At 35.2% G+C, this 141,185-nt stretch overlaps 28 protein-coding genes and 1 pseudogene across 29 annotated transcripts in view; 17 read left to right on the top strand and 12 right to left on the bottom strand.

The window, feature by feature from the left end:
* BKA55DRAFT_585593 (CAIB/BAIF family enzyme) overlaps positions 1-3,623 on the top strand; it is a 3,679-nt gene extending 56 nt beyond the window's left edge. Inside the window, exons 1-3 of the mRNA XM_046194468.1 lie at positions 1-531; positions 582-1,543; positions 1,598-3,623. The exon at positions 1-531 is cut by the window's left edge and continues 56 nt beyond it. Coding sequence (XP_046041564.1) covers positions 44-531; positions 582-1,543; positions 1,598-3,537 — 3,390 coding nt within the window. The 5' untranslated portion in view covers positions 1-43 and the 3' untranslated portion in view covers positions 3,538-3,623. The remainder of the gene's footprint in view (positions 532-581; positions 1,544-1,597) is intronic.
* Positions 3,624-3,695: 72 nt separating this feature from the next.
* Positions 3,696-6,620, top strand: BKA55DRAFT_656734 (fungal-specific transcription factor domain-containing protein). Its single transcript, XM_046197465.1, has 7 exons — positions 3,696-4,039; positions 4,106-4,827; positions 4,884-5,158; positions 5,223-5,418; positions 5,482-5,603; positions 5,664-5,796; positions 5,848-6,620. The coding sequence occupies exons 1-7, from the start codon at positions 3,924-3,926 to the stop codon at positions 6,591-6,593; spliced, it is 2,310 nt and encodes a 769-aa protein (XP_046041563.1). The 5' UTR covers positions 3,696-3,923; the 3' UTR covers positions 6,594-6,620.
* A 391-nt stretch (positions 6,621-7,011) lies between these two features.
* On the top strand, positions 7,012-7,629 carry BKA55DRAFT_546634 (uncharacterized protein; the record flags this gene model as incomplete). The annotated part of the gene is made up of 2 exons (XM_046190938.1): positions 7,012-7,420; positions 7,466-7,629. 2 exons carry the CDS (start codon positions 7,012-7,014, stop codon positions 7,627-7,629), a joined length of 573 nt encoding a protein of 190 aa, XP_046041562.1.
* Positions 7,630-8,018: 389 nt separating this feature from the next.
* BKA55DRAFT_529060 (major facilitator superfamily domain-containing protein) lies at positions 8,019-9,671 on the bottom strand (the record flags this gene model as incomplete). The annotated part of the gene is made up of 5 exons (XM_046189044.1): positions 8,019-8,854; positions 8,913-9,207; positions 9,264-9,296; positions 9,353-9,503; positions 9,559-9,671. The coding sequence occupies 5 exons, from the start codon at positions 9,669-9,671 to the stop codon at positions 8,019-8,021; spliced, it is 1,428 nt and encodes a 475-aa protein (XP_046041561.1).
* Positions 9,672-10,142: 471 nt separating this feature from the next.
* On the top strand, positions 10,143-11,283 carry BKA55DRAFT_599868 (putative cyclase-domain-containing protein; the record flags this gene model as incomplete). The annotated part of the gene is made up of 4 exons (XM_046196453.1): positions 10,143-10,333; positions 10,387-10,480; positions 10,535-10,673; positions 10,730-11,283. The coding sequence occupies 4 exons, from the start codon at positions 10,143-10,145 to the stop codon at positions 11,281-11,283; spliced, it is 978 nt and encodes a 325-aa protein (XP_046041560.1).
* A 4,142-nt stretch (positions 11,284-15,425) lies between these two features.
* Positions 15,426-16,289, top strand: BKA55DRAFT_697925 (Alpha/Beta hydrolase protein; the record flags this gene model as incomplete). Its single annotated transcript, XM_046200463.1, has 1 exon — positions 15,426-16,289. One exon carries the CDS (start codon positions 15,426-15,428, stop codon positions 16,287-16,289), a length of 864 nt encoding a protein of 287 aa, XP_046041559.1.
* Positions 16,290-18,678: 2,389 nt separating this feature from the next.
* BKA55DRAFT_599866 (uncharacterized protein) lies at positions 18,679-19,736 on the bottom strand (the record flags this gene model as incomplete). The annotated part of the gene is made up of 3 exons (XM_046196452.1): positions 18,679-19,011; positions 19,071-19,565; positions 19,623-19,736. 3 exons carry the CDS (start codon positions 19,734-19,736, stop codon positions 18,679-18,681), a joined length of 942 nt encoding a protein of 313 aa, XP_046041558.1.
* A 6,230-nt stretch (positions 19,737-25,966) lies between these two features.
* Positions 25,967-26,485, bottom strand: BKA55DRAFT_546629 (uncharacterized protein; the record flags this gene model as incomplete). The annotated part of the gene is made up of 1 exon (XM_046190937.1): positions 25,967-26,485. The coding sequence occupies one exon, from the start codon at positions 26,483-26,485 to the stop codon at positions 25,967-25,969; it is 519 nt and encodes a 172-aa protein (XP_046041557.1).
* A 4,053-nt stretch (positions 26,486-30,538) lies between these two features.
* BKA55DRAFT_697922 (uncharacterized protein) lies at positions 30,539-30,856 on the top strand (the record flags this gene model as incomplete). The annotated part of the gene is made up of 1 exon (XM_046200462.1): positions 30,539-30,856. One exon carries the CDS (start codon positions 30,539-30,541, stop codon positions 30,854-30,856), a length of 318 nt encoding a protein of 105 aa, XP_046041556.1.
* A 6,470-nt stretch (positions 30,857-37,326) lies between these two features.
* Positions 37,327-37,826, top strand: BKA55DRAFT_256365 (uncharacterized protein). Its single transcript, XM_046185403.1, has one exon. It carries the CDS (start codon positions 37,506-37,508, stop codon positions 37,782-37,784), a length of 279 nt encoding a protein of 92 aa, XP_046041555.1. The 5' UTR covers positions 37,327-37,505; the 3' UTR covers positions 37,785-37,826.
* BKA55DRAFT_256370 (uncharacterized protein) lies at positions 37,827-39,554 on the bottom strand. The gene has a single exon (XM_046185404.1). It carries the CDS (start codon positions 39,444-39,446, stop codon positions 37,869-37,871), a length of 1,578 nt encoding a protein of 525 aa, XP_046041554.1. The 5' UTR covers positions 39,447-39,554; the 3' UTR covers positions 37,827-37,868.
* Positions 39,555-44,052: 4,498 nt separating this feature from the next.
* BKA55DRAFT_585584 (uncharacterized protein) lies at positions 44,053-46,107 on the bottom strand. The gene is made up of 5 exons (XM_046194467.1): positions 45,473-46,107; positions 45,230-45,421; positions 45,073-45,177; positions 44,458-45,020; positions 44,053-44,403 (listed from the first exon to the last, which is right to left on the bottom strand). Exons 1-5 carry the CDS (start codon positions 45,632-45,634, stop codon positions 44,262-44,264), a joined length of 1,164 nt encoding a protein of 387 aa, XP_046041553.1. The 5' UTR covers positions 45,635-46,107; the 3' UTR covers positions 44,053-44,261.
* A 120-nt stretch (positions 46,108-46,227) lies between these two features.
* On the bottom strand, positions 46,228-47,102 carry BKA55DRAFT_627950 (uncharacterized protein; the record flags this gene model as incomplete). Its single annotated transcript, XM_046196889.1, has 4 exons — positions 46,228-46,482; positions 46,662-46,737; positions 46,854-46,951; positions 47,047-47,102. The coding sequence occupies 4 exons, from the start codon at positions 47,100-47,102 to the stop codon at positions 46,245-46,247; spliced, it is 468 nt and encodes a 155-aa protein (XP_046041552.1). The 3' UTR covers positions 46,228-46,244.
* A 3,029-nt stretch (positions 47,103-50,131) lies between these two features.
* Positions 50,132-52,254, top strand: BKA55DRAFT_546625 (uncharacterized protein; the record flags this gene model as incomplete). Its single annotated transcript, XM_046190936.1, has 5 exons — positions 50,132-50,500; positions 50,548-50,760; positions 50,813-50,853; positions 51,140-51,497; positions 51,538-52,254. 5 exons carry the CDS (start codon positions 50,132-50,134, stop codon positions 52,252-52,254), a joined length of 1,698 nt encoding a protein of 565 aa, XP_046041551.1.
* Positions 52,255-52,264: 10 nt separating this feature from the next.
* Positions 52,265-52,921, bottom strand: BKA55DRAFT_656721 (uncharacterized protein). Its single transcript, XM_046197464.1, has 2 exons — positions 52,520-52,921; positions 52,265-52,466 (listed from the first exon to the last, which is right to left on the bottom strand). The coding sequence occupies exons 1-2, from the start codon at positions 52,894-52,896 to the stop codon at positions 52,379-52,381; spliced, it is 465 nt and encodes a 154-aa protein (XP_046041550.1). The 5' UTR covers positions 52,897-52,921; the 3' UTR covers positions 52,265-52,378.
* Positions 52,922-64,115: 11,194 nt separating this feature from the next.
* BKA55DRAFT_668469 (general substrate transporter) lies at positions 64,116-66,090 on the top strand (the record flags this gene model as incomplete). The annotated part of the gene is made up of 3 exons (XM_046197897.1): positions 64,116-64,329; positions 64,379-64,542; positions 64,662-66,090. The coding sequence occupies 3 exons, from the start codon at positions 64,116-64,118 to the stop codon at positions 65,757-65,759; spliced, it is 1,476 nt and encodes a 491-aa protein (XP_046041549.1). The 3' UTR covers positions 65,760-66,090.
* A 175-nt stretch (positions 66,091-66,265) lies between these two features.
* Positions 66,266-66,338, bottom strand: BKA55DRAFT_t300 (annotated as a pseudogene). Its single transcript has one exon. The product of its transcript is annotated as a tRNA-OTHER (tRNA).
* Positions 66,339-66,678: 340 nt separating this feature from the next.
* BKA55DRAFT_697914 (chaperonin 10-like protein) lies at positions 66,679-67,992 on the bottom strand (the record flags this gene model as incomplete). The annotated part of the gene is made up of 5 exons (XM_046200461.1): positions 66,679-66,864; positions 66,920-67,290; positions 67,380-67,622; positions 67,649-67,783; positions 67,842-67,992. 5 exons carry the CDS (start codon positions 67,990-67,992, stop codon positions 66,679-66,681), a joined length of 1,086 nt encoding a protein of 361 aa, XP_046041548.1.
* Positions 67,993-68,404: 412 nt separating this feature from the next.
* Positions 68,405-70,153, top strand: BKA55DRAFT_681401 (Alpha/Beta hydrolase protein). The gene is made up of 3 exons (XM_046198251.1): positions 68,405-68,793; positions 68,848-69,705; positions 69,771-70,153. Exons 1-3 carry the CDS (start codon positions 68,551-68,553, stop codon positions 69,942-69,944), a joined length of 1,275 nt encoding a protein of 424 aa, XP_046041547.1. The 5' UTR covers positions 68,405-68,550; the 3' UTR covers positions 69,945-70,153.
* Positions 70,154-70,488: 335 nt separating this feature from the next.
* BKA55DRAFT_585574 (uncharacterized protein) lies at positions 70,489-73,142 on the bottom strand. Its single transcript, XM_046194466.1, has 9 exons — positions 72,956-73,142; positions 72,877-72,905; positions 72,620-72,822; positions 71,798-72,553; positions 71,649-71,736; positions 71,263-71,580; positions 71,121-71,212; positions 71,011-71,069; positions 70,489-70,943 (listed from the first exon to the last, which is right to left on the bottom strand). Exons 1-9 carry the CDS (start codon positions 73,006-73,008, stop codon positions 70,625-70,627), a joined length of 1,917 nt encoding a protein of 638 aa, XP_046041546.1. The 5' UTR covers positions 73,009-73,142; the 3' UTR covers positions 70,489-70,624.
* A 319-nt stretch (positions 73,143-73,461) lies between these two features.
* BKA55DRAFT_744216 (uncharacterized protein) lies at positions 73,462-76,624 on the top strand (the record flags this gene model as incomplete). Its single annotated transcript, XM_046201588.1, has 3 exons — positions 73,462-74,166; positions 74,233-75,159; positions 76,610-76,624. The coding sequence occupies exons 1-3, from the start codon at positions 73,513-73,515 to the stop codon at positions 76,622-76,624; spliced, it is 1,596 nt and encodes a 531-aa protein (XP_046041545.1). The 5' UTR covers positions 73,462-73,512.
* A 9,136-nt stretch (positions 76,625-85,760) lies between these two features.
* Positions 85,761-86,480, bottom strand: BKA55DRAFT_256275 (killer toxin). The gene is made up of 2 exons (XM_046185402.1): positions 86,392-86,480; positions 85,761-86,337 (listed from the first exon to the last, which is right to left on the bottom strand). The coding sequence occupies exon 2, from the start codon at positions 86,330-86,332 to the stop codon at positions 85,895-85,897; it is 438 nt and encodes a 145-aa protein (XP_046041544.1). The 5' UTR covers positions 86,333-86,337; positions 86,392-86,480; the 3' UTR covers positions 85,761-85,894.
* A 7,904-nt stretch (positions 86,481-94,384) lies between these two features.
* BKA55DRAFT_585567 (uncharacterized protein) lies at positions 94,385-95,410 on the top strand. The gene has a single exon (XM_046194465.1). The coding sequence runs from the start codon at positions 94,510-94,512 to the stop codon at positions 95,287-95,289; it is 780 nt and encodes a 259-aa protein (XP_046041543.1). The 5' UTR covers positions 94,385-94,509; the 3' UTR covers positions 95,290-95,410.
* Positions 95,411-122,641: 27,231 nt separating this feature from the next.
* Positions 122,642-123,905, bottom strand: BKA55DRAFT_697906 (uncharacterized protein; the record flags this gene model as incomplete). Its single annotated transcript, XM_046200460.1, has 3 exons — positions 122,642-123,392; positions 123,445-123,574; positions 123,638-123,905. 3 exons carry the CDS (start codon positions 123,903-123,905, stop codon positions 122,642-122,644), a joined length of 1,149 nt encoding a protein of 382 aa, XP_046041542.1.
* A 327-nt stretch (positions 123,906-124,232) lies between these two features.
* BKA55DRAFT_719723 (chaperonin 10-like protein) lies at positions 124,233-125,757 on the top strand (the record flags this gene model as incomplete). The annotated part of the gene is made up of 4 exons (XM_046200976.1): positions 124,233-124,477; positions 124,553-124,932; positions 124,993-125,389; positions 125,455-125,757. Exons 1-4 carry the CDS (start codon positions 124,409-124,411, stop codon positions 125,755-125,757), a joined length of 1,149 nt encoding a protein of 382 aa, XP_046041541.1. The 5' UTR covers positions 124,233-124,408.
* A 2,432-nt stretch (positions 125,758-128,189) lies between these two features.
* Positions 128,190-129,762, top strand: BKA55DRAFT_668462 (uncharacterized protein). Its single transcript, XM_046197896.1, has 2 exons — positions 128,190-128,871; positions 128,925-129,762. Exons 1-2 carry the CDS (start codon positions 128,527-128,529, stop codon positions 129,657-129,659), a joined length of 1,080 nt encoding a protein of 359 aa, XP_046041540.1. The 5' UTR covers positions 128,190-128,526; the 3' UTR covers positions 129,660-129,762.
* Positions 129,763-130,679: 917 nt separating this feature from the next.
* On the top strand, positions 130,680-132,864 carry BKA55DRAFT_529211 (Transketolase, thiamine diphosphate binding domain-containing protein; the record flags this gene model as incomplete). The annotated part of the gene is made up of 3 exons (XM_046189057.1): positions 130,680-130,872; positions 130,935-132,085; positions 132,163-132,864. The coding sequence occupies 3 exons, from the start codon at positions 130,680-130,682 to the stop codon at positions 132,862-132,864; spliced, it is 2,046 nt and encodes a 681-aa protein (XP_046041539.1).
* Positions 132,865-133,342: 478 nt separating this feature from the next.
* Positions 133,343-134,251, top strand: BKA55DRAFT_697902 (L-rhamnose 1-dehydrogenase; the record flags this gene model as incomplete). Its single annotated transcript, XM_046200459.1, has 3 exons — positions 133,343-133,374; positions 133,428-133,643; positions 133,708-134,251. The coding sequence occupies 3 exons, from the start codon at positions 133,343-133,345 to the stop codon at positions 134,249-134,251; spliced, it is 792 nt and encodes a 263-aa protein (XP_046041538.1).
* A 779-nt stretch (positions 134,252-135,030) lies between these two features.
* Positions 135,031-136,852, top strand: BKA55DRAFT_546612 (uncharacterized protein; the record flags this gene model as incomplete). The annotated part of the gene is made up of 5 exons (XM_046190935.1): positions 135,031-135,182; positions 135,237-135,525; positions 135,584-135,673; positions 135,730-136,367; positions 136,417-136,852. The coding sequence occupies 5 exons, from the start codon at positions 135,031-135,033 to the stop codon at positions 136,850-136,852; spliced, it is 1,605 nt and encodes a 534-aa protein (XP_046041537.1).
* Positions 136,853-141,185: the final 4,333 nt, after the last annotated feature.

Raw genomic sequence — 141,185 nt, 5'->3', positions numbered from 1 at the left:
TTATCGGTTCAAATCCAACTCATGGCATTCTTTTACCGCCAAAATGACTGTACCCGAATTTAACATCCTTACGCCCAATGCCATGCTCGGCTACGGCTACAATGTCGAGCATTTCTGGTACGGCATTCAAAAGTTCCAGCCGGCAGCCATCATCGTCGATAGTGGCTCGACAGATGGCGGGCCATACAAGCTTGGCATGAACAAAATGACCTGCGGACGAGGCTCCTACATCCGAGACCTCGAGCCCATCCTCACAGCTTGCTTTCATCATAAGGTCAAGGTCTTGATCGGCTCAGTGGGTGGAGATGGCAGCAATAAGCATGTTGAGGAAATGTTTGAAATTGTTTCTTCGATATCGCAACGTCTGGGATTCACTTTCAAGGTTGCTACTATCAACGCTGGCATGGAACGGGAGTTGATCAAGACCAGAATCCAGGACCGCAAGGTTGGTCCTTGCGGGCCAGTGGAAGATTTGCTCCCGGAGGTTGTTGATGGCGCTGTAGACGTCGTTGCGCAAATGGGCGCTGAGCCGTAAGTTAGCCTTCTCCCCCTACGCGACCACATGAGCTAAAGACCATCAGATTTATCGAAGCCCTCAAAGGCGACCCCGACATCATTCTAGGTGGCAGATGCTATGACCCAGCACCTTTTGCAGCATTCTGCCTCTCAAGAGGTATCTCCAGTGGCGTCGCTTGGCATATGGGCAAGATCATGGAATGTGGTGGCATCTGTGCGATCCCCAAGGGCCGATCTATGATTGCCACCATGCGCTACGAGTCTTTTGATCTGACACCACTGGCACCTGAGGAAAGATGTACACCGTTATCTGTCGCAGCTCACACCTTGTACGAGAAGACTCGCCCAGATCGTCTCCCGGGCCCAGGTGGTATCCTCAATCTCAAGAATGCCAAGTACGAGCAGATTACCGAGAAGACGACGCGTGTTTCTGGTGCTGAGTTTCAGGAGACACCATATCAAGTGAAGCTCGAGGGCGTCACATTCTTGGGATATCGCACTATTTTCATCGGCGGCATAAGAGATCCAATCCTCATCAGCCAGATAGACGATTTTCTCGAGCGCGTGCGCAAGTACACTCAGAATCTCTTCCCTGAACTCGACAAGTCGGACAGCTGCCGCCTGATTTATCACGTCTACGGTAAGAACGGTGTGATGGGCCCACTGGAGACACAGGCTGTATCGAATCCTCACGAAATTGCTGTTCTGGGCGAAGTCGTCGCGCCTACGCAGGACATGGCGTACACCATCGCCAACAATGCCCGAGCATCTATTCTGCATTTCTCGTATCCCGGTCAGATCGCCACCACGGGGAACTTTGCCAGCCCACTTTCGCCGCATGAGCAGGAAGCCGGTGCGGTGTTCAAGTTTAGCTTGTACCACCTTGTTGATCTCGAAGAGGGCGAGTCTTCGTCGCTTTTCCCTATTAGTTTCAGGAGCATTGAAGCGACCGCGAGTCCATCACCTTCAGGCTCTGTATCTACTGAGCGTCTGGCGGCTATTGAGAATGGAACTCTCGCGCCCATTGGTATGTACACATCATGGATCACATGTTGAATCAAGGCTAACACCCATCTTACAGAGAAGAAGCAAGTTCCAGCCAGAAGGGCACGAATGGAAGAGCTCGCCCGCATCATTCGGTCCAAGAACTCAGGCCCCTTCGAGCTCACCTTTGACATCATGTTTGACGACGAAGCCGTGTACAACCGAGTCCGGGGAGCGAATGTCCTCACGAACGATGTGATCAAGTCACTGTATTGTGTCCAAGATGACGAGATCTTGACGAATATGTTTTTTGAGCCTGCGCTGGCGTGGAAATGTACTATCAAGAGACCGTGGGCCCAAGGTAGTGTTGGTGAGAGAGATACATTGGGGACACAGCAACATGCCCTGCTTTTGGGGATCGAGGTTCCTGAAGCGAGCAGCAACAATACCAAGTCGTCCAAGGGCGAGACAGTCTATGTCAACGGCATCAACGGAGTCAACGGGATCAATGGTACCAATGGCACTACCCATGTCAATGGTAATGGGCTTACAATCCAGCAACACCTGTCGAATGGAGACGCCGCGCCAACTAGCAAACTTGGCTTCGATCGCACAAGCTTCCTTTCTTACGATGTCGTACGCGACATATGGAACGGCCTTTCTCTCCCACAAAGTGCTCTAAAGTCCTTGGAACTCCCAGGCGACGACGGAACACCAGGGCTCCCCTCATCTTTCAAGATCGCGTCTCTCGCCCAGGGCACCATCGCCTTGTCCGGTCTACTAGCGGCTCTCATCCACTCCCAGCGAAACCAAATCCCTGTGCCGAAGGTTACTGTTCCTCGAAAGCACGCTACTGTGGAGTTCAAGTCTGAGAGGCTCTATGTCCTGGATGGTAAACCGGCACCATCTCCTTGGGGTCCCATCGGAGGTCTGCACAAGACTTCAGATGGGCATGTTCGTATACACGACTCGTTCCCTAATCACGGATATGGAACGCTGGAGCTGCTGGGTCTGCCTCTGACGGCTGACCGGATCGATGTGACCAAGAAGACGCAGGAATGGGCCAGCATTGATCTGGAGTCTGTCGGTTTGGACCATCGCCTGGCTATTTATGCACTTCGATCTTACCGCCAGTGGGACATGCTGCCTCAGTCCAAGGCTATTGACGACTTCCCCATTTCTCTAATGAGAATCACGTCAGGACCAACAGGGCTTCCTCCTCGTCTCTCACCAGGCAACGACAAATGCCTTCGAGGCCTACGAGTAGTCGAGATGAGCCGGGTCATCGCTGCGCCTCTGGCTGGTAAGACTCTAGCAGCTCATGGCGCCGATGTCATCTGGGTCACCAGCCCAGGGCTCCCAGATCTGCCAACCATGGACCGCGACTTTGGCCGGGGAAAGCGCACGGTGCACATCGACATCAACAACACCGAGGACCGCCAGAAGCTGAAAGAGCTGATCAAATCATGCGACGTTTTCATCCAGGGATTCCGCCCTGGCAGTCTGGCCGCCAAGGGATTTGGACCCGATGAGGTTGCATCTCTGAACCCGGGGATTATCTACGGCTGCATGTCTGCATTCGGTCCCAAAGGGCCTTGGGCTGAGAGGCGGGGCTACGATTCGCTTGTCCAGACATGCTCGGGCATGAATGTCTCAGAGGCCGAGCACCACGGCGCTGGTGAAGTTGCTCGTCCGACGCCCTGCCAAGCGCTGGACCATGCAGGTGGCTACTTGCTAGCTTCTGGTGTTATGGCGGCTTTGTATCGGCGATCTGTTGAAGGAGGTTCGTACCGCGTTGATGTGTCGCTTGCTGGGGCGATGAAGTATCTTCGCAGCATGGGACAATATCCTGGCAAGTCTGGTTTTGAGGCTGAGGACTTTGAGAGCGCGTCTGATGTGGAGGAGTTTTTGGAAACGCGCCAGACTGGATTTGGAGAGATGAGAGCGATTAGACATAGTGTCAGTGTAGAAGGCGCTCAAACCTCATGGGATGTTATGCCAAAGCCACTTGGTAGCGATCAAGCTGAGTGGTTGTGAATTAGGCAATATTGTGCTACTTAGAAATTGTTACTTGAGTGTATATTGACTAGATAATTGATTGTGGTATCATTTTTTGACGTGTTCCTTAGATGGCTCTCGCGGAAATATTGATAGCCTTGACTAAACTCTTCTATTCCTGGTCGAATTTGATGGTCCTACCCTATAGACCTCTCTACAGTCCGCCTCGCTCGGTATCATGCCGGACCCCGCCCTCACGCTACTCGGTTAGCGCTGACTGACCAGGATTTGAATGATTACATACGAGACTGCGCTCGGTATTTACCGACTGTCTCGGTCTCAGACGCGGGGAGAACATCAGTTACTGTGGCAGATCTTTTCGACGCTACCTATTCATTGCTGTCTGACGGAATGATAATGCCATAATGGACAGAACTGCAGAAGATGAAGATATGCTATCTCGAGTGAGCCCGAGTCCTTCGGAAACAGCTTCATCGCAGCGACGTCGTCCCAATCGGCGCGATCCTCGGCGTTATGGTTTGTGAGTGCCCGTCTTTAGAATCGGCAAGATGCCGCTGCTGGAACATGCCCCTGCTAACGATACCAGCGCGTGCCAAGTCCGTCTCCTCTGCCTCCTTATCGCGCACGGGCTAATCATAGTGTACATGTTTCAGAGCTGCAAGTCTAGAAAGATCAAGTGTACTGGAGAACAACCCACCTGTCGCGCGTGTCAGAGGTCCGGCAACACCTGTATCTGGCCTGCAAACAGCCAGACGAGAAATGACCAGGCTGCTGATGCGCGTATTCAAGAGCTTGAATCAGCTCTTCGAGAGAGCCAAAGACAGAACCAACGGCTGAGTAGCCAGCAACGCGAATCGACTATCCACGCGGCGAGCTCCATCGATGAGACTATATCGCCTGCTGCTTCATTGCCCTCCCTTGCACAACAACACTTGGCGCAGCCTTCACCCAGCGATGCCCGCTCGAATACTATCGATGCCACGATTTGGTCACAGGTCGGTATAGGAGAAGACGGTGCGATAACTTACAACGGTCCCACGAGTCGTTTCCATGCTGCACCTTTGACTGGAAGTGGTCCATCGCCATCTACGACTCAAGGTCCTCCTGGGTCGGCTCAGGACGTGGCATCGAACTCGGCTCATGTAGAGCGCTTGAGGTCTCAGTATGACTTGCTTGATACAGTATGGGTCCCCTTGGCCAAATCCAAGTCTATGGCTGCGTTTGGGATATCGGATGAGACGGGTTGGCAGTTGCTTGACATGTACTGGACTTGGCTTCATCCATTACACAATTGCATTTATCGACCAGGTAAGTAGCCCGCCTCCTATTGAAGGCTGTTCTTTAGTAATGGGGATACATGGCAGTCTTCCTGATGGACATGGCACTCAACGGCACATACTATTCCGACTTTTTGCTCATGGCAATCTTTGCTCTGGCTGCCCGGCATCTCAGTCGCCAAGAGGGCGATTCTATGGACTCCAATATGGGCGAAAAGTTCTTCTCTCGAGCTAAGATGCTACTCATGGACGAGCTGGATAATACTAAGCCGCGCATACCCACGATCCAAGGACTTCTTATCCTCGGAGGGCGGCAATGTGCCATTGGTAGAAGCTCCCAAGGATGGCTTTTTACAGGTATGGTAAGTCTATCTGGCTTTGCAACTGTTTGCTGCAACGGCTAATCGAGTGTTGGTTATGCTACAGGCAATCAGAATGATGGTCGATATCGGGGTCCATCTCAATGCGAATCGAATCGCCGAACTGGAGAATTTGACTCCTTCTGAGATCGAGACTAGGAAGCGACTGTATAACTCGGCTTTTATATGGGATAAGACGCTCAGCCTTGCACTTGGACGGCCGCCCTCATTGTCAGGGTCGCCTTATGGACCAGATGAAATTTGTGAGTTATGATGAGAAAGTCCATGCGCCATCGTCCAGCATTGACATTAACCTTTGAGCACAGTCGACCACTACGACAATCAACGCAGTTGGCAGCCCAATGATGTTGACATTACTAACGCTGCCTATAACCCGACACCAATGTACAACACGGCAACATTCTGCGCATTCTGTCAACTACATGTGGTATGTAGACTACCAATCTGCTGCTAACTAGACAAGATGTTAATACGTGTAAATTGCTAGATAACGACCGATATGATGATGCTACTCTTCGATCGCGGACATACAGAGAATATCTATCCTGAAATCGAGAGCATGTCAAATAGACTTACAGCATGGTATAGCGAGCTACCCTCTTCTCTCAAGATCGAAGAAGGTATGTCACAATGCTCACCGCCCCATATCGCCTCTCTAAAGTAAGTCCCAGAACTCTTTCAGTTAACCAAGCAACTCACTGGTTATAGCTTTCTATATCACGCACTCCACATCCTCCTTCTCCGACCGCTCCTCCACTCTCCCAACGCCTCGCTCCGCAAATTGTCCCTCGACACATGCGTCAACCACTCCAAAAAGATACACGCGATCCACGACCTTTATACTAAAAGCTTTCCTCATCGCTTGATGACGTATCAAGTAAGCTACTGCGTATATACAGCGGCTACGGTGGATGTACTCGATATGCGGCGCTCTGAAGCCGGGGCTCGGATTGAAGCTGCGAGACGACTTGGAATGGCGGTTCGGACGCTGCAGGAAGAAGCTAAGCATACCCCTGGAAGTGGTCGAAGTCTGGATACGATCAGAAGGCAGCTTACAGTCTGGGAAGTAAGCGGCACTTCTAATGCGTCCGCGAATGGAACGTTGGGAACATTTGGTGGCAATGCAGCTTTTGAGGCACAGCAGTCCGGACTAGAAAGGAGAGAACAGTCGTCCACAAACGTGGCCACGCCGCAGCCGCTGCACGCGTCCCAGATTCCACTCGCTTCAGACTTTGGGGTTGTTGGACCGCCGGGTGTAAATGAAGGGGTGTCTGGTTTCATGTCGAGGTACCAGAGCCCGTTCAGCTTTGGAATGGTTGATACTGGAGCCGGATTCCATCCTGATTCGTTCCCATGGGATATGACCGAGATATTCGGCAATTCACAGGGACATGGGGCTATGGAGCATAATGAATAGCTTTTATGAGAAGTAAATAATATTGAACCAAATGCCTATATAATGTTCCTTGGTGAGACAGATCAATGATAGATGAACTAGATAAGCGAATTTACCTCGGCTAAGGTCACACTGTTGGCTAACGATTGAGGTTCAGTGGGAAACCAAGCCTTCACCACAACGCTCAACTCTAAATAACACCATCAGGTTACAACATGGACATTATATGCCTCAAAGGTTCATGTCAAGATGGAATAATATATCTTGCCAAGGCATCAGCTAAATCCTTGTTTTCTATGGATCGTTTTGCGTAAGAGAGTTATAGACCTATATCCTAACCCTGTAGACCTTGGCTGATGCCTAACTGAACTTCAAATATAAGTCAAATTAACCTGTACTCCCCACTTAATATAATAATATTTACTACACCCCAGTAACCATGTCACAAATTGCCCTGCCTCATATTCCCTCTATTGTTCCTATCTCCGAGCGCGATTTCCCAATATTAACGGAATTCATCTACTCCTCCAAACTCAGTCTCGCGATTAATAGCTTCCTTTATGAAGACTGGCCTAACGAAGCTACCCAGAAGCCAATTTACAGACAAGCTGTAGAGTCGTCGTTCAGCAACCTGGCATCCCTCTGCCTCAAAGCTGTTCATCAAGAGTCCGGTGATATCATTGGATATCTCGTCCTCACGCGCAAACGCCCTGGAGAAGGCAGCTCTCCGGAGGAAGAAAGCACCGCTGGCCAAGACGTCCTAGAAATGATGAACGCAGAAGTCTTTTCTACAGTTGCACAAGCAGCGAATAAGATTAGTGAGGAGACAGATCAGCTTGACCGCCTTGGTTAGTAACTCATTTTGACTAGATTTCCTGCTAATAGGACGTTAGAATTGGCATTTATTTACATCAAACCTTCGCATCGCAAGCAAGGCATTGGCCTACTGCTAATGCGGGACGCTTTGTCGAGGGCGAAGCAGAAGGCGGAGTCCTGTATATTTGCTCTGAGCCGACTGTCTATGAATTCTACAACAAGACAGGATTCCAAGATGTAGTACATGTCGATATCGACCTCAACAAGTGGGCGCCATCTTGCAGTGGCTTTAGCGTGTACAGATGGAGTGGAATGATATGGACTCCGGAAAGAGACCTTTGAAACAAGGTGGAATCTATCAAAACATTGGTGGCAGGTTCATTTATTGTCTTAGTAATTAACAATAAGATCAATTGTCAACTAAAAAAAAAAAGATTAAACCGTAACCTAGCTATTTGGTTCAACCATATGATGCTTATTGCATCTTCATTCCAACTCCATGCCATCATAACTACTTGGACTAATGCAAACCACTGAGGCCTGCAAACGAATGCCAATAGATGATTGATGGCGGGATCAGAAGCTCCAATGAACCATCACGAACAACCTAACCCACAGAACATTAAGCGCTTACGGGACAAATCGGTACATGGGGTGAGCATCGCCCCTCTCGGCAATATCAGCAGGAACATGATCAGGGTCACTTTTGCCATGGACCTTGTCACGGTGTCGATTCTGCATGCGAAGGCATGCGCTCAGAATGATGGCCATAAGAGCTGCGGCAAGGAGTACGCCTGCACAAACCCACATTCCCTTATGATAGAATGGCCCATCTGACTTGGGAAACAATCGAGCACCAAGGATAGGTCCGCATTGTCCAAACATGCCGAAGATGGCAAGGCCTGCACCACGCTTGGAGCTGGAGCCTTGGTTGTCTGTGACCCATGTGAAAGTCAGGGCGACGGCTGGGAAGACACCGGCACAAACAAGGAATGTTGCGAAGTAGCGAATGGCGGTGGTACGGATGAGGGACAGGAGGATGTAGCCAACCGCACCGATGCAGCAGAAGACAAAGACGAAGGGACCTCGCTGGCCAACACGGTCGGAAATCATGCTCATGCCCACGCAGACAAAGTATGCGGTAATATATGGGCAGGCAGAGAGACCTTGTGCGTTTATAGAAGTATATCCCATATCCTTCAGAATAGTAGGGAGATAAGCCGGCAGCGAGCCAAACGCGGTGTTGAGGCAAAAGATGATAAATGCCTGCATGTAGTTCTTGTAGTCGTAGAACGCAGCAAAGACTTGAGCGAAATTGAGCTTTCTCTCAGTATCTTCTCCGCGGCCCTTGATGGCGCGTTGGCTGATGATTTCGTTTTGTCGCGGGGTGAGGAATCGGCATTGTGAGGGTGATGCTGGGAGGTAGAAGTAGGCAAGGATCGCCAGAAACAAGGTAGGAATACCCTCTGAAGGAGCAATTAGCAATGGATTGATGGTATCAGGTTGAGTGGAATAACTACTTACCGACAATGAACAAAAGCTGCCAGTTGTGGATGCTCGTCTTTGCCTGCACGATTCCGTACGCGAGGGCCGAAGCGAAGCAGTTGGCCAGCGGCGAGAAGGAGATAAACAGACCATAGCGCAGGCCCATTTCGCGTCGGTGGTAAAAGAATGTCAGATACAGCGCAACTGCAGGGACGAAACCAGCCTCGAATGCGCCGATCAGGACTCGGAGAGCCATGATGCCAGCAAAGTTGGTTGTGGCGGCTTGCAAGATACTAGCAACGCCCCAGCCAAAGGCCATACAAAACGTCCAGAGCTATGGGGTTTAGTATTAGTTTCGGTTTGTGGGGGATGCTGGGGCGGTGGAATTACCGGCAGGGGCATGAACTTCCAGACGAGAATAAGCTGAAGACATACTGTTAGCTGTGTGCACGTGTAGGGTCATGTATAGAACTACTTACCCAGTGGAAGCAAATGTAGGCAATGTAGTATGCGGTCACGATCCAGGAATAGTCGTTAGATGTGATGCCCCATTGCTTTCCCATACCAGCCGTGTACGCGTTGCCAATATTGCCACGATCGATATAAGACACGAGATACAGTGAGCCGACTCTGTTTCACAGCTTGTTAGCGCACATCTTACTTGTTCACTGGAAAGGTTGCTCACAAGGGAATCAGGCACCAGTCAAGTTTGCGAAGGGCCTTCTGCTCCTCCTCAGGCGTCCAGCGGCTCTCCACGTTGCCGCCCTCCATCTTGGCATCCTCCTCTGCGAGAGTCATGGTCTCAACATGCTGCGACTGCTGAGTCTGCTGAGTCGACTTGACTGGAGAGTCATTTGCGGTCATGGTTTGACGAACAAGTTGCAACTCTGCGTTTTCAAGGTATCGTGTGGCTTTCCGATCAGAGTCTGAAGGGAAGTTGGCTGTTGACTTTGACGAAGGGTCAAGGCATCGTTTTTATAAATGTCAATTCGATTGGGAGTTCGGAGTTCCCCAGAGTTGCAGGGTAAAGTTCTGGGGTAGAGGTCGGCTAGTCATGCAATGTTGGGGTAACCGGAATCTGTGTCAAGTGGCCTCGGGAAGATACCGAGTACGCAAAAGGATGTCGGCATGTCGGCGTCTAAACAAACATGCCGAGCGGGTATCCAAATCCGAGGATAGCCATTGCTATATTGCCAATAATTTGAGTAATGTCCTCTTTCGATGTTTTTACACAGTCTACAGTCTTATAGCAAAAGCCTAGGCAACAATATGGGCAGCATTGAGAATAACCGAACACGGCCAGAATTCCGCCAATTGCCTTTGCGGAGTGGCGACCCAAAGTATTCAGCATGGGGTCTCTGGGGCGAGAATGATGAGTTGGGAACACTCAATCTTCTGACACCTGCCATCGTCAAAGATGCCTCCAAGGAGATTATTACTGGCACGCAGATTGTTCTCAAGTAAGTCTCTGCCTCCTCAAGACATCCTTGGCCTGTGATTCTGACCTCGGTAGTCTATCTGTTGATGCATTCAGCCAACCTATGAATCCGGTGAGGAAGCCATGCAGTCATAGAATCATTGCTAAAGGTCATGCCAATGACGATGAGGTAAGTACTTTGTGCAAGTCAACCGTTTTATGTTATTCACACGCATGTCAAAAGCTCGACATGAACACCCAAGGGTCCAGTCACTGGGATGGCCTACGACATTACCCGTACCAAGACAGTCTGCTGTACTACAATGGGGTGACTCAAGATGATATCTCGGGATCTAACCCTAAGACAAAGATTGGCATCCAAAGTGAGCAATTTCTTGTACAAGCCTCGACTGACTGCTGACCGGTCGTCGCGTATCAGACCTTTCGAAGCGAGGTATCGTCGGACGAGGAGTACTGCTAGATTGGGCTACATATGCCGACGACATGTGCATCAACACAACATCCCCATTTGAGTCTTTCAAAATCCCCCTCTCGCAATTAAAAGCAGTCGCTTCACAACAAGGAACCACCTTTTGCAGCGGCGATATCCTCTTTATCCGCACCGGATGGTTGAAGGCGTATCGGAGCCTAAGCCTTGAAGAGCAAGCCGCACTACCTCACAGAAAAGCGCGGACATCTTGTGGCGTAGAGGCATCTGAAGAGATGATGGAATGGCATTGGGAGAACCAATTCGCTGCTGTCGCAAGTGACACAGTGGCCTATGAGGCTTGGCCCAGTCGTCGGCCAGCTGGTGTCGCCCTCCACGAGGTGTTTCTTAGTGGCTGGGGTATGCCTATTGGCGAAAGTTTTGATCTGGAGAGATTGGCTGAAAAGTGTAAAGAGAATAGCCGTTGGTCGTTCTTCTTGACGAGTGTTCCTCTTGACATACCAGGTGGTGTTGCAAGCCCACCAGGTGCTATAGCGATACTATAATGGATATTAAATAAATTGAAGTTTGTCTTGCTTCATGGTAGCGTAGTTAGTATGCTGCGTGAAGTGTGTTTTGAGATGTGTTGTTTAGAGTTGAATCTGGCCAAGAGCCGCCGCACCCCGCGCGCCTTACCTCGAATGTGAGTCAGAGATAGATCGCATCTGGCCTTTTGTAAGGTTTAGTGTCGATAGGTAAGGTGTTGGTTGTTCAGTTCCGTCTTCTGAAACATTACCACTATCGCCTTATTATTGAGTCAACTTGTTGTTATATTGTGGAGATTAACAAACACACTCAGTCTAGACAAGCTTTTCGACCACGCTCGTGAAATCACCTCATGATGCAAGCTCTACTAAAGCGGAATCTAATCGAGCTTGGCCCAATTAAATGTAATCAGCTGAGTTGTAACATAATTGATGACGGCCTTGGAAATAAACCGCACGACAGTCTAATTTATCTGCCGTCAGATACCGGTATTGGTTTGTATGAAATCATCAGAGAATGGCTTCACATCAAAGATCACTTGCGTATTCACACTATTTATTGGTGTCAGATAATAGTCTTTATTCTCCCTATTTTCAGTGCGTTCTACCTAAAAGCTCTGCATCGGAGGTCTTCACTACCCGTGCTGGAACTTGAATCATGTGGTCATCTACCCTTTCCAAATGCTCGACTGTCACATCCAAGCTTTCATGACGTCGAATAGCTTCAAAATCCACTACGCTTCACCTCCGTACCTGACTCTATATCTGACTGCCGGGCCTGCTAAAAGGAAGCGGATAATTCTGTTCCATCTTATACTAATTTAGCTTATCTAGTATAGTCTTAAAGTTATCTAGAATAATTATGTTAGTAAAGCATTTAAAGATAAATATAAACTTCTAGAAGGGATTAATATATTTAATTTAGATAACTAGGGTAACTAAGAGAATATTAATAGTAATAAAGATTATATTAAGGGATATGCTTAAAAGTAAGACACTAAAATAAGGAGATATATGGATAAGTTCTAAAGGATTAAACTTATAATAGAATTTAATATTCTAGAAAAGATTAATAGCCATAAAGATTTACTAAAGGTTATTAGGCTTATTAATTAAATTATCTAATATCTTTTAATAGTAATATATACTAGCAGATAGCCTTAAGTAGTTAGGTTAAGATAAAAAGGTAATTACTAGGAGAATTAAAGTAAGTAAAGTTAGTATATATTTTAAGCACCTAGTAATGCTAAACTAATATAATAGTACTAATATATATAGTATTATTTTACTTAAATAGGAAGGGCTTGTTTTCTATCTAAGTAATAATATTATATAGATTCTATAAGATATTAAGAAGAATAATAGTTAAGGAAAAATACTATCCTTAGGTTAGAGGGTTAAAAAAGGTAAAGGATCTATTTGGCATAGCTAGAAGGAGCTTATTATATTTATAAGATAATTGTATATTAACGCGACATTGAGGGGAGTACTCACCTCAGCCAAGATAAGTTTATATAGCATTACTCCACGGCGCATGTTAGCCAGGGTGATGCCAATTATTAATAATCAAAGCCCCAATCATACAGCCCTGCAACCAAGCCTCTAGGGTGAGTTTCGCTAGGCTCGAGGGCCATGCCTCAGGGACTGACATTGCGTCACAGAAATGAGCGAGCCAGAAACATCCGAGTGTTCTACGGATCCGAGAAGAAGAGAAGGGCAGGGTGGAGACAGGATTAATGTAGAGATCAACGGGCGAACGCAACCGTTACTCTACCCCGCCTTTGCTAAAGAACTGACTAACATTCGTCTCCCTCCCTCAGCGTGATGGTGGTCGCCAACTTGGGTTCGTCAGGCTTAGGTGCAGGTTTAGTAGGGACTAAGCAGGGGCGAGGTTAGGTGGCTTCACTAGATAGTCAGTCATGCGGGGTGAATAAACTTGGTCATGGTTACAGTAGATCAAGGAGGGCGCGCCACTTATTTGGTATGGTCAACAATATTACTTGATTAAGAGCTCACTCAAAGCTGCATTGTTTCCTGTCAAAGTACACCAAAACGACCGATACAAGTGTGAGAAAAACCATGTCACCCTTATTGATAGCCTGTATAGCTATATATCACTCAAAATACACATGAATTCGTGAAAGATGTTTCAGTCCTGTATTTTACTAACATCAGCTGGAGCCCAATGGCGTCAGTGAAACTGACTCAACAGCCAACATACCACCACTCGCGACTATGCTGATATCCTGCGACTCCTAATACGTCGGAAAGATAGCAGCTAAAAATATAGTTCTATTGCCAATACAAATCTCAAGGATAGACCTATTAAGGAAAATATCTAGGCTTAGCTTTCTATTATTAATAGCATTAATAAAAGCCTTCTACTTACCTGCCTATCCATAACTAGTATTAGTAGTATTAAGCATAAGACTTAAATCCCCCTTATTAAATATTAATATAATAGATTTAGCACTAGACTTAAAGAGTAAGATAGCAAAGGATGTAGTATTAGAGGATGTGAGATTAATAATAAGGGTAAGTCAAGCACTCTTAGACCTACTAATATGCAGACCCTTATAAGTAACCTTTATAGCTCCTACATTCTTGGCAGGGCCAGAAGTAAGGGCCTTTAGCTCTGAGATAGGATAATAGCCTAAATTACTATTTTTATAAATAAATAGTTTGTAAGTAATTAACTACTGCCCTGCCTATCTATTAATATCACTTAGCTACTTAGGACTAGGCTAATTACCTATCTAGGTAATAATTAGATTATAACCTGCCTTATCCTTATATTATTATATAATATAACTAAAAGGGCCTGTATTAAGAAGACTATGCTTCTTGCTCTTAAAGATAATATTATTATATATATTAATTTTATACTAGTTAAGAGAATTACCCTTATAAAAGAAAACCTATTTATCCTCTAATAAAAAGAAACTAAGGCACTTTTATAGCTTGCCAGTGCTGCTATTGCCGGTATATAAAATGCCAATATATAACTAGGAATTAAAGTTATTAAACTTGTATAGTTATATCTATTTACTTTTGCTATTAGTAGTGCTAATAGCTATTTTCTATTTCTTATTAGTTAGATTATAAAAGACCTTAAGGTCTTAAAAGAATATATCTTCTCCTTTTAGAAGACTAGTAATAATAGGCTTCTTAGTAAAATTAAACTTAATTCTTTGCCTACTTAATGCTATAATTATACTCTCCTAAACTGCATTAGGATAATAGGTAAGATTAATATAATTAGTTAAGAAAAGGCATAGCTTATTCTTTATCTTATTAATAACTCTACTCCTAGTAAAGTGCCTAGAATTATTACTTAAGTTACTTGCTTTGGCTAAATATAAGGAAACTGGTTAATTTCGCTAATAAACTGTATTATTACTCGTGGCATGTGCCTAATGCATTAGGCCCTATAGCAGAGCATCTGGGTAGTATTAACTAAAGAGGTAGTAAGCCTTATAGAACTTAGCTAAACCCGCTGGGTCGTTGATCTATCCCTGATAAGGTATGTAATAGTACTGGGGCCTGATAGGGTCTGCAGCGTAGGAGGAACAAGCGTTGGAGCTCTCAGGCTCTTGGTTTGCTTGGCTAAGAATGTTGAATGAGAGCCAGAAAATGGTCACCTGCCTATCTGTTATATTTCCATTACCTTCTCAGAAATAATACCATATGAGCAGTTACGCCTTGAATTAACACAAAGAATTATAATAACCTTGCACACTTGGACAGCGAAGTTGACTCAAAATTTATATTAATCCTCTATTGTTTTGCAGAGCAATACGGGTCTATACCTCAGAAACCTCGCAAAAATGACCAGGTCGAGATTCAGAGGTTGATATATGTTGCCACGATCTCTTTAAGACTCCTTCTGCTGATTTAGGAGTCAAGGAAAACTCAAATTGTAACAAGGTGAAGAGGGCATAACAAATCTTCTAAAGTAGGCAGGGCGGGGTCAGAAAACATCGATTCGGGCCGTATGTAGTAATAATGCAGTGAGATTGGATAATTAGTGTCGGTTACAAATCAACTAGGTCGCCGCTTACTTCGACTGAATTAATATGTTATTAATGGTGACTTGCCTGATTTCTCTTTTTCATTTACTCATATACAATACCAATATTAGTGTCATTTACTACACCGCAATCATGGAGCGCGCAGTCCCGCAAGGAACAGCAGAAACTGGCGCCATTGTAACCGGAGACGGTGTCAGCTTAACCTACAGCCAACAAGGTCCTGACAACGGCAAGCAGATACTCTTTATCCCCGGTTGGAGTCAGACTGCTGCAGAATGGAAGAAGCAGGTGTTATATTTCACCGAAGCCGGCTATAGAGTGACAACATACGATATGCGCGGCCACGGTGAATCCGCAAAGCCAACCTTTGGCTATCGCATCAGCCGTTTCGCAGCAGACTTGAACGACCTTTTGATAAAGCTTCACCTCAAAGACCTCACTATTGTCGCTCACTCTATGGGTTGTTGCGTCACATGGGCATGGTGGGACCAGTACCCAGAGTCTCACAAGCTTATTCAGAAACTTGTGCTGGTCGATCAGTCAGCGGATTTCGTGATTGACCCGAACTGGCCCGACGGCAAGGCCAACGAGCTCGCCGCAATTTTTACTCCAGACGCTGTCTACAATACTGCACACAACATGTCAGCCGCGACGCCACCTTTGGTCAGGAGCATGTTTACTAGTTCTGTCTCCCAAGAAGATTACGATTGGATTTTGGAGCAGAACCGAAAGATAAGCGATGAAAACGCTGGGAAGCTGCTTATTGATCATGCGTTCAATGATTGGCGTGACGTTCTCCCTCGGATCAACGTTCCTACACTAGTTATCGCAGGGGCATTGAGCATTTTCCCGGCTGTTGGAGTCGAGTGGGTTGCTTCGCAGATACCTGGTGCAAAGCATTATACCTTCTCGGCTGAAGAGAAGGGAAGCCACTTGATGTTTTGGGAGAATTCTAGGAAATTCAATTCGGTGGTTGCGGTTTTTCTTACTGAGTAGCTGCCCAACGCTTGGTGACTCCATATTATATGCAAATATATAGATTAGGCTAGTTATAGCCTTAGACTTTAAGAGCGTAGCTAGGATAGGGAGTCTGCGTATAGAGTTCTAGGATAAACGCGGGGTAAAGGCAGGGTTTAGAAATTCTAGTAAAGTCAGAATGTACTGAAGGAATTATGTTAAGTTTACTTTATATAAGTTAGTTGGCGAAAGTCAAATCGACCTTAATTAATTAAATACACGTGGTGGGGCACGTGATTAATTGACCTTGCGTATGAGAACAGATAAAATAAAATTAGTAAAAAAGCAGTAGTCTAAACAGGGGCTATTTTAAGTTATAAGGTCTTTTTATTTATATATTATTATTACAAAAAGCTAATAATTTCTAAAAGTTATTTTAAAGAGGAAATTAACTTATTATAAAAGTAAAGTAATTATAAGGTTTTTTAGGAAAATAAAAAAAATACATTAAGTTTTATATAAGTTTAATTACCTAAAGTTAAAGATATTTAATACTAGCAGTAAAAAGAGAATTAAATAAGTTATAAGATATATTATATAACTAAATAAGCAAATTAGCTATATTATTAATATACTGGTAATATTAACAGGGGCTAGTATTATTATATTAAGTATATTTACTATTAAATTTACTATTATTTTTTATATAAGTATTTATAACTTCTAAAGCTAAAATAAGAATACTTATATATTAAAAACTAAGCTAGCTAACCTCTAAGAGGCTTTATAATTATTTACTAAAATATTTAATAATAATAATAATAATATTAACTTAAATACTTTAAAACTTCCTTTACTTTATTATAAAAAGACTTATAAGAAATATTATAATCTTATTGCTTAATATATAAAGTATTTTAGCTTATTATAATTAGGCTTATAAGATTAGGTTAACTAGCAATATCTTAAAGGTAATATAATTAATATTTAAGAAATACTTATTAAATATAAAGCTATAATTAATAATATACTAGTAAGTATAAATATATAAAAAATAAATTCTAAATTTATAATAATATAATTAATTAATTAATATTAAGAGTCTTATAAGTATATAACTATTATAATAATATCTAATATACTTAAAGATTATAAAGATATAATATATAATATAATAAATAATTTATAAGAGTATATAAACTAGTTAAATAAGAGGCTATATATATTAACTAGTTTTAAGGCTAAATCTTCTAGTTAAGATAAGCCTAGGTAAATTATTATATTAAAAGAAAAATAAAGTATTTAAGAAAGGTTAAAAATCTATTTATAATTATTTACTTAAATTAAGAAACTTAAATTAACCTTTAAGAAATACCTAAAGTTCTTATAATAGCCTTTAGCTTATAAGTATATTAAGAATAGCTTAGGTATTATTAACGGCTTTACTTAATTTCTTATATTATACCCTTAAGCTTATAAGTATAATATTAATTATAAAATAAAAGCTATAAAGTCTATAATAATCTTATTTAAGTAAGAAGTTACCTAATTTATATAAAATATTCTTTTATTTATATATTCTCTTTATATAATAAACCTTCTAATTAATAAAGCCTTTTTTAATTTTAAGATATAAAGCTTTATAGACCTAGAAGGAAAGCTATATAGAGGGATATAGCTAAGTAAGAGGGAGAGGAAATTTCTTAAGGTATTTAGCCTAGGCAGTTTATATAATAAGTAGCTTAAAAATATTTAATAGCAGGCTATAGAGGTATTAAAGAAGACCAAGAACCTATAATATAGAGACTAAGCTAGTTATAATCTTAGACTAAGAGAGCATAATATAATATTTACTATAGATAGAAGTAGGGTAATTATAGGGTTTTAGGACTAGGAAAATAAAAGAAATATATTAAGTTTTATATAAGTTTAGTTACCTAATGTTAAAAACCTAAAGTTATAAATTTAATATTAATAGCAAAAAGAGGATTAAATAAGTTATAAAATAGATTATATAACTAAATAAATAAATTAGCTATAATATTAATATATTATTAATATAAATAAGGGATAAAGTTATTATATTAATTCTTTTAGCCTTTAATATAAGATTTAACATAAAATTATAAAAAAAGCTTATTTTTATAAGGTTTTTAATATTAATTAGCTTTCAGTTAAGGCTATATTATATATATTGCCTTAAATTTATAAGCTGCTTTAAGCCTATTTTCTTAAAAGTATTACTTAGAAAAATAAAAAGCTATTACCTTACTTATAATTTATTAATATAAAATATTCCTCTTATAATAATTAAACATTAATACTTATTTAATATTCCTTATAGAACATAATATTATTTCCTTTCTTTATACTTACTTCTCTAATTCTAAATCTTTCCTAACCGGACTAGTCCGACAGCCTGGCCTCCTTAACTCTTTTTAATTTCCCACCCAGATAGCTTATATATTTCCTGTAGGGATCCCTTCACACAGGAATACCATGTGCTATGCATAAGACGGAGTTCATCCGGGGTAGCTGGATGCAATGAATCCACAATCATCATCCGAAAAGCTCGCCCAGCTATAGCATTCTCCTCCCAGTTATCCGCCAGAATAGCTGGGGACGATCCGATGCGGTGAGGGGAGTCCCAGTCATCCTTCTCATCAACGATCCAAAACTCCCCGCGCTCAATGGCTCCCTTTAGCAGTGTCCACCTGCTAGTACGATCCCTGAGTGTGGACATTAAATAATAAACAAAACCCTATGAAAACAGACGTACAGTTAGCTCCTTGTAATTTAGAGGACGCGCAGCATACATACCTCAGGCGATTTGCAGGATTCGACAAGTAGATGGTGTTTGTCTCCAAAGATGTTGGTAAACCGGATGTAACGCGCATCCCAGTGTTCACCTATAAGTCTGTGAATAGGCTTGATCATCTGCGCCAATTCCTGCAAGATATCGTTATTCTTTTTTTGGCTCAGGATAGTTGCCTCAGCCATGTCCCTCTCTGTGGGGACTTTTTTTCGCTTGAGGAAGCATCGTGGAGACCTCTTAACAGAGTATATCCTACTCTCTAGAGTGGGAAGACACTCTTCGCCATATGCTAAGGTAGCGCCCGCCGTAATCGCTCTAGGAGGACGCTTCGGCCCCTCAGGCCCCTCAGATATGTTCCTCGGTATGTGGACGTGTTTTTGTTCTCGCTGGGCGAAGCATGGTGTAGGCCTCTCAACAGAGTATATCCTTCTCTCTGCAGTGGAAAGACACTCTCCGCCATATGCCGAGGCAGCACCTGCCGTAATCGCTGTAGGAGGACCCTTTAGGCGTTCAAGCGCCTCAGTGTCTTGGCGAAGCGAGTCGACAATTAATTGTACGTCCGGAAGGGCGTTTCGGCGTTCGTATCGGTATGTGAAGTATATATACATATATTCAGTAAGCTTCCAGAGCACCATAAGAATGGCGATCTTGTCCCCTAGCTGGACGGTCATCTTGTAGACTGACGATCTGACTCGTAGTGTATAGTCTGTACAAATATATTGTTTCGATTTGTGGTTAAGGATTCGTTCTCAATAAAGCTAGAGACTAACCATGCTTATACTCTAGGCAGTTCATATTCATAGTACTTATTACCTTTATGTAGTCTACGAGATCCTTGTCGAAACAGGTCAGACGCCTCCCGCTTTGACCTATCCTTCCTCTCTCACGACCGGCCACGCACACTGCCCCAAACTCATTCGTTGCGTCCAACTAATCTAGGGCCATGCCTTAAAGCCAGAACTACGATTCGGGGGAGACCAGGTGGACATCCAAACTTAGAATTATCCATGCCTTGATCCCGTTGAAGTGGCTGATTCTAGGCCTATGCTTTGTTGGTTCTTCCAGAAGTCTTAGTTGCAGCCTAACGACTTGCATTTGTGCATATCCTTCGGGCAGAGGTTATGAGCCGTTTGAGATTGCAGTCGAATCGTCCTGCCCGTTTCGGATTCAACTCGGGAACTTGACTGAGATTCGCGAATCTGATTCGATTAAGCTAGCGTCTGGGAGGTTTGGTATATGGATACTCTCTGATAGCCATGCGCTAGTCGCTTGCTGCTGACTTTGGAGGATGATTGTGGCCAAACATCCCGGACGCAAAAGACTGAGCCGCGCGATAAGCCGTGGTGTTCACTGCATATTTCACCGCTCTTGTGGCGTTCCTAGGACGAACATTTTGTATAGCATTGAAATTACAATCCAGTAATCTCTCTCAGAAGATTATGCACCACTTTTACCAGCGTCCAATCTCCTCAGGACTTTCAAGCCAATATAGCCATCAGCCCTAGGATGAGAAAGTATGTTTCTCTTAGCGTTGGTACCGTGACTTATAGCGTTTTGCGAGTAGGTTCCCTTTTTTCCTTGCTTCCGAATGGGCTTTATGTGGCGCTGGCTGTGACTCTGGCTGTGACATGGCCCTGTGAACATGGCGTTTTAAGGACAAATGACACCGGGTGAATGTCACTCCAAAGATTGCGAATTCATACTGGGAGCCCAGCTCTATGTAGTGGCATTTGAAAAGTAAAATCAGGGGTCGAAACAGCCTCTCAGCACATGCTATGCTGTACAATACATGTGAGGTCGATTGTCGCAACGGTTGTCGAACGGAGAAGGTGATCTCCTTCAAATGCCATCGTGTCTTACATTCGTATTACAGAAGGCGTGGCATTAATGGCACCTCGGAAACGTTGACACGCGTGACATTGCACAGCGCCTGACGATATGGCGTTCTCTTGTGGGCCTGCATAGTACCTCCGTTAATATTCGGAAGACGAAAGCTAACAGAAATACAGCTAAGTATACTAATTAACCTCTCCTGCTTACTTATAGTTAAGAAGCATTTTACTTATAAAAGAATTCTGGCTTACAGTCTAGACTTAATATTCTTATAGCTAAGATGGGTTATAAAATATTTTATAAGATTCTTAAATAAAGGTAATAATATTATTATTAGTAATGTTAAAAAAATATAAAAAAAAGTATTTATATTTAAAATTATAACTTATAATAGGATTTAAGTGCTTTTTTAATTAAACTTTTTATATTAAAATATATAAATTAGCCTTAAACGGTATATCTAAGTATTTCTAAAATCTAATATAATTTAAATATTTATTACTCCTATAGCTAGTAAAGCATTATTATTATTAACCTTTATAATATATTATACATTACACATCCTCATAGCATGACTTTTGCGTCCCTAATGCCGTTAATAGGTAGTCCATAGTACTTTCGAAAGACTATAAACTTCTCATATCAGCAGAAAATATGCGAGGAGGCGCCTCGATCCAAGCCATAGATTCATTCAAAGGCCCGAGCTTGGAGGGATGCCTGGAGACCAGACGGTCGGAATGACGAGCCAATCAATCCAAGGTGGCCTTAGAAGTCATTTTGCCAGAGAGCCAGTCGAGCTTAATTAGGTTGAAAGTATACAGGAGTTGTATATATGGAAGATTCCAGTTTATTAGCTGTCTTCTCCCTTTCCTTTTCCTGACTCTGTATTTTCCGTTATTATCTCTCGTAACCAGCTTTGCTATGATCTCTTCTGAGTTCGGGGTTAAGCTTCTAGCAAGTTGACTTGTCATGCCCTTTTCTTCCACAGTGCCCACAGCATGGGGTGCCCTGGGCCACCATGGCTCTATGCAATCCTTGCAGTGGCTTGTCTTTGTCTGTCCTCTTCCTGAGATGCGGCAAAGATGACCGTTTTGGATGTCACGGTCTCTTTGAGACCAAGGTTACGATGGTTTGGCTCTCGGATAGGAATGTTATGATTCTGATTTAATACAGTGAGGAAGACTCCATAGCCTGGGCCAAGTCCGCAGAGGAACTCGTTGACGAAGTGTGGTTCCCTGATCTGGCAGAATTCATCTATCTCCAAGAGTTCCGCCCCGCGCCGTCTGGGTCCCCGTGGTAAACACTCGGGCGTTGTAGCCGAGCTGACTTCGAACGGTGCCGCAAGCTCGATCCCGACGACTCCTCCAGGCCTCAATCTGAGTCGCGAGATCATTCCCTTCAGTTAGTGGTTGAGTGTTCCTAGTCAAAAGGTCTCCATATCCACACATGCCCAGAAGGTCAAGCATTTCTCTCTTCCAGATCAGCCACTGGCTGGTTTGCTCCAGCTTTGGAATAGTGCCGAACTGCCTACAAGGTTAAAAAATTCCTTAGAGAATGACATAATGGATTTTCGGGGAGGCTGATAATAAAGATACAGAGGGACAGACGGCTATTAATAAGTCTTAGGTCGAGGCTTGGCGAGGAGTCTTATCTTCATCAGGTAATATAATAATGTCGCATTGATAGGGGTTATCTGAACCAGATAGAGACTATCTGAAGGGTGAAATGCATAGCAGTCTCAGTTATTTATACTATTATAGCTGTCTGGAGAAAAGACGATGATCTGATGTTAAGTATGTTACAAATCATGTTTCAGGCGGTCTTGGTCACCTGACCAAGGAGCTTCAACAAGCTAAGCTGAGGGACCGGTCTGGTTTAGCAAGTTTATCAGCCAGACTGCAATCTGAAGTCTTAGTTATTTGAGATTGATGATTATAATTTGCTGTCTTGGATAGAGGGTTAAAGGGTCCTTCTGGAAAGGTTTCTAGATATATCCTAATAGCTAATTTCTAAGCTTATAAAATATCAAATAAAGGAAAAATAGCTCTAGGTAAGCTAAATATATATATATAGTAAAAGGAAGCCTTTTAACTTTTTATGCTATTTAGGAAAAATAGAAAAGAAAATGGAAAATAATTAGCTTTATAATTAGAGAAAAGTAGTGCCTTTCGGGCATATAACTTATTAAGGTAAAAAGGTTTAAGTATATTATTACTAGTTCTAACTAATTAAGTTTTATATAATAACTATAAGCTCTTAGCTATAAATCTTAACTATAAATAATATATCTAGCTTATTATTTATATATTATATTATAATACCTAATTAATTATTATATTATAAAAACTAATAAAAATATAGCCTAGATTATAACTCTTTTACTTAACTTTAAGGAATATAAGAAGATTTAATAAGTTTATTAAGATAATCTAACTTAATATTATAAAACCTAAGGTTTTTATAAAATAATAAAAAAGTAAAATAATAGCTTTTATATTAATAAGAAAAGTCTTTTATTAATATTATATAAATTAAACTTATATTAATAATTATATTAATAAAGTTATAATTATATTATAACTTATAATATTATATAAAATAACCATTTAAATTTAAAGATATTATAAGGCTTTTTAATAATAATATAATATTATAAATTATATTATTAATATAAAGAAATATAATTAGCTTAATAGTTATATCTTTATTTAACTAATAGCTATTTGTTATAAGGCCTTAATTTATATAGCTAATAGAAAAATGTTTTATTTAACAGTCCTTAAAGTTACCTAATAAAAAATAATAGCTTTAAATAACTTTAATAAATTATATAAGGAAAAGAAGAAAAAGCTATATAGCTAATTAGGAAGAATATACCTTAATTAAGTTACTAATTGCCTTATAGATAGAAGTCTGCTTATAAGTTAATTAAAGACTATATTATAAGGGAAAGTCTAGCTATCTTATTATATAAGTTAGTTAAAGGTTATATATATAATACATATTTAACTTTAAGGTAGGGCATATAGCTATTAGATTTATTAAGAAATACTAATATATAAAAAAAGTTTAATTTAAAAAAGGATTTAAGATTATATATATATTAGTATTATATAAGAGGGAGACTTAGGAAGAAGGTTTAAACTAATTAGAAGTTTATAGTAGTATTAAGTTTATAAGTTAATTATAAGGTTAGTAAATATACTTCTGGTTTAATATAATACGGTTGTTGGTTCTAAGTTATAATATAATCGAGAGGAGCACAGCTTTCTGTATAGTATCTATATCCTAGCAACCAGCAGATCGGACCATTTTAGTCATACAGGTCTCAACATGCAGATGCGCCGCCCATTTCATAAACTGCACCCACCTGGACTCATTGTTGACGCCTCCCGGTGCCTCGACCTTTCTTCCTGCGTTCCGCTCCCTGAACTCTCTCTCACAGCTTTTCACAAGCCTCAGCAGCCCGGCTTCCACACCCGTATTTACCTCTGCAGAGTTGTCTTGTGGGCTACTGCTCCTTCTGCTGCGACTGCCTCGGCGGGTTTCGGCCGGCTCGACGATCCGATATCTTGCGTGTGGTGCCCTCCGTAGTGGCTGAAGCCTCACGGATACCCAACTGCACTCTCCGTCCTTGCCATCACCTCGGGCCTGGTGCTTTGCACGGGTCTGATGCGTCACCAACAGCGACCATTGATATTAAGTCCGGAAACCAAGCGCCTAGCTCTAAAAGATTGTTACATGGGTGAAACTCTCTCGCAAGTAAACTCAATCTGAATGACCCGAGCGGAACCAAAATGAACACAAAAGGCAATTTTTCATGAGGCTCTGGAACCTCAGATGTTCAATTTAGAGCCAGTAGGGATATCTAAAGTATCTATAAACCTGATCCTATCTAGGCTAGGGGCTCGATAAAATAAGATCGAAAGAAGCCTGACTTCAGTCATTGCAAATTCTATGTAGAGAGAAAGCCGATTAACCTGAATACTGAATGGCTCTTGGCTTATACGCATATATCGATTCTATGGTAAGTCTACCTCTGTAAATTTAAAGAGAGGAGGTAAGGTTATAAACCATAAATAATATCTAAGCTAACTCTGAATGGCATTAAAAGAATTGGTCCCCTCCGCTCTATGCCCTGTCGCTTTATTCTTGAAGGGCTGTTTGGCTAAGCTTAAGTTGGAGTTACTCGATAAAGGTAGACATTTCCTGCTCTTAAGCGGATAGGGCGCCTAACTCTGCCGTTTTATATATCGTTGTTTATCTCTAAACCTCACAAGCATATCTTGCATCATGCTTTCAACCACAGATCAGAACGAATCCGCCTGTATAGTGGTCATCCACTTAGCATCAGGTATAGTCTACTTTTCGCAGAGGCGGCCATAAGTTTATAATACCATATATCTACCGTGCTTGCATATAAAGAGATAATAGAGATAGCACGCTGACTTGCTATATCTAATTGCGCGCGGTGCCAGCTTATATAATTGCTTTTCTAAGTAAATAATCTGCTAAACCTCTGCATGCATGAAGCAACGTTACTACATCCTGGTCGGCTTATTGCTAAAGGGGACTTTAGCGGAGTAATGTCGATATGGCTGAATAGACGCATATATAGGTTTCCTGGCAACCCTGGCTAGATCTCTGTACGTAAAAAGGTCACCTGGCTAGTTTATCAATTTATCGGATTCCTAGACTTTTCGAAATTGATTCTGGAATCCCTAAGAATCTCAAATATTCCTCGGCTAACTTTATGGTTCCTAAGCGTGCTATATCTATATATTTACTGATAATTATTTTAAGAGCGCCAGGCACGGCAGCAATTTCTACCCTCTTATTAATAACGTGTAGATCTTCCATTAAAGCGCTTAACAATCCAACAACCTGCGCAATTTGCGGAAATAGCTATGAAATACCTCGGATTTATTCTGTATATTTCCGTATTTGACTTCGCAAAAAAGGCTGTAGCGTCTTAATATGTTAAGGTCGCGCCACCCACGGTGGGTATAGCCGAGAAAGAATCCGCTTATGGCTAAGGCGTAGCACTAGATCGAGTAGTTCCTCTTGACTAGTGTGTTTGTTCGTACGGGGGTGGCGCCCAAGCAGCTTCAACGGCGACGTCGTTCCATGTATTACGATCGCCACGGACGTCATTGGAGGCAAGAGGTAAAGCAACAGCCATTATGGAGCTTGTGAAGACGAACCTCTTGACTGAATTCTCCCTTGTAGTACTCTTCAGGATAGATTCATCGCCAGCGACTGCATGAGGAACATTGTTGTTCGGGTTTGGATCAAAGTCAGTACTAGCAGCGACGTGGGCAACGGCTGTGACTGCCTTGACTGCTTCATCAAGAGCGCCATCAACCGCCATGTCTGGTACTTCGACGAGTTCAAGGTCGCCCTTTTCTGCGTATGACTTAAAGTGATCATCAATAAGCCGCGAGGCTTTCTCGGTGTCGCGGACCGTACCGCGGACTTTGTAGCCACGTTGAAGGAGCTGCCTGATGACATGGCCAGCAACGAAGCCTGTAGCGCCGGTCACAAGGACCCATAAGCCCTTGGGAATACTTAAGGCTAGGGCAGACATGTTAATGAAGTATGATGCGTATGGAATGAAGGAATACGAGTAGAGTATGAGAGTTGTTGGAGTTGTAAGAAAGGATGCATCTTGAACAAGGACCTTTAGGCCTTTTATACCCAGACCGTCCGAACTACCCGCCTGTAAGCTAGATGCCGGTAGTCCTCAATCGACAGCGGTATGACCAGCTGACAAACCACAAACATGATATCGGCCCTTGCATAATGAACTAAAAACGAACAAACGTGGCAGTTGATAGATCTTTGACTTTATCCATAGTAAGTGACGGACAAAGCTGGCTTTGTGCTCTTAGACTCTTGGCTCAATCAGGAAGTCTGAAGTCTTGGCGTTGTGGACCATTAGAGTGAAGTGGATTGTGGATTACGATATGCATGTGTCTTGCTGTTTCCATTACCGAATACCGTAACGCTGCTATGATTGTGAGACAAGGCTATAAGATTGCGTTTTATAACATCCTTCTAGTAAGAGGGACTCTTAGAGTTTATCTCTAAGCCTTCGCCGTCTCACACATTTGGTATATATCCGCTCCAGTAAGCCCGTAATGCCAAGGTGTTGCGGACCACCACTAAGCTCAATCATTCCAGATACACCTTCTAGATGGTGTCTTGCTATTTCCATATCACCAAAGTTCTCCTAAGATTACTAATATTAATCATGCATCTCATGGCAATATAATTTTGCATGCTATCCATGAATCTGACTCTTACCTCGTCCAATGCCAGTGCAAGAGCATGAGCGAACATCACTCTGCTTAGTGATAATATAGGGCTACTGACGGCTTGTCGTAGTGTATAGAGACCTTTCTGCTTGTATTCGATAGCCTTTTGCATCAGGACTCTATTATCTGGGTTGTAGCGTAGCAGGTTCTGACACGTGCTGAGAAAAATGGCAGTTTCGAGAAGGTTCGGGTCAGTGATAGCGAGTCCAACCTAGTCTCGTAAGAGTTGCTCTTGGTTGTCTCCGTGCAGGTCGAAGATTCCACAGTTAAATGCAGAGAACGGTACCACTATACGAACATCTATTACTATGTCAGAAGTAGACCCAAGGAATTGGTAGTCCACATGACGTAGATTACAAGAATCACGACCCAGGGTGCATAGATCTAGAATAGAGACGAATGGTACGTATATTGATCAAGCAGGTAGTATGCCCACGAGTTCAACGGTTTGCTTAAGACAGAAAAAGGGTCCTTGCAGTAGCTGAGCATCCTGCTTTGGAAGAGAGATCCGAATCCTTCAATAGTCTGATCCTGGAATCGTTGACTTTGCCTCTTTTCCTGTTGATATGCTTGAGTTCGTGATAGTCTTTTCTTGGCATGTCTCTCGTAGAGCGTGTGAGTGGGTGCTATTTAGTCAGTTCTGCCAAGACTTTGAATTTCCTATCTGGGATAAGTTAAATGTCTAGTCGTTGGCCCAAGCTTTTCACCAACGTCTCAAATATGGAGCACTATCAGGTGCTGGCATGATAAAGCTGGTAACCGATCCTCAAATGGGCTCATCAAGAACCAATGCTGATTTTCATAGCTTCTTGTTACCATCGAGAGCCACTTCTGACATTCCACATCAATATGACTTAACTGTCTTTTGTAAAAATATCCACTTGTCTTGGAAGATCGCGGGTTAGTGAAAACATCAGCTTTCTATTTCGCCCAAAAAATACTAACCAAGCAATTGAAGCCATATCAAAACGAGACTTTGTGATGATTTTAACAATAATCACGTCAACATAAGAACTTACATAATAATTCTCTTCTTGCAAAACTCTATTATTCTAGTAACTAACTGCGTTGTGGTAGAAATGAATTCACTTCTACTCGCAGGAGAGCATTTATACCCTATAGTCCGTTTAAGGAAGTTCTCTAAATTAGGAATGTCGTTCTTCCTGACCCAAAATACCCAAAACCTCGAGACAGCTATTTAATCATTATGAATAAGAAATAAAGCTCTTTCCCCTACCTTTTATGACATTCCAATGTAGAATAAAGCTGTATCTCAAATTTGCTTCGAGCACTCGTTAGACGAAAGTTCTTAGTAAATAGCTGTTCTGGCCAAGCCAGGAGGAATCTGGCAGCTATGCCGAGCAACAGAAGCAGGGGTATATTATCAGGGAGCCAAGGGCCATCTACATTAATTTGGAAGACAGGCGATGAGTTAAAAGCATTGATACAGATCTTTTGTAATTTATCCAAGGTCTGTTTAGTAGAATAGACACTATAGGCGCTCTGGAATAGACAAAGTGTTGTGCGCATCCATATGTTCCTCCTCTAAAGAACCCTCACGTCTTGTCCGGACTTCTTCGCGAGAACAATTCCCTCAGAATCCAGGTTGTTCAATCAAAAGTTGATGGACCTCGCCCTCGGTGCTCGCAAGTGGATGGAAGTGGGACCTACTGAGTATCAGCGTCTACGCGCGGCTGGGAAAAAGGCTCTTCCTGGCCTAAATCTCCTCGCATCTGCAACTGTTCTAGATACGTTCACGTGACTCCGGTTGTTTTCTTTCATTCCGAGTCCGCAGGCCGCAGAACAAGAAGCCTTCGTGCCCCGTTTTAATTCACATCCACGGTGGCGGCTGGGTACTCCAGGACTTAACATACCAAGACCCTTGCTTACAGGCTATAGCAGATGACCACGGCCTACTCTGTATCTCGGTCGGCTACCGGCTCGCACCAGAACATCCCTTCCCAGCGGGGCCCAAGGATTGCGAGGATGCGGCGGAATGGCTGGTAGGCAACTCTGAGAGTACCTTGGGGACGCCGTGACTTTCATCGGTGGGGAATTTGCTGGCGCGCACATGTCGTTGCTCGTAACCATCCATTTGCTACAGTATGACAAGGCTGAATTTTCCAATTTTCGCCTCAGAGGAATAATGCTTCATTTCAGCTGCTATAGGTTGGACTGGACGACGAGAACCGCTGAGGGGAGCACTGTATTGTTCTGGACCGGGACAGTACCTAATTGAAACCCCTTGCAAGCCAGATAAACTGATTCCCCCCCCCCCCCCTAGTTGCTGATAGCTCAATCAAACTCGAGTAGAGTTGTTTTTAGCAACCCACTTCGACCTAGTGAAAGGGGCAGAACTCATAGGGAGCGTCAGACCCCCGGTAGATCTAAGTTAGCCCTAAAAGTCTTAACTAGGCATTTTTAGGCACCTTGTTAGGACGGTCTGGGCAAATCATGGCGCAGTACAGAGTACTGAGTACTGCCTGCAAGATTCGGGGGAATCATGTGCCACCAATCGAATATCTTTTCGTCCCTGCAAGGGTACGAGTAATGTGACTTTGCTACAAATCCCATCGTTCTATCCCCCATCTGACATGGGAGGAAGCTGATCCTCGACCCTGTCATTCTTAGTCAGTATTATTGTAGTATTGGGCTTGTGCGAAAAGGGGACGATCGGTGATGAGGCAAGGAGAGCACTTTTCGATAAAGAGTGGGAGGATTTCTGTGGCAGCTGTCGGAAGTAGAGAAGCTACATGATAGGAAATAATATTCGACTGGCATGACGAAAGCTTTCCGCCAGTACAGTAACCGTTGCTCTGCATCTCATACCTCAAGGAGAAAAGAGAGTAGTGCTCCGAATAACATGGCGTTATTCGGGACACTCGTCAACCGGCAATTGCGCTTACGCAAAAAACAGTTTTCCAGTGGGAGATTAACATATACCCTATCCTGATCTGCCGATGGGTATTGATGACCAGAGCCGAAGAAATTGCAGGGTGTGGTAGACAGGCGCTAGCGTCTCACCACTCTAAAATAGGATATGACAGAGGCATTTATTTGAAGATCTTGGGCTTTTTAATCTCTTTCCAATTCTCTGGTATGGCAGCTTATAGTAAGACGGGATAATAGAAAGCCCTCTTGTGATGATCTTGATCTGAATTTTCTGAGACTAGAACGAGTTGTCGGGAGGGGAAAGGGTGCTTAAGATAGCTATAAAGTGCTTCTAAATGCCCAAGAACGGAGCAATGACAGGAACACGTTCACTGCCAATACACAAAAACCTTCAATCACACTGTTAAACAAACCCCAATCACTACTTCAAAATGAGACTCTTTTCAGCCCTCATAACCTTGGTCATAATTGGTCTTGCACAAGCCTGGTCTATCAACTTCTTTGCCCAAAAAGGCGACAAAATGAAACGCGTTCATGCCAATGGAACCAAGCGAGGCAACTGCATCAACCTTCGCTCGGATTACGACTGGGTTACAACTTCCATCACCTTTTATCCTCAGACGCCTGCATGGCCAGACCCAAACGGATACACAGCGTACAGCAAGGCCAACTGCAAGGGCACGGCATACTATGGAGTAGAGGGACAGCAGAATCCAAAGAGGAGGTTCAGGAGTTATAGGGTGAAATAATCCCAGCACTTGTACTAGAGAGCTGATACTAGGCTATCCTGTCAGGTCATATGTGGACATCTACCTGGTAACGATTTGGAGCTAGGGGTGGAGAGCAGAAAAAGACAGCTTGAGGGATTTAATATGTCAAAACTTCGCACCTTATATTTCTTCGGCTTCAGTGAAACATGTTTATTTAGGTAATAGCTACGGTACAGCCTGTTTACAGTGAACCTCCACTACACCGAAGAGAGAGAAGCTCGAGCAGAGGCCCAATGCCAATAGTCTCATCCTGAAGAGCAAGCGAATCTTGATAATGATAATACACCGACTGATATGTAATATGCCATGGGATAGTTTATCAGTATTTCCTGGTCGGAATTCTTATTTATAGCGCCCAGAAGCATCGTGAAAACCTTGTAACGACCCATCCTGCAGTAATAGAGCCGTCATTGGCGACTCGGTTACCCAAAAAACCACTTCAGCGTGCTGAATATCCTCCTGTTTCAGAGCCCTTTGCGTATTGGCCGACTGGGAGTAATAGAGTTGTGTGTGTGATGCACAGTGGAATGCAAGGCCTGCATTCAGCTGAAAGGTTCAGCATGCCTCGAAAGGCAGGCCTCTGTAGATGGATTTAGTAGTATCGAATGTTATTTGCCGTCTGAATAGAGTGTGACCCCTATCCTGATTTTGGCATGTCAATTCCTGGCCTTATTTCCCCTAGACATATGATGTAATCGTACATGAGTAACCGCCCAACCGGGCAAAGGTGCGACCTGCATGCCTGAGCAACCTCAGAAAGGACAGGGTGCTTGAGGGCTCAACACCAAGTGCAAGAAGGTAAGTATACCGGGAGGGGCATATGAGAAGACACCGTGCAGTTGCATTTCACCATCATTCACTTCAAGTCTTTTGATACGCACGACTGTAGCTCGTGAACAGTCATGGCCGAGTTTAGATCTTATCGAGCAGGACAGGGGTTGTCTGCGACAGGAACACATCAGTAGATCCAGACAAAGACTAAGGTCCCTGATTGAATGTTGCCATTTTGGCTGGTCCAAGAGCTACCGATTTTCATTCACGACCTCCACCACAACATCCCGCAGGGCGCGATTCTCATCTATCATCAATGTGTAAAACTACTTAATAGCGTGCAAGAAGCCATTACTCTGCCAATAGTGCTGGGCTTCTACATGGAATATATTCAGGGCCATTCCTTCGCGGGCACTGACATCATATTTCTCTCCCAAGTCATAGACCTTGGCGCGTAGACAGAGATTCGTAGTTGGCGAGACAGGTTCAGGCATTTGTGACTCCGGTTGAGCAAGGCGTCTCAACTCCTTCTCCTTCATCTTCTTCTGGTCCTCCTTTTTAGATAGCTGCGCATGGCCAGAACCTGTGGGCATTAGGAGCGCCTCGATAAGGATAGCTGATGGAGAATCGTTTCAGGCAACGCGAAAGAGCGCTGCCCGGCTCTTGGGATCCGTCTAGCGCTATTCCTGAATGTGAAGAACGGTGATCTCCGGGTGGTGCTGGAATTGTTGATGGTAGTAATGGGGGAAGGATCAAGTATGTCCCGACGCGATCGTCATTTGCGTCATTGACCTTTAGCACATAAACATGCATCTCAATGGCATAACAGCAACGTTCACATTTAATAACAAGATAATACTATTTTCTCTATTAATAAGCTATTATTTTTAAGAATAGGGAAGTAAATATAATACTATTTTCTTAACTAATAATAAACTATATTAAGCTGATTTGTATTTTAGTCCCTTTATATTAGTTTTAAGCGTATTTATGTAATTTTAGGTAACAGTCTTTCCAAGGCTTCAGGCTCGCTATTATCCTGGTTCAATACGCGGTGATCCAACACTGGCGACTTATAGATTCACAGACAAGCCTCCAAGCTCATCCATACAACTTGCATATTGTTCTATTTCTAAGCGCATCTACATAGTTTGCGTATCGGCCCAAGCGTGTCTTTGTTTCTTGCATAGGTATCTAAGCGTCAGACATAGACGTAAGCTGACTTTTCCAGATTCAGAGCTCTTCATCGCGAACTTCCATAAATTTGTCTTATCAAATGCTCAAGACTTCTGTATATAAACCGTCACATATGTACCTTTGCGATAGCTATGTTTTAGCATTATAGTTCATCCTTGTTTTACAGCAGCTCTATCATCCACTCCGACTCACTTTAAGAAGAACATTTTCACTATTCACAATATTTTATTCCACTCTTCTTCTAGCCTCCGCTGCTCTTTTCCAAGGCGCTCTTTCAGCCAAAATCTCGACCCTGTACAGGCGCGCAGAAGGGCATTCAATTTTATGACGATGCTTCCATCCTTAATATCCACCAGTTTCAGTCTTATATGGAAAATGGCTAGGGCTCCCATGGACAAAGAATTGGTTTCTTTACCGAGGGTGGGCTCGCGGGAACTTGCGTTGGTGCTAAGATCTGTGACACCTGGGCCTACAATGGCGGCTACTTCTACTCTCACCAGTGCTATAATCTCATTGATCATAAGCCCGACAAACACGGAGTTGCTACATGCGTAGAATCTGTCTATAAACTCTAAAGCCTGAGTTGACCCAATATATAGATATATATATATATATATATTTACAATATATTCCATCGCTACTTGGATCCTGGTTTTAATTCAATCCATAATGGCCTAATTGTAAACATAGATTGCTACACCCTCGTTTTGTTTATGACTACACATTCTGGTTGGCAAGTCATTGAACATCATCAAATGTCGATCCCTTTCTTGGACGCCCACCCTTTGCTCAAGCCAGGCCTTTTCTTAGTATGTGCCATTTGACATTTATTTGTTGCTTATGATTACCTTACCTCGACCTTTTGTACCTCGGCGGCGTCTTGCTTTGTCACCTCATCGATAGGCTTCCGTGGAACCTCCCCTGCCCCTTGCAAAAATATATGTTGTTTGTCGTGTACACTCTGAGTGGTTGCTGCAGCACTGCCTCACAAGAAGTCCATCCAAGGGAGAGGACATCGACGATCTAGAGCCGTGGGAAAGCATATACGAAGAAAAATCGACCATGTCTATAGGGGCCTTAAATCCCCTTGCCTAACATGCAAAGATGTCAAACAAGGGCAGCCCTGACTACGTAAGAAGTGGAATGCAGAAGGAAGCTATCTATAGCCGATAACATAAGATAAAAAAAGCAAGCAACGAAGGAAGCAGAGCCGATACGGCTGCAACGTTTGAGAGGTAGCGATTCGTAACAAGTAAATCTGCTGGGACTTCTACTCCCCGTCACCATACAAATTAGTATTAAGCAAGTACGACTAGTTTGAGATATTCTGATTGATCCTATATCCTTTGTTGTGACCTCACTGGGGCCTTTGCCACTCAAATAGATAACTAATCAGCCTGTAGATGAAGGGAACCTGCCCAGACAGAAACGTATACTTTATTAATTGATGTTCTTACCCCACCTTTCCCTATCATCTTACTTTCTTAGCACGCAAATGTTAAGGAAGCGGGAGTCTTAGCACAGTCGAGAGGATGATCTTGGTCACTCATATTCTCTATGGGCTAGAAGAGAGTAAGAGTTATGAAGAGGAACCGACCAAGACAGTCCTAATGGCTGCCTCCCCGTCTTTATCGCCACCGAGATCCTAATTCCTAAAGTAGGGAATGATCGACCAGTAGTTGGTACTGTGTTTGTCCCTGGTTTTAAGTTTTAGGGTTCAAACGCCCCTCATTCACTTGTTCATTGCCCATCCCGGCCCCGCGCAGTAAAACTCCTTGTAGCGACCCCAAACACATCGTTTCATCGTGGAATAACAACCAAAGTTCCCGTGTTGTGTTGCACACAGACGCCTTTTCAACTGAATTTGACCTTTCAAAGCTTGCGGTCGTCACTGGGGCACTAGCATGTGCTTCATCAACCTGGGTACGCTCATCTGTCAAACATGCGGGCAGCGCATAGGCGAGCAGCCCGTGGGGACGGTGTCCTGCGCCACCGTATGTGGCAAATTCGTAACCAAGATGACGAGCGAGGTGGTTTCGGGCGAGTGCAATGTTTGCCGCGACGCAAGGGAGAAGAGGACTGATCTGGCGCGGAAAGTGACCCAGGCGCCCAAGAAATAGTAGAGAGGAAGGCGTGGCGGTGTTTGTGATGCTGATGATAATGACTTTACGGCAGTTTGAGGTTTTATTTTGAGGATCAGAGAAAAGAGCGGAGATGAAAAATGAGAATCTGAATTGTCAAGTTGGGTCATTGTTGATGACGGATATAAAAAGGGACAGGGTTTCCCTACAGACCTTCGCTTGGACATGCCTTCATGCACTGTTTGCTTAATTTATTTCCCCTTTTATTCTGAGTTTTACACTCTTTGTTATGTCTTTTAAGACACTAATTAAGTGATTATTTAACTCTCTGTCTTTCAAAGAAGTTCCTGTCCTAGCTGAATCTGTACTGCCAGTAGGAATTAGATCTTGGTAGGAAGATACTTGGAATTGTTGCATTGAATTACCTGTCTTTTCTAATGTGCGTTTACTACACCTTCAGAGTATGTTAAGGTATAGTAGTTTAAATTTAATATAAATGAAGTGATTGGTAGAAAATTGCTTGGCTGGTTTCTGGGTTATTATAAGAGGGCCAGAGTCGGCCAGAGGCGAACGCGGAGACAGCTTTTGCTTTTGCTGGCAGTAACAGAGCTCTTTCTGTTTGACAGTTAACAAAAACCCCAGAGGTTGTCCCCGTTCAAGATGGCGGTTACGGCATATATATGATCGTGTTAATAAGTCATTTTCAATGGGAAAGAAAATTGACATAAAGCTAACTGGTCATAACTGATGTTATAGTTTATTCTCGTCGGAAATGCTATCCCAAGGCCCAGAAGAACTCTTAAGGCACTAACTTCATGCTTCTAGGAAGATGTTCCTCCCTGAAGAAGAAACGCATGGCTGTACCGCGCGTCTTTGTCTGCGCCTATTCTTTGAAAGTCTGCCTAATTCTGCGCAGTTTGGCTCTAGATGCATAACTATTCCAGCATCCACTCCCATTTTCTTTTAGTCCAATAGGGCTTAGGATATGTATTCTAAGATGGAATGTCGCATGCCGCCTAGATGAAGTTGGTAAGTTGTTGCAGCTAGGGGTGTTAGACAGCTTCTATTTTTTGCATATTTTCCAAGCCTTAGCTCGGGAATACTAATTATATGCTTAAGAATTATATAGCTGGGTTTTTACATTATAGTACTATAGCCGTATTACAAAGTTCTAGAATAAGTAATGTATGCAAATTGGTCGTGATCCTTGGTAAATAACTGGTCTCTGGCTGTTAATAGAAATGTTTATTAATCTCTTAGATAAATAAAGTTTAGTTTTAGCCCTCAATTCCGGGGAATTCTACTATAGTTAACTCTAGTCTCCCATTCTAGGCCGTATATACTGTGCTAATTATTGTCATTAAACCACCTATTATAACGTATTATGTTTTTTCCTTGATGATTGTAGTAGTTCCGAGGAGATAGACACATAGAAGAGAGGACGGGATACTGGTGAGACGCACTGAAGGACGGAAACGGTCTAGTCGGGATGTGTGTGATGCTACCTTGTGGATGAAGCTAGACAAGGAAGAGGTCATGAACCCTAGTACTTTCGCGAGTAGACCGCGGTCTAGAACCTCGCCATTGTACTAAGAGTTGAAACCAGTTTCAAGGGTAGAAGACTGTCTCCACAGGGGAGGACGGTTTCATGTGGGCCAGATCCTGTGGCATAGACCGCGCCGTATGTAGCGCCATTAAGCACCAGCAAATGGCTGTGGAGGCCAACTTGATGGAATGGAGGTGTAGCGAGTTATCACAAAATGCGAATAGATATTAATCGTGGAAAGGCCCAGTGTTTGCTCTATTGGGCCAGGGGAATCAGCGGCTATTACCGCACAACAAGCCCCTCACCTCACAACTTACGCCACATTTTGCCACCGAAGCAACAAACTTAATTTACCTTGGGGCGGCAATTTCTCACGTAAATATAAAGCTACTAACGCTGACATTAGTGGCCCCCACCTACTAACTGGCTAACCGCTCGGCAATTAGAAATATCACTAACAACTAGCTGTAATTAGCCACTTAATAACCAGGGCACAGCTAATGGCAATATGTTATCTTTTCGACCAGCCCTATATATTGTAAAGGGCAATATATGTGTTAATAATATAACCCTAAATGGTTTATTTTTATTTTTGCAGGAGGTTAAAGCTTAGCTAGTTTTATTATACCTAGCTATAAGTTTCTTACTAACTAGGCCGAAAAGCGTAGTTGGTGTAGTTGATCAGAACCTTGACCGTATTAAACGGTTTCCAGTGTTGCTTGCACTGAAGGGGGGTATAAAAATACTGTGCAGGCAACACGATATCAAATATCATATCGTCTTATTTACGGCCGCACTATTTACTTCACTGCCTCCGTCTTGCAGCATTTGCTCATTGCAGTTTGGATGCTCTGTCGCAATCAAACCATGGTTTGTGAGTTCTCTCTGCTAAAGAAAGATGGCCTTGGCAATAGCTTCTCAACATATTCTAAACTCATATTTCCGAATCAATCTGCTGTCATATTGACCAGACTTTCACCTAGCTAAAGCCTCTAGATTTTGCTGTAGAGTAGCGTACAAGCACGATTCAAGAATGTTAACCTCTCACCACCCGCCACCTATCCACCGGCTAGGGCAACACCCTTTCCTTTGCTTGACCACCGCTCTCACTTTTCTTTTTTTCTTTCCTACCCTCAAATGTCAAATCTGCCCAGTTACAATCTTCCCTGCCTTGATAATAATAACATGTTCATTGCTCTCGACCATAAATTCCGGTTCTGATTCAATCTGTTTTCCGTCACTCTGTCTCCCTCTCCAATTCTGCACCGGCTTCCTCCAGAAATGCATAACGATTGAAGGAGTGGCACCGTGATACCACGGGAATAGCGAGTAAACATAGGGGAGAAATCGATAAAACTATTCAAACTGAAATGTGCGGCACTTACGCCTCAGCGACTTATTTCGCAACACCAACGTAGGCGAAGCAATGCTTAAATGCCTCTGTCTCCATAGCAAATAGGCCTCCATGGTCAAGCAGGGAAGCTGGGTGCCACAAGTTGGGGTCGAGGCGCTCAAGAAGCCCTGGGTAACTGTTCAATCCGATCGGCTCAGTGACACCCCATGGGTTGCGGAGAACAAGGTATTGCTTGTCACCAAGGATGGTGTAGCCAAGGATAGAGTAGGCATGGTTAGCAACGACGTTGCTGCCTCTGTACATGTTGCCAGTGGCGTAGGTCCAGGCAGTCATGGGGTTAATTGTCTTGAAGTTGACGCAGTTGGAGCGGACCAGCCCCAACATGTCGTAAGCTGAATGGTTCTCGGTCCTGTAGTAGTGGGGTTCCCGGCTATTGATCTGCGCCATGGCCTTCACAGGGTCGCCGGAATGCGTCTGGGTGATATCGGGGTGCTCCGATGAGCTACCGGTGATCCATTTGGCAAACGCCTTCTCATACAATGATGGCCATATGTCAGCTCCGTCGCTGGAGCGGCAGTACAGGGGCCCATTGTTCGAGTTGTTGATGGGAATTTCATAATTAACCTCAACAGTCTCAGTTTTGCCGTTATTGTCACCGCCCTTGTCGTGAAACTTGATGGAGAGGCGTTTCTTCTCGTTCTTGTCGTAGTGGACTCGAGTAGCGCGGTTAATGATAACAGGGTCGGACCAGAAGACCGAAAACAAGGCTGCAATCAGCCAGCTGTTGCTAGCACAACCCTGCGTGGGATCATCAAAGAAGCGCATGGTCTCTCGTTTCTGCCCAATCTCAAACATGGTAAGATCGCCAATTAGACGCTTGTTGACGCTCTGGAAGAAATAGTCGTACATATCGCGCCACGAGGTGTTAGGTGGTGTCCAGTGACCCTTCTGCATCCTGAATGGACTGAGTAGCTCGTTGATTGACATTGTCACCTCATGGTTGGAAACCGTCTTTCCCAATGAGTGAGCGTGGAGCATCAAGTGAAGCTTGCCATTCTGCATACGAGCAATCTTAACCTTCGTCTTACCCAGATCCTTCAGCCCGATCTTCTCAAGGTCGTCCAGCTTCTGAACCCGTGATAGATCAGGAGTCATGAGATCCCGCTCCTTTAAGACTTTCATGTCTTTCTCAGACAACTTCTCTGCCTTCCTCTCCTTCTCGTTGAGCTTTAGCCCGGCGAAAAGCACTGAGCCGTGCTTCATGTCAAAGAGTTCATCGTAGTCCGTCTGCAGGACGCTGGATATGATTTTTGCCGAGTTTACCGAAGACTTGTCAATATTCCGGCCGAGGAGGGCTTCGACGAGTGAGTACGGGTTGGCAGCACCGACTCTGACATCCTTAGGGGGCGAATCGGGACGCATGTGCTCATCCCTGGAGTGTCTAGCCTCAATTTTCATGTCAAGGTCATCGTAGTCCGACTGAAGGCTGTCGGAGCCAACAGGTGCAGGCTTGTTAACTTTCTGGCCAAGAAGGGCTTCGGCTAAGGCATATGGGTCGATGGAAAGGACATTGGAGCCCTTGGATGCGGAATCAGAGACAAGGAATTGCATGTCACCCATGTTGTTTGAAAATAGAAAGAGTAATACAAGATGGTTAGAGTATTGAATAAATGTAGCAAGTGGCCAGGCAAATAACACGTTACTGGGTGTTGTGAACAAGACACCAAGAAGTGCCGTTGCAAAGGACTTTATACCTTTCCTCCACACCGGATTCTCAATATTACTTGGTCTTTTGGCCGCTCTCGCGCTTCTGGGGATGATTCACGACAGCGTCAACATCAAACCTAAACCTGCACACTTCTACCACCGTCGTCAAGTTCTGTAACGATCTCACATCATCGACTGCAGATGCTCTTTGCGGGGAAACCTTCCCATCGTGCCATGAATTTCCGGTCAAGAAGGCAAACTTTGTTTATGCTGAAGCCACGGCCCAGATATGATACGTTGAGAACAATGCCATCGTTATGACGTGTGCTTCCAGAAAATAAAATCATCGTATCAGTGTTGATGCAGAGTTGATGATAGATGAAGGTTTGATATTCAGCCCAATGCTGGGTGCGGCATAATTAACTTTAGAGGTTGCGTGCAACATGTAGACCTAACCTTGGTAGTCTATAAAGGGTTTCGTAGCAGACCCGGCGGATAGCAACGGATATGTGCTCCCAACAAACTCTGATCTGCATTTGCGAAGCTTATTGCAGAGTACCATTAGTAAAATACAACATCAGATTGAAGTTAAATTAAGTGGCCCAGTTTCAAAGTGCGCATTGGTTCTGACCCAAAAAGCCCTTGAAGCGTCAGATCTATGAGGTGCTTTTACACTTCAAAACCCTAGGGGATGTTAAGAAGTTAGTCAGTCAAGAGATGCCTCACTGAACTATTGGAATGTGGATTGCGATAGGGCGGGTAATATTGCAGGCAATGGAGATAAAATGTACCAATAATAAGGCTTTTCTCAAGCGTCCCGAGCGAGCGACATGGCGCTTTGACTTTGCGTTGAGACGTGATAAATACTTCCGTAAGAAGTGACGCAGAACAGCGTCAGCGCTGTTACAAGGATTGTTTACTCCGCATTAAATGCCTTTATGGACATGATAGAAGCCGACTGGTTGCGGCAGGCAGATGCTAAGCTTACCAGAGAACAAATTCAAACCATGCAATGGCTAGATAGATAGGGTGCGTTGGCCTGGAGTAACCTCTTCCTAATAGAGCCCCACCCTTATTTATATATATAAGAATCTAGGTACGGCAAATGCAGTTTCACAGAAACAAGGGAGGACGCTGATCCCCGGAAAAGTCGTCAAGGACCAAGGCATTTTAGGGACATCATGATGTCGTAATAAGACATTCATGCATAGTGACATGTCGATGAGGGGTTGTGATCCCCGCATTCTTGCTGCAGGAATTGTAGTTTACTATATCCTGGACTGAAGTCTAACCCTTCAATCGTGGAAAGCCTCTAGCAGGGTCACTCCGGGGGTCTTCGCCAATAGAAATATGCCAAATGAGAGGCACTTGTCTTTCCACTTGTCGTCTCTTGCAATGAAAGTTCTCCCGGCCTACTAATGTAGATAGTGTTAGTTGTATTATGTCGAAATACCACTTTTCTGGTCCGTGCACGCGTTATGCCTATTATATTTTATTAAATTCTTACTTTATATCTTTATAGAATAAGATTTTATATAAAAAGTAAAATAGTAAAGAATTTATAAAAATATATTTAAGTATAATTAACTATAATAGGCCTAAAAGTACCTTTTATATAGTTTTAGCTATTTTATTTAAGTTATAAAATATTTTAAAATTAGCTTTTTTTAGCTATAAAATATATTATTTAATTTACTTATTATATATATTATTAGTATTTTTACAAAAAGATATAATATTATTTAAGTTTCTTAAGATTTAATAACTCTTTAAAACTTATAATATATAAATTATATTATCTTACTTATTATTATTTTTATTTTTTTATATTTATATAATAATAAACTTATATTTTTTAAGATTTACTTTCCTTAATATTAAATTATAATAAGTTATTACTTATATTTATAATATAAAAAAAGGTTAATCTAGCTATTAAGATATAATTAGTATTTATATTAGTTAGTTAAGGCAGTATATAATAGTTGGGTTTTCTAAACAGGTAAACTAGTCCGTACTAGGTTTATGTTTGCAGATTGCATAAGGCATAGTACTAAGCATTGCAAAGTATTATATCTCTTAATAATCTAGTAATGTATATTAGGCTTATTAATATAAAGATGCTTTATTAATAGCTAGTAAGCTAAGTTCTATAAAAGTGCTAATAAATGTGTTTTTATATACTAAAGGTAGCCTAATAGCTTAGTAAGGAATAATAGTAATCTATAGGTTAGATCTCTAGGGATTGTTAGTGATTTATAGTGATCTAGTCTTGGAGCATCGTGATCTAAGTGATTTAATGGAAGAGGATCATTACTAGGAGAAGTGATCCTTCTGTAATAGGTAGAAATTGTAGGGGCTACGTAATGTAGCTATATGGGCCGTAATATAGTAATTATATTATTAAGGCAGATAAACCTTATTTAATTCTAACCTTAATACTAATAGCCTATTAAAGGGGTCTTACTATTTAAATTATAAAATAAAAAGCTAAAAAGCTTAATAGGCTTATATAAGGCTAAAAGTAAAGGAAATATATATATATACTAAAATATTTTATATTTCTTTTTATTAAATATTAAGCTTGTAATTAAATATAAGTATTAAAAATATAATAAGTTTTATAAAAATATTATCTTATAAAGTAAAGATATAATAAGTAAAGTAAAGTTATAAAAATAAGATATTAACTTTACTTAAATTATATATAATTTTAATAAAAATATTTTTAAATATATTATAAATTAATAAAATCTTAATTTTACATAATAATTAAGTTTAATTATATTAAACTAAGCTATATTAAGTTTATTATTAATAAATAATATAAAGTATATATTAAGTATTATTAAAGTATTATATCTTTTAATAATAAATTTAATATATATTAAGCTTAATTAATATAAAAAAGTTATATTAATAGCTAGTAAGCTAAGTTTTACTTATTATTAAATAAATAAATATATATATATATATATATAATTTTTTTTTTCCCTTACTTTTAGCCTTATATAAAGCTATTAAGCTTTTTAGCTTTTTATTAATAGTTTAAATAGTAAGACCCCTATAACAGGCTATTATTATAGAAGTTAGAATTAAATAAAGTTTATCTGCCTTAATAATGCAATTACTGCCTTAACTAAGCAGTACTAATACTAGTTATATCTTAATAGCTAAATTAACCTTCTTCCTTTAACCTATTTAAAAAAACCTTAATTAACCTTTATAACATACTATACCTAATTTATTTATTATAAAGTATATTATCTAACCTAAATACCTTCTAACCCTTCTTACTAATAATATAATAACTATACTGCCTTAATACCTATATAAAATAGCTTATAGCTATATAATTATACCTATTATATAACTAGCTATAATCTTAATCTAGCTATTAGGCCTGCCCTAAAGGCAGCTAAGAAAGAAGAACTCTATATAATATATATAATAATTACTGCTATTATAAAGAACTTCTTATTAAAAGGCAGATCTAACCTTATTAAGATAGCTATTTTTAATTATAGCCTAATTTAGTTAATTAATTATATAAAAGAGAGGCATTATATTAATTTAATTAATCTAAACTAGGTTAATAATAAGCTATTAAGCCTTAAAGACCTAGAAATAGCCCTAAGGGAAGGTTATCCTCTTTAATTAAATAAGGCAGCTTTCCTTACTGCCTTTATAAGCCTAAACTTAGCTGCATATAAAGAGTGGCTCCTTAGTGTATCTGTAAGGGCAGCTGACGTTGCTAGAGAGCTGCTCTTAAATTAGTAAAGAGTTAGATAAACGCGGGGTAAAGGCAGGGTTTAGAAATTCTATTAAAGTCAGAATTAAAGGAATTATATTAAGTTTACTTTATATAAGTTAGTTAGTAAAAGTTAAATTAACCTAAAGTTATAACTAGCTTAATTAATTAAATATATATAATAAGGCATATAATTAATTAACCTTATATATAAGAATAAATAAAGTAAAATTAGTAAAAAAGTAATAATTTAAATTAAAGAAATATATATATATAATTAGTAGCTTATAATACTTTAAGCTTAACTTATAATAATTTATAAATTTATATTATAAGCTAAGTTATAAGGCTTATAAACTATTTTAAGGTAAGGTATAAGTTATTATATAATTAATAAAAATAAAGTAAGGTATGTATAATATAAGTGCCTTTTTTTATTTAGGTTATAATATTATAAAAGATTATTAAATCTTTATTTTTAGCATTTTAATAATTATATTTATAAATAAATATTAATTATTCTTTTTATAAAATATAATTATAAGAAAAATCCTTATAAATTTAAATTAAAAATAAAATACATTTTTTTTATTTTTAAATTTAATAGCTTTTATAATATTAAAATAAACTTATATAATATATATTATTTTTATATTATATTATATAATATAATATAATATAATATATTATAATATATAATATAATATAATATAATATAATATATTATAATATATATTTATATATATTATATACTTTTTATATATATTACCTTAGTTACTCCTATTTACCTTACTAAATACACTTTCCACCCTCTTAAATATACCTTAATTTTATGCAAACCCACTATTGCCCGCTTTTAATACAATCTGGATAACTTTCAGAGCTGATCCTAAGTCTTACTTTAAAGGCCAACACCTCATCCCCTTACCCGGCTGCAAGAACGTTGTTGCCTGCCTTGTGTTCCATGTCTGCAAAGCCTAGCTCCCCACGCTCTCAGAATTAGGCAGCTCAACTGCTGGTTCCTCGAGTCTTTGCCCAGGCAACTCAGCTGACGCGACAGGTTCTTCCTTTGGTGGTAGAGGCGGAGGGCGAGTTGTGAGGTCATTGGAGTTAGGGACGCTAGATTTGTTTGCAATTATCCCACAGGGCTGGATTAGGGCAGAGGGGTCATACTAGTTTGTGTTCAAGCTGCTCCTGTCTTGCGACATCATCCTTGTAACATCCAGCGGGAAATTGTGGGAAGGCGTAATCGGTGGGCTAGTGCCGTGACTCTGACCGGAGCTGCTAGCTATTGGACTCATAGGCTTGTACACCCAGTAACCCGGGGCCGTACTATTCGGCGAGCCGACCCCAGGTTCAACCACAGGTAGTGTTCCGTTCAGGTTGCTAGGCATGGCGTTGCTGCCGAAGGCTTTGCGATATGCCTCGTTGAAGCCACCACGTCTGCCGCAGAGGTAGATAACGCCAATTGTGAGAAGAAGGACAGCCGCGCTACCGATTACAATGCCAGCAATTGCGCCGCCGCCGAGACTGTTCCCATTAGCGGGGTGGTAAGATGAACTGCCGGTTTGGCCTGAGGTGGTCGGTTCGGGTATTGCAGATGCTGTCGGTTCGGGTATTGCAGATGTAGTTGAGGTGTTGAAGCCTTCTTCCTTTGGGAAAGGTTCGCCGGGCCTAAGTTGGTAATCCACATCATCTGCCTTTTTAAGCCAGTCTTTCAAGGTCTCATTCTTTAACTATACTTATTGTCAGCAGGTCGGGTGTATGACAAATTTTTGTCAAGCTTACGGGATTGACAACGCCCATCATATGGTACCTGACACAAGATCCAGGAGCACCGCAGTAATAAAAGATGGGTTCAGTATTATTGACTCTTACCCGGAATCGGGGAGCCTGGCAGCATTAGTACTGCTAATTCAGGGTATTAGACCGCTTAGCCACTTACATCGTTGGTAATAGCCTTGACGGGCTGGAGGCCACTTGAGAAGCCTGTCCTATCTACATCAACGTACTCGTATGGGATGCATGGGTAGCCAAAGTCTCCTCGAATTACCCAGTGCGCATCGGGATAGAAACGATATTCGAGTATATCTCCGACATCCGCTTTAATATCATTAGGAGTAAACTTATGTCCAGCCTATACCATAGGTTAGTGCAGGCTAAGTACTTGATTTTCGAATCAACTAACTGCACCAACGTTAATCGTGTGTGTCGTGATTGCCGTTGGAGTAGCAGTATTTGTCGTCGATGAGGGGGCCTTGGTGATCTCCGGTTCCACGGTCTCAGGGGCCTTCTGGGCCCAGGATCCCACGAAGATGGAAGATAGTGCCAGGAACTGCTTTGGCAACATGGTCACAGGCTCTCGCCGTTCTCACATAACACAATTTTCATACACAAAGAAGCGAAACTTATTTAAGAAGTCAAAGAGGAGAAAGAGTCGGAGTGAGGGAAAATATGCGAGACCTGAGTTGCGGGTTAATGATAAAAACAGGCCGCGGGAAGTAGGGGATGTGAAGAGAGGGAAGCGTCCAAGATAACTGCCACCAGGCACACCTGACACTTCGGGGCTGAGAACAAACATGCTAGGGGCTGGTTATGCGGTACTTGTGTACACAATGGGAACTAAGACCTGTGTGGGCAGCGCGGTGCTGAACATGCTTGCGGCGAGACGGACATCCCCGTCAAGCGACAGCTGGCGACATGCAGCAAGTTTCTGCTGGCCACAAAGAAGTTTAAACGTGATCTTACCAGCTGGCTTCCCTCACCGGGAAGCATCGAACCTTTAGAAGGGTGGACATTTATTAAGGAAAGCCATCAGAGATGTCAGGTTACAGAGTCAATGTAAAGAGGAGTGACGAATAGAATCGAAGCACTATGACGCTGGTTTAATGTGGCTATGAAATGTCTCTAACAAAGAGGTTTGGAGGCTTGTTCTGGATCCAAGAACTAAAGAGCCACAATCACTCCTGGCTTCGAAAAGAGTCGTAATAGCCATTTTGACCAATGATATAAGCCAAAAAGATAACAACGTCAGCCTCAGGCAGTGCTTCTTGCACCTTCATGAGCCCTTGATTTCCTTGACTAGAATTCGCTTGTTCATACCCGTGTGTGGAAGCGAATATTACTGAAATACACAGATTGAGATGATGGTGTATTGCGTCGAGATGCAGAGATGATTTATAGGCAACTCGTCCACAGCTGTTCTAGATGAAGTTGTGGCTGATAATTGAATTTATTGCTATCTAAGCACTCTGGATGGAATTTAATGGGGATGTGCAGTTGCTTATTAAACACGTCAATAGGAAGATCTATAATCCTTTAAAGTAGAAAAAAAGGGTCCGACATGTGCCTACTCTATTCATAAGTTGGCATGCCACATTGGCAGGCTGATAGGGCAAGCTGGGAGTTTATTCCCCTTCGGAACTTCCCCTGTAGCCACCGCACTCCATGAATCTGCAATGTTGTAACCAACACGTCATTATGCACCAACCTATGTTGCGAACTCTTAATCTCTCTGTGCTGGTTTAGTGTTAGGGTTCGCTCATCTAGCTTGCTTACTGGCACTGAACTGACCACCATGGCATCGTCGGCGTTTGTGACGGGGGCAGATGTGCTGTCGATATGGTTGTTGCTTCCTTTAGAGGTTGTTCCGCGGGTGGCACATTTGCTATAGTGGGAAGAGACCGAGGTTAGCGGGGCCACATCTCGCAGTAGCAGAGACTGGCAGTGTTATGTCGGCTTGCAGGATGTCTGCTTTAATACCTCAGTATCCTAATGTAGTTAGACCCTGCACCGCAGATGTTGTCGATCCAAGCCATGGCGTTATAGGTTCCATAATCACATGCAGCCTCCCACTAAACCTAGAATAACATTACATACTGCCGTCTTGATTGTAATAGTTGCTGCACCGACCGGATTTGCGTGGACGGTGTGTAACCTAAAGAAATTAAATACAGACTTTATTTTGCTTATTGAAATACTAATAAAACTGGTTGTAACTATCTGGCAAAAACCCATCGCTACACTAAGACACTACATACTGTACGAGGCTTATCATCTTGCAGCCTCAGCGGCCAGATATTCTTAGCATTTATTGGCTAGACATGGCCGTTTAAATGCTTTCTCATGGAGGGCAATTAGGGTCTGTCTTCCTGATGACTCCAGTCGAACAACCCCGGAGTGGCGCAAATGCGAGTGCGTCAAGTACACTGTTTATATCTATAGTAAGCTACTGACCAACAGATTTGTGTTTCTAATCCCCAGGCAAGGGATTGATTGGCCACTTGAAGTCCTTCACAGTATGTACCTTTCGAAGTCACCCTTCACCCTGCCACCGTAAGCATGTACTGTATAAAGCAAGTTGTTGTTCAAGCTAGCAGCGAGGATGTACTCAACGAAAGGGGCTCAGACAATGAGGGAGACAATGGCATAGTTAAGGTTACAGTATGATTTTAACTATTGGATGGCGATTGGCGAGGCGAAGTACTACACATGCTCGGGTAGGTTTAGAGCTACGTATGGACCCAGGCATGTGAAATGTGTTAAATCGACGCAGTCTAGAAACAGAGGCTTTTTGAGCCTCAAGCCACCCTTGCAATGTAGTGTAGATCCGGCTAGCGTCCGGTCACTGGGCCAAGGCTTTCGTAACTGCTCAGCTCCTGGGACAGAGCTGGCTCCAAGACCAATCAGCCCAATCAATATGAGCCCAGCCCTATACCGGCGACGTAACCCAGACTGCCAGAGCTGTCTGCCAGCTAATCGTGCTCGTGCTCGTGCAAGCAGCTCTTAGAATATACTTAGTAATATACTAAGGGCTAAGGCTATATTAATATAATATATCTTATAACTTTAAAGTTGTTATATAGTTACTAAGAGTAATATAATAGTCCTTGGTTTTAATATTTAAAATAACCTTAACCTCTTATATAAAGAGGATTAGACTTTTACTTCCTAACTTAGCATAGTTATTATAGTCTTTTCTTCCTGCTGCTTATTACAATCCAAGCAGTTACATCACGTATACTCTACATTTTTTTCACCAACTACATGCAGTTACTACAGACTAAGAGATTCTATCTGTAACTGCCAAGATATCGTTATAACAAAACTTCTAGAATTACTAGTAACTCCTATAATTACTTAGTAATTCCCATAATTACTCTATAACTATATCTAGTATATAAGTTATATTTAATAGCACTTTAATAAATTCTAGCTTATTAGCTATTAATAAGACTTCTTTATATTAATAAGCTTAATATATATTACTTAATTATTAAAAAATATAATACTTATAATACTTAGTATTATGCCTTATATTATCTGCTAATATATACCTAATATAGACTAGTTTATCCCTTAAATAACTTAAACTATTATATAAAAGCCTTTCTAATAAAGGTAAATAAATTATTAGCTTTAATATTACTAAATAACTAGGCTATTTTTTAAATAATATTATTAACCTTATATAATAAGGTATTATTATATAAGCTATCTTTATTATTAATTTCCTTAAAGGCAGCTTATAAGATATTATTATTAAAAATAATAAGATATTAATAAATAATTAAATAAAGTTATAAAGGGATATAATACTTAGTAATAATATATATACCTCTAAGGCTAATATAATTAAGCCTAATTTCTAATAGTCCTTTTATAATATTACTAAGTATAAGAAGTGTTTTACTATTAAAGATAAAGTTAATTCTAATAATCTATTTTATGCGCTCTAGGGTGTTAGTAGCAAGCAATAGTATATTATATTAAGTCCCTGGTATGCCTACCTAGAATAGTTATCTCTGCCAGGTATATACTAAAAGTTATTTTATATTATAAAAGTCACTAGAAGGATTAATCTAACCTATCCCCTTGTATTCTTGTAGTCGGGAAGATGGGGTTGTATTTGATCCGAGAGACTGGCTGACTAATTCCGACACAAACAATCGGGCCCTCTGTGACCTCAAAACTTGCTTGTTAATATTTTAATTAAGTGCACTCATAACAGTTAACATAATGTGGACAGGAGAACTTCCTATAATAACTACATTACAAAAGCATCTATATTTACATAATGATAGATATATAATTAACCCTTAACTAGTAAGGAAGTCTTTCTTTAAATATGTAATAACTATCTAGTCCTGTTAAGTTCTTAGCACAAAATAACACTTAACATACCCTAGACACTTATGCTTCAGGACGGGGAAAACACGCTAAGATCGGAGATTACTGCACCCTCATACTAACTTGACCCGCGGAAGTTCGGTTCCCCGGGATCTACTTAATTTCTCCACGTCCGCATCTTCTGTAACCTTCTCCACGCCTTCTAACCTCGCCATCGCCAACGCTGCCTGTAAGTGACTGTAATCAGCTTGCGCTGCTGTAAGAGGCTATCATGCCGAGACATGACGTACGAACCCGCCAGCAGCGATCAGCTTTGACATGTACCATCTGTCACAGGACATACTCTAAAGCAGAACATTTACAGGTCAGCCTTGCTTGCCTACCTGAGTCATTCGCCTATCTTTGGACTATTATCTGAATGTTGTACTGGATTACTGATATGAGCAGCGACACGAAAGGACGCGTGAGTCCATTCCCTCTGATACCTCTGCTTTCCGTATCCCGTCAGAAAAGCACTAAGTGACCTACCCCTGTAGATACTGGTGCAAAACCTTTTGCTTGTCAAGTCTGTGGACGCCAGTTCAGCAGGCCTGATTCTGTGATGAGACACCACCAAAGAACCCATGCGCAAGTTGAGAAACAGTAACAACAAGCACAAGGTCAAGATGAAGAACAACAGCAGCAACAACCGCAAGATGTCTGGCCATTATCCCCCAGCATGTCGGACTATACGAGTATCCAAAGTGCTATGGAGCAAAATCAGAGTATCACATATGAGCCAGTGCCAGATATAAACGGAGACATATTCACGGATCCCGCGTTATCTAATCCAGAGCTCGATATACACTTGGAATGGCCTGATTCGGAAGCTCTCTTGCATAGCATTATCACGTTCGACTGGGGCTCACTGACTTTGCCGCCTGGCAGCGTGCCAACACCTCAGACACTCCAACAATTGCTACCACAGGCCAACGTTTCCTCTGACATCCAGTTAGTAGATGCCGAGGAGAACCAGGATGATCAATTATCACCCGTCAACGGCTCCCGAGATGCAATTCAAAGCCTCAGTCATATGGTTACATGCCTTGTATGGCCTCTCCTGTCAAGCATTTTCTTGCACTGACAAGGAAACAGTCACAGAATGTCGCCTCCGCCGCGAGGTCTCTACCAGAACTTAACCCTGCCTTTCTTGATAGCTGTCTTCAAGCATACTTCTCTCACTTCAATATCTACTTCCCTATTCTCCACCGGCCAACATTCGTATATCGTGATTGCTCGCCGAGCTTGATTCTTAATGCTATAGCGCTTGGGTCATTGTTCATCGGCACAAATGATGCGGTTCACGGGGTAAGTTCACACTCGTCGGATAATACGACAATAAGCTGACTTAGTAAGGGAGAGGTATTATGAAGACTGGCTCACACCGCCGTGGCCACTGCTGTATGTAGTCAATAGTCGGACAGTTTATCATGTGTTTGCTGATTTGAGCTATATAGTGGACCGCGCTGTTACGCCATCGAGGACCCTACGATTCGCATAGGGGCGCCCAGCTTGTGCTGACTGCTCTCCTTGGCCAATGCTATGCAATAATGTCCGAGGTGACTTACCAGATCCTCTCCTATAAAATATATTCTTGCTGACTGTTGTAGAAAACAGACCTTAAACTTATCAGCCAGGTCATCCATAGCCTAGGTTTTAACTAGGCAAACCAAAACAATTTATCTAGAGCCTTATCACAACAACCTGACCAAGAAGTCAACGAGGAGCGCGCCTGGAAGGAATGGGCTGCTGAAGAAGTTTATCACCGCGCGCTTGTTGGCCACTACATTCTCGACGGCCAACTAAGCTATCTCTCAGGTCAACCAGGAGCTGCTACGCTACATGCAACAAATACTCTCAGGCTTTCCACTTGTTCAAAGGCTTTTGAAGCGCGGGGTGCTCAGGAGTGGCGCCGAGTGATGGGCCAAGAGCAATCCGAAGGGCCTGTGTTCTCTTTCAGTGATATTTATCACGAGCTCTTCACCACTAAGGATACCGACAGCGAGGTCAGTCTATGTTTGCGCAGCGGAAAAGCACCACTCGATGTACGTGTTGTACTTGAATGTCTACACACGTTGGTCCGAGAGAACCGCGAGACAATCTTCAAAGTCGATCGTCAAAATACCAACACTCCGCGAGGTGAAGCAAGCTCTAGTGCGGGTGTTCCAGCTTTTAAACAACACATGGTCCTTTGATGAGACCGAGCGCCTAGAGTTAATGATTCGATGGCACTTTATCTGCCTTGACCTGCTCTGCGACTCCATTGAGCTTTTTAACCAAATCTGTCGACATCTTCAGATTGACCAGCACATTTTCAAGTCAAGAAACAGCGGTAAAGAGCTTAAGGACTCCATGGAATGTATCAGAGGATCTACTGATGCCAGATGTGCCCTTTTACACGCCGTTGCTATACAGGATAGCGTCAATCGACTCCCATTCAACCGCACAAACACCTTCTGGATGCCTATGTCTATATTCGCCTCCTCAGTCATTTATTCGCTTAGTCGCCTAAATGGTATGACATCTGTGTCTGTGCCTGCATCGGTACACTGGGAGTCTACACTGATTGATCAAACAAACACCGGGAGCTCAGCGCAAGATGTCTCTTGGAAAAAGACCCAGGCTTTTATGACGTCAAATCTCAAAAAGACAAACTACGGTATAGGACCAGCCCGAAATCTGCCTTTTGAGATGAAGAAGATGCAGACTATGATGCATGGGCTTGCTAGCCAATGGGGCGTGGCTGTCGAGATAGTAACCATTTTGTCACAAATAGAAACCTTGAAGCCGATGGAAGATTAAGCAAGAACCCATCAAATTCTTCGTCCTCCGCAAAGAGGAGATAGACTGCAATGCTATATATGTATTTGTGAAATAGCTATGTGTTTGTGAAGAAGATACATCGTCATTCGGCGCCAAGGAACTTTTACGCATGGGCGCAAGAGTCCTTAACATGGCGAAGCATAGCCTGGAGATTCAGACCAGTGTCGCCGTGACAGATTGCGTCACCGATGCTGTTTAACTGTCAGATCTAGGCGTTATCAAATGGGGGTCATGTTGAACTTACTGTGAGCTGCACTTGTCACGAATATAGCCGACAACCCAAGCTGCCTCGCTCATCTTGAGGTGAGTATTCTGGGCGGCCCAGTACTCATTCGCTATACAGATCTTGGCCTGGCCCCATGTATATTCAAACATCCATTGCTGGCCGCTGGTTTGGAAATGGAGAAGGAATGTGTTATCGCCAATCTTGTAAAGTTGATCAATCAGTCCTTGAATGTCCTGCGAAGGAATGGATCGCCAGCCGCTGTTATTGCTGTTCGTGTTATAGCAATAGTCGCCTCTTTTGAAAATTGCTTTGGGTTCATGCTCAGGTTTCGATATGGCGGCGGCCATGGCGGCTGGAAGGCCGGCGATTAGGGTTAAGACTGAGGGGAGATGCATGATGTTTTGAGATGGAAGATTAATGAACGCAGAGAATGCTGAGAAGTAAAAAAGCACATTCAAGATGCGTTTATATATAAGGACTATATGGTTTAAACCTCGGCCAGCTGTGTAGAGTATCATATCACATATCACATGTGTTCAATAGGTGGATAAATTACAGCTGACTAAGTGGATATGTAATGACTTGTGATGCTTATGAAAGCCTTTGGTTATATAAAAATAAAGAAAAAAGAGACAAAGCTCAGGTAACACTAATGCATGTAGTATGGTAAACGAAATTTCCTCGTATTTCGGCGGGTTTTTTGGCGGGCCAAAGTGGGCTTTGACCCATTTTGTTCCTTTTCCAGCGCCGGCACTCAAGTGGCACGACGAAAAAGGCCCGAAGCGGCCGCCAAAACCTAACTTCCTTTTAAAGTTAATTAAGTATGTAAATGGTCCCGTAAGTAACATTGTCATTGGTGGAATACAGTCAAACGATGTTGTTCACTTTAGCTTCCAGGTATTGGCGCCATACTATGGCGGCCATAGGACTGTGACAAACGCCCTGAATCAAATTCCCAATCCCTACTGATCTCTATATTCATACTCTAGCATGTCATTTCGAACTCATCATCGGAGCCCATAGGCAATACTCATCAATGTTCTTTAGCAGAACATTCATTGGCTTCGCTCATTAACTTGTTCTCGTTATCTTCCTGAGACACCTTCTTTGCATCCCATCTAAGTAAGTCCTCGTTGTTCTTGTGCGTGGATAGGTCAGCCTGTGGGTCATCTGTTGAAATCAGTCTCCATGGGATTGCAACGTTTGTGAGAAAGTTACAAGACTACTTTTAAATACCCTAATTAAGTATAAAGACCAGAAATGCGCCACATTTCTACTTCTGCACTAATTAGAATCTCCATTTTCTTACCCCGAATTTCCTCCTTAGAAATATAATATATTTCTATCTAGGCCTATAAACTAAAAATATAAAATATACTGCATTTCTTCTATAAAGGCCTATACTAATTATATAAATAACTATACCCTAAGACTTTATAATATATAATAATATTTATTATATTAATTAAATAGAAATAAGTAGTAATTAAGCTCTCTTTTTATTTTTGCTAAATATAACTTTATAAAAAGTATTAAATCTACTTAATACCTTCTTAACTTTAGTAATATAATAAACCTTATAATATATATAAATATTATTATTTTATTATAGCTAAGTTAGCTTTAAAAGCTGAAGAGTCTTAGCTTATATTATAATTTACTAATGCTAATAATAATTTATATTAAATATAGCTTTATTATTAACCTTATATATATATTATATTACCTAGAAAATAAGTATTATATACCTAAGTCTGCCTATTATAATTTAAAGTTATTAAATTTTAATTTTTTTTAATTTTTTAAACCTAAAGATACTTTTATTATAATTAAATAGCTTACTACCTTACTTATACCTTATAATATATAAGGGTTTAAGCTATAAATATTATAATTTTTACTTTATTAATAAAAAGGTCTTATTAGTTTATAAAAAGATAAAAGATAATAAAGATATTAAGCTTATAGCTTAATAATAAAAGTAATACTAATTATATAATTATATTTAACTCTAACTGTTACACGTTAATAGCTCTTATTTAGACCATACCGCATAACGCTAAGCAATACTAATACAATAGCACCTACTACTCTAAGCCAGCCTTCTAACTCGGGACATACCTAGCACTACCTGTAATAAGAGATGCCCCCTAACCTAGAAGATATTCTTATAGAAACTAATAATAAAAATAAAAAAGATATTACCCTTATTTACTTAAGTACTTATAAAAGGAAAGTTATAAAACTTAAATATAAACTTAAATAGCTTAGCTAGTAATATAATAACTTCTTAAAGATTATAAAAAATAACTTTAATATAGCTAAAAATAAAATTAAAAACTTAAAAAAGAAAGTAATTAACCTTATTAAGATTATAAAGGTATTTAGAAAAGAAGTAGAAAATAGTTAAAAACTTTATAAAAAGTATATTAAATATATTATAGGCTTTATAATAATTAAAAAAAACCTTAAAGAAATCCTTTAACCTTATTAGCTTAAACTATTTAATAATAATATTAATAAACTTTAAGGATTCCTTATTAGCCTTTAAAGCTATTAAATATATTATTTTATTTAGTTTATTATTAATAAATTAAAAGTTTAATATAATATAAGATTTCTTAAAGATAAAATATTATAATTAATAAAACCTATTATTTAAAATTATATTAGTAAATTATATAAAAAATAATAAGAAATAATAAAGTATATTTATAAAAAATATAAGAATTTTAAGTTAAAACTTAAAAATGCCTTTAAAGTAATAAATAAAAAATATATTATAAAAATAAAGATTTAATAACTTTAATAAAGAGGATTTATTATAAACTATTTAGCTAAATATTATTATTAAGTAGTTAAGCTAAACTATGGTAAAGAAGCTTATATAATATAAATATATTTAAAACTAAAGTTAGAAGTTAAAGATATAATAATAAATATTAAACTTAAATTAAAAAACCTAAATAAACTAATAAACATTATTATAAAAATTAATAATTAATAATATAAATAATATAAGGAAAAATAAGTTATAAAATAAGGAAACTTTTATAACCTTAATTAAAACTAAAATAATAATACTAATTAAGGAAGGAAGAGATATATAAATATATAATATAAAACTAAACCAAGACTTATAATACTTAAGGCAATATAATATAGTAATAATAAAAAGCCTTATAATATATTTAAGGTTAAATATTATAATTATAATTAATTTAAATATATTATTAATAAATATCTTTAATTAAAAAAGCCTAAAGACCTTAATTAAGATAAGTAAATATTAAAAGTAATTAATAAATAAAAGCTTTAAATTACTATATAAACCTAAATATTAAAAATAATATAAAGCTTATATAATATAATAGCTTTATATAAAGGCATTATACTAAAATATAAATAATATTTATATTTAATAGTTTAATTTATAAATTATAAGAAAAGTTTTTAATAAAAGAAAATACTAAAGTAAGAAATATATCTTAAATCCTAATATTATATAAGATAAAGATAATTAAATACTAAAAGAAATAATAAAAAAACCTAAAAAACTAATAATAAAAAAAGGAAAAAGATTATATTTACTACCTTAAGAAAAAGGAAAAAAAGAAATATAAGAAAATAAAATAAACTAAAATCCTTAAAATAATAAAGAAAGAAAGACCTTTAAAATAAGAAATTAAAAAATACCTAAAAGACTTATAAGGGATAAAAACTACCTTTAATGTAGGAAAATAACCTAAAGTATTTAAAGTAATTAATACTATCCTAATTTAAATAACTATTTAAGAAAAAGAAGAAATAGTAAAAAAAAAATATAAAGTAAGGAATTAGGTCTATATATACTATTAATAATACTTCTAAAATATAAAATATAAAAGAGAAGTAATATAAAATACTATATAATACCTCTATAAGAAAGATAAATAAATTAAAAATAAATAGAAATAACTTTATAAATTACTATTTAATAAAAATAATAATAAGATATATACCTTAATAGAAAATATATACTTATAAAGAGCTAGGAAATATAGTAATATTAATAAACTTAAAAGCTTATATATTTAGGCTTATTATATAATAAATACTATAAACCCTTATTATAAGGAGTTAAAATTTAATACTAAAAATACTATAAAAATATTTTTAATATATTTAAAATATAATAAGTTATTATAGCTATTATATAAATACTATTAATATAAAAACTGTAAATAATATAAAAAAGATAATAATTACTTTTTTATTATAATTCTTAATATGCCTAATAATAATCCTTATTAAAAAATAGAGATAAAGGGATACTTAATATATTATTAATATAAGAATCTTAAAGTAATAAAACTATAATTTAATATATCTTATTATTAATAAATCTATAAAATAAAGGAATTATATAAAGGAATTTAATAATCTTAATTACTAATTAAGGAAGTAAAGAAAGAATATAAAGATATAATTTAAATAAAATAATAAAGAACTTATAATTTAATTAATTTTAAGTATATTAATGGGGATATAAATAATAAAGGACTATTAGAGTTTAAAATATATAAACCTAAAGACTTTAATATATATATTAACCTATAATACTTTTATAATTATAATAGCTATAAGAAATAAAAAGAAAAGAAATAATAAAAGTTAACTAAAAGAGGCAATAAGTTTAAGAATATAAAAGAAAAATACCTCTTTAAACTTATTAACCTAAAAGAAAGATTTAATTAAGTTTTAATTAATAATAAATAATTTAAGTCAGGAATTATATTAAATAAATAAGATATAAAACTAGAGAAATACTTTTAATAATAACTATATAATAAAGAATTTATAAATAACTTTAAGGATAAAAAAGAGTTACTATATTATAAGTATTACTAAAAGTATTTTATGAAAAGTTAAATTAAAACATCCTTAAATAATAAGGATAATAAAGAGTATATTAAAGATTATTATAAAGGAGTTAATTATAATAATAAAAATTATAAATTACTTTACTAAATAAGTTTAAGAAAAGTAATATACCTTTTATAATAATAAAGCTATAAAAAAGCAATAAATAAAAATAAGAAAGACTTAAACTTATAAGTACTTTAAGAGCTATATAAGATAATAAACTAGACTGCCTAATACTATAAACTTAAATTAAGGGAAAATAGCTAAATATATAAATTAATAATAAAGTAAAGAAGAACTTTATTAATTTAAAAATAGTTATAAAGTTAGGAATATTATAAAGGAAAAAATAGCTATTATAATAACTTATTAATATAAAAAGGTAATACTTTAATTATAATAATAATATAATAAATTAAGAAATTAATTACCTTAAGGTCTTTATTAAAAGAAGAAATTAAGGAATAAGTTTTAATATTATTTCTTTAGGAAAGAAGATAAATATTTTACTTAAAATAAACTAACTTAAATAATAAAACTTATATATTAACTAAAAGACTAATTAAATTATATTTCTTAATAACCTTAATAGTAATAGTAAAATAATTATAATAAGTAATAAGAAATCTTAATTTATAACTAAAAGGATTAGGATAAATTAATATAAAGTAAAGACTTTATTACTTTTAAAAGGAATATAATATAAGTATAAAATAAGCTAAAAATAAAAATTAAAAATCCTAGGTATTTTTAAATAATAAGACTTATAAAAAGATAAACTTATTATAATAAGCTAAGACTAACTTAAGAATATTTTAAAAGAATATTAAATATATAATAAATTATTTAAAAAAGAATTAAAAATAAGAATCCTTAAATATAACTAATAAGATTATAAAATTAAACTTATAAATAAGAACTTATTATTTTAAAAGATTTATTTATTAAATTAAGGAAAACTAAAAGTTTAATAATAATATATTAATAAAATAATTTAAAAAAAGTATATTAGAGAATTAACCTTATTAGCAAGATTAGTAATATTCATTATATTAAAGAAAAATAAAAAACTATAACTTATTATAAATTATAAAGAAGTTAATATATATATTATTAAAGATTAAACCCTACTTCTGCTTATAATAAAACTTAAGGATTAATTATAAAGTAAAAAGACTTTTATTATTTTAGACTTAAAAAGAGTATATAACCTTATTTATATTAAGGAAGGAGATAAATAGAAAATAGTATTTAAAACTAGATTTAAATTATTTAAATACCTAATAATACCCTTTAGTTTTATTAATATATTTATAATATTTTAATAGATAATTAATAATATACTTTAATAACACTTAGATATTTTTATAATATATTACCTTAATAATATCTTAATTTTCTTAAATAATAAAGAAAAATATAAAAAATATATTTATAAAGTCTTAAAAATATTATAAAATATTAAGTTATTAGTTAAGCTAGAAAAGAATTACTTTTATATTATAAAGGTAGACTTTTTAAGATATATTATTATATCTAAAGAAATTTAAATAAAAAAAAAGAAAATATTTATTATAATAAAATAGAAAAAACCTAATAATATTAAAGAAATATAAGCCTTTTTAGGCTTTATAAACTATTATAAATAATTTATTAAGGACTTTAATAAGATTATAAATTCCTTAATAAAACTTATAAAAAAAGATAAGGCCTTTAATTAAAATAATAAGGCATAATAAGCTTTTAACAATCTTAAGCAAGTAATCCTTAATAAACTTATATTAGTAATATTTAACTTAAATAAAAAAATTAAACTAAAAATAGATTTATTAAATTTTGCCTTAAGAAGATAAATTAAATAATAAGATAATATAAGAAAACTATACCTTATTGCCTTTTACTTATATAAACTATATAAAGTAAAACTTAATTATTTAATTTATAATAAGAAGTTCTTAATAATTATTAACTATTTTAAGAAGTTTAGATATTATCTAATAGAAAGTAAATATTAAGTTAAGGTTTATATTAACTATTAAAATATTTTATAATTTATTATAACCTATAAACTTAATTAATAATAACTATATTATATAAAATACTTATATAAATTTAATTTTATAATTATTTATTATAAAGGATTTAAAAATAAAAAAGTAAATATAATTAGTTAATAACTAGATTATAATATTAATATTATTAAGGTAAAAAAGTAAGTATTAAAAAAGAATAAAAAAGGAGAATATTAATTTACTTAGAAAATATAAACTTTAAGATAAATATAAGTAAAAGTAATTAAGGAAATCCTAAGAGAGATTTTATTAAATAAAAGGCTAATATTTACCTTTAAGTTTTAGTAATTACTTATAATACTTATAAAAGTTAATTACTAACTTATAATAGTATTTAGACTATAAGTAAATAGTTAAATAAAATAAATAAATTAAATACTAAAATAATATTTTTAATACTATATTAACTATAAGTAAGATAACTAGGTTAAAAAACTACTAAATATCTAGCTAGCTTATAATACTACTTATAATAAGAATATAAAACTTATATTATTTAATATAAATATTAGATTTATACTTAATATATAATATAATACTTAAGAACTTAAAAATATAAACCTAGTAGTAATTATTATAAGTAATAAGCTAAGAGAAATATATAATAAACTTAAGATTAAGCTAGAATTTATTAAGAAAAAGATATAAAGATATTATAACCCTAAAAGGTTAAAGAAATTAACTTTTAAAGAAAGGAATATAATTTACTTATTTACTAAAAACATTAAAATAAATTAATTAAGTTATAAACTAAATTATAAGTACTTAAGATTAGTTAAGATTAAATAAAAGATAAGAGAAAATTAATATAAACTAGATTTACCTTTAAATATTAGATATTATTTAATTTATTATATTTTAATACTTAAATTAACTATTAATATAATATATATTAAAACTAGTAATAAACCTTAATAAATTATAAGACTAGAGATATATAAAGTAAAGGAAATTAAGGATATAGAAAAGGTTAATAAATAAAAAATATACCTAATTAAATAAAAAAAACTACTTAAAAAGTAAAAATATATAAAAACTAATAAAATACCTTATTAATACTTAATAACTCCTAAAGAACTTTTATTAATAACCTTAGAAAATAAAGAATTAAAGACTAGGTTTTTATTAATAATATTAGCACTACTAAAAGACTAAATATCTAGAACTGCTATATCCTCTTCTTAAGTAATAATATTACTTATAAAAGAATTCATATTATTAATAATAAACTAAATACCTTAATTATATAATGAACGCTTTTAATAATAAATATAAGATAATCTTATAATAGCCTTATTAACCTTTTATTAGGCCTTAAGAAGCTTTTCCTAAGCCTCTTCTTCTGCCTATTTTAAATAATTAGACTTATAATTTAAATAAAAAACTAAAAGAAAATAATTAGTAAAAAAGCAATAATAATAAGGGAAATAATATATAATAGGCAATTATAATACTAAAGGTATTATAGGATTAACCTTATTAAGTATACTTAAAGTAATAAAAAGAATATTTAATTATTTTATAATAAAGGCCTTTTGCCTTATAAAAGGAATAAGGCATAATATTAAAACTAAATTTTATAATTAAATTTATTAAATAGATATACTTTAAAGTCTTATAAGATTTTAACTAAATATTTTATAATATAATAATTAATAAAGTATATTAGGAAAATAATAAAGAAAGAGAGTTAGTACTTATTAAAGCCTAATATAAAAATAAAGAGATATATAGGTCTTAAGGATAAGACTTAATAAAGGGGAGAGATTATATTATAACTTATATAGTTATATTATATAGCCCTTATACTTTTTACTAATTAGCCTATTCCCTTAAGTATTTAAAAAAAAGTAATTTATAATTTAATATAAAATAAATAAAGGTTAGTATTAATAATAATAGCACTTAATTACCTTCTTAATTATATAATAATTATAGTTTTCCAAGAGATAAACTAATTTATATTAAGTTTATATTAGTAAATTTATAAGGTAAAGGTTAAGTAATTATTAGTAATTATATCTCTTAATATTTAAGTTATATATATTAGGCTTATTAATATAAGAAAGTCTTATTAATAGCTAGTATACTAGAATTTATAAAAGTACTAATAAATATATTTTATATACTTATAAAGAAATACCACGCCCTATTTATTAACCGCACCTCTAAAGTATATTACCCAACCTATTAGTCACACTTACTAACATTAATTATAGGCACCATTACAATACCTACTATATGCAACAGCCTGCAGCCTAATTAAGGCTATTATATAACTAACTATAATCTTATTAATATAATTAGACCGGCCCTATAGCAAACTAAAGGCAATAATTACTGCATATTATATATAATAATTAAAGTTATTAAAATAAACTTCTTATTAAGGAGTAAATTAGGCCTAATTAAGATAGCTATTTTTAAATATAACTTAATTAAGTTAATTAGTTATATAAATCTAAACTACCTAGGAGATATAATATCTCTAGCCTAGCTAGGCTAAGAGCTATATAGATTAAAGAAGTAAAAAAAAGTCTTAAGGTAAGACTAGCCTTTAAAGGCAGAAGAGGCAGTTTTCCTTACTACCTTTATTAACCTCTTAGTTTAATATAAGGAGTAGCTTATTAATATAATTATTAAAGCTAAATAGGTATATTATATTTTCTTTATTATATAAAAATAAAAATAAGGAGTTTATATATAAAATTAAATAAATATAAGATAAAGGCAGGGTTTAAGACTTTAAAGAAATTATATTAAGTATACTTTATATAAGTTATTTAATAAAACTTAAATTAACTTAAAGTTATAATTAACTTAATTAAACATATATAATAGGGCATATAACTAATTAACTATATATATAAAAATAATATTTATAAAAAAAGCATTTTAAGCTTTTTAAATTATATAATAGAGTTATAAGCCTAGTACTTATTAATATTTAATATATAATAATTAATAAGTAATTTATTAAATATTTCTTAAATAATAAATACTTTAGGGGGAAATTCTTATAAATTTTAGTTAAAAATAAAATAAATTATAATTTATTTCTTTATATTAAATAAATAATATACTTTTAAAATTTAATTATATTAGAATTAGAGATTATTTTATTAATATTATAAGATTATATAATTAACTTTATATATTTATCTTATATTAAATACTTATTTTAAAATTAGTTTAAAATAAAAAAAAGGCAAGAAGTATTTTAGCTTAGTTTTTTAAGTCTTATATACTTAATAATTTAAAATTAATTAATTAAGTAAAAAGTTAGGTATATACTTAGATAATTTATATACTTATTATATATATTAACTATTAATATAAGAAATGTAATTAGAGCTTTAATTAGGACAAGTTTATGCCTTTATAAAAATTACTAAAAGATTAAATAAAATGCTAATTTTGCAGTTAAATTATATAACTTAGCTAGCTAATAAAACTTGCCTAAATATATATAATCTTTTTATAGTTAAAAAATAAATAAAAAGAATATATTAAACGCGATATTATGCTTTGCTTTTAAATAATTTATTAAGTGATTGTTTGAAGACGAGTACAGGGTAAGTTTTTGGTCAAGTCGAGACTAATTACAGTTAATTGAGATGAGACCAAAGTTGCTTAGCAACTTCGGGTACCTCCTGGTAGTATTAGCTAAGGGCGGCTCTTCAACAACATCGATTAATAAGTAGGATAGCATTATCCCAGTAGAACCCGTTTTTCATCATCATGTTTAGTGGCGATGCAGTCTTCTCATGATTGACCGCAAAAGCAGGATGTTTAAATAGGAAAGAAAGAAGAAAATTCGAGGAGCACGTATCTCACTTGAGATTACTCATATGCGAGTCGTGTACCTCGTCAAGCAAGGTTCCAACAGGTTCAACCGGCTTCGTCTAGTCTGTCCGTTCCATGGCTGAGGGCCAAATAGTCAAAACGACCTACAATCCGATTCGATTTTTGTGCTGAAACTTCTCGCATCAAAGAGGAAATTCGGAGCGCCCTTGCCTGGTGACGTAGGTGTAGGTACTTGGTCTCTTGGGGTATAGCCATCGCCATTAAAATTTTCGCACTAACAGTTTGTAAGCGGCGTGAAAAGTGATTATGTGGTAGCGCTCGACGTTCCCACAGCTCAGCATGGGTCTCGCCACGAGTGGGGAAGGTATGGTAGTAGAGCAATTAAGTGAATAACAATATACTTCTAAAGTCCCCATTAATCCAAGGTTAGTTCATCCATCTACTGACCAGTTATTCAGGCTACGGGTAGTTAGCTGGTTCTAGACCCTGTAGGCACAGCGCTTGGGCTATTACGTTCCCTGATTCAAAAGTAGGGAGTTACTGAAATGGTTCACCTTGTCGTTGCTGTACAAGTGCAAGCGCTGTTAGCCTCTCGCTAATAGAGTTTGGGTTTACGGCAGTCCAGGTGGCATTGCCCCCTTTACTCTACCCCACAGTGCCTCCTTACCCCAGATTAAGACTCAGAATTTCTGGGGAAGTTTGGAAAACCTGTAAAGACAGATACTTAAAAGGGAATCTTCTACCCTTGATTTCTACATGCATTAGCATTAATAACTTGTTAACTTTTACATACCCTACCTTTTGGCCTTTCCTGTCCCGCATCACTAACAATGCCGTTGTTTACCCTCGCACGCGGCAAAAGCGTTCAAGTCGGCGTGACCATATGCTGCCTCGTCGCGTTCGTGCTTTTTGGCTACGACCAAGGAGTGTTAGGTGGTATTCTGGAAAATGAGGATTGGCAAGCTCAGTTTGATCATCCGAGTGACACGGAGACTGGAATCATAGTTTCTTGCTATAACTTGGGTTGCCTGGCAGGCTGTGTTAGTATGTATTAGAAACGCTCTGGCTCTTCCGTATACTAACCCTGCCACAGTCAACTTCTTCGTCGGAGACTTGCTTGGCCGTCGCAGAAATATTTGGCTTGCCATGGGCTTTGTTCTTATCGGCGCTACCCTTCAAACCAGCGCCTACAATGCTCCTCATCTGATAGTAGGTAGAATCATCACTGGATTTGGTACAGGCATTAAGACTTCGACGGTACCGATGTAAGTCATTGTAATCTAGCAAGTATCCAAGATCATAGTGGTTGATATGAAGTTAGGTATCAATCAGAGCTTTGCGACCCTAAAGCTCGCGGCCGTCTCGTCTAAACCGAGGTTCTTTTCGTTGGAGTCGGGATTACCATCGCTTATTGGTTCGACTTCGGCATGTCTTTTGTCGGCGGCTCAGTTGCGTGGCGTCTTCCCATTGCATTCCAACTCGTCTTCGCAATTGGCGTCATCATTCTTGTTTTCGCGCTCCCGGAATCCCCACGTTGGCTTTTCATGAAGGGACGCGATCAGGAGGCCATCAACGTCTTATGCCAGGTCCACGACAAAGATCCATCAGACCCGTCTATCGTAGCGGAGACACACTCTATCCAAAAAGCCATCGAGCTTGAACTCTCAGCAAACAAGAGTGACTCATTCTTCAGCATCTTCAAGAAGGATAATATTAGTACCAGGTATCGTATCCTGCTTGCCTGGGGTGTTCAGTTCATGAACCAGGCTGGAGGAATCAACCTTGTTGTCTATTATATCCCATCTGTCCTAGTGCAGAATGTGGGGTTCGAAAAACGCACGGCTCAGATTCTTGGTGGTTGTATCAACATGATGTTTATGTTTGGTTCCATCTTGCCCTCTATTGCTCTGGATCGAATGGGCCGCAGGAAGACAATGCTCTGGGGCTGCTTAGGTCTGGGTGTTTGCATGCTCATGGTAGCAGCCCTTCTGTCTCGGGTCGATTATCCTAATGGCCACGCTTGTGCATCGGCCGCTGTCGCATTCTTCTTCCTCTACATGTTGATTTTCGGCATGAGCGTCAATTGTGTACCTTGGGTCTATGTTCCTGAGATTCTCCCTCTTGAAGCACGAACTCGAGGGACAGCAATTGGAGTCAGTTCTAATTGGCTCTGGAATTTTACTGTTGTGATGATCACGCCAGTCATCATTAACCGCTTGCAGTGGAAGGCCTATCTCATTTTTATGGTCAGCAACTTCTTATTTGTGCCCATTTTCTACGTCTTCTACCCAGAAACCAGCAACTTCAAGCTGGAAGATATCGACCTTGTCTTTTCTCAAGGAAAGAACCCGGTTTCTGTCGCAAGACAAATGTCGAAGGACATGACGAACAATGCGAGCAGAATCAGTCATGATAGTGGCGGCAACTCGACTGGCCCTGAAAAAGATGATATTTTCATGGTGGAAGTTGCTTAGGAGCCATTGCACGACGAGTTTTATGAGGTCGTTTAGACCTGTGATGTATTCGAGGACGAGTGTGGCACAGTTTCGACAGCTGAAGGGAGTCTTGGAGGCCTTTTGGTGTACAAAGCATTGCCATGGAGGGGATGAGTTCGGTATGCAAGACAACTGTTTCTGGGATAATATCTAAGAGTCTATTGACTGAAAGTCAGACAATATTCCAGGTGCAAGCAATAACAGGCCTATTTCTCTTCTTCCATCCTATAACTACTCTCATCCCTTTAAAGATATCTTTCCTCAAGCTTTTAGCAATATCGCATAAACCCATATACTTTTTTAAAAACCCAATTTACTTCTCTCCTCTATGAAAAGTGTAAGTACCTGCCCTTTCTCCACGGGATAGTTCACCTCAATACAAACAAGAGTAAACATAACCTGTGTGCCCTGGCTTTTACTATCCAGCATCAGTTCCGGTACTACAAGGACTACTACGTAAATCTGGGAAACAAAAATACAAGGCATGGCTCCACGTAGGACTGAACTATAAACCTTTGCATTAGAAGTGCGGCGCTCCCACCATTGAGCTATGAAGGCCGCTAGGTCTCCACACCGTAGGTCCTCGTTGGGTTCGATGGTCACTAACTTCTCAAGATCAAAACCTTCTGGCTCAGAAAAGATTTTCTCGTATCTTGGTCTACAATCAGGTCGAAAACATATCTCTGACTTTCACATACACTATGGTACAATTATTTGTCTCTAGGCATTATTTCCTTTCCGCGTAGACCGTTTTATTTTACTTTATTTTATGACTATATAGAGAGACTGTACAGCCCACCCGACATCGCAGCTGAGTTATGTGCATGACTCTGAACTGATACAGCCATGGCTTTTGGGAGATTCTCATCTTAATTCCAGACACCCCTTCTTCCATTGTTTAGACTCTATAGACGATTTTATAATTCGAAATCTTACCGTCGCGGTACTCCTGGAAACCTTGCGGAACACCATTTAGACCGCTTTCAACTAGCTTGGGAGTGTTGGGCTTGATTTGACCTGACGAAGCTAGGCTAGGCAATTCGTGGAAGTAACCCGCAGCAAGTTCATGATCCGCTTCTTTGGGCTATCGATCTTGTCAGTCTTCATATCATTTTCATTACCATGGGAAAGATGCTCACCGGCCAGTAAAAGTCCCCGTAACGATGTTCCTTGAGAAATGCTGTCCACACAAGAACGTCGGTAACCTTGACACCGTCGGCCACACCTTCGGTGTTGGCTTTACCGGGTCGGACAGTGCACAAGACACCCTCACTGTAAGTGATGGCGGATGAGGCGGTTTTGGAGGAATTCCCGTTCCCGATGGTATCAAACACATAACGAAGACCCGGGGCTGCCTGTCGGATGTTGTCGACTACGTGGGAATCCCGGTAGTCGAATACTTCTTTGGCTCCATATGATTTGACAAGATCGTGGTGCTTTGGGCTGCAGGTTGCAATGACCTGCAATCCATGCAGCCTCGCAATCTGGACTGCATAAAGTCCTACGCTTGCTTCAACTGTTGTTAGTTACCGAGACTAATGTTGGGGGGGGGGGGGAGATGTAGCGGCAAAAGACGGGTGATGCGACATTGGAACTTACAGCTACCTCCCCAGATGAGTACAGTGGGCTTTTCATCGGCCTTCGCATCTATGGCAAGGCAGTCCTTGGAGAACAAGCTCAGCAGGGCCGTACACGACGCAAGGGGGATAGTGCATGCTTGTTCGTCGCTCAAGCCTTCGGGAACGGGGAAGCAAATACGCTCGTCGGCAAGGGTGTACTCGCTGTATCCGCCGAGACCCTTTGTTTCACCGAGCCACTCATTAGCGCTTCTGGACACAAGCGCTTATCACAAGCGTCGCTGCACGTACCGCCCCAGATGAGACCGGCAATGGTGGTTCCCTTCGTAATCCTAGTTACATCTGAGCCGGTCTCCACGACAACGCCAACAAAATCGCAGCCAAGAACAGCACCATCGCCGAAGCCGTTGCCATCGAAAGATTGAACTAGTGAGTTTAGTTGTGTTTGAATATATTGGGGGCAATACCAATCGGACTTGCTCACCATCTGTCGGGTTCTGAGCTACATGAGACACCCTGACCAGGAGCTGGTGTTTGCCAGGCTTAGGCACAGTGATAGGTTCCTTGACAAGCTTGGGAGTGTTGTTACTGTCGACCCTGACAACCAGGGCTTGAGCAGAAGTTGGAATTGACATTGCGAATGATTCGAGGCTTAAGGAATGCACAAAGAGAACAAAAATGATTTGATTCGGGAAAGGTAAGTTTCTTAGCGGTAAAACTTGCTATTTATTCAACAGGAGGTATGGGTCATTAACGTTATGACATATCCACTCCTGCCCCGCGTGGCTTACGTTCGTAATACGTCAAAGCCCTAGCCTTAATGTTTTACAAATCATTTGTCCGAAGTCATTGAAGTGCGCGAGTAGAGGTGGTGTAATTGTAAGGTGAAGCAAAGCAAGCTGAAGCGCCGATGGTGCCAGGGCTTGATGTCGAGTGGAGTCTTATTGGCTCTATCACAACCCCACACTTCAACCGGCCATGGCGGTTGGCATGTGGAAGCGCTTCTAAGAAATGGTGCTTAGACTTGCTGCCATCTTCCCGCTTACAAGATCTTGACGTCACGTACAATCGTCACATGAAAGATAACTGAGCTCGCTTTTCATTTATTTGTCTTAGTATCTACTATGTTACCTCCTCTCCAGTATTCCTTGTCCTCGCCTTGAACTACTAGCTCTGTGCAATCGTATTCAACCATGAGCTCTGAATACTTGTGTCTTCCCCCGCTGGCAGAGCTGAAGCCCAACAAGCCTGTTCCGTTTTCCATCCGCTTCAGCCCTGATCTAATTCAACTTACGCAACAGAAGCTCCAACTTGCCCGATATCCCTTCGAGCAAAGCGATTTCGGGCCTGATGACTGGTCGCAAGGTGCAAAAGTGGACAAAGTGAGACAATTGGTCCAGTACTGGCGCAATGAATACGATTGGGAAAAGCAGGAGGTTAGTGATCACTAATTCGTTACAGAAACCAGAGTGGCTCACTGTGACTACTAGAAATTCCTCAATGCCACGTTCAACCATTACCTGGTCAAGCTTCAAGTCCCAGGCTACGGCCCACTCGTGTTGCACTTTACGCATGCCAAGTCGTCAAGCGCAAATGCTACCCCGCTACTCTTTTCGCATGGTTGGCCAGGTTCTTTTGTAGAAGCCTCCAAGGTTGTCACGCAACTCAGCAATCCCAAAAACCCGACCGACCTATCCTTTCATGTCGTCGCACCATCAATACCCGGATTCGGCTTCTCTCCTGCCCCGAAAAAGTCAGGAGTAGGTCCCGAGGTTACAGCTCGAGCGTTCACGATCCTCATGACGGATATCCTTGGGTACAAGTGGTTTGTGACCCAAGGCGGCGATTTTGGGTCCTTCATCACCAGGTCGATGGCCATTCAATTCCCTGACGTCGTTCGAGCGCAACACCTAAACATGTTTCCCGTCCCACCCCCAACACTGTTCTCCGCCCCCCTGGCCTACCTTCGTTGGTGTCTGTCAAAGATTTTGTACTCTGACTTTGAGCATGAGGCCTTACGTGTGAGGCGCAATTTCGAGATTGACCAGAGTGGCTATTTAGAACAACAGAAGACAAGGCCTCAGACGCTGGGGTTTGCACTGGGAGATTCACCTGTAGGCTTGTTGGGCTGGTTTGTTGAAAAGTTCCATGACTGGGGTCATGTTGACGAAGCCTTTGATCCAGAGTTAGTCATAACTCTAGTAGTCATGCATTGGATCCAGGGAGCAACGCCTGGTCTAAGATTCTACCGTGAGGCCTTCGGGGCGCGACGCGAGGCGGAGAAGACGTTCGAGACATATGTCAATTGCCCTACTGGCGTTAGTATGTATGCTAAAGAACAACTACATGTGAGTAAGCTCCCAGAATGTGCTGTTATCAAGTGGCTAATTATATGTCTGTTAATCTTTGCCAGTGTCCTCAAGATTGGGCGCAACAGGCTGCTAACATCAAATATTGGAGGGAGTACGGAGTTGGAGGCCATTTTTCATCCCTAGAGTGCCCAGAAGCTTTCATTCAAGACATAAGGGCTTTTTTTGCTTCAGATTCAGTCAAGAGGTCAATCCGCGACGTGGCAGGAGGTCTATGAGCTGTGGTAGTGCTAAATAGTCAGGCAATAAGTTACCTAGTTGACCAAGAGGCTAAAGACGACACGAACTTCACAAGAGTAGACAAAACCGACTCGGGATAAAAGCCTCCTTCTTCTCTATTACCCCCACTGCATGCTGGTGCATGTCTGGTGGTGTTTAGAATGCAAGGTAACATAATAAACCCCTCGTAAGTATTAATACACTAAATGCATTATTATATTTATTATATAGTTAGTATTAGTTAGTATATCGTATTTTTAAAGGCGATTACCAGCTTTTGATAAAATAATAGAATTATAATCTAGTTTCAAGATTATACTTTAGCCTTAAGACAAACTGAAGTGCCTGAATTTTCTCATAACATTTTAGATCTCTTTCTCGCCTGTCCTTAATTAAATAGTGCTGATCTCTTATATTGCCTATACTAGCTAGAGGCTGGCATAATATTTGAGAATACTTTATTCTTGCCTTTACCTATTTTTTAGTATAGAATGAGTTGTCCCAATTTTATATGACATTTCGTGGAACTGTAGTATATTTTATCTCCCTAGCTAGAGTATCTTAGATACCATGGATTTATATTCAAATTAATTATTTTCTAATAACGGCAATAGACATAAGCAACCGTACTAATTAACGGGTTTTACTAGTTCCTGTTTATAAGTTATAGAATCATCAATTAATTTTCCAGGCCCCAGAGTATCCTCAAATCTTTTGCTCGATCCGAAGTTTTCCAGCCCGTTTCGCGCTCGATTTTCGCCAGGTGCCCGAGCAGGGCAATCTTCTCAGCGGCAAACTCGCTATGCTTACATGGGCTACGAGCATCTTCAGAATCGCCTATGACAGAGGAACTGCTACCTGTTGATGCAAGATCCATCCGCCGCGTTCTTCCAGACTTTAATATCGAGATAACTCCATCTTCATGCCCTGGCGTGATTGCAACATCAAATACCGTACCTGCGATGTACAGGGGCTGAAGATGATTTACCCAATTCGCACTGGGTTGGTTAACATCAAAAGTCTTGTGATAACTTAAAGACCAAGTTGCAAGAGTAGCACGCTTACTGAGATGAATTGCTAACAGAGATCCCTCCAAGCTCTCTAGCATGCCAATGAGGGCTGAGCTTTCCAATGTCAGTACCGAAAGTAAGGCTCGCTAGCAGCTAGACACGTACTACTTCAAATGGGTCCAGGTAACGGGCAGGTGTGACCAATCCGCTTTGTAGCAAAAGAATCGAACCAGCATGGTAAAAGGTATTTCCACAAACTAAAAGCAGAATCAGTCATGAACTATGAATATGGAGATCGCTGACTTACTTGATGCTGATAGAGCAAACATAACGGTAGGGAATGGGTTCTTTTCTAATCTTTCTGTCCTCAAGAATGGCTTCACACTTGGGAGACGCCAGTGTCTCCAGCGCTGAAGCTCTTCCCATAACGCCTGGGTCATATTTCTACGCTGGTCATTGTCTTTCACGTTGAGGACGTTGATGATCCTGGCGAAAATCAAGATGGCTAGATTGCAGTAATCGTCAGTGCCACCTTTTTCAGCAACCAAGACGAGCGAGTCGCAATCTACCCATGAGTCCGTGGGGATTAAAGTGGTCTGATTGAGGATGAAGGCGGCCCAGACATCTAGCGTGCGTTAGCAGTCGTGACTTCAAGCTCTTAATGACAATCCTACGACTCAAGGAATAGCGTACCTATTCTTGCGAACGCCCAGAAGCAAGATTTTATGATGCCCTGACTATTGCCGTTCCATTTACACATTCTTAGTAAGTCGGCACAGCCCTATGAGTACACATACAAGTCAGCTCGTACTAGGCTCAGTGATTGCAGGTAATCGGCGTACCCTAAGATGACGTCTCCATTCAGATACGTTTGATGCCATCATCTCGTATGCACAGAGTATCGTACATGTTGCGAGGATAGATGCATCTGCTTTTGTGGGATCTTGACCTAGTAAGAGTCGAATAGTGTACTGATAAAGTTCAAGCGTAATGGGTCGACGACAACCTTGCACAGCATCTAATTGGCGTGAAGCGAGAGACATGGCTGCCGCGACAAAAGGCTTGGAGTTCATCACTTCATGAACGCTTTTGGCGGAGAAATGCATTTCTGAATCTGTTGTCTCACACCATGTGGCAGTCTCTTTGATATACGCAGTCATGAGGTTGATCTTAGTGGTCTGTGAAACAGGGAATCGAGGCTCAGGCTCAGGAGATGCGCCACGTGATATGGCCTGTCCGAGGGAGAAGGGAGCGGCGTATAAATCGGAGATCAAGAGTTCAGGGATCTGGGGTGGTGCCGCAATGGCGGGGGGTGAGATATGGGGGACTGGGGTTAGAGGACTGAAGGAGTGGAATACATTGTTTTGATCGGAATGCGGAATAGCTTCTTCGTCTCCATGTTCAGGAGTACAATCCTCGTTGTGTAGTGCTCCACCATCCACATAAGATGGTATGTCCTCAGCAATGACATTAGGCGAGCAATCGTCATGTTCTTGTAGAGGATGTTGAAGAGCTTCGTCTTCGGAAGCATCTGCTACGGAAGATTCATCATCATGGTTGTAGAATGAGCGAACAATGTCTTGTGTATCATCGATAATCTAGATAAGGGATAGGTATTAGTTGACGATTGCTAGAAGAGGAACATACGGCAGGGGAGAACTCACAGTGAGCGTTTGCACTCTTCGATGATCAGTCTTGGGTCCATCGGGCTGAGCTCTATGTCTTTCCTTATCTAAGCGAGATAGAACTGCACTCTCCTCCGATGAGAGATGCAATGCTCTTGATGGGTGAAATGAAACCTTGAGTCCCCAGGCACATTCAACATGGCGCGTCTCGCATTCCCAACAAACAGGACGATGCCCATCACCTAGTATCCTTATGGTTAGTCCTTGTAAGGAAGAAGAAGATATTGGATACCCACACTTTCGTCTCCGCCGGCGACAGGGGAGACTATAGCAAGTATTAACGCTTGATCACAGGATCTGGGGAAGGATCGTTACCATCCTGATCGCGTGCGGCAATATTTCTTTTTTCTCGGCTCGCTGCGTGCCATTGCTGGAACGAGTGGCGTGTGGGAGTGGATAGACGTGGTGAGGCCGCTGAGAAAATGTAAGCGATCGTTTAGAATAGACAATTTTCAAGAGCCAGTGGGTCGGCAAGTCCTTAAATCCCTTCCCAAGCTAGAAAATACTTGGATCCGCTAGTGGCTGTGAGTGGAGGCGATAATGATGAGGCTTTGATTCCATGGGCAACTGTATGCACTGGCTTCAGAGTCGTCTAGCCTGAAATGTGCTAGTTTAAGCCTGGAACAAAAAGCTGCAAGTCTAAGCGCTAGTTTCCCCGCAATTAACTAGAGGAAGATGTAGCTCCACACTACATGCCCTTTTGTACATGGCCATCAGGTATACGATTGATTGGTGATGGCAAACCTCCTGAAAGTTCATAAAAGAGCCACGAAGACAGCTCAAGCCAAAGAAACTACCTTCTTCGATTTATTCAGTATCAACACACTTCTTCCTGCCTTCTTCTTTCACTCTTCTGTATCAATTCTACAACCATGGCCGGCTCTAAAGAAATAATTATTATTGGCGGAGGCATCTCCGGCCTCGGCATGGCAATTCAACTCAAACGTCTTCTTGGACACGATAACTTCACTATCTACGAGAAGTCGGACAACATCGGCGGCACATGGTGGCATAACCGCTATCCTGCTTGTGCTTGTGACATTCCCAGCCACTTTTACTCTTACAGCTTTGCTCTGAATCCTAATTGGTCGTCCATGTACCCTGGCCGTGATGAGCTTCATCGGTATTTCATATCTGTCGCTGAGAAGTTCAACATCATCCCTCACTGCCAATTCAACACCATGTGTCTGGATCTGCACTGGGACTCGGCCCGCATGCTTTGGATCTGCCACTTTGAGAATACACAGACGGGGGAAAGATTTATGCGCGAAGCCCCCATCGTCGTCAGCGCTATTGGTACGCTGGATCGACCTTCCATCCCTAAAATTGAGGGCGCTGAGACCTTCCAGGGCAAGATGTTTCATAGTGCTCGCTGGGATGACTCGCTGGAGGTTAAGAACAAGAACATCGTGGTGCTTGGTAACGGTGCTTCGGCAACACAATTTGTTCCAGAGCTTGTTAAACAGGTTGGGCCGAAGGGAAAGGTGACTCAGCTGGTGAGAAGCGCTCATTGGTGGACTAAGAGAGTAAGTTGTCCCTGAAGCTACCTACATTATAACTCTGAATATGCATGAATTGACACATATCTACAGGGTAACCCAACCTACTCATCAACATTCAAGTTCACCATGAAGTACGTCCCACTTGCTGCTCGTATATACCGTGTATTTCTCGCCTGGGAACTTGAGAAGGTCTTCTACTCCTTCCTCATGACCGGGAATGGTGCACGTATGAGACAGAAGATCCGCGATACTACCTATTCATACATTGAGAATGATGCACCACCCCAATATCGTGAAATTTTGAGGCCTGACTATGAACCTGGTTGCAAGCGTCGGGTCAACACCGCGACATATCTCGCGGCCTTGCATTTGCCGAACATGCACTTGGACAAAGACAGCGTTACCAAGATTGGTCCCCGCCACGTCGAGACGGCAAAGGGTATGACTTACGAAGCAGACTCCATTATCTATGCCACCGGCTTCATGACCCAGAAGTGGCTCTATCCTATGGAGATCAAGGGAGAGAACGGAAAGGACTTGCATGAGGTTTGGGACTCCACAGATGGTGCTGAAGCCTACAAGGGCACTGTCGTAACAGGATTCCCCAACTTCTTTATCCTGTATGGTCCCAATGCTGCCACCGGTCAGCATTCTGTTATTTTCCATTCAGAGTGCCAGATCAACTACATATGTCGCCTGCTCCGTCCAGTTCTTACTGGTAGCAGTCCCGCGTTCTCGATTATGGTTAAGCCTGAGGCTCAACGTCGTGACCTCGCCTGGGTGCATGGCAAACTTAAGGACTTAGTTTTCAACAGTGGTTGCCAGAGCTGGTGGATGGACCCCAAGACGAAGAAGAACACGTTCATCTATCCGGATCTTATGTTCTTGTATTGGTTGCGCACGATATTCCCACGCTGGTCGGACTTTGAAGTTCGCAGGGTTGAGAGTCCTAAGTCTTTAGCCTCGAGGGTTTTCATGGGCACTCTGATAAGTCTCGGTCTAGGTTCTCTTGCTGTGGTAATATTAAAGGATTCTGAAAAGTATTCGGAGATCATCTCGCAGTATATATATAATAACCTCTCGTAGCTATTAATTAAGTAGATTATTTATTTATATAGTAACATAGGCTATAAGCGAGCGTCGCACTTTCCCCTCTTACATCACACTTCAATTCAATCCTTTAATTACTTAACCATGAACTATGCCAGAACTATATATTGACGCTAGAACCCCCCTTGCACTCCAAGGTATTCAAAATAACCCAAAACTAAGCCCCCGACGCGCTGCATCTATATATCAGGTTAGTAAACGCCGGCTTCATCGCCGTCAACAAGGCATATAAACTCGACGCGATATTATTGCGAATTCCCGGATACTATCTGCTCTAGAGGAATAAATCATAGTTCAACATATTCTCAACCTAGGCTCGCAAGGACATCCTCCCCGATTATAAAATATTCAAGAAATCGCCAACTCTCTCCTCGCTGACCGCGATATGTTACGCGTCGGCAAGCTCTAGGCTAGAAATTTTATTTACCTACAACTAGACCTTAAGACGCGTTCTCAGCAGAGATATAACTATTAGAGGGTTAAAGGTAGTTATTCTCCTAAAGAAATACTATAATTATAGACTTGCACCTGGTAGAATTGGCTTATTTTATTTTAGACTTATATTAAATTTTAGAAGCTTTATTAGTAAGTCTAGTAACTAGCAAGGTCCTTAGAGTTATTTATATAAAAATAATAACTTTATCTTACTTAACCTAGATAGTAAGTTTTATCTTAGTTTACCTTATTAAGGCTTTAGGCCTTTATCCTAAGTTATATAATAATATTATCTTTTTATAATATAACCTGCTATGCATTTTAGATATTTAAAGGCAGTTATTTAAAGTAGTATAATATATAAATATATAAACTTCTTTTAATTTTAGCCTTTTTAAGGTTATACTTTAAAGCCTTTTACTTTCCTTTTAAGTATTTAAATTTAAGGATTATATAATAGAACTTTTAAGCTTTTTATTAGTTTTATTAATTTAAATTTAATAAAAATAAAAAATAATAAGAACCTTAAGTTATAACTTAAATAAGTTCTAAGTAATAATTATATTTAGTTATTATTAGTTCTTACTTAATATAACTTAATACTTTATATCTTTTATTAAGTAAATATAATAAACTTTAATATATCTTTTAATATTATAAAATAAGTTCTTATATTATTAAATAATACTTTTTACTTAATATATATTTATTATAATCCTAATAGTTATTATAATCCTTATAGCTATATTACATAGCCCCTATAAATTTCCTCTAATTAATTAATAACTTATACTTTCTCCTTATTTTTATTATAAGTTACTTAACAGAACTTATAATTAAACTTATAGATTATATATAAGCACTAACTTACTACAGCAAGTTATTATAAGTATATAAAATATATTTATTAACACTTTTATAGATTCTAGCTTACTAGCTATTAATATAACTTCTTTATATTAATTAAGCCTAATATATATTAAATCTACTATTAAGAGATATAATACTTTAATAATACTTAGTATATACCTTATATAATCTGCAAATAATAAACTTAATATAGCTTAGTTTAATATAATTAGATTAAACTATTATATATTAATAGCTCTTATTTAGACTATATTATATAATGCTAAGTAATATAAATACAATAGCTATACTAGTTACTTCTATCTAGTAATAAGCTATTACTAATATTATACTAACTCTAGTTAATAATAATTTACTTACTAACTAGGGTATAGGAAAAAATAATAAGAATTTATCTAATAGTAGTAATAACTTTAATATTATTTAACTCTAATAGCAAATTATAAATATAGCTATTAAGATAGTAAAACTTTACTAGATACTTATTAAAGCCATAAACCTCTAAGCCTAGCAGGTAAATAATAACCAGAACAGGCTTTAGGAAATATATAACCTTACTAATATTATAATTTATAATAAAAATACTAGAGAAATTCTTAAGCCTAACCTGCCTAAGATATTTAATAAGAATCTTAGCAGACTTTTTATATTCCTTACCTAATACTAAGCCTTTATATTATATTACCTAACCTAGTTTATAGAAGATACTAATAAAACTAGATATATATTAAGACGCCTTAAAGGCACAGCTATATAATAGTTTCAACCGCTCTTAGAAGACTAAACTAGTAAAGGAAACTTAAAGGCACTAAAACTACAAATATATATAATTTATATTAATTATTTAGCTTTTAAAAAAGCCTTATAATAGGCATTTAGCACTATTAATAAAAAAGGATAAGCTAAAAGAAAAATTAAATTATTTAAGTAAACCTAATTTATATTTAAACTTAAAGTAGATTTCCTCTAATTAGTATCTAAACTACCTTAAGATTAAAATATCTTATATTATTCTTTTTTAATATACTTAAAAAATTAATATAGGCTAAACTATATAAGGAAGACTAACTAAAAACCTTAATAAAATGCATTAATAAAGTAGTTAGAATTAATAACTAATTATTTAACTAGAAAACTTATAACTCCTAATATAATAACTAAAGATAATACGGAAATAAACCCTAATATAACGCTAACTAAAGAAAGAAATACCAAAACAATACATCTTATAACACTAAAGCAGGACTAATAATTATTAAAATAACTAAAAGAGATAAATTAAAAATTACTTACTATAACTATAGTAAGAAAGGACACTTTAAATAAGAATATAAAAACCCTATTAAAACTAACTAAAAATACAAACTAGTACCTAAAGGCAAGAAAATTAATATTATTAAAAAAGATAACAATCTATAAATAGTAATTAAAATTATTAATATAATTAAGAAAGATAGATATAATCTCTCTAATACTCTATTTGTAATAAACCCTAATCTACTTATAAGAGTTTATAACCTATTCCTTAGTAAGGAAGAAACCCTTAAAAAATACTACCCTAATCTAACACTAAAATAACAACCTATTCTTAAATACAAAATGCCAATTCTTATAAAAAAACAAGAAACTAAGGAAAAAATCCTTAAATAAAAAAGACTTAAATATACTAAAGATATAAAAGACCCTAAATTCTAAAGAAAATAAAATAAATAATAAAAGGGTTATAAAAATAAATAAAAAACCTAATAAAATAAACACGCAAGATAAAAAATTAAGTAATAGCAACTAGTGCTAACAGTAAATAAACCAATTAAGATAAATAATAAAGTTATTATAATAATAAAAAAGGAAAAAGAAATTAACCCTAACCTAAATAATAAACTAAATACTAAAGAATTTAATTAAGGTATTAATTAAGTATTAAACTAAATCTTTATAAAAGTAAGAATATTACTTAAAATTAAAAATAAAATAATTATATACAATCCCTACTTAATAGTAAATAATATCCTAGTTAAAACTACTTTAAAGTAACCTAATAAACACTATAGAGACTTAGGCTATACTAAAGTAACTAGGATATAAAGAGAACTTAATACTAAGATAATTAAATATAAAGAAAAATAAACAGTTTAAAATAATAAAATTATACCTTAATATAATAAATTTAAAAACTAGCTTTAAAATAATAAACACCAGAAGTATATAGAACTTACTAAAGAAAGAGTAATTATAAAATAAAATAATAATATCTATATTAAAGCCTATATAAAGGAAGTAATAGAAAATCCTATAACCTTAAAAAAACACATTTAACTAAAAAGGAAACTATAAAGGTACCCTTATTATCTAAATTATAAGTAGATATTATAAGTATTATATATATAATATTACTATTTATAATATTAGCAAGATAAGATAGTAAATAATTACTTCCTAGTCTAGATTAAGGAATACTAAAAATAGAAACTATACTTAATTATTAATATAATAAGATATTAAGTTATATAAAGATATAGAGGATCTTATATAGCTAGGCTAGAAACCTATATAGAAATATATAAAAGAGCCTTAATGTATATCTAGAACTCTAAATACATTATATAATAAAGATAATAGGTATAATATAAAGTTAACTTAAAAGAAAATAAAGCTATTAATAAAGGTATTACTAAAGTTTATTAAGATATTACCTAATAGAAAGAAGAATCTTCTAAAGAAAAGTCCTTAAAAAACATCTTTAAATAATTTAAAGAAAAACAACTCTAATACCTATTTATAATAGCAAAAAAGGAAAAAGGAAGACTCCTTACTAATTAAGAAAAGAAAGACCTTACTTTAAATTACAAAATAAGGAAAATAGCCTATAGAGAATACCTAGTAACTATTAACACTAATAAATGCCTAAATAATCTAAATTATATTTATAGTAAATATAGCAGGGACTACCTAAGCAAATAGGGAAAAGGTCTATACTATTTATAAAAGAGCAATAGATAAGTAAAAAACTAAAGAAAATAAAACCTAAAAAAGCTCTAAGAATAATAATAAACACAAGTTAAAGAACCTACCTAAAACTAAAAGTTAAGATTAAGGGCAAGTAACTAAATATACTTATAAATAGCAAAGCTAATATAAGTTTTATTTCCCCTAATATAATAAATAAACTATAGCTATTATAAAGAGATAAAAAGAAACCCTATATAGTAAGAAGTAAAAAAGGAGACCCCTATAACTATAAAAACAGAAACATTACTAGAGAAATTAATTACCTTAAGGTATTTATTAATAGAAAGAACTAAGGAATTAACTTTAATATTATCCCGGTATAAAAACATAACTTAATACTTAGATATCTATAGCTAATACACTACAACCCTCAATTTAACTAGATAACTAGCTAAGTAAATTATAAAAATCACCCTTTAGATAATAAGTTAAATAATTTAAATAATAATAATATAAGATCTTAAACTTTAACTAATAAAAGCAGTAAAGACAGGCATAATAAAGTATTACCTATTCTAAAAGGAATATAATATAAGTATTATAAAGGCAGAAATAAATATATTAAATAAATAATAATAACTCTTAAAGGATAGTTTAAATAGCTAGATTAAGATATTAAATAAATAAAACAAATTACTATAAAGGAATTTAATAAATAACTTAAAAATATACTACTAGAGTACTATATCTATAAGAAACTATTTTAAGAAAAACTAAATACTAAATTACCTTAATATACAGACTATAATATTAAAATTATACTAAAAGATAAACAAAATCTAAAATTCTTCCCTATTTATAACCTATCTAGAAATAAGCTTAATACACTTAAAGAATAAATAAATAATATACTATAAAAAGGTTATATTAAACCATCTAAATCCTCAGCAAGATACCTAGTTATATTTATACTAAAACCTAACTCTAATAAGCTAAGACTTATAATAAATTATAAATAACTTAATAAAATCACAGAAAAAGACAGGATACTATTACTGCTTATTACTAAACTTAAAAACCGCCTATTTAGCAAAAAATAGTTTATAACCCTTAATCTCAAATCCGCTTATAATCTTATCTAAATTAAAGAAGGTAATAAATAGAAAATAGCCTTTTAAATAAAATACAGACTATTTAAATACTTAATTATACCTTTTAAATTAACTAACATACCTGCAGTATTCTAATATATAATTATAAATATACTTTAAGAATACCTTAATATCTTTATAGTTTACTACCTAGATAATATCCTTATCTTCTCTAATATAGAAAAAAAGCATATAAAACATATCTATAAGGTTCTAAAAGTACTATAAGATAATAATATACTTATTAAACCTACTAAAAGTTATTTCTATTAGTCCTAAATAACTTACTTAAAATATAAAATCTTATATAATAAAATTAAGATAAATAAATAAAAAATTACTATAATTACTAAATAGAAAGTTCTAATATTAATAAAAGAAATATAATCCTTCTTAAGATTTGCTAACTATTATTAATAATTTATTAAAAACTTTAGTAAAATTACTATCTTACTTATAGAAATTACTAAAAAAAATAAAAAGTTTTAATAAAGTAATAAGGTATAAAAAGCTTTTAAATAACTTAAGAAAGCCATTACTAGCAAACCTATTTTAGTAATATTTAACTTAAATTAGCAAGTTAAACTTAAAACTAATACTTCTAACTTTACCCTAAAGAGATAAATAAGATAATAATATAATAATAGAATATTATACCTAATTACCTTTTATTCTTATAAAATATATAAAGCAAAGCTTAACTACCTTATTTATAATAAGGAATTCCTAGCTATTATTAACTATTTTAAGGAGTTTTAATATTACCTTAAAGGCAGTAAATATTAAAGTAAAAGTATTTACTAACTATAAAAACATAGCTTACTTTATAATAATATAAGAGTTAAACTAATAATAATTATAATATATTAAATACTTATATAAATTTAACTTTATAATTATATATTATAAAGGTATTAATAATAAATATATAAATACTATTAATTAATAACCTAACCTTAATATAAAAACTATTAAAATTAAAAAACAGCTCTTAGAGACTAACTCTAAAAGAGAATATTAATTTACTTAACTAATTAAAATAATTAGTAAAATAATTAAAGCATTAATATAAAATAAAAAACTTAAAGAATAAATAAAAAAAGCTAAAATTAGAAGACCCTATAACCTATAAGAAATAACTAATAATCTATATTTATAATTTATTTTAGATAAACTTAAAAAAGAATTAATACAAGATATATATAAATATCCCCTATATAGCCACTAAGGCATTATAAAAATATTAAAAAGAATATAAGAAAATTATAATATAAAAGGAATAAAAGAAATAGTAAAAAAGGTTATTTAATAATATAACCTCTACTTAAAAACAAAAGCATAAAGATATAAGCCTTATAGATAATTATAACTACTTTTAGTAATATAATAACCTTAAGACTTAATTATAATAAACTTTATTATAAAGTTACCCTTATTAAAAAAACCCTTAACTAGAATCTTCTATAATAGCATTATAATTATAATTAATTAATTTATAAAGTTTTCCTATTACCTACCTTATAAAGAAGTAATAGATATAAAAGAACTCTCTTATATTTTTTACTAATATATTATTAGTATATATAGGCTATATATAGAAATCCTTTCTAATAAAAGACCTATATTTATAATAACATTTTAGCAATTACTTATAGCATAACTTAGACTAAATTACTGACTTTTAATAGCCTTTAAACTACAGACTAATAGTCAGACCAAATAAATAAATTAAATACTTAAATAATACCTATAGTATTACATTAACTATAAATAAAATAATTAGGTTAAGAAACTACTAATAGCCCAACTTGCCTATAATACTATATATAATAAAAGCATAAAACTTATACTAACTTATATTAATTTTAGATTTATACTAGATATATATTATAATATATAATAAGAGAAATTAATTAATCTAGCTACTATACTTAAAAGTAATAACTTTAAAAGCCTATATAAAGAAATAAAAATAAAACTTAAATTTATTAAAAAATATATAAAAAACTACTATAACCTAAAATAATTAAAGGAACTAACCTTTTTAAAGGGAGATATAATTTACCTAGCTATAAAAAACATTAAAATAAACTAATTAATATATAAATTAGATTATAAATTTATAAGACCTTATAAGGTATTATAGAAAATCTTAAAAAATAACTATAAACTAAAACTACTATTAAAAGTTAGGCTCTATCTAGTCTTTTATATTTTATTACTTAAATTAATAGCAGATATAATATAAATTAAAATAAATAATAAACTATAATAAATTACAAGACTAGAAATCTATAAAGTAAAAGCAATTAGGAAAATAAATATAATTAAGGAATAAAAGATATACTTAATTAAGTAAAAAAACTACCTAAAAAATAAAAATATATAAAAACTACTAAAACACCTTATTAATACCTAATAACTCTTAAAGAGCTTTTACTAGTAATACTAATAGAAAAAATCTTACCTTAATTAATAATATTAGAAGCGCCTATTAATTAAGCTTTAATAGCAGCAAATAACTTAGTATTATCTACTACTTCTAAATTATCTATAATTTTAATATTATAAAAAAGCATCTCTTTACTATACTCTTATAACTACCTCTTTTAATAATAAAGATATATTAAATAACTTAATTACTTATTTACTTATTATTATAAGTTTATTAATTTAGTCTTACCTAACTCCTCTTTATACTCTAATTAACACTTCTTAGCAATAAAACAATTAGCTATAATAAGTTAACTATAGAAATTATATATTAAGGGAAAAATTTATAAACCTTTAAAAATAATAATACCCTTGCTATTACACTTATAACTATAATAAGTACATTATATATAATACTTATAACCCTCCTTAGCCTAGTATTTTAAGTTTTAAGGTTTATAATAACTATAAGGCATAATAAGAAAACTAGTATTTTTAATTAAAATTACTTATACTTTTTAATTATAAGTAGCTTTTAACTTTAATATCTTATTAATATAATATTAAAAAAATAATTATAAGTTTAAGTTAGACTTACTAAAAAAAGGATAATAAAAATAAGAATTATATAAGTCTTAAAGACAAGACTTAATAAAGGGGAAATATTATATTATAATCCTTATAGCTATATTATATAGCCTTTATAAATTTCCTCTAATTAATTAATAACTTATACTTTCTCCTTATTTCTATTATAAGTTACTTAATAAAACTTTTAATTTAACTTATAAATTTTATATAAGCATTAACTTACTATAATAAGTTATTATAAGTATATAAAATATATTTATTAGCACTTTTATAAATTCTAGCTTACTAGCTATTAATATAACTTCTTTATATTAATTAAGCCTAATATATATTAAATCTACTATTAAGAGATATAATACTTTAATAACGCTTAGTATACGCCCTATACAATCTGCTAATAATAAACCTAATATAGCTTAGTTTAACATAGTTAGACTAAACTGTTATAATAGTTATATTATATATACCTTGTATTTCTTACTAATTATATATAATTATTATAAATTAAGGGATTCTAGCTATAATTATTAAAATAAAGTTATTATAAATAAAATAGAAATACTAATAACTCTTATAAATTATTAGTAATTATTAAAATTACTAATAATTTATATTATTATTTTATAATTATAATTAATATATAAATATATTTATTAATACCTTTATAGAATTTAGCTTACTAGCTATTAATAAAACTTCTTTACCTTAATAAGCCTAAACTATATTATTAACTATTAAGAGATATAATACTTTACTATTACTTAGTATAATGCCTTATAACTCTATAAATATAAAACCTAGTATAGATTAGTTTACTTATTTAAAAACCCTAATTATTATAATATTCTAGCTAAGAATTATATTTTATATTTTTTTATAATATATATGCCTTTTTATATTATTTATATACTCCTTATATTAAATACCTATTTATTACTTACTATACTTTATAAAGCAATATAAATTCTTAATTATATTATTTCTATTTATAATACTAATATTATATAAAAGGATTATAATACTACTTATCTATTAGCTTTTTTTTACTAATAATAATAAAGTAAAAATATAAAAATATTTAGGGACATCTTATAAATATAAGGATAATAGGCAGTTAGGTTAATAATATTACTATCTTATTTTACTATAACTTCTAAGGAGTTTTTTAACTTAAAGGCTTAGTAGCTAATATACTAAAGCTATAAGAATTTAACTTTAGTAATCTCCTTATTAAAATAACGTTTTATATAAATTATTATTATAATATTTTAATATCTATTAATATAACCTGATTTAAGTATTTAAAGAGGGTTAACTTAGCTCTACCTAGAAAACATACTTATTTATTATATAATTAGCTATTATAGAAAGAAGCTAATATATTAATATAACTTAAAAGTAAAATAATATAATTAAAGTACTATTTTTATTAAATTAAAATAATACTAATTACTAAATATTTATATAAGTAAGTAAAAGAAATAATAAAGTACTTTTTCTTTTAATATATAAAATATATAATATAATATAAAAAGATAATATATTATTATATAAAAGAAAAGTATAGTAATTTATTTTTTTATTTTAGAAATTAAATAATATAAAATAAATAAAATTAAGTATTAAATATAAAAATAATATAAGCTATAATTAGATTTATATTTACTATAAGTTACCTAAAGTATAAATAATAATACTATTTACTTACTAATTATTAAAATATATTTACTAATAATAACTACCTCTTATATAACTAATAATATATACTACTTTAGCTGCTAAAGACAGGAAATTAAATACTTAAAGGAATTAGGCTTTAAATTAATTTATTACTCTTAACTAATATAAGAATCTAAATAAAACATAATAAAAAGATAAAAAACAAATAAGGCAGGAAATATAAAAGCTCTATAAGTTTAAGATATTAATTAGTTAAAAATATATATTTTTAGTTTTTAGAGCCCTATAGGTAGTAGCCTACTAGGCGTAATAGATCTGTCTAACTACTAGGGTCGCCTAGGTTAGCAGAGATGAAAAGTAGATAATACAGCGGGATTTGGACAAACCTTTATATAAGAGGTTTAAATATAATAATAGATACTTAATAAGCACCGACTCAAGGCTTAAATACAATAACAGATAATCGGTAATAACTGGTTTCTAACGGTTGACTCCTTCTTATACAACACCACTTTTCCTTATTATCTCTCTTACTAACAAAGACCATCGCAGTGGACTTTGTTGTGGTCGACAAAGTTAATTGTCAACTCCCCATGATGGTCAATATCATTATCACCCTGGGGATAGAACAAAGGAACGCTTCCGCACATTCGGCATCCGTGATTATTGAGAGCTTCCAAGAGTGGCTTGATCGAGCGACCTGGAGCGCCCCCAGATTTCTGTAGAAATGCACAAGAGCTCAAGGGGGCCTTGATTCCGATTTCGGTATGAGGATATGAAGTAAAACACATGATGTGCTCGCCATTGTTATACCAGCGGTTGGGGTCGATTCGGTTTGCCTGACCTAGGTAATCTCCAACACCCTGATAGAGATTCAACTCTGGGCAACGAGCATTGCCCTCACAGTTAATTCCTTTAGCGGAAGCCATATTAATGATGGCGAGTGCGGTAGTTGCAATGGCAAACTTCATGGTAGCTTATTGAAGTTAGAGAATATCTTAAAGTATTGTTTAGGTTGGAGGTGGCCTACCTACTGTTGAGTACAAGGCGGGTAGGAATATAGATAGTATCTCAATGGTGTAATCCTGAAGTGAGTTTTAGCAAGTGAGAGGGGTAGACTTTTATAAGAAACTCGCTCTGTTATATCCAGGGTCTACTAATTACCTTTAACTATTGTAAAATAACCATCAATGTTTCTCAACACCTAAGTTAGGCAAAGTCTGTATTACTACCAACTAGGACCAAAGAGGTATGGCTCTGTGTCCATGCTGATGCTAGGTCTTACATGTCTCCGTTAAGGTGCCAATCAAGCCGTCAGGCTCGTATTACATATTTCTCTAGCCATAGGGCTTCCTACAAGGTCTAGCAGCAATCCTATTAGATTAAATGAATTGGAGCTTAATAGCAGAAATGGACATTTCTTTCAATGCTTACTGTGGAATAACTAGCCGGGAGGTTACATTATGGAGTCCGAGGCAACTATATGCTTATGAGTCTACCGACGGACCAATTAAATATCGGCTATCGTATTAGTAGGCCGGGATCTGACACGAAGAAGACAGACATTTGGAATCACCATGCACAAATAGAGAACCTATACTTCCGTCACAGTCCGCGGGTCTGGTGTTTGTGTGCTACGTCTTCTGCTTCCACGCTGCGGCTCTAGCACTTATTTCCCCTGTACCTACGGACACCACAAGCTAATCATGGGTTGTCTTTCGTATTCAACTGGAGTGGCACTCCTGTCAGGGCAAAGTATCTTACCTTGATGAGACGTTACATTTCTAATATAAAGGCGCTTAGAGATCTGAGCGGTGGATGCTTATGTATTACATCTGTTGTTCTTAATGCCTGGAATTGTTATAGATAACATATCCACTACCTAACGCCATACGCGCGGAAAATACGGGATTGCAAAGGGCTGCGTACGCTGATTGAGAAAAGTGGCCGCCTCGACGTGCTGTGTTATTTACAGTTTCTTGCTTTTTATTAACAAGGGTAATCTTTATTACGCATACTCACTTAGTTAGGACTATCCTTTTGTTAAACCTTGGTTGGTAGCCTTGCTGTAAAGTTGTCTATAAATTATCAGCGTGGTGTTGGCACTATTAATCCTACTACAGCTAGAATTGCATAGTTGCTCAAGCTTATTAAGGAGGTTAGATGCTTTCGACGCTGAGGTATACTGAGAGATGATTCAGACTTGAGTGGCTATGATGGTTCAATCTCAGCGATGACTATATAAAGACTTGGCTCTAAGGAAGTTGTCTGGTGTTATGGAATTATATGCCTCTGCACATATTCCACCATGCTCCTCTATTTGTCTCTAGTGCAATTTTTCTGTTTATTTAGTTATATAGTTGATATTAATAAATCAAAGTAAAAGCCTTTTCTATATATCTTTAACTATTAGTTCGTAATACTTTGTCCATTTCGGTATAGAGCCTTTGGCGTATTGGAAAGTTATTACTTATATATTTAACAATCGTTATTAATTAGGCCTAACAAGAACGTTGTAATTGGAACTATATTCCCCTCGATTATCCGTCGCTGCTTGTTTGACCTTTTCCTGCCAAGCCTTATGACCTTCCTGATTAAAATTTCGAAGTACTATTTCGTATTGAGCTCTTGCGGCATGGTACTGCTAGGTGGCCGCAGCGTAGGCAGGCTCCTGTCTATTGGCCAGGAATATGTCCTTGGAAGCATTATGTTGAAGTGCTTACATTCGCCGGCCACTAATTGTCAAAACTCTGATCCCTAGCCAGGCCATACTCTTTCGATTCCTTGTAATTGGCCTCAGCCTCTTTCTTGTTGCTGACGGCATGATCAAACGCAGTTTGAAAGTTCTGCTGGGCAGACTGGATGCGAGCAGCTTCTTCAGCCATTGTCATATGTGTAAGGATGTTCCGTAATGATGTTCTGAGAACTAGACAGGAGGATAACGAAGAGGGAGGTTTGTTAAGACATAGAGTCTGGAGTGCGAGCTTATAGGCAACCTATGTCTCTGCCGTTCTTTGCGCTGACGTATATAAAGTTGGCTGATTAGAGCTAAGAGAGCCAACTAAACTTCTGTTCGTTAGGAGTGACGATTAAACCCCCTCCAGTTACTAAGTTATGCAGGGTGAAGGGGGTCTGTTGCCTGCACCACCCCCGGTGCAGCCCTTATGTAAGCCGGACACGGATATCATCAGCTTCACCGCTTTTTCATCTATTCATGACTTCTAGACTATCAATTCCACTTATTTTGCCTGATATCTATTACTAATGACTTCAATTAAGTCTCCTCTTTGCTGGGCTGATGGTATTCTCCCCCCGGAAGGTCAATACGCCTCGAGGGAAGAGGTCTGTAAAGCAATTAACGCTTAGGCATGGCCTTGTGGCTATGCCGTCTCTATCTAACGGTCAAGGACTAATAATGGAAGAGGTAAGGTCATATTTGGCTATAATAGAGGAGCAGGGCGTATACCCTCTTATTTAGGTAGTAGGTTGACTAAAAGCCTTTGCAATAGATATTAATTCTCTGTTACTGTAAAGGAAGAGCGTTATAAGGCTACTTACCTTACAGAAATTGGCTACCTTATAACAACATGGCTTAATCCCTATAAGCAGAAGTTTATAAGGGCGTGGACTAATTGATTGCTTTATTTTAATTAGTATGTTACCTCCTGCTATAAGGGTCTTTATTAGCTCGTTAAGTCTGATTTAGGAGGCTCACAGGGTGACCTCTTCAAGGCTTAGAGAGTCATCCAGTATATTATGATTAATCAGTTATCCGAGGTAAAATCAAATCAGGCATAGAAGTTTTCAAGCACACCGAATGTTCAGGATTTAAAGGCGTTATATAATAATATCCGTTATTAGATATCATATGAGGCTATCCTTAAGCTTAAAGGTTAACGAGACCGACTTAAGAAAGAGCTTCCTGCCTATACCGGTGCATTTGCGAGGACCCAAGGCCTTCCTTATGCTTATCATCTTATATACCTTATGGAAAAGAATAGGTTATTACAGCTATCACAAATCCATTCACACTGGCGTTTCTGGCGCCTAGGAGACCCTTAGGTTACTATCTAGCCTCGCAAGCAGTTTGACTGCCTTATATTGACTTCAACGGTACCACCAACAAGCACACAGAGAAAGCCCTCCCTGTTTGAGTGGGTTGAGAAGATCCAACAGAAAAAGAGGCCCCTAACGTGCTCGAGTTGTGGCAAGGAAGGCCACAAGAGGAACTCCAAGGAATGCCCTCTCCAGTACTGTGAACTAAAGCTCGATTCTACTCCTGTATTCAGGCCTCCTCCCCATGATCCCTTGCTTAAGCCTCCTCCTTATTAAGTTCCTGTTGTGACAACATCAATGACAACAATAACAACCTACTCAACGATATATATAACAATAACTAGCCCTGTGACTTATCCATCACCTGCCCCAGCAGCAGCTCTATAACACACCACCGCCTATCTACGAGCGTTACGAAGCAGCACTGGAACCTTGGTATAGCACCCAGTCTTAAGAAGCAAGGAATGATTAAGTATATAGGAAAGCCAAAGGTCTGCCCCTGACATACTCCAAACTTGCTATTAAATATGCTCTTGGCTATACGGAAATGGGTGCTTAATTTATACTAGAAAGGGGTTAAGGAAAAGGAAACTAGACTATAGAAGAGATTAATAAATATCTTAAATTCAGGGAAGCTAAAATTAAACGAGTTAAACAGGCTGTAATAAGTCAATTAGAGCAGGGTTATAATCTCAATTATAGCTTATATACTATTAAAAAGGAAGCAATTCTTAATAATTAAGTATAGCAGCTATATATAATTAATATATACTATTTAATAGAGAAAGAAAATTAAAACTTCTAAGTATATATATAATTGCCTAATGGCGTAACTTTACAGTTTTATATTAAGTTATATAATAGTAGTTAATCTAAACGCAGAGCTAATTAACTCTGTAGGCTATATAAAGATATTAAAGCAACCCTGTACCTTTTAAGTTATACTATTATGCAAAGCTATTCCAAACTTACTTATTCCCTTACCAGAACTAGTTAATATGCCCTTAGGAAATTACTATTATTATATATAAGGTATTAGTTTTATAAGGTTAATATTATTTGAATTATATTACTAGTTCTAATTATATTATACCTTAGATAGTTAATAATATATCTCTTAAAGCTCTAGCTATAGCTTAAATAAAAGTATATTATTAATTTTATATAATATTAATAGTATTTATAAGTAGTAACTAGCCTTAGCTAGAAATGTTTATAATAAGTTAATTACTTTAATAAAGTAATAGAAATTTAACTTTTTAATATATATATTAAGATCTTATTTAGTAATTATAAATATAACTTTTTTATATAATAATAAAGTTTATAATATAATTAAATTTAATATTATATATTTAATAATATTAAAAGCTTATATAAAATAAGATATTTCTTTTTTTATAATAATTAGGTTTTCTAAGAGATAAACTAGGCTATATTAAGTTTATTTCTAGTTTAAACTACTGCGTTTTTACTAATTTTACATTATTTATTTTTATATATAAGATTAATTAGTTATAAACCTTATTATATATATTTAATTAATTAAAGTTAATTTAACTTTTATTAACTAACCTATATAAAGTAAACTTAATATAATTTTATTAATTTTAACTTTAATAGAATTTTTAAACCCTGCCTTTACCTTATATTATTTACCTATATATAAACTCCCTATCTTTACTAATTTAAAAGTAACTCTTTAGTAATATTAGCTGCCCTTATAGATATATTTAATAGCTACTCTTTATATATAGTTACATTTAGGCTTATAAAGGCAGTAAGGAAAGCTGCCTTATCTAACTAAAGAAAATAACCTTTATTTAAAGCTATTTCTAAGTCTTTAAGACCTAATAGCTTATTATTAATTTAGTTTAAATTAATTAAATTAATATAAGACCTTTCTTTTATATAGTTAATTAACTAAATTAAGTTATAATTAAAAATAATTATCTTAATAAGGTTAGATTTGCCTTTTAATAAGAAGTTCTTTATAATAATAATAATTATTATATATAATATATAAAGTTCTTTTTTATTAGCTGCCTTTAAAGCAGGCTTAATAGCTAGATAAAGATTATAGCTAGTTATATAATAAATATAATTATATAGCTATAGGCTATTTAATATAGGTATTAAGGCATTATAGCTATTATATTATTAATAAGAAGGGTTAAAAGGGAAAGTTAAGTTAGATAATATACTTTATAATAAGTAAATTAAGTATAATATATTATAATAGTTAATTAAGGTATAGTCTTATAGATAGGTTAAAGGAAGAAGGTTAATTTAGTTATTAAGATATAACTAATATTAGTATTACTTAATTAAGGCAGTAATTGCATTATTAAGGCAGATAAACCTTATTTAATTTTAACTTTTATAATAATAGCCTGCTATAGGGGTTTTATTATTTAAACTATTAATAAAAAAGCTAAAAAGCTTAATAGCCTTATATAAGGCTAAACATAAGGGAGAAAGAAATTATTAATATTTACTTAGCCTTTGCCTTATAAAATTATTTATATAAATTTAATATAAATTAATTTATTTCTTAGGAAATTATAATTATTATACCTTAGGTTACAAAATATAAAATATATATTTTTTATATAAAATTAATTTTAATATAAAATACTAAGCTATATAAATACTTATAACTCTTATTTTTAGTCTTATTAATTAAATTAAAGTATTAAAATAATACTTTATATAAAATAATTAAAAAGAAAATTAATTTAATCCCTTTTTAAGATATTTTTATAAATATTAAATAAAGAGCTAATATAAAGCTAATATAAGCTATTTTAGGAGTATTATTAATTTAAGAAATACTAAGGATATTATTCTATTTTTAAACCCTTTTAAAAAAGTTTAATCTTAATATATAAATTAGTAGAAAAGTTTAAATAACTATTAGTTAAATAAAATAATAAATTCCTTAACTTAATATACTAAGGCGTTTTATTTATTTATTTTTATTTTAATTTATATTATTTTTTATTTTTTATTATACTCTCCCCTAGCTAAATAGGTAATTAATATTAACTTTAATTTTTATAAAATATAATAATTATTAATTTTTTATTTATATTTAATATTATTAATAGCCTAAATAATTCCTTAAAAACCTTATAAAATACAGTTTATAATCTTTTATATTTATATATTTATATTCTTTTTATTAAAATATAGTTTTACTTTATAATTAATAATAACCTTAATTACTACTTTAATTTAGGTATAGCCTTTATTATTAAGAAATCTTATAAAAAAGGCTAAAATATTACTATTACCTATTAGACTTAAAGTAATAATATTAAGAGAAATACTATTTAAAATAAAACCTCTAATAGTTATTATATTACTAATAAGTATATAAACGCTAAAAAGGATAGTAATATTAAAGGCAAATATATTAATATTTTAAAACCTTTTAAGAATAATAAAATCTAAGGTCTTAAGGTTAATAATTATTTATATAATAATAGCTATAGCTTAATAAATAAATAGCTTTACTTTAAGTATTAATATACTAGCTTTATAATATACTATATAAATTAATACCTAGGTATTAAGTTTTATAATATATATAAGGAGAAGGCATAAGATAATAAGAATTAATAAAATCAAGCTATTAAGGCAAGTAATATAAAAGTTATTAATAGGCCTATATTAAGCTATATTACTTAGGTTCTTGCTATTAATAGGAATATAATTACTATTAAGGAGTATAACTAAAATAATTATAAAACTTATAGAATATATAAGGTTAAGAGAAGTAAGATTAAGGATACTAAGAATTTCTAGGTTAATATTCTTATATTATTATTAGCTATACTTCCTCAAGGTAAGCAGGCCTTACTAATTAGTAATAACCCTCTTAAAAATAAAGTAATTATATTACTTTTTAATATATTATAATAAGTTCAACCTTAGTATATATATATAAATACTAATAATTATATAATTACTATTTTTATATTAAATAAGCTAGGAGTTTAAGTATATAAGGAGTTAATTTATAACCTTATTATACTGCCCTCTATATAACTGCCTATAACACTCTACTAATTACTGCCTGTATTAGGTCCTAATACACGAAATCGTGGCTTGTGCACGCAACGCAATTAGAATAAACAGTAAGTAGGGGTCAAGATGATCTTGCCTACATTTGGAAAAACCTTAGTGCGTGCACGGGCCAGATTCTGTGTAATTCGGCATATTACAGCGCGCCCTTGTTACAGTAGGAGTAATAAATAAGATATTGCGGCATGGCTTTCTCTCTTGGGTTGGGAGCCGGATAGAGACCTTGATTGAGGTAGTTTGCAAAAGCCGACAGTGTTCTCAAAACTTAACAGCTACTTTCGTTGTTATTCAATTTAGTAGGAAGGATTTTAGCTTTAGAATAAATAAAAGATTTGTAATGGCCGGACTCCTGGCCGCCCAGATAGGTGCGTTTCATCTTCAGGCTTCGGCTACCCGCCCCCACTTTAATCGCGCCCCTCACAACGCCAACTACTCCTTGGCAAATATTAAGAGGCACAAAGATAGCTGAATGAAATATGGATATATAAATGAAACCACCAATTATAGGAACAATTGAAAACCTACCAAGCCGTCATAAAGATCTCAACCCCAACTACTGTTTACAGACGCGACGACGCGTGTTGTCAATCAAACGGTTATTTGGACACTAATTCGTCTTAATTGAATTACCTTACCAAGGGCTTGGGACAAATTAAGTTGCTTTCCCAAGATTGCCAAGGCTACTTTGGTTACAAAAGGTGTTGATGATACTGTTCTATTACAGGATGTGTGTCAAAACCAGAGCGAAAGGGATGAAACTGTATCACCCTGCGCGCTTAACCACAACAAGAAGCGACCGCAATACGCGAAACCGACAAGATATATTGTTTGGTAACTACTAAAATATTATAAGTAATGGGGAAGATCACCTGTTTCTCGACAAAATCATCCACACGCAAGTCGTCTTCCATTCTCTTCATTCGCTTCTTTTCTTGTGGCAGGACCACCCATTCGTTTCTACACTACTCAACGAACTCCTGTGCGACGTTTCAAAACAAACACAATGAAGTTTCTCTCTCTTGTTTATCTCTCAACTGCGGCTTGTGCCCTTTCCATACAGCCTCGGCAGTTTGGCGGGTTTTTTCGTGGACAGCCCAATTTTGAAAATGGCGATATCACCAATGGCGACATTCCACAAAATGATGCCAACAACGGTGCCAATCAAGGTGCCGGAAATGGGGCAAACAACGGCAACATTCCGCAGGATAATCCACAAGACGGTGCTAACCAGGACAATGGGAACGGGGCGGGTAATGGTGCCAATGACGGAAACAATGGTGGTCAGGGAAATAATGGCGGACAAGGAAATGATGGTGGTCAGGGAGCTGGCAACGCAACTGGCGGTGGTGATGCGGCTGCGGCGGACGGCCAGACGGTAGTGTTTACCGAAATCAACGGAATACCTGGCAACGAGTGCCTTACGTTCAGAAACAACGGCGAAATCGTTGATGCAGCTTGTGTCAATACCGCTGCAGACCGTCAAGTTACCCCTTCAACAGTCAATGGGCAGAGCGCACTTCAAGTCCAACGAACCTTCACCGCAGGCTTCAGACCTGATCTTGTGGACGCTCAGGCATGTATCGGATTCAATGGGACTCATTTCCGTGCCGAGGACTGCAACGCCGAGGGAGTCGAGCCAGTCGCCTTCCAGAACGGCCAGTTGGTAGCCTCTGGCGGTGCTTGCGCGAGTGGCCACGATGATTTGGCACAGATGACAGTCGACACAAGTGGAGCCCAGTGTGCGACTTACACAACCACCAACGTGCAACCTGCAGCCGCTTAAGCAAATGGTAAAGCTTGGTAAGCTAGTGAGAATGCAAAAGCAAGGAATTCCAACACAGTTATAATGGCCTAGTATTAATTATTAAGGAAAGGCCTTATAATAAGGTAAAAGAGTGTATAACAGATATTTAAGTACTTTATAAAAAGGTATTATAAAGAAAATAAAAGAAAAATATTTTAATATAAAATTTATAACTACCTACTTTAAGAAAGTGTTTTATTTTAAATATATCCTTTTTAAATAAAAAAAGTAATAATAGAACTAATAATGCCTTTAAGTAATACTATTAATATATTACTAATTATTTATATAATATATATAATAAGTAAATAAAATATATAAGTAAGGAAAATAAAGTTTTCTTATATACCTATATATTATTTAATTATTTTATTTTTAATTAAATAATATATATTAAACTAATAAAATAGCTTAAATCATTTTAATAGTTTAAGTTTATTATATAGACCTTGAATTAAGTTTATAATAAGCTATAAAAATATATAATATTTACTATCTTGCCTTTTATTATTAATTAATTAATAAACTACTTTAGGCTAATTATATTTTAAATTTATAAAAAATAAGTAATTTAAAAAAATAAGTAATAATTTAATATATCTTTATAATATAACCTAAAAAGAAAGAGTATTTATATTATATATACCTTAACTCTAAATTCTAAATTATATATAATATATATAAATTAGAATCCTAATAATATTATTTACATTAACAGCCTGCTAATAATTAAATTTATATAAGAACTTTTATAATATTAATAAGATATAGGTATTATAATAATTAAAATAAGTAAGTATTAATAATTAGTATTTTATACCACAGCTTACCTATACCAGGAAATTATTATCTTATACCCCTATTTATATTACTTATTAAAATTAGAAGTTTTATGCCTTACTACCTAGTGCCGCTTTTCTAGCGCCTATAAAGCAGCTAGCCGCCTACCTTATTATATAATATACCTTTTAAGTCTCTAAATACCTAACTATCTCCCTTTATCTCTTACTTATTATATATTCCCTTAATAATAATATTACTTACTATTTATATAGCATTCTCTATATTTACTTTATAATAGCTAGAAAGACTTATTTTATAGACCTATAGGCTATAATCTATAAGCTCTTACCCTTTAACTTTATTATTAAACTTTTTCCTATTTTCTTATTATACTTACTAACTGCCTTATAACTAATCTAGCTATTATTAACCCCCTCTTTCTTTTATTAAAGGATTACTTAAATTACTAATCTTAATAATATAAATTACCTCTTATAATATTAGGCCTAACTAATTTATTATTTTATATCTTTTAGTAAAGCTATTACTTAAATAAATTATTTAAGGAAAGGCCTTACTAGGTTACTTAAGTAATTATACTAAGTACTTATTTAATACCTATATTATAATAAGTATAGCAAAGACTTAATTATATTATTTATACTTCTATCTTAATATACCTTAGTAATATTAAAGTGCCTTTATTAATTATACTTAAGTTACCCTTTTTAAATAAAGAATTATAATCCTTACTGCCTAGTTAAATATTATAATTTAATTTTCTTAAATCTTAAATAAGTTTGCCTTAGCTATAATAACTAAGATATTATATTAAAATTTAACTAATATAACTTAGGCCTTCTATAAGCTATAAGGAGGTAATATAATATATAAAGTTTTAAAATATAATATAATCTAAACCTCTTAGAATTTCCTAATTAAAGATATAAAGCTTACTTAAATATACCTATAGCTTAGCAGAATATATAAGACTTATAAAGTAGTTACTTAACTTAGCAATTTAAATCTATATTAGCCTTACTTTTACTTACTTAAAGTATAGCTATAAGGAGAATACAGTTTGCCTTATAGTTATTATATTATATAAGCATTTAAATAGGCTTACTTTTAGTTTATCTTACTAATAAGGAGTTATTTAAATAGCCTTTTAATTATCTTTAGCCTTATATTATACCTACTTATAAGGCAGAAATAATTTAAAATAATCTAATTAATAAATTATAAAGGCCTACTTCCTAATTATTATATTATTTAAGTATATATAGTTATAAGGCAAGTATAGTTTATTACCTAGCTATTATATTATATAAGCCTTTAAATAGGCTTACTTCTAATTTATTTTATTAATAAAGACTTATTTATATAGCCTCTTAATTATTTTTAGCCTTATATTATATATATTAATAAGGCTAAGGCAGTTATAAAACCCCTTTTTAAGATAGTATTTAACTAACAGACTAGCAATAAGTAAGGCAGAAATTAATCTTATATATAAAGATGTTTAATAAACTTTACTAAGCATTTTATCTTAGCCTAATTATATTTCCTAAGCCTTAATGTTTAGTTTATTTGCTTCCTGGTTTATAAATAGTATTAGGGGTTAGGATACTAAGTTTTAAAATATAAATAAAGGGTTTTCTTTTAACCTAGCCTTTTAACCTCTTAGTCTTTTTATAATCTCTTTACTTTATAATTATTAAGTACTTTATTTATTTATATAAAGATTATATTATTTATTTAAAATAGCCTTTAAATTTAAGCCTTATAATCTTATATAATACTAGTAATAAGCTAAGTAAAAATAGTAAAAGTACTTAATAATATACTTAATACTTACTTTAATAAGTATTATAAGTATTAATAATCTCCCTTTACTATACTTAATTACTAATTATAAATATGTTTAAATTAATAAGAAATTTATTTTACTTATTATTATAAATAAAAATAAAAACCCTTATTTAAATTTTCTTACTTTAACAAAATACTTAAGTTTTTATTTACTTACCTTAAGAAATCTAATAACTTATATAAGTTAAAATAACTTATATTTTAAATCTTAATAATTACTATTAATATCTTATAAACTTTATTATTAACTTTTAAGATACTAGCTAGGATTTTAACTACTAAGATTATAAATATAAAGGTAATAAGCTAAGAAAATGGCTTTTAATAGTAATTACTATAAGGCCTATTTAATATAAGTTAAGGCTTTTTAAGTAAAAGAGGAGACCCTTATTAGGCTAGAGAAGTACTTAAAGTAGTATAATTTGCATAGGAAATAACATAGCATTAACCAGGGTTAATAGAGATTAAAGTAAAAGAGGATTTTATAAAAGGAGAGATAGTAATTAGCCAAAAAGGGAAGAAAAGTATAAATTACTAAGCTAAGGCAGGGGAGGTAAGAAAGCTTAAAATGCAATATTAAGTTAAAACTATTACTATAGCCTAATAGCAAGCTAGTAAATATTAAAAGAAGGATAAAAAAAAAGAAAAAAAGAAAAGTTTAAAGGTAAGTTAAGAGGGATATAATATTATATTATAAAAAAGAGGTAAGTAAACTATAATAATATATATATAAATAATAAAGAAATAGGCTAAATTAAGTAAAACTAAAAACTAAATATAACATATTTATTTTAATTTATAAATAATAACTTATCCCTTTTTTTCCTCTTTTAATAAAATTATTATTTATAATATATATAATATATATTATATAGTAAATATAATATAAGTCTTAATAGCTTTACTTATAATCCTAACTATTAGGTTATAATTTATTAATTATATAAAACCTGCCTAATCCTAAAAAAAAACAAGCTAGAGGAGCTATTTATAGGCTAGGCCGCATAAAATAAAAAGCAATAAACTGCAATTAATAGTTAATTAGCTATTAACCTATAATCTATGCCTAGTAAAAGAGCTATAAAAGTAGAAATATAATAAGAAAAGACTATACTAGCTGCTAAAGGGCCTTATTATATATAAAGGGTATATTTATATTAATAATAAATATAACTATTATATATAGTATATAAAGAAGATATATAATTATATACTAGCCTATAGTAAAAGAGCCTTATAGTATATTAGTATTAAGCCTTTATAAAAGGCATATAAGCTTTAAATATACTTTATAATAAAAGGGCAGATTAATTACTTTATTATTAAAGAAAAATAGTTATTATTATTATTATTATTATTATTATTACTAGAGATAAGAAAGAAGCTATTATTATTATAAAAAAAAGGGAAACTATTTAGTAATCTAAAGGTAGATATTATCTAGGCCTTATATAACCTAAATAATAAAGCTAAGATTATATAAGGTATTAAAGAGTTATATATAGACTAAGTGCCTTAGCTTATATATATAAGATTTACTACTTACCTATAAGGGTTATATAATACTAATATTCTATTATTATATATATTACTGCAAAGTCTAAATCTAGGCAGGCAGGATAATAAAGATAATAATAATAATAATAGTAATAATAAAGATAATAAAGATAATATTAATATAAATTTTAATTATATAATAACTATAGTAAATAATATATTAATAAATATATATATATTATATAATAAAATATTACTTAATAAAAAGATAATATAATAGTAAGTATTAAGATTAAGTAACTTTTATAATAATAAAAATAATATAAGTAATACTAAAGCTAGTAAATTCTATAAATTTAAAAATAAGAAGTTACTTAAGTCCTATTTTTAAATAGTAAAATAGCTCTTTATATATTATTACTAGGTAATATTTTATAATATTAAGCACTTTATTAGAGAAAGTAATAACTAAGTATTACTAGGAAATATTATTAAAATAACTAGCTAGTAAGAAAAGGCAATATAAGGCATTACTAATACTTTATAATAGCAAGATAAAACATTAAAGGTTAGATTAAGTAGTAGTAATAATAAGGAGTATAATATTAAACTTAAATATACTATTTATATATTTTATATCTCTTTTATTTACTATACTATTAGAAGTAGGCTATTTTAATTTACTATATTAAGTTTTTATATTATACTTAGTTAAAAAAAAACCTAATATACTAATAAGATAATAAGTAATATATACTATATATTTAATATAAGCTAGGTAACTTTAATAGTAACTTATTATTACTTATTTAAGTAGCTTAGGTTATCTTATTTAACTTTATATACTTTAAAAAGTAAAATAATAAGGATAAAATTCCTAATTTAATTAATAAGATATATAAGAGATATTTTTAATAAATAGTAAAAATACTATTTAGTTATATCTTATAATAGTAGCTTTATCTCTTTATAGCCTCTAATACTAATTTTATTAAGTATTAGGCCTGCTAGTCTTTAATAAAAAGACTATTAACTATAAGGGAGTTAAGTTATATATAGATTATATATTATAGCTAATTATATTAAAGTTTTACTAAGTATATATACTTCTTTATAAGAATTACTATTTAAGATAAATAATATTACTTTAATTAAGGCATAAAGGCTATATAATAACCTAGATTAAGATAACTTTAATACCTTATAGCTATTAAATAAGAGAAATAGAGAGGTACTAGCAGGAACTTATAATACCCTATTTTAATAAGTAAAGGAAAAGGCAGCTTTATATAAGGTATTTATTTAACTAGATTAAAATTATAATAATAGCAAGGAGACTTACTTCTACCTTAATATTATAATAATCTATAAAGTATATATCTAGGAGTTCTTAAAAAAGATACTAATACTTATATAAGTTCTGCCTAATACTTTACTTTTATTATACCTCTAGTTAAAGCCTAATAGTTAAATCTAGGAAGACTATATAGTCTTATCTTGCCTCTAAAGGGCATATATATATACCAAGGTGCCCTAGTTCTAGGTAATATAATAGCATTAAGTTACTGCTTTTATTATAAAGGAAAAGTTTAATAATAAGAAATAGGCAAATTTTAAATTAAATAAAATTATAATATTAAATAAGGTTAAAGATAAAGTAAAGCTTGTATTCCTTATTAAGATAAGTAATTATAATTTCTAAATATTTAATTATACTTATATAAGTAATATAACTTTAATTATAATAAACCTATTTTATTAAGCTTACTAGGTATTAAAAAGCTAGCAAAGCCTATTTTAAGTTAATTAGGCACTTTAAGGCAAGCGCCTATATACTATCTTAAAAACATAATCCTAAAAGCTTCTTAAAGCCTATAAGAAAATGCAATTTTATATAAGGCTAACTGCAAAGGAAGATAAAATTACTTTAATTACCTATAATTTATATAACAATTTAAGGCTTTAACTCTGCCAGCCTAATTAGTAAGATATTATACTAATAGTAATAAGTCCCTATACTTCTAAGTAGGTTATTATTATCCTTATAATAAGATTTAGTAAAATACTTATATTTATAATTAGGGCTATACTTAAAGGAGCTAGAATAATTATATTAATCCTTCCTATTATAGCTTTCTATAATAATATATTTAAATACTTAGATAAAGCTATTTTAAAATACTATATTTAATACCTAGGCTTAATAAGGTCTGTATTACTTATTCTTATATTAGCTAAGGCAGCTTATATAAAAAGGTCCTTTAAATATATTAGTTAACTATATAATAAGTAGTGCTTAAATTAAAGTATAATTAATAAATATTATCTTATTATTATAATAAGAACTTACTAATAAAGTATTTTATAACTTGCCTAATATATATATTAGGTATATATATAAATTATATAGTTAATAGTAATACTGCTACTAATATATTAAGAGCTTTTTCTTAAGTCTAATAAGCTTATATAGCTATATATTATTAGAAAGTTAAAAAACTATCCTAATATTTAATATAGTATTTATTAAAAATATAAGCTAGGTAATCTTTATAAATAAGCAGCTTACCTAATACAGTTATATTAGGCCTAATTAAATTTATTTAATAACTAATAAGATAAAATTATTATTTACTACCTAACTAAGGCTTTTATAGTAAAGCTTGCTAGCGTACTTAGCTATATATTATATATAACTAAGTTTAATATAAAAGAAGAGAAAATAATAATTATAAAGTAATAGCTAATAGCTACTAATTTGCCTATTATTATAATAATATTAATACTAAGTCTTAAATTTAATTACTTATATATTAAATTAGTCTTATATATTAATACCTTAAGCCTGCTAATAGACTTTTTATAAGAGTTAGGTAAGGTAGGTTAAGATAGGAAATTAGCTAAGTTAATTATTTTACTTAATATAGCCTAATAGCTATATTTAGGCTAAGGCTTAAGGGCAGATAAGGAGGCTATATAACTATACCTTATATAAGAATATTACTTATATAGGATCTTAAGTTAATTTCTTAATAAGAAACCAAACTAATAATAATATATAAAAATAATAAGCTTTATAATATTTATCTTAAGTATTATATATAATACTAGCTATTTACCTTAAAGTTTTACCTACCTTAATTATTACCTAATAAAACTAAAGTAAAATAAAATAAAAATAATAGTAATACTAGCCTTATTATTAATAAGATAAATTTTACTAAACTTATTAAGGTACTTTATTAGGTATAAGTATATAATAAGGAATTAAATTAATATAAAAGGGATTTTAAAATAATAAAGGGCTATTATATAATAATTAGGTTTTCTAAATAGGTAAACTAGTCTATACTAGGTTTATATTTGCAGATTATATAAGGCATAATACTAAGTATTATAAAGTATTATATCTCTTAATAATTAAGTAATATATACTAGGCTTATTAATATAAAGATATTTTATTAATAGCTAGTAAGCTAAGTTTTATAAAAGTGCTAATAAATATAGTTTATATACTAAAGGTATTTTTAGGTAATTAATAAGGTTATTAAGGGATTAGTAGTAATTTAGGTAAATTAATACTAATTATAATAAATTAGCTTTAATTACAAAGTCTTAATGCTAATTATCTTTAATAAGGATTATAATAATTAATAGAAAATATAAGATATATATAATAAAATTACTAAGGTTATAATATAATTTTTCCCCTCCCTTAAGCCTTACCCTTAAGGCCTAATTAATATATTTTTCTATTAGTTATCCTTTATAAGTATAATCTTAATCTTATAATCTCTTAAGATATTTAATTATATATCTAAAATTAAGAAAACTTTTATTAAAAATTATAATTCTCTTTATATCTTTATTATAGCATTTAGGAATCTTATTATATTTTATTTTAACTATATTTATTAGAAGATAGAGGATTCCTATATTCTTAACCTTATAAAGTTAAATTATTATAATCCTTATATTAAGTTAGGAATATCTTATAATAGTTATAATTTCTCTATAGTAGTAAGTATATTTTCTTTTATATAAAATTATTTTTATAGGTTTTACTAATATAATATTAGCTAAAAAGATTATTAATAAAAAGTATTATTTAAAGTATAAGAAAAAGGCTGCTAAGGATAATCTAATTAGTTTTTAAGTAAAGTTTACTTATATTTATAATGCTATAAATACTTAGTTTATTAAGATTACTTATCTAAGGCGCTAGTATTATTAAGTAGAGGTAAAGGGCTTAAATATAATTTAATATAGTTTTAGTTTTATAAATAAATTAGAAAAGGCAGAATATAATAAGCAGGCTGCTTTAGAAGGTATTATAATTAATAGTTCCTTTTAAAACTAGTTTACTATTACTAAATAGTTTAAATAGGACTTATTAAGTTTTAGTACTTTCCTTAATCTTTTTAATTTTAATAAAAGTTCTTTAAGAGTTATTAGGTATTAATAAGGTATTTTATTAGTTTTTATATTTTTTTACTTTTTAAGTAGTTTTTCTATTTAATTAAGTATATTTTTTATTTATTAACCTTTTTTATATTTTTAATTTCCTTTACTTTATATACCTCTAGTCTTATAATTTATTAAGGTTTATTACTAGTTTTAATATATATTATATTAATAGCTAATTTAAGTATTAATATTATAACCCCTGCATCTATATTACATAGCCCCCACAATTTTCACCAATTACCAAAGGATTACTCCTCTTAGTAATAATCCTCTTCTATTAAATTACTTAGATTATAACGCTCTAATACTAAATTACTATAAATTACAACCAATCCCTATAAATCCAACCCTTAAATCACTTATATTCTCTACTAAGCTATAAGGCCACCCTTAATATATAGATTATATTTATTAACACTTTTATAGAACTTAGCTTACTAGCTATTAATAAGACTTCTTTACCTAAATATGCCTAACTTACTTTATTTACTATTAAGAGATATAATACTTTATAATTACTTAATATAACGCCTTATAACTCTATAAACATTAAACCTAATATAAACTAGTTTACCTATTTAAAACCTATTTTATTATATATTAATAGCTCTTATTTAAAATATACTATATTAAATAACTAAGTAATATTATATTATTAAGATGTTTAGTAATACCGGCCTAGCACCTCCTTATACTAGAGTACCCCCTAGTATAGCTAAACTTATAGCTAAAGTTTAGTAGTTATATATTACTATTTATAACTTGCAAATATAAGTTAATAAATAGCAGAACGCTATGCCTGCTAATAATAACGCTAATAAATTATAAGGATATAACCTTAAAGAGGCACTTAAGCCGCCTAAGCTAGAACCTTTTAAGGGATAAGTAGCTAATATAATCCTATTCCTTACCTAAATAAAAAGATATTTCTGCCTATTCCTTAATAAACTAAATACCGCTATTAAGAAATTGCTATTTATTATATTACTAATTTAAGGAGATGCTAAGGACTAGTTTAAACCTATTATAAAGAATTACTTTAAAAATAAAGAAAACCTATAAGACTAGGATACCTAAAATATCTTTAGAAATTAGGAAAACTTTAAATAAATACTAAAAGATAATTTTAAAGTAGTTAATAAAAAACAATAAGCTATAGCAGAATTACTAATACTTAAATAGTATAAATTATATACTATATACTTAGCTAAGTTTAGATAGCTTATTACTAAAACCTAGTAAGATAATAAGTCTCTTATAGAAATTTACTACTAAAGTCTAAAAAAAGATATTAAGGATAAACTATACCTAGCTAATAGACTTAATAACCTAATTATATATATTATTATAATAATTAAAATTAATAAAAGATAATATAAATATAAAAAAGAGAAAGCTGCCTACTAATAAAAAGGAAGTAACTTTAACTTATATTACCCTAGCTAGAAATATAATAATAATTAAGGTAACTCTTAAAATTAAAGATAGCAATAAGGGAATTACTAAAATAATACTATATATAGTATATAGCTAGGACCTATAGTACTTAAAGCTATTTAGCCAGGCAATAATAATAACAACTAAAGGCAAGATATATCTAAATATAAGTACTATAACTACAACTAGTTTAGATATATAGTATAATAATGCCTAAAGCCTAGGAAACCTAAAGACCTTAATTAAAGTAAGCAGGCCTTAAGACTAATTAAATAATAAGACCTGCAAATAGCCAGATAAACTAAGATATTAAGAATACTTAAAAGCAGTTATAATACTACTAACTTAAAGAAAGCAAAAGAACTAGAGTAATACCCCTACCTAAATAGTTTAATTAAGGAACTATAAGATCTATTTCTTACCTATAAGGAAGCTAATATAGAAAACCCACTAGCAAGAGATAAGGAAACTAAGAATTAAATTTAAAGAGAAAAGAATACCTATAAGAAAGCTAATAATCCAGGATATCTTACCAAGCTAGTATAATATAATAAAAATAAAAAGGAAAAGCTTTATAATAACCTAAACTATAGGAAATAATAAAACGCTTAATAAAAAGAACTCTAAAGAATTAAGAAACTTAAAAAACTATAAGTCTTAGAAATAATAAAGTAGGAAAAGGCAGTTATCCCTAATATAGATAATAAAGCCAAGTTTACTAATAAGATAGATAATATCCTTACTAAAATTATAATAATAAATAAGCTTTAAAAAAAAAAAAAAAGCCTTTAATAAGGAATAAGAGGCAGCAGCTAGGATATATGCCTATTATTATTAATACCCTTAAAGTATAAGATATAAAAAAGAAGTAGCATAAGTAACTATATAATACCTCTATAAAGAAGATAAATACCTTAAGCTAAAGTAAAAATAACCCTATAAACCACTATTTAATAAAGCAGGAAGTAAAATATAAACCTTACCTAAGGAATAATATATATAAGGGGCTAGAAAATATAAAATACTAATATACTTAAACTTTTAAATATTAAAGCCTATTATACTAATAATGCCATAAACCCCTTATATAAAAGGAAAAATTTAATAAATAAGATAATATTTAAATATTTCTTATAAATAAATAACATAAAGAGATATTATAATTATCCTATAAATATTATTAATATAAAATATATAAGTAAGAGAAGCTTAATAATAATTATTTTCTAGTAATAATTCCTGGCATGCCTAATAATAAACTATACCTAAAAAAGAAATAAAAAGGTATTTAGTATATATATAATATAAAAACTAGGAGTAGTAAAACTATAATTTAATATAGCTTACTATTAACAGACTTATAAAGTAAACTAACTTTATAAGGAATTTGTAATTATAAAGACTTATTAAAGAAGCTAAAAAAGAATTTAAAGAGATTATAAATAGAAAATTTAATTATCTAAAGAAAGGATTAATAGAAATAAGCAGATAATAATAATATAACTTAAAAAAGAATTTTTACCTAATAACCTTAAGAGCATTAATTAAGTAGAAATTAGCAAAATTAAAGAAAAATACTAAGAATAGGAAAACAAATACTAGGAAAAAATAAGCCAAGGATAATACAGCTGCCTAATAAATAACTTAGTAAATAATAATATAAGTTTAAATACTACTAAAGAAATACAGTGCTAAAGGAAGTAAATAGACTTTACCTAGTTATATCCTAGTTAGCATAAGAATAATATATAAATAAATAAAATACAGAACTAGAAGAATATTTTTAGTAGTAATTAGCTAATAATAAGTTTATAAATAACTGCCTAATAGAGAAGAGTATAATAATAGTAACTATAAGCAGATATATTAAGATATATTAGGAAAAGTTATATATTATTTATAATAGAGTATTAAATAAGTAAAAAGTAAGAATAAGAATAATTAAATTACTAAATGCTTTAGGGTTATATAAGGACCTAATACTAAAATGCCTAATACTAAAAGTTTAAATTAAGGGAAAATGGCTAGATATATAAATTAACTATAAAGCTAAGTAAAGTTTTATTAACTTAAAAATAGTTATATAGCTAAAACTATTATAAATAAAGAAGTAAGAACCTTACTTATTACTTAATGCAGAAGGATAACTCTTTAATTATAATAATAGAATTATAAATTAAGAGATTAATTAACTTAAGGTCTTTATTTAAGGAAAGAATTAAGGAATAGACTTTAATATACTTCCCTTAAATAAGGAAGTTAATATCCTCCTTAATATAAATTAGTTATAAAAGAAAAACTTATATATTAACTAGAGGACTAGCTAAGTTACCTTTTTTAGTAATACTAATAGTAATAATAAAATAATTATAATAAATAATAAGAGATTTTAAACCCTAACTAAAGAGGATAGTATAAGCAAGTATAAAGTAAAGAATTTACTACCTCTAATAGGAGTATAATATAAATATATAAAAGGCAAGAAATAGTAAAACTACTAGATCTTAAGTCTCCTTAAAACCTAATTATATAACTTAGATAAATAATTAAAATACCTAAAAGAACTTAAGAAAAAGAAATAGTAAGATAGACTTAAGAATATCCTAAAAGAATATTATATTTATAAAAAACTATTTAAAGAGGAACTTAAAACAAAGGTACTATAGTATAGCTATTAAGATTATAAAATATAGCTTAAAACAGATAACTTACTATTTTAGAAAATTTATAACCTTAATAAAAAGGAACTTATTACCTTAAGAAAATACCTAGATATAAAACTAGCAAAAGGGAATATTAGGATATCTAACTTATTAGCAGGATTTCTAATAATATTTATCTTAAAGAAAAATAAGAAACTATAACTTATTATAGACTATAAGAGGTTAAATGCCCTTATAATTAAGGATAAGACCCTACTTCTGCTTATTATAGAACTTAAGGACTGCCTATAAGGTAAATAAATCTTTATTACTTTAAACCTTAAGGGAGCTTATAACTTAATTTATATTAAAGAAGGAGATAAATAGAAGATAGTATTTAAAACTAAATTTAGACTTTTTAAGTACTTAATAATACTATTTAGACTTATTAATATACCTATAATAATTTAGTAAATAATTAATAATATACTTTAATAGTATTTAGATATCTTTATAATATATTACTTAGATAATATCCTAATCTTCTTAAATAATAAAGAAAAGTATAAGGAATATATTTATAAAGTTCTAAAAGCCTTATAAGATACTAACTTACTAATTAAACTAGAAAAAAGTTACTTTTATATAAAAAAAGTAAACTTCTTAAGATATATTATTATATTTAGTAAAATTAAAATAAAATAAAAGAAAATCTTAATAATAGCAAATTAGCCCTTATTAATAATAGTTAAAGAAGTTTAAAGCTTCTTAAGATTTACTAACTACTACTAAAGATTTATTAAAGACTTTAGTAAAATTATAAACTTACTTATAGAACTTATAAAGAAAAATAGGAAATTTATATAAAAATAAGATATATAAATAGCATTTAAAGTACTATAATAAGCTATCCTTAATAAACCTATATTAGTTATATTTAACCTTAATAAGGAAATAAAACTAAAAACTAACTTATTAAATTTTACTTTAAAAGATAAATTAGATAATAAGATAAAGAAAGAAAGCTTTACCTAATTGCGTTTTATTCTTATAAACTATATAAGGCAAAACTAAATTACCTTATTTATAATAAAGAATTCCTAGTAATTATTAACTACTTTAAGGAGTTTAAATATTACCTTATAAGAAGTATATACTAAATTAAAGTCTATATTAACTATTAAAACATTTCATACTTTACTATAATATAAGAACTTAATTAATAATAACTATATTATATTAAATACCTATATAAATTTAACTTTATAATTATTTATTATAAGGGTTTAAATAACAGATAAGCTAACACTATTAGCCAATGCCTGGATTATAATACTAGCATAATAAAAGCAAAAGAATAACTCTTAAAAAAGAATAATAAAGAAAAATACTAATTTACCTAATAAGCAAAAACTCTAGGACTTATAAGTAATTATAAACCTATAAATTAAGAAAAATAAATAAATAAAATTTAAAATGCCACTATAGGATATAATATTTAAGATCTTATAAGAAGTGGAGTAAAAATGCCTACTTATAATAATAAACTATAGGTACTTAAGTAATTTAGAGAAGAACTAATACAGGATATATATAGATATCCCCTATATAGCCACTAAGGCATTATAAAAACTCTAAAATGCATTTAGATATATTATAATTAAAAAGGAATTAGAAAAATAGTAAAAAAGGTTATTAAATAATATAACTTATATATAAAAACTAAAGCATAATAATATAAACCTTATGGCCTATTATAATTACTAGAAATAGTAAAAAGACTATAGAGTTTAATTATAATAAACTGCATAACTAAGCTACCTTTATTAGAAGAACCCTTAACTAGAATCTTTTATAATAGTATCTTAGTTATAGTAAATTAACTTACTAAATTCTCTTATTATATATCTTATAAAGAAGCTATAAATGTAAAATAACTTACCTATATCTTTTATAATAAGATAATTAGGGAATATAGGTTACTATATAAAATCCTAATAGATAGAAGAACTATATTTATAAGTAAGTTTTAGTAAGTACTTATAGCATATATAGGACTAAACTACTAACTATTAATAGTATTTAAATTATAAATAAATAGATAAACTAAATAAATAAACTAAGTGCTAGAATAATACTTATAATACTATATTAATTATAAATAAAATAATTAGGTAGAAAAATTACTAAGTGCCTAACTTGCCTATAATATAGTATATAATAAAAGCATTAAAACTATACCTTTAGTAGCTAATTTTGGATTTACCCTAGACCTATATTATATAGTATAAGAACTAAAAATAGTTAACCTAGCTATTATAATTAAGAGTAAAGACCTAAAAGCTCTATATAAGGAATTAAGGAAAAAATTAGAATTTATTAGAAAATATATAAAAAAAATACTATAATATAAAAAGGATTAAGAGACTAACCTTCTTAAAGGGAGATATAGTCTACTTAGCTATAAAAAACATTATAATAAAATAACTAAGTTATAAATTAAATTATAAATATATTAGGCTATATAAAGTTAAAAGAAAAATCTTAAAAAATAATTATAAACTAAACCTACTACTAAAAGTTAGGCTCTATTTAATCTTTTATATTATATTACTTAAATCAGCAGCTAATATAATATAAGTCAAAACTAGTAATAAACTAAAAGAAATTAAAGGACTAGAAGTCTATAAAGCAAAAGCAATTAAAGATATAAGGAGAATTAATAAATAAATAGAATATCTTATTAAATAAAAGGATTACCTAAAAAACAAAAATATATAAAAACTATTTAAATACCTTACTAATACCTAATAACTTCTAAAGAACTTCTACCAGAACTAAAAGGATTAAGGAAAGTATTAAGTCTTAATAAATCCTACTTAAACTATTTAGTAATAGCAGACTAGTCTTAAAAAGACCTATTAATTATAGCACCTTTTAAAGCAGCCTGCTTATTATACTTTACCTTTTCTAGTTTATCTATAGAACTAAGACTATATTAAATTATATCTAAGCCCCTTACCTTTACTTAATAACACTAATGCCTTAAATAAGTAATTTTAGTAAACTAAGTATTTATAGTATTATAAATATAAGTAAACTCTGCCTAAAAACTAATTAATTCATCCTTAGCAGCCTCTTCCTTATGCTCTAAATAATGCTTTTTATTAATAATCTTTTTAGCTAATATTATATTAGCAGAACCTATAAAATAATTTTATATAAAAGAAAATATACCTGCTACTATAGAGAGACTATAACTATTATAAGATATCCCTAACTTAATATAAGAATTATAGTAATTTAATTTTATAAGGTTAAGAATATAAGAATCCTCTATCTTCTAATAAATATAGTTAGAATAAGGCATAATAAGATTCCTAAATACTATAATAAGGATATAAAGAGAATTATAATTTTTAATAAAAGTTTTCTTAGTCTTAGATATGCAGTTAGATATCTTAAAGGATTACAGGATTAGGATTATACTTATAGAAAATAACTAATAGAAAAATATATTAATTAGGCCTCGAGGACAAGGCCTAAGAGAGGGGAAAGATTATATTACAACCCTAGCAGTTCTATTATATATACCTTATATTTTCTATTAATTACTATAATCCTTACTAAAGATAATTAGCGCTAAGACTTTATAATTAGAGCTAATCTATTATAATTAATACTAATTTACTTAAATTACTACTAATCCCTTAATAACCTTACTAATTACCTAAGAATACTTTTAATATATAGATTATATTTATTAGCACTTTTATAGAATTTAGCTTACTAGCTATTAATAAGACTTCTTTACCTAAATATGCCTAACCCGCTTTATTTACTATTAAGAAATATAATATTTTATAACTACTTAATATAACGCCCTATAACTCTGCAAACATTAAACCTAGTATAGACTAGTTTACCTATTTAAAACCTATTCTGTTATACTAACTTACTTTATTTACTATTAAGAGATATAATACTTTATAATTACTTAATATAATACCTTATAACTTTATAAATATTAAACCTAATATAAACTAGTTTATTTATTTAAAACCTATTTTATTATATATTAATAGCTCTTATTTAAATTATATTATATAATACTAAGTAATACTAATACAATAATACTTATTACTTTAAGCCAGTCTTCTAACTTAGGATATACTTAATACCTATTATAGTAAGAGATTCCCCCTAACCTAGAGGATGCTTTTATAAAAACTAATAATAATAAAGAAGAAGAAATTACTCTTACTTATCTAAGTACTTATAAAGGGGAAGTTATAAAACTTAAATATAAGCTTAAGAGACTTAGTTAATAATATAATAATCTTTTAGAAAACACTAAAAATAACTTTAATATAGCTAAAAGTAAGATCGAAACCTTAAAAGCTAAGGTAGCCTAACTTAGTAAGCTTACTAAAGAACTTAAGGAAGAAGCTAAAAATAGTAAAAAGATATATTAAGAATATATTAAATATACTATAGTACTTATAGCTATAGGAAAAGACCTTAAAGAAATCCTTAGACCTTAATAGCCTAACCTATATAATAAAGATATTAATAAACTTTAAGGATTCCTTATTAGCCTATATAGCTACTACTTATACTACCTAACTTAGTTTATTATAAATAAACTTAAGGTATAATATATAATAGGACTCCTTAAGTATAAAACACTCTAATAGTTTAAACCTATTATATATAATTATATTAATAATCCTTATAAAGAATAAAAAGATATAACTAATTATATTTATAATAACTATAAAAACTTTAAAAAAGAAATATAATATATACTTAGAATATAAGATAAAAAGCAATCTGCAGAACTAAAAATTAAATAACTTAAATAAAAAGGATCTGCAGCCTCTTATCTCGCTAAATATTATTACTAGGTATTTAGACTTAACTAAAATAAAGAAGTATATATAGCTTAGGTATACTTAAGATTAAAGTTTAAAATTAAGGATACTATAGTTAATATTAAACCTAAGCTTAAAAACTTAAATAAACTTACTACTATTATAGTTAAAATTAATAACTAGTAATATAAATAAAGGCATAAGAAGTAAGCTAAATAAAGTGGCAGAATATATAGCCTATAGTAAAATAATAACTATAAATAAAATAACACTAATTAAGGGCATAAGAAATATAATAATACTTCTTATAGAACTAAAGTAGGACTTATAATTCTTAAAGCTACTTAATAAGGAAATAAGAAACCTTAAGATATATTTAAAGTTAAATACTATAACTATAACTAGTTTAGATATATAATATATATCTGCCTAAAACTAAAGAAATTAAAAAATCTAAATTAAAGTAAGTAAGCCTTAGGACTAACCTAAATATAAGATCCCTAAATAGCTATATATATTAAGATACTTAAAATAACTTAAAGTAAATATAATATAGTTCTATATTATAAATTAACTTTTATAGAATTACTATTAGAGACTTATAAAGGATAAGAAAGAAAGAACTTATAAAAGAAGAAAAAGAGTAATAGAGACTTTAAAGGAATAAAATTAATAATAATTATTACTACTAAAAGATAAAGGACTTAAAGTAAAAGAAATACTTCTAATAGAAATAAAGAGAAAGATAATAAAATAAAAAGGATAATAAAAAATATAAAGAAGTAAAAGTCTTAAGAATATTTAATAAAGGAAAAGTAACTATCCCTTAAATAAAAGAATAGCTAAATACTTTATAATTAATTAATAATATCCTTATTAAGATAATTATATAATAAGATAAAATAACTCTTATAATAGATATTAAAAAAGGATATATTATAAAATATAAAATACTAAGATTTGCTAAAAATAAGCTCTAAAGAATAAAGGAAGCCCTTTATAAAAAACTAAAAAACTAAATAACCTTTTAAAAGAAAGAAAAATAAGTATAAATTAAAAGGGAAGTAAGTAATAAAATATACAAGTACTACTACTAATATGCAAGAAATATAAGATATTAAGGTAAAGCAATAAGACAAATAGCTAGATATCTCTATAAGGAGATAAAAACTTAAATAAAAATAGCAATAAACTTATACCTCCTTATTTAATAAAAATAGAAATAAGTACTATAATTTACTATATAAAAAGTATATCTAAAAAGTAAAAGAATATATAAATATTAATAAGCTAGAAGCTATAATTATATAAGCCTATTATATAAATAATACTATAAATCCCTTATATAAAGAACCTAGGTTTAACTTAAAGGATAATATTAAGATATTTCTTATTAATAATTAATATAAGGAAATCTCTTAGGCATCTTATAAGTATTACTAGTATAAGGCCTATAAAGGAGAAAAATTAGATAATAATTATTTTCTTATAGCTATCCTTAAAAACCTAAACTTAAACCTATATATATATAAAGAACTAGCAGGATATATTATATACTTTTAGTATAATAACCTAAAAGTAGCAGAATTATATTTTAATATAATACTATTTTAAGAAATTAATTAAAACTAATAACAAGAATGCAACTTCTATATAAGAGATATCTCTATAAAATATTACTCCTTAATTAATAAAAATAAACAGTTTATATAAGAACTAGGAAAAAAGAAATAAATAGCCTAACTAATCTAGTAAATTAAAAAATAAGAAACATTTACTATAAATAAAATAACTACTATAAATAAAAGAGAAGTAATACCTAACTAGGTTATAAAAGAACTAGACTAGGTAAGAATAACTAACTTATAATAGCTATAAGATAATAAAAAGGAAAATAAGAACCTTAAAGTAATTATAGAATTTTTTTAATAATTATACTTAAGTAAAGGAAAGCCTATTAATATATAGAAAGCAGTATAGAGAATATATAATAGATATAAATAAGAACTTATAAAAGAATATTAAGAGCTAAGCTAAGTAAATTATATTAAAGGATATATAGACTTAGAAAAATACTATTAAAGCTACCTTAATAATATTAAAGCATTATATAATAAGCAAATAATAAAATTAAAAAAACATAAAGTATACCTAAAAATGCCTAAAAAACAATATATAGAACTAAAAGAATACCTCTAGCAGTAACTATATAATAAAAAATTTGCTAATAATTATATAAATAAAGAAGGCTATTGTAATAGTAATTATAAATAAACTTACTAAAATACATTAGGAAAAGTTATATACTATCTATAATAAAGCTATAGATATATAAAGAGCCAGGACTAGATAAACTAAAACTATAAAGAGCTCTTAGAGTTATAAACCAAGATAACTTAAACTGCCTAGTACTAAAAGTCTAGATTAAGGGAAAAGAGCTAAATATATAGATAGATTATAAAGCAGAAAGTAACTATATTAGACCTAAAGTAGTAATAGACTTAAAGCTATTATAAAAAGGAAAAAGGAACTATACCTCTTAATAAATATAAAAGGTAACTTTTTAATTATAATAATAGCTAGATAAATTAAGAAATTAATTACCTTAAGGTCTTTATTAATAGAAAGAATTAAGGAGTAGATTTTAATATTATACCTCTAGATAAGGTTAATATCCTCCTAGAATGCTATAGTTAAGATATTATAACCTTAATATTAACTAGCTAACTAGCTAAGTTACTTTCTAAAGTAATATTAATAGTAATAAAGAAACTAATTATAAGATAATAAGAAATCTTAAACTTTAACTAATAAGGATAGTAAAGTATAGTATAAAAGAAATATTTTACAACCCCTAAAGGGATATAATATAAGTATATAAAAGGCAAAAAGAATAAAATAAATAAATATTAAGTCTCCTTAAATAATAACTATATAACTTAAATAAATAACTATAAAATAAAAAAGTTAAAGTAAAATAATAATAAGAATAACTTAAAATATCCTTAAAAAATATTAATCTATAAGAAACTATTTAAAAAAAACTTAATATAAAGGTATTATAATATAGCTATTAAGATATAAAATTTAGCTTAAAATAATAACTTATTATTCTAGAAGATTATAATCTTAATAGAAAGAGCTTAAACTTTAAGAAATACCTAAAACAGAACTAGCTAAGGAAATATTAATATCTACCTTATTAATAGGATTTCTAGTAATATTTATACTTAAGAAAAATAAAAATATAACTTGTTATAGATTACTAAAGATTAAATACTTTTACTATTAAGGATTAGACCTTATTCTACTTATTATAGAACTTAAGACTGCCTATAAGGAAAATAAATCTTTATTACTTTTAACCTTAAAGAAGCCTATAATTTAATCTGTATTAAGGAAGGAGATAAATAGAAGATAGTATTTAGAATAAGTTTAAACTCTTTAAGTATTAATAATACTATTTAGACTTACTAATATACTATAATATTTTAATAGATAATTAATAATATACTTTAATAATACCTTAATATCTTTATAATATATTACTTAAATAATATCTAATCTTCTTAGATAATAAAGGAAAATATAAGAAATATATTATAAAGTCTTATAAGTATTATAGATATTAACTTATTAATTAAATTAGAGAAAAGTTACTTTTATATAAAAGAAGTAGACTTCTTAAGATATACTATTTCCTAAGATAAATTAAAATAAATTAAAAGAAAATTATAATAATATATAATTAGAAATAACCTATTAATATTAAAGAAGTATAAAGCTTCTTAAGTTTTACTAATTACTACTAATAATTTATAAAAGACTTTAGTAAAATAGCAAATCTACTTACTAAATTAATAAAAAAAGGCAAAACCTTTATATTTAGCATAAAGGTAAAAGAAGTATTTATAAAACTATAAGATATAATCCTTAGTAAGCTAGTCTTAATTATATTTAATCTTATTAAGGAAATAAAACTAGAAATAGATATATTAGATTTTATACTTAAAGGATAAATTAGATAAAAAGATAAAAAAGGACGCCTCTACCTAATTGCCTTTTACTTATATAAATTATATAAAGTAAAGCTTAATTACCTTATTTATAATAAAGAATTACTAGTAATTATTAACTATTTTAAGGAATTTAAATACTACCTTATAAGAAGTATATATTAAGTTAAAGTCTATACTAATTACTAGAATATTTTGCATTTTATTATAACTTAAGAACTAAATAAATAATAATTATATTATACTAAATACCTATATAAGTTTAATTTTATAATTATTTACTATAAGGGATTAGAAAATAGATAAGCAGATACTATTAGTAAAAGACTAGATTATAATACTAGTATAATAAAAACTAATAAATAAATCTTAGAAAAAAAATAAAAAGGGAGAATATAAGTTTACCTAATAAACTAAAGTATTAAAATAGATATAAAAGGTAATAATAATTATAATTCTAAAATATAAAGTATATAACTTCCTTTATAAATTTTATTTATATCTATTATATAGATATTAAGGAGTTATAAAGACCTTAAAATAACTATAATAATAAGGATATAAGATTTAAAGAAAAGAAGTAGAAAAAACAATTAAGTAATATAACCTTTATATAAAGATAAGGTTATAATAATATAAGCTATATAGATAGTTATAACTACTAGAAGTAGTAGAACGACCTTAGAGTTTAATTATAATAGACTTTATAACTAAGTTACCCTTATTAGAAGAACCCTTAACTAGAATTTTCTATAATAATATTATAGTTATTATAGACTGACTTATAAAGTTCTTATATTACCTACCCTATAGAGAAGTAATAGATATAAAATAAATATTATATATCTTCTATAATAGAATAGTTAAAATATATAGACTACCTATAGAAATCCTATTAAATAGAGGGCTAACTTTTATATTAAAATTTTAGTAAGTATTTATATTATATTTAGGACTAAACTACTAACTGTTAATAGCCTTTAGACCTTAAATAAATAGACAGACTAAATAAATAAATTAAGTACTAAAGTAATACCTATAATATTATATTAACTATAAATAGGATAACTAGGTTAAGAAACTACCTTATGCCTAATTAGCCTATAATACTGCATATAATAAAAGCATAAAGCTTATACCATCTAATGCCAACTTTAAATTTATACTAAATATATACTATAATATATAAAAACCTAAATTAGTTAACCTAATAGCTATTATTAAAAGTAAAGACCTTAAAATGCTTTATAATAAAATAAAAATAAAGCTTAAATATATTAGAAAATAAATAAAAAGGTATTATAATCCTAAAAGGTTAAAGAGACTAACCTTCTTAAAGAGAGATATAATTTACCTATCTATAAAAAACATTAAAACAGACTAACTAAGTTATAAATTAGATTATAAGTATATTAGACTGTTTAAAGTTATAAAGAAAAAATTAGAAAATAACTATAAACTAAATCTACCTTTAATAATATAATACTACTTAGTATATTATATTATAATACTTAAATTAGCAGTAAATATAATATATATTAAAACCGGCAATAAACTATAAATAATTATAAGACTAGAAGTCTATAAAGTAAAAGTAATTAGGAAAATATATAAAGAAAATAGTAAAAAAGAATATTTAGTTAAATAGAAAAACTACTTAAAAAGCGAAAATATATAAGAATTAACTAAATACCTTACTAATGCCTAATAACTCCTAAAGAATTTTTACTAATAACCTTAAAAAGTAAAGAATTAAAAACTATATTTTAATTAATAATATTAATACTACTAAAAGACTAAATATCTAGAACTGCTATATCCTCCTCTTAAATAATAATATTACTAGCAGAAGAATTTAAACTATTAATAATAAACTAAATTCCCTATTCTTATAATAAGCGCTTTATATAATAAATATAAGATAATCTAGCAATAGCCTTATTTACTTCTTGCTAAGCCTTAAGAAGTTTTTCCTTAGCCTCCTCTTTTGCCTATTTTAAATAGTTAGATTTATAATTTAATTAAGGTACTATAAGAAATAATTAAAAAAACCTAATAATAGATAAAAAAGAATATATAATAAGTAATTATAATACTAAAAGCATTATAAGATTAACCTTAATAAGTATACTTAAAATAATAAGAGCAATACTTAATTATTTTATAATAAAGGCCCTTAGCCTTATAAAAGGAATAAGGCATAATATTAAAATAAAATTTTATAATTAAATCTGCTAAATAAATATGCTTTAAAGTCTTATAAGATTTTAATTAAAGATTCTGTAATATAATAATTAGTAAATATATTAAGAAAATAATTAAGGAAGAGAGTTAGCGCTTACTAAAGCTTAATATAAAAACAGGGAGATATATAGGTCTTAAGGATAAGACCTAATAAAAGGGAGATATTATATTATAACCCCTATGCCTATATTATATAGCCCCTATAGTTTCTATTAATTATACTAAGATTACTTCTCTTTATAATAATTCTCTTTTATTAAATTACTTAAATTATAATACTTTAAGGATAAATTACCTTAAATTACTAATAATCCTATAAGATCTAACCTTAAGATTATACTTATTCCTTACTAAGCTATATAGCTACCTTTAGTATATAAACTATATTCCTTAATACCTTTATAAAACTTAGCTTACTAGCTATTAATAAGACTTCTTTACCTAAATATGCCTAACCTGCTCTATTTACTATTAAGAGATATAATACTTTATAACTGCTTAGTATAACGCCTTATAACTCTATAAATATTAAACCTAGTATAGACTAGTCTATCTATTTAAAACCTATTTTATTATATCTATAGCTAAGCTTAAGGGCATTATAAATAATATAATATAATAGAACTTAATATATATAATAATTAAGAGGGCTTTATAAAAGTAAATAAATATTAAGGTATTTTTCTTTATAATTTAAGAGGAAAATAATATAAAATATATCTTAATAAATAATATAGTATTTAATAAAAACTAATAGGTTTTTAATAAAGTAAATAAGATTTTTAAACTTATATATATATATATAATATAAATATAAGGCTAAGGTAAAGGTAATAGCTATAAATACTTATAAAAACTATTAATAAAAATAAAATATTTACTAAAGCACTTTAAGAATTAAAAAGACTTTTATAATAAAGTTATAGTAAAGATAGTAAGTAAGACTTATTTAAATATTATAAAGTAAATTATAATAATACTAATAAATTTTTATAAATATAATAGCTAGCTAAGCTATAAATACTATCTCCTTACTTACTTTAATAAGAATAAGATTTATATATTATTATAATAAAGCTAATTAATAAGGTTTATAAAATCTGCCTTATTACTATATTCTTAAGCTAAATATTTTATAATAAAGAAGTAATTAGTATTTAAGATATTATAAAAAAGCTTATTATTAGTAAATTATTAAGTTTATATTTAATATTAATTAATAATAAGTAAAAAAGCTAAATACATACTATAATAAATTTAAAAAATCTCCTTTATTTATAATAATAATTATTTTTTATTAAAGGTTTAAGATTAGCTAGTTAAAGGCTACTTAAGTTTTTAAGAAATAACTTACTTAAGTTTATAATACTTAAGTTAAAATAAAGGATTACTTTACTTATTAATATAAGATAAACTAGGAAATATAAAGAAATATTAAAATATAATATAATACTAAGGATAATAAGCTAATAGGATAATTAATATACTTAATAAATTAATAATAAAATAAAGAAAGTATTTATAATAAGAGGCAGTATTAGTAAGCTTAAAAGATATCTCTATCTTAAGCTATAAGATATATAAAATACTACCTAATAATAAAGAAATTATAAGGCTTTATTTCCTTTATTAAGTAGCTTTACTCTAGATATCTTTACTATTCTAGTAATAGTAAGCAATTATAAGAGGCAATTTAGCCTAATAAAGCTAAAGTTAATATCTTAGAGGCTTTTAATAGGCTCGGATATATTAGAACACATTCAGTGCCTCAAGAACTCAGCCAGGCAGGGCGGAGTAAAGTTGGGTAGCTAGGTCGGTAGCTGACCTTTGGTGTGCACGAGGGAGACGACTTCGCGTAGGGGTCTCCACCCATAGAATTGATATAGAACATCGATCAAATCAACTTTGACCTCGAAGTTGATTTGACTGACATGATGAGCGCTGGCTATTGATAAGGGCCACATCAAGAAGGAAGGTCCAGCAAAGTGTCTGCCAAGGGCCTCGGCGGAGAGGATGATAATAAGCATAATATGTCTTCAATTGGTCACCTTGATCAACATGGTTCATCTCGTCGTTATAAGCAGCAACCATTGTCGGGATATTTCTCACCTTGACAGCTTCGTCACCAAAAGAACGCTGTATCGGCTTGGCCTCTGACTTCTTGGATGACGGCTTCTTCCTCTTTCGATTGACTCGCTCATCGCCCGTGAACACCGTGGTCAGGAATAACACAAGGCGGCTATCTTTCCAGGCTATTTGGTTGACCTAGAAGTATAGCACATAGATGAATTAGTAGGGATTCAATATATGAAAGTGTTTGAAGCTAGTACCTGATTGTCAGGGGTCGGGATCACCTTGACTTGGTTAAACTCATAGCTGGTTTTGACCCCCCCCCCCCGTCAGCCTTTTTATCCTGTTGTAATTCCTTATCGATGCCGCAATTAGGTCAGGCCATGCTTGCGGAGGCACCGGAAGAGATCTGATGACGAAAAGGTTATCTACAAACATGTGATATGTCGCTTTTGGCAGCATATTTTCAAGAGCAACAACGACGCTCTCGGTCGAGTTCAGGGCGATAGGCTTGTCTTCTATAGCAGGCATCTTCCTTGCGGTCGTGGCCCGGCCTCGTGTGGATGGTGGGGGAAGTTCAACGCCAACGGCGCCGTATTTTGCAGCCTTGATATGCCACAGCCGCCGGATAAAGAAGCCCTGTTGTGTGATAACCCAGATCTTGAACCTTAGGGGGTCCGGCTTGCCCTTGACAAGTGTTGTCTCATTTGACCGGCCGGTATAGCGAATCATGCACTCATCTACAGCCAAATGAGAGCCCGGAAGGAAGATCTGTGCAGACACAGCTTGTATGTGCTCAGACCACTCGTCAGCAGCTTGGAACACCTTCGGAAGAGGCGCACTTTTATCGATCTTAGTGTGGTTAAAGGGACGAAGGTGCCGATGAAGGAGCTGAAATCGCCAGTGAGGCATGAACTTGATAAAAGAGTGCCCGGGGCGTTGAACACCGGGTTGAGAGGTACTCCAATGGCTTCGAATCGCTCTTTCCTTATATATACCTATATAAATCAGTATTCCAATCAACATAATCCTTATGCAATAGAGGCCCTCCCAAGCTCGCAGCTTTGGAGATGGACTCATCGGGCGTTTCCAGCAGTCAACAACCTCATTTTCCTTGAGCCACATGGCCCAGAGCTTGGTGTATTGGGCACATTTCTGAACAAGGGAAGTTGGAAAAAAAGCTGGAATAGCCGCAGCGGCGTTGGCGGCAATGTGTTGATACGAAAGTTACGTGTTTCTACGTGGAAGCGAGGTACACCTTGGAGGTCCTTGCGCTCTGAGGAGATAAGGAGAAGGCAAACTCACCGCCGCATTATCCAGACCCCAGTGGTCCTGTAAATATTTGTTTTGATTTCACCGAGGTTGAGATATGTCTACTGGTAAGTAGAGGATAAGTCAATTGAGACTACTACTTGGTTTAACCACGGTCTAGTTTGGAGGAAGAAGCTTGGCGGCCCTCATCCTCTCCCAAGACTGAATGTATCCCTCAACTGTATCAATCTCTTCCATGAAACCAACAGAGCGTGCGTGAGAAAGTTCATACTGTCTATCAAAGTCGAAATCCACCATCATGAAGTGAACATGTCCCCAGCCCTGTTCATCAATAAGCTTCTCATTGAGTTCGTGTCTCTTAGCGACATTAGCCCAGACTTGCTTGTTCTCCTTGACGAAATCAAGCATCGGAGTGGCACTAGCATCAGGTCCACCGCCAACGAGGCCGAAGTGCTCGCAGAGCTTTGGCCAGACCTGAGCCCAAGTGATGGTCTTTCCATCCGCTACATTGAAAACGCCACCATCGCCACACTTGTCGGGATTCAATGCAGCGTGAATCTCCATCTTGGACAGAATATCCTGAAATGTATCCGAATGTGTCGAATGGTAGCCGTGTTCATAGCCAGGGAATGGAATCCTGGAGCCAGTGCCGTTGACTTCCTTGAACATGGTAAGGTAGATGGCAATACCTTGTGCCATGTTCATTGCATTCGATCCTGGGGCAAAACCCACGATACCGTCTGGGCGGATCTCAGAGAATGTCCATTCCTTTCCGCAGGAGAGGTCCTTGAGCAGGTCATACTGGGTATAGTAAAAGATCTTGCTCGCCCACGGCTCTGGGATACGGGGATGAGTCTCCTTCAGAGGAGGTGAAATATTGACCTCTTTCGGAAACTCAAGTCCATAGCTGGAATTTGATGTTAGCATTGAGATTAAGATCTACGGAATAGATGAAATACCCTTTTCCGCCTGTCTGCAGGATAAAAACCTTAAACTTCGGCGAGACCTTTTCTACGGCACGCACAGCAACTTCCAAAAGGCTGGTGTTTACTGTCTTGAGCGATTCGAAATCATCTCTCGGAATGTACGCTGAATCTAATTAGTGACCTAGACACCAGCCATTGCTAGGGTGATATTGGTAGGCAAACACACCAGTAAAGAACACGTGTGAAACGGTGTCAACATGTGGCACTTTTTTCTCGAGTGCAGTAACGACTTCATCGACGCTTTTGGTCAAATCAATGCCCGAAGCCAGCTGAATGCGATCGTTCTGTGGGATCTGGAGCTGACTAATAGAGGTCGGCCGATTCGTAGTACCGGTGATACGAGCGAAGGCAGAGGGCGAGGGGTAGACCCTTGCTTGGTTTAGGAGAGACCAACCGGAAATCCCGGAGGCGCCAAAGATCAATGCGTGGGCCATGTTGTCGTGGTTTGGTTTCCAAACAAGGGATTGTCGGGTAGAAATTAAGGCGTTTGGCAGTAGAATTATTTGTTTTGATGTAATAAATAATAGGCTGAAAGCTTTTGCACGTAACGTTATGCGGACTCCTCTCAAATCTTGACGATTATCAACATGACGTGCCTCCACTCGGAAAAATGATCCCGTTAGTCAGAATGCCCAAACATTCTGGGGCAAGTGTCGTGAACAAATTCGATGACAATCAATTGGAGTTGAATTTAATCTTGATTGTGTTGGATAGATACACTGGTCCTATTGGTAGACGGACGCTGAAATCCGGTCGTACAGCTCAAAATGATGCAATCTTGATATCGGTTATCGGGAATCACTCACCGACCGAGGCTGGGACTCGGCTTCGATTAGAGGAATTCAACCATGGTCAAAACATTTGCATAAAGCCAAAGGCTCCAAGTGTCACAGGTGAAAAATTTAGATGTCTGGGCAATTGCAGTTAGTCATTAAATATGGCGACTTCAGTATTAACCGAAACCATCAAAGCTCAAGAGCTACGAGGAGCAAAGGATCTTAGACAGGTATGTCGACTGAAACAAAAATAATATCTACCATGTGAGAGATGTTTATCTCGACACCAGCTAACAATACCCCAGGTTACCAGAACAGTTGAAGCACCGTTGGACTATGAAGTACAGATTGCTATGAGGGCTACAACTCTTTGTGGCTCTGACCTTCACTACTTCACTCATTATCGGAACGGTGACTTCTGTATCCGAGAGCCTTTGAGCCCCGGGCACGAATGTGCGGGTCTCGTTGTCGCTGTCGGGTCAAAAGCTGAGCAAGAGTATGGTGTCAAGGTTGGTGATAAAGTCGCCGTCGAAGTAGGCGTGCCTTGTGACGATTGTGAGCAATGCTCGGATGGAAACTACAACGTGTGTGAGAAGCTACATTTTAGGAGCAGTGCTACTTGTTTCCCTCACTACCAGGGCACTCTGCAGCAGCGCTTCAATCACCCAGCCAAATGGGTACACAAGTAAGTGGCTCAAGTCATGGACAGATCTCTGTCACCCCACTGACAAGTTCGCCCGTTTAGATTGCCTGAAGGTATATCTTATGCTGAAGGTGCTCTCCTTGAACCTCTTGCTGTTGCGATACACGCTGTTCGAAAAGCGAATGCAAAGCAGGGCGCAAGCTGTCTCATCTTCGGAGCTGGTGCTGTGGGGCTTCTATGCGCTGCCGTCGCAAAGAGCTCCAAATACAGCAACATTGTGATGGCGGACATTGTACAGAACAGACTTGATTTCGCGCTTAGCAATGGATTTGCAGACAAGGTTGTCAAGCTACCGAGTAGACGGGCGAAAGACACCGAGCAAGGCCTGGTCTTTGCCAAGGAAGACGCTGTAAACTTGCAAAAGGAAAATGATGACAAGACCTTTTCAAGAGTATTTGAGTGTACCGGTGTCGAATCGTGTGTCAGGACGTCTATCTACGTGAGTACTAGATTTCCAACCTTTGTTTCGCTATCTCAAGAGCGGCTACTAATATTAACGAACAGGCAACACGTAACGGAGGCAAGATACTTCTCGTTGGTATGGGCACACCAATTCAAACCCTACCAATTTCCGCCGCAGCTCTGCGAGAAGTTGATTTAGTGGGAGTTTGGCGATATGCTAATTGCTATCCCCATGGTATTGAATTGATGCAACAAGCTGGCAAAGAAGGGGTCCCTGATATTAGGAAACTTATCACGCATCGTTTCCAAGGGTTGGATCAGAGCCTGGAAGCTTTTGACATGGCCGCAAAGACATGTGATGATAATGGAAATTTGGTTATCAAGGTAGTTGTGGAGAACGAGTAATAGAATCCAATATTGTGTCAATTGCGCTCGGTCCTCAATTGCTAGAGTAAGAATTCAGATGATATTTGCCTATATTTTATTGTGATCTACCCTACAAGCCGCCATTGGGGCAGCCCATCTGCATCTCAGGATGCCCTCTTGAGAGTAATGCGCCTTTGTGCCAATGATATACTGGATAAACTAGATGGCGGCGCCGCTAGACGGGGAGCTCTGCTAAGATCAACTGTATCGATGTCCTGTAGGACCTGCTTCAGCGGAAACTTCTGTAGGCTTGGCTACGAGTAGAGGGTGCCTTTTGGGGTATTGACCACAGAAACAGCTCGAACATATATACGGCTCCGATCCAAGAGGCCTTGCAAATGATCTGAATGAGGCTCAGTATGGCAGCGATTGTATTTAGTTTAGCCTATCACGTTCCATGCCCCAGCAGGGGACTTTTTGGGGCCGACGGCCCCCCGGACGAAAAATACACAACCAAATCATCGTCTGCCTCTACCCTTTGCCACGAAATGTTAATTAAGCAAGGATTATCTCCATCCCTACCATTGGCAACGGTCACACTGCTTATCGGTTATTATCTATTCGCGGCCTAATTGGATAGTCAGTCTGGTCCGATTGAGTTGGAAAACCAGCATGGTACAATCACGTGCCAAAAGTCTGACATATCCACCCAACTGTAAGACATTACGTGTATTCTGTTTATTGATGTGAATTGGTGTATTCATGTTATGTTCTGTTGAAATCTGCCCCTTAGAGGTTGTACCATTTCGGCTGTAATCTTAAAGTATCCCTGCTTGCACGTGAGGCCCCAGCACCTGTTCAACACCAACCCCCCTTCACATAAGCATAAGCAAGCCATCACAATAACTTCAATCAATGATATTATAGTCAAAGAAAATGTCAGGAAAACCGTCTTTTGGCCCTGAAATAACTTCAGACCGTAAATTTAACAACGAACTCACTCCGGAGCAAAGAGCAACAATAATGGCGGAGTTACGCGTGGGCAAACGTCAAGTGGATTTGCAGCCGACTTTGACACCGACCAACGCATCATCTCACGAATAAAGAAACGGTGGGAGCAACACCACAAGCTTGCCTCAGGGCCACGAAAGGGGCGTTGACAGAAACTTACGACCCTACGGATTGTACGTATCACTTCATATATTAATCGACACCGCGAGATCACATGGAATGACGTCTTGCTAGAGCTTGGTCTAGATGTCTCAATCCGCACCTTAAAGCGCCGTTTACAGAGTCATTGGCGGCACAAATGGCGGTCTAAGAGACGGATAAAGCTTTCAGAGGAAGATGCAAAAGCTCGGCTTGAACATAGTCAAATTTGGCTGCGTCACCTCGAGGAATACATACAGGTCAGTCAGTTATAGATAAACCCTTCATATACTAATTTTGGTACATAGATTTGCTTCAGTGACGAAGTCACTATACATAATGCTCTGAATAACCCTGACAGCTGGGTCTTTCGCCGGCCCGATGAGCGGTATAGGAAGGACTTAGTGAACATTCAAACTCATGGAAAAGCTTGTCTATCGATTATGTTCTGGGGAGTAATAACGAGGAATAAGACGTCTTATCTAATCCCAATGACAAGGGACCCAACGGCCAACAAGAACGGTTACTCAAACTGGAGTTATCGTAAGGCTCTTACGGAGGGTCTCTTTCCATTTCTCGATGAATTCAATCAATTTCAGCACGATAACGCGCGTGTGCATATAGCACAGGCTTCAATGGATTGGTTACTCTTACACAGGATTATTCCAATCAATTGGCCGGCACATTCCCCTGATTTAAACCCTATAGAACATATTTGGAAGGCTCTAAAGACCAAATTACGAAGAATTCACCCAGAATATGTCAGACTAGGCAAAAGCGAGGCTTATAGGAAATTACTGATCAAATGGATCCAAGATGCATGGGATGCATTGCCTGAACGGCTGATTTTGAAGCTAACGAAGTCCGCGGCTAATAGACTTCCCACTTGCAAGAAAGCACGGGGTCGGTATACAAAATATTAATTGCCGAATTCAGAGCAATTGATTGATGTATTTTATATCAAATTCAGATTTAATATGAATTTATAATGGCTAGTTGAAGTTATTTATGATAATTCCATGGTATTGTGGTGTGTGTGGATATGTCAGACTTTTGGCCTGACATTTTATACAGTAATAAACTGATCTAAAAAAGGTTTCGGTGATGAGATGTTGGACACCCTTCTCCACAGCCAGAATTATATGGACCACGAGGTTTTCCTAACTTCACAAATTAGCCGAGAAATTTACCATTCAATTTGTATCCCCCCACGCCCCAACGAATTCCGCGAAGTTAGCAAGGGGGCTGCCTGTTGGAAAGGAACATTGGAGATAGGTGCTGATGATCTTATACGCATCGTTAACATAAGATGCATGAAGATTCAGATTGAAACAATCGACAATTCGTCTAATCAAATTTACCCCATAGTACACTGGTGTTTAACGGCCCAAGATTTGCATTTCCCCGCCCTGTGATGACTTAGCGCGTGGAGATGACACTTCCAGGCCGGGATCAAGTTTCCGACACTGGATTGAGGGCCGATCGTACCCTCTACCCTATTCACTTGACTCAGGACCTTAAAAGCTTCATATATCTCCCCAGTTTCTAGCGCACCTTATATCGCCCTGTGTACCAATGATACTTTCTTCTGAACTTCCTTTCGTTGACACCAAAAGGATCTCATAACGAGCTTGAACGTTTATTCATCAGGTCCTCAAGATGCCTGCACAAAATAACGGTGTTCCCCGACGACTAAAGGTCGGAGTGGTGGGGATTGGTCGCATGGGGCGACATCATGCCATGAACCTACTCCATCGAACTCCTCGAGCAGATCTCATTTGTGCCTGTTCGCCCACTGAGGCAGATCTGGTATGGGCAGATGAACATCTAGTGCCACACGGCGTTCATGTTGTCCCCACTTTTGAGGAAATGATCGAAATTCCAGGCCTAGAAGCCATCCTCATCGCATCTGCAACATACCTTCACACCTCTCAAACCACGACTGCCTTGGATAAAGGGTTGCATGTACTTTGTGAGAAGCCAGTGTGCCAGACTTTGGATGAGGTCAGTAATGCCGTACAAACTTTACACTACTAGAATCGCTTACATTACTGCAGCTAGTTGCTCTTGTCGATCAAGTCGAGGCCCGCCCTGAGGCAAGGCTCATGGTGGCATTTGTGCGTAGATTCGATGAAAACTACCAGAATGCCCTCAGTCAACTCAAGCAAAATGCCATTGGAGAGCCTGTGGTAATTCGCTCTCAAGCTAGCGACCCCATTGACGAGAGTCCATACTACAAGCAGTATCTGAAAGATTCTGGGGGCATATTTGTGGACGCTACCATCCACGACATAGACCTTTCCCTTTTATTATTCGGAGATGACTCCCAGCCCAAGTCTGTGTCCGCTGTTGGCGTGAGAGCCATCCACCCTGAGATTGAAGCCTATGGCGATGTCGATAATGGTGTGGGTATCTGCGAGTATTGGGATAATAAGATCGCATTTTTCTACAATAATAGAATGGCAGCACATGGATATGACAACGCCACAGAGATTCTTGGAACTAAGGGAAAGCTGTCGGTCAACCTCATCCCAAGACGCAATGCCGTCGAGCTTTGCGATAAGGATGGTGCAGTTAAGACGTTTGCGCATACAGGCTGGTATGAGCGCTACGAAGCGGCATTTGTTGAGGAAACAAATGGATGGGTGAATTCCCTTCTTGATAATACGCCTCTGCCCGTACCTTTGCGTTCATCCTTGACATCCCTCAAGATCGCCACTGCGCTTCAGGAGAGTCTTAGAACTGGGAACAAGATTTGCTTTGATCGACAAGGGAACCGAATCAAGGAATGATACTTTTACTGTGAGAGAGATATCCAGACGCAGCAACCATAGTAAATTTGAACATGTTATTTGTTAACTTCGGCTTTAAACACGTCGGTTCTGACATGCTGTCATACACTACTGACCCTCAGAGAGTACATGTCGTGGTTCGCATGAGACAGCTGTCAAATACTTCCGGTCTAAATGACCAGCTTTTACGAACATCTACTTGTATGATAGCACAAATAAACAAGGAGCGTTCCAAGGTGCATCCAACTGTTATGAAGCTAGGCCTCAATTGACGACTTTGGGATGCCATGATGCTTTGATTTTTATACTTGCTAATTTTCTCCCAGATACCCTGATAAATACAGACAATATGTCATATTTCACACGAATGATGATCCCTGTACTGCACTCCTAGAGGTAAACTTCCTCTATTATGAATAGCTCTCGAGTTTGAAAGCACATTTAACAACGAATATCAAGACCAGAGACGCAAAAAGAATCATATGGAGCCACGTAGAGGAATGGCCAAGTACATCATTGTAACATCAGTTCCAGAGCCGAGTATCGGCAAGCTTACAAAGCCACCCCGATCCCATGGGGAAGTAAGCGGCATTGATCCCGATGGTTTCTAATGGAAACAAGATGGGAATCCATTTCCCTCAAGCTCGGACCGGAGAAAAGTCACGGGGTAGAATACGGCTAGTGCTTTTACCAGAATGAATCACTTGTTGCAGGGCCGAAACTGGGCAACGAATTTCGGGGTGTGATTTCCGAGTAGCGTCCCGTACCTTGGTGGAAGCGGTTATGAGACTCGCACCCTTGATCGGCTGCTATCGAACGCATGTACGGTTCAAACAGATAAGAGCATTCAACTACCCACCTCAGTTTGTGTATAATATATTGTATAAACCGCTCTAGCATAGCATAACAAAGCATCAACCAAGATTATTTCCGACTAGAGTCAAAATGACAGTGTCCAATCAGACCTTGGCTCCGCTAGTGCCTCTTAGACAGGAGAAGGCAAACGGCTGGCTCAAGCAGATGGATGACGATGGTCAAGCTGTCTTGGTGCTTCGCAACCTCATATTTGACATTTGTAACCAGAACAATGGAGGACATGGTGGGTCAGCCATTGGCATGGCCGCTATTGGAGTTGCACTATGGAAGCACACAATGCGCTACAATCCATCGAATCCAGGATGGTTCAACAGAGACCGTTTTGTATTGTCCAATGGTAAGTCGTTGAAGCCTGTTAGTTGGCACCATTTCACCAGCATTGCTAATTTTTTCTGGTAGGTCATGCCGCCATGTTCCTATATGCTTTGAACTATCTCGTCGGCTATGACAACTGGACAATGGAGGAGCTCAAGGGCTATGGAAGTGCTAAAGTGGATGGTTACACAACTATCTCCCATGCTCATCCTGAAATTGAAGTCCCAGGAGTCGAAGTCACTACAGGACCCTTGGGTCAAGGAATCGCCAACGCGGTCGGTCTCGCTATTGCAAGCAAGAACCTGTCTGCGCGCTTCAACCAGCCTGGTTTTGATGTTGCCACGTCTCGCATATACTGCATGACTGGTGATGGGTGCTTGATGGAAGGAGTGGCACTAGAAGCCATGTCAATTGCCGGAAACCTTCAGCTGGACAACCTGGTCGTCATCTATGACAACAACCAAGTGACTTGTGATGGGCCTCTCGATTGGATCAATGTTGAGGACATCAACTCCAAGATGCGCGCAAGTGGCTGGCATGTTCTTGAGATCGACGATGGTTCATACGACGTCAAGAAGATTGTATCAGCGTTGGGCTATGCTAACACGCTTGTCAAAAAGCCTGTCTTCATCAATGTCCGTACAGTCATTGGTCTTGGTACTGCCAGTGCCGGAACATTCAAAGCCCATCACGGTGCTTTTGATGCCGAGAGTGTGGCCGAATCGAAACGTTTAGCTGGACAGGATCCCTCTACAACGCATCAAATACCTTCTTCCGCCCTTAAGTACTTCCGAGAGAGGAAACAACATGGCCAGAAGATACAAAGCGACTGGGAAAGCCTACTCGAGGAATATCGCTCAGCTCACCCCGACCTAGCTGAGGAGTTTCGAAAGAGACGAGCTGGTGAGAATGGGGACGAGTGGCGAAAGAGCCTTGAGACAATAGACTCCAAGCAGTTCAGTAAGCATGCCACTCGCGAGATCAATGGCACTCTCATGGAAACTTTGTGGAAGGCCCATCCCGCTCTGACCGGAGGTGGTGCTGACTTGGTCAACTCCAACAAGGTCGCCTATGACCCTACAGAGGTGTTCCATCCATCTGTGGGGCATACTGGACGATACATTCGTTACGGAATTCGCGAACATGCCATGGCATCTATCTCGAATGGCATCGCAGCTTATAACCCCGGGACCTTTCTTCCATTCACGGCCACATTCTTCATGTTCTACATCTACGTAAGTTTGGTACCCTCCTAGGCAACGGATAAAACAGCCTCTGCTTGACCTAAAATAGATGCTGACTCTCTTCGTAGGCTGCCCCAGGTGTTCGAATGGGTGCCCTGAGCCATCTGCCTGTGGTCCATATCGCAACACATGACTCATTTGCTGAAGGCCAAAATGGCCCAACTCATCAACCCGTCGAACTGGACTCTTTGTATCGTGCTATGCCGAACTTGACTTACATCCGACCTTGTGATGCAGAGGAAGTCATTGGTGCTTGGATGCTTGCCATCTCAAAGACCACAGGCCCATCCATGCTTTCACTTGGTCGAGATCCAGTTGGACCAGTTCCAAACACGGATCGTTACAAGGTCGCTAAAGGCGCATACATTGTCAAGGACGTTAAGAGGCCTGATGTAATCTTGGCCAGCTGCGGTACCAACTTACACCATGCTGTCGCGGCTTCTGAACGTCTGCACGCCTCGGGAGTCTCAGCCAGAGTAGTAAGTGCCCCCAGCTTTGACCATTTCGACGCACAGGATCAATCGTATCGAGAGACTGTATTCCCGTTGGATGGAACCCCCATCGTGAGCGTCGAGGAGTACGTCGCAACAACTTGGGCACGTTATGTAACATCAAGCGTTGGTATGACGAGCTACGGGTACTCAGCTTCTAACGCCAGCAACTACAATCGGTTCGGTCTTGATGCGGAAGGAATAGAGACTAGAGTTCATGCATATCTCAAGGATCTGGGTGGAAAGGATGCCAGGAAGGCTGGATGGCGTGCAATCTAGACATAAATGGGGGCAAAGTTATGCCAAACGTGAAGATTTACGACCGGTAGAAAAGGCCAATAAGTGAACTCAATCAGGCTACAAGATTGAACTGGTGCAGTGTAGTCTAATACATGTAGAGAACAAGAAATGTTGCCCCCCAGTTGGAGTCTCATAATGCATATCGGTGCACAGCACAGCAAATTATTCCCGCCTGTTCCCTTAGGCTAAGTTCATTTTCGTTCAAGAACTAATGATTCCAACATACAAATGCAAGGTTTTGGTTTGGGCTTCATTTCATTAAGATGCGTCAAGAATTAGCAAACAGAAACGTCGGAATCTAGATCCCGAACAGAACAAGTATATATGGCTCGTAAGTTGAGGAATTTGTCCCTCGAAGAGTTCGCTTGAGACACGTGGGTATACTTATCCATAGACAGGCCTTTCACATCGTCGAATTATACTAGCTACCGGTAGTTGTCCTCATTTCAAGCTAAAGATGCCAAATATTCTCTCTGGAAAGATTATTGCGTAAGTTTGGATAAATCTCGTTCTCGAAATGTACGCAGCGCTCACAAGTCAAGCGTCACTGGTTGCAGCTCTGGAATAGGCCGTGCAATCGCCTTAGAGTGCGCACAGCAAGAAGCAAAGCTCATCCTTCACTATCTTGGAGATCCCCGATCATCAAAGGATATGGAAAGCTTGAGAGACGAGCTGGCGAATATCTCTAATCAAGACGCCAAATCTCCTCAAACCGTGGAAGTCGCAGTCAATGTGACCCAGCCAGACGCTGGCGACCAGTCAGTAGCGTCTTGTGACGTCTGCAACCAGAAGTTCTTTGTTTTAGCTTACTGTTTCGTGTAGGATTGTCAAAGCAGCTATTTCAACGTTTGGTGCTATCAATGGCATTGTTCATAATGCTGGCACATGCCAATTCGAAGATTTCTTGGATGTCACGCAACCACAACTCGCAAACCACATGGATGTGAACTTTAATGGCCCATTTGCCATCACACAAACTGTCATTCAACAGATGATCAAACAGAAATCTGGAGGGTCCATCGTCTACATTGCTTCCATCTCTGCGTCAATGGGATCTGAACGCTTGACACACTACGCATCTACCAAAGCAGCAATTTTAGGACTCAATGCGAGCTTAGCTGTGGCGTTTGGGAAACAAGGTATCCGATTTAATTGTGTCAGTCCAGGAACCATCGAAACATCAATGAACAAGCAAGATCTGGCAGGGCCAAAGAGACTGGCGATGAGGGGGAGAGTTCCTCTCGGGCGTTTGGGAGTACCAGAAGATATCGCAAAACCCGTTGTCTTCTTCCTTAGTGACATGGCACAATACGTCTCGGGACAAAATCTGATCGTTGATGGTGGATCCTCAGTGTTTTATCAGTAGTCAATTACATGCCACAATATGACTCATAGCTGTACGTATGCTTTAAACTGCTTGCTATGAGGACCCCGTGGTCTAGTCTTTCTGACAGGTGCTTGCTTAACAAAAGAAGACGTTTCAAGACCAGTCTACGTTGATTGATGGCCTGCAAACTCTAGCAAGTGGGCCGCATTATCATCTCTAACTAGCATATCAAACGCAAAGCCCAAGCAATAGTCCATCGCACCTCTGTAATTGGAAAGGCCGAGGTCAAGTAACGGCCGAGTATGCTGCGCTAGAAATAACTAGTTTTATGGGTAAATGCTGAATTTTCGAGGAAACATGGTTCATTGAGTACAGTACAAATCCCAAGCAATACGGCAAGTAGTCCGAGGCGAGACAATGCTCTGGGCGGAATCTGGCTTACTCGATGATGCCAGCGGGACTTGGGGATTTCCGTGACCCACAGAAGAGAGGGATCAAGGTGTGGCAAAGTGGTCGGAAACTGGATCCCGATCAATTTGGATGACGGACGTCGCCTGAAGACAAGACATCCAATGTGTAGAGACAATGTATTCATTTCCGCCTTGTGGAATGATAGATATAACGTCTTCCTTCGACTCGATAAGATTAGAGGCTTTTTTTAATGAAACAGAGAACTGTCATCTCCAATACAAATCCTCTTTGCTTTACTTGACACTTGACAATACTCTTCACCCATCTGAGCCCAGCGGACATCGAGCCTTTATTAGCCTCGCATTAGCTCCATTTCCACTGCAAGAACCACTACCATTCAGTAAGGAATGGCTCCCTCAGCTATAATCATTGGTGCTGGGCCCTCTGGCATTGCCATGGCCCATAAAATGAAGTATGAGCTTAGCTTCAACGACTTCATAATCTACGAGAAGATGGATGGAGTTGGAGGAACATGGAGGGCAAATAGCTATCCTGGCTGGTGAGTAGTGATGTACTCAACCCCATGGCATGACATTGCTGATCAAGCTTGTAGCGGTTGTGATGTGCACTCTCATCTGTACTCATTCAGTTTCAATCTCAACCCCAATTGGTCAAAGCAACTCGCCGAACAAGGAGAGATTCTCCAGTACATAGAGGACACAGTCGACAAATTCCAGCTACGTCCCCATATCAACGTCTCAGTCGAATGCCTAGGCGCGCAATGGGACAAAGCAGAAGGCCAATGGCATGTGAGATTGAAAGACCTCCAAACAGATATCACTTTTGTCCGACAAGCTACCATATTTATCTCGGCTGTGGGAGGAATTTCCATGCCTAAAGATGTTTGTCTCTCTACACATCTTCACTGTATCTCGTAATCTAACATGCCTGCTACAATAGGTCCACTTCAATGGCATGGAAGCATTCCGTGGTCCAATGTTCCACACTGCTCGATGGAGGCATGATGTCAGCTATGAAGGCAAGCGAGTGGTACGTCTAACCCACTGTCCCAAGATTGACTAGAACCTTCGCTAACCAAAGACAAGGCTGTCATCGGAAGTGGATGCAGCGCTGTACAGGTAGTCCCCGCCGTCGCAGAAAGAGCTGCCTCTGTTACCCAGTACGCGCGTAGCCCTCAATGGTATCATGCCCGTCCCAACCATCACTTCACCGGTTTCGAAAAGTTCTGTTTTCGTTATCTTCCCGGTTTGATGCGTCTGCATCGCTGGAACATCTTCTGGGATATTGATAAGCAATCCTACACCTACAGAGGAACAAAGGCGGGTGTGGAACAGCGATTGAGAGAAGAAGAAAGAGCTCGTCGATATATCTTTGAACAAGCTCCCGAGAAGTACCACGATATCCTGGTTCCTACGTTCGAACTTGGCTGTAAGAGAAAGATTGCGGACCCAGGTTACCTCGCAACCTTACATCGAGACAACGTGGAACTCATCCCCGAAGGAATCCAAAAGATTACAGAGGATGGCATCATCAGCTCATCTGGACGCCATGACCAGTATGACATTATCGTCATGGCGACAGGGTTCAAGGTTACCGAGTTTCTGACCCCAATGGAGATCGTTGGTGCAGACGGAAACACGCTTGACCAGCAATGGAGAGAAAGCCGTGGCGCACAGGCTTACCTTGGCACGTTCGTGCACAACTTCCCCAATATGGCTATCATGTAAGTTAAAGTTAAACCTGAACAAGAACATGGTTTCTGACTTCTACAGATTCGGCCCCAACACTTTCCCTGCCAATAATTCGGCCCTTTACGCATGCGAAGTCCAGGTCGGCTATGCTGCCGAAGCTCTTGTCAAGCCTCTCATCGATGGTCAAGCTTCTGCCATCGAGGTAAAGGAAGCAGTTGAGAACTACACCACCAACCAGATACACCAGAAGTTGAAGAGTAGTGTATTTGCTGGAGATTGTAGCAACTGGTACATCGGTGATTTCGGACGAAATGTGGCTTCCTGGCCTGGTCTAGCGATTGAGTTCTGGATTGCCACTCTGTTCCCTGACAAGAATGCCTTTGTCAAGTCTGGAGGATCTCGATCCTGGCACTCTAAATCGCTGGTGAGGAATATCCGCCAGTATGGAGGAGTTGCTGCATGTGTGGCTGCTGCAAGCACGCTCCCTATGTATTACTCATGGATAAAGCTTCAATAGAATATGTAAGCTAGGAAATGATCATTTTTCAGGCTCCAATTTGAGTTATGGTAGTATTGAAATTGGTCTTCGTTGAAATATTAACAAGTTCAATACGATCAGTGCTGCCCATAGATCAAATGCAATCAAACAAACTGTCAAATAAATCAATTAAATATGCCAAAATCTTATTTTAAATCAAGCAAATCTAAACCCCTGGATTTAAAATAATATTTAATATATTTAATATATGATATATGATTAAAGGTAGAATCTGCATGGCTCTCGAGCGCGTCTTTGCAGCTTACCCGGAACCTGATGGACGTCAGGGTCAGGTGAGTGGACCTGGCCAATCAGAGTCATTACTCAGATCTTTCATTAGTGTGCTACCCCTAGCAGGGCCTTTAAACTGGCTAAAGAGAAGGTAGCTTCTTAACTTTCATGTCCCTCGCCCTCACCACATCAAACCATGTCGGTGCCAGGCTGTTTACCTCTCCCCCACGCGTGCTATTCCTTACCGACCGACGCGTAGCCTGATAAATTTAACGACATCATGCTTCCTTCTCCACCCTCCGCCTTTGCTCTCCTCCGATCACTGAGAAATTTGGCAAGTCAATTCGAGCTGGCGACGCAGACGATATTGCCAGATTACCCTACAGTTGCAGATCTTCCACCAGCAATATAGAGGAATAAACAATATATTTTAGAAGAGTATTTATCCCAGAAGGGCTTAAAGGTCTAGAAGAGCTAGACTAAGCGCTATAGATTCTTTCTTATTAAGATTAATACTAATAATAGCCTGCTAAGTCCTTACTAGGTCTGCCATTTATGCAATGCGAAGTGTTAGCCTGAGTTCTTTGCCGCTGCTGCTATAAGTTCGGCAGCTAACTACCTCTGCAGGTATAAGAAAGTGGCATTGCGAGCCTGAGCATTATTGACTACGTATAGGTCCTATAGGATTTTTAAGGGCAGTTAAGGCACTAATATAGACCTGTTAACTGATAAATCTAAACGGCCTAAGTAATACCATCCACAACCCCTCTTTCGGCATAACCCCTCTTTCGGCAAGCAAAATAAAAAAAGCTTCACCAAAACTCATCAACTTCACTTACACAAATATTGGCCAAAATAAATAGCTACTTGGAGGACAATGCCTTTGCTGATTATAGAAATGATTGGAGTTAACGATTGTAGCCCTCTAAGGCTGTGCGGGGTACGCGATGTATGCATACCGTGATATGGAAATAGTGTTAATTCGATCATCAAGTTCTTCACCGCTCTTTTCTGTGTTTTTTGGCCTTTATCTGCGACAACATATGAAAATGCCTAGGTCAAGACTTCGATGGAAATACACAGAGGAAGATATGGCAGAGGCCATATTGGATGTTACTGATAATGGTTTTTCACCTCCTCAAGCCGCTCAGAGACGGGGAGTGCCTCGGAGCACTCTAATCGACAGACTTAACGGCCGCGGGGCCGTGAAAGAGCAGGTCCACCCTTATCGACGCTTGTCCAAGAGCCAAGAGGATAGGCTCGCTTTCTGGATACTCCGTCAGGAGTCTTTGGGCTATGCTCCGTCCCACAGTCAGATCCGCGCTTGCGTCATGGGCCTGCTGAGACAGCAGGGCGAACATCCCGACTTAGGACGCAACTGGGTGAACAAGTTTATCAATCGCCGTGCAGACCTAAAGACCAAGATGGGCAGACGTCAAGAAGCCAAGAGGTTCGACTCTTTCACACCTAGAGCGGTTCATTGGTACTTTGATATCAGGGAGGGCCAATATGGTTGGATCAAGCCTGAAAACACCGTCAACGTTGATGAGGGGGGTATTATGACTGGTTTCGGCAAGCATTCACCTCTATTCCCTGTCAATGCTTGAGTTTTGGCCGACTAACCCTCTGGGTTCAGGTCTAGATAGCCTGGTCGTTGGAAGCGCGGACCCGAAGCGCAAGGCGTTTCTCAAGGGACCACAAACTCGGAATTGGACTTCATTCATCGAAGCTATCACCGCTGACGGCCGCGCTTTAGTTCCTGGCATAATATTCAAGGGGAAACAACTCCAGAAACAGTGGTTTCTTGATGAGTTCAAGCAGATAGCAGACTGGTATTATATAACATCGCCCAACGGGTGGACTGATGACCACATAGGCATTGAATGGCTTGAAAGAGTTTATCTGCCCCAGACTACGCCTGCCGACGACTCTGATGCGAGACTGATCATTTTAGATGGTCATGGAAGCCATGCAACAGTATGTTCACTATTTTCCCCACCTCAAGATCAGTGCTGAGTGATGGAAGGATGAATGGATGGCCACGTGCTTTTTGAACAACGTTTATTGCTGCTATCTACCAGCACACTGCTCTCATGGACTCCAGCCACTGGACAATGGAGTATTTAATGCGTCGAAGGCTGCATATCGACGAGAGTTGGAAAAGTTCGCTTCGTTGACTGATTCCGCTCCAATGGACAAGGTCAATTTCATCAGGGCCTACGCCAAGGCTCGCCGAGTTGGAATGACCAAGAAGAACATACTGTCTGGCTGGAGGGTCACTGGGAACTGGCCAATTTCACGTGCGAAAGCGTTACGGCACCCTGAAATCCAACAAGATGGGCCAAACGGCAACCCAAGAGTGACTCCTGAACCCAGGCCTTATCTTGGCTCGGACGATACGCCACAGACGAGCCGTCAAATTCGTGACCTTGGGTTGAACAAAACACCAAAGACGCGGAGACGGTATAACGTGATAGCCAAGGGCTTTGAAGCTCAACAGCAGACAGTAGCGGCGCATACGCAGAGGATTGCCAGCCTAGAGGAAGAATTGGCTCGGCTGAAAAGAGGGAAGAAGAGGAAGGCGGTGCCGAATCCTAACAAACGTTTTATGACTCTTGGAGAGACTCTAGCTAGTAAAGAGTGCATACCAGAAGGGGCGACTCGTTATATGCCTGTTGGGGTGGAATTTGTCTCTTCAAGCGAGCAAGAGTCAGAATCGGAGGCTGGTTCTGTCATCGAAGTCAGAGAGGAAAACATACCCCACCAACCACCCAGGCGGTCGCGGCGGGTGGCGAAAAAAACCAGAGTACAATAGATAAACCCTATTTATGATTTATGAAACGAAAAATTTCACGGATTTCTATCAATTCGGTCAAGTTCTGTGTAAGTGAAGTTGTTGATTTTTGGTGGTGGCTTTTTTATTTTGCTTGCCGAAAGAGGGGTTATGCCGAAAGAGGGGTTGTGGATGGTAGCGCTTATAGTATAGCGCTATACTGTATGCTAGAGTTAAGATAATCCGAGAACTAAGTCTAGGACTTCTAATTAATACTAATATTCCTTTTTCTTTCTTTAGTAATATATTCTTTCTGCAACTTGCCTAGCAACTTAACCCTTACCTATTTAACTAGATATTATAAAGCCGGCAATTAATAGGCTATTTATTAGATAATATATATAAGCCTAAGAAGGATAAGGTTAAGCAGGAGCTCTTAGATGCCCTTACTAAAATCTATCTAGGGTTTAACCTGTAGATATTACCTAATCGGCATGCTATTATGGCAGCTATAGCGTATTTTTATAGCTGCTAGGGCAAGCACTAGTCGCGCCTACTAGCATTCTGTTGCTAGCTTGGATATTATAATGGGGAAAATCTCGCGGTGATGCTTGGGCAAGTTGTGCCTGAATGGAAGATAGAGGATCGAGTTGGCATAGTGATCTCAGATAACGCATCTTCGAACGATTGCTGTCTTCTAAACTTCTATAAAGATCTCGATATAGAGATAGGCCTAGCAGACGTTCGAGCCAGATGCATAAGCTGCTATGGGCATATCTTGAATCTGGTTGCTCATGCTTTCCTCTATGGCGAAGATTTCGTGGCTTTTGAGGCTGAATTGCAGGTCTTAGACCTTCTCGGCTGGCGCGAGGATGACCTATAATACTAAAGAAAGAAAGGGCTAGTAGGAAAGCTCTATAATATTATTAAGTTTATTAGATCTTCCTCTTAGAGGTATAAGCTCTTTATAAGGATCTTATATAAGAATAATAAAGCATAAGAATATCTCTTAGTAAGTAAATTAATAGTAGAGCTAGAGGTTATTATAAATAATAATATAAGATAGGACTTTACTTATCTTATAATCTCTTAAGCGCTTATTAAGCAGGGAGATAGTAGGGCATTTTTAGTCTATCTAGAGGTAGAGAAATAGCTACTTAAGGCTAATATATTAAAGGGGGATAACTAGAGACTTTTAATAGAAATTAAATATATTTTTAAGTTATTTTACCTATAAACTATAAAAATACAAGGTTAGGGCATTAAGGGAGGTAATAGAAATTAAAATAAAATAAAGAAAAATCTTAA

This window comes from Fusarium redolens (assembly GCF_020744475.1).
Source record: "Fusarium redolens strain MPI-CAGE-AT-0023 chromosome Unknown BKA55scaffold_31, whole genome shotgun sequence".
Lineage (NCBI taxonomy): Eukaryota > Fungi > Ascomycota > Sordariomycetes > Hypocreales > Nectriaceae > Fusarium > Fusarium redolens.
The sequence above is the reverse complement of the archived record's forward strand: the minus strand, read 5'-3'. Positions and strand labels throughout refer to the sequence as shown.

Excerpts from the sequence above, each read along its gene's own strand:
- BKA55DRAFT_256275 (XM_046185402.1), bottom strand. The coding sequence starts at position 86,332 with ATGAAGTTTGCCATTGCAACTACCGCACTCGCCATCATTAATATGGCT.
- BKA55DRAFT_656721 (XM_046197464.1), bottom strand. The coding sequence starts at position 52,896 with ATGCATCTCCCCTCAGTCTTAACCCTAATCGCCGGCCTTCCAGCCGCC. Across the intron at positions 52,467-52,519 it reads CGTGACAAGTGCAGCTCACA|CATCGGTGACGCAATCTGTC; the intron begins GTAAGTTCAACA and ends ACAGTTAAACAG.
- BKA55DRAFT_681401 (XM_046198251.1), top strand. The coding sequence starts at position 68,551 with ATGAGCTCTGAATACTTGTGTCTTCCCCCGCTGGCAGAGCTGAAGCCC. Across the intron at positions 68,794-68,847 it reads ACGATTGGGAAAAGCAGGAG|AAATTCCTCAATGCCACGTT; the intron begins GTTAGTGATCAC and ends TGTGACTACTAG. Across the intron at positions 69,706-69,770 it reads ATGCTAAAGAACAACTACAT|TGTCCTCAAGATTGGGCGCA; the intron begins GTGAGTAAGCTC and ends AATCTTTGCCAG.
- BKA55DRAFT_585567 (XM_046194465.1), top strand. The coding sequence starts at position 94,510 with ATGAAGTTTCTCTCTCTTGTTTATCTCTCAACTGCGGCTTGTGCCCTT.
- BKA55DRAFT_256365 (XM_046185403.1), top strand. The coding sequence starts at position 37,506 with ATGTTAACCTCTCACCACCCGCCACCTATCCACCGGCTAGGGCAACAC.
- BKA55DRAFT_656734 (XM_046197465.1), top strand. The coding sequence starts at position 3,924 with ATGGACAGAACTGCAGAAGATGAAGATATGCTATCTCGAGTGAGCCCG. Across the intron at positions 5,159-5,222 it reads GATGGCTTTTTACAGGTATG|GCAATCAGAATGATGGTCGA; the intron begins GTAAGTCTATCT and ends GTTATGCTACAG. Across the intron at positions 5,419-5,481 it reads TTATGGACCAGATGAAATTT|TCGACCACTACGACAATCAA; the intron begins GTGAGTTATGAT and ends CTTTGAGCACAG.
- BKA55DRAFT_256370 (XM_046185404.1), bottom strand. The coding sequence starts at position 39,446 with ATGGGTGACATGCAATTCCTTGTCTCTGATTCCGCATCCAAGGGCTCC.
- BKA55DRAFT_585574 (XM_046194466.1), bottom strand. The coding sequence starts at position 73,008 with ATGGCACGCAGCGAGCCGAGAAAAAAGAAATATTGCCGCACGCGATCA. Across the intron at positions 71,737-71,797 it reads AATGGAGACGTCATCTTAGG|GGCTGTGCCGACTTACTAAG; the intron begins GTACGCCGATTA and ends GTGTACTCATAG. Across the intron at positions 71,213-71,262 it reads GTTTGCTCTATCAGCATCAA|TTTGTGGAAATACCTTTTAC; the intron begins GTAAGTCAGCGA and ends TTCTGCTTTTAG.
- BKA55DRAFT_585584 (XM_046194467.1), bottom strand. The coding sequence starts at position 45,634 with ATGTTGCCAAAGCAGTTCCTGGCACTATCTTCCATCTTCGTGGGATCC. Across the intron at positions 45,422-45,472 it reads ACACGATTAACGTTGGTGCA|GCTGGACATAAGTTTACTCC; the intron begins GTTAGTTGATTC and ends CCTATGGTATAG. Across the intron at positions 44,404-44,457 it reads AGCAGCTTGAACACAAACTA|CGTCCCTAACTCCAATGACC; the intron begins GTATGACCCCTC and ends AAACAAATCTAG.
- BKA55DRAFT_668462 (XM_046197896.1), top strand. The coding sequence starts at position 128,527 with ATGCCTGCACAAAATAACGGTGTTCCCCGACGACTAAAGGTCGGAGTG. Across the intron at positions 128,872-128,924 it reads TGTGCCAGACTTTGGATGAG|CTAGTTGCTCTTGTCGATCA; the intron begins GTCAGTAATGCC and ends ACATTACTGCAG.